The following is a 112,019-nucleotide window of genomic DNA, read 5'->3' on the forward strand; positions in this document are numbered from 1 at the left end:
CCTCCACCCAGCTTGGTTTGCAGCTCCCTTTTTATAGGATTGTTTTCCTTGTAGTCATCAATAATTGTTATTGTTTTGTTGTAGTAATTCTGCAAGGTATGCAGTGGTGGTCAGAGAAACTTCCAAATTCCGTGGGACAGCTCTTGGGACAATTGGTCATGGAACCATCTGGTCTTGGTGGATAAAAAACTGGAGAAGTGGGAATTCTGATCTTTAGCAGATAGTTTGTGATTGATCACACAATGGCAGGAAAGCTGATTCTGAGAAAAAAAAAAAAAACCAAAACAAAAACCTTTCAGACTATAGAAAAACTTTTTTTTTTCTCTTTTACAAACCGGTATACACAATATTCATAACAGGGGGATTTACATAGAGCAGGTTTAATCATGTATTTCCCTTTATCTAGGTCCACGTTCTTTTCTTATTTTAAGTATTCTGGTTTATACAAACTCCGAAACCTCTATGATTAACACGAATCATTTATCAATTATCACACGCTCCTCACCGGGACCCCGCCGCTCTCCAGGGCGGGGCAGAGCCGGTGTTTTTCCCTGGATTTCCTGGATTTCCAGGGGATTCCGGGAGCAGCATCCCGGGCACAGCCAGCCCGACGCCGCAGCGACCCTAAAGTGAATCAGTAACCCCAAAACCGCGGCGCCAACAGCGAGCGCTTCAATCGCTTCCAATGCTTATTGTTTCGTTTAATTATTCTCCCAATTATTAATTTAACTTAATCATTAACCCATCCGGGGCATGAATGAGCAATTAACCGTGCTGTTGGCTTCGGGACTCGGTTAAGGCTCGTTCTGGGATGGAGCCGCTGCCCTCTGAACCCCACGTGCTGCGGGGAGGGTCCCGAAGGGCACGAGGAGGGGGTGGCACTGTCCCCGTGTCCCCTCCACGGCTGTGGCAGCTCAGGGGGATGATCCTGCACAAACCCAGCAGGGAACAGGGACACGGATCCAGCCCCTTCCCACCAGCGCCGGGCGGGGATTTCACCCCCAGAATTGCCGCTGAGGAGAAACCACTGAATTTTCTAGGGCAAAGAGGGTTGAGGGAGCAAGAGGGAGAGCGGAGGGGAAGGAAAAAAATCCCTCCTGGCAGCTTTTCAGGGCCTGAAGCTGGAGTGGAAATGCTTCCCTGCCCCTAATTGCTTCGAGAGCAGATGAATTTCTAGAAGAAACCGCAGCTGAAACGCTGCACAAATCACATTGTTGTGCTTGCCTTGGCTGCCTGCTGAAGGAGGGAAAAGGTCATCGTTTAGGGGATATTAAAAAGGGGGAAAAGCCATATTTTAGTGCTGTGCAGGAGGGGGTTGAGCTGCGTGTTCATAGCCACGGTCTGGAAATTCAAACCTGTTTGGCAAGAGGAGGAACAGGGCGAGGAAAGGGCTGGGAAAAAGCTCCAGGGGATGGAATTATCCTGCCCTGCATCCCTGGGAGGCTCCAGGGGATGGAATTATCCTGCCCTGCATCCCTGGGAGGCTCCAGGGGATGGAATTATCCTGCTCTGCATCCCTGGGAGGGTTCAGGGGATGGAATTATCCTGCCCTGCATCCCTGGGAAGGTTCAGGGAATGGAATTGTCCTGCCCTGCATCCCTGGGAGGCTCCAAGGGATGGAATTGTCCTGCCCTGCATCCCTGGGAGGCTCCAGGGGATGGAATTATCCTGCCCTGCATCCCTGGGAGGCTCCAGGGGATGGAATTATCCTGCCCTGCATCCCTGGGAGGGTCCCAAACTGGAGCTCTCCAAGGCTCTGCCACAGCTTTTGTCACCCTGTGATGGGAACAGCTGGAATCATCCTTTATCCCACAGGAATCCACAGATATGGGGGGAACAAAATCCCAGCATGATCCAGGATGGAAAAGAGCCCTGAGATCATCCTGCTCACCCTGCAAATGCCAAATCCAGTGTGGGAATGTGGGCACTGGATCAGAGCTCTGGGGCATCTCCAAGGGAGGAAATCCTGAGTGCCACAGCCAAGGAAAGGGAAGAGGGTTTTCCTGGAAAAAGGATTTTCCTGTTTTCCTGGGAAGGAAATTCTTGCTCCTCACTCCAGGCTTGGTTTTGGAGATCCCAAGGAAACCACCAGGAGGATGGACTGGCTCTTCTCCAGAAGAACATTCCCAAAATACAGAATTCCCAATGGCCAGGAATTGCCAAGGAGGAAGGATTGGGTTGTTGACTCCTCCAGAAAAACAGGGAAAAGTCTGTGAAGCAGCAGAATCCCTGCCCTGGGAAGGGAGAGCCAGGAAATCTCTTTATTCTGTGCTGGCACCAACACTCTGGAGCAGTTTGGGGTCACAGCCCCAGCTCCTGCTGCTTTTCCCACCCCAGCTGGGGAATGGCACATCCATAAATCCACCCCGTGGGATTTGCTGGTGGTTTTCCCCAGAAAAACAAGAAAATAAAGTGTCCAGTGATGGGCAGCACTGGGAAAACACAGGGGCAGGGAAGGGTGAGGTGGGAATGAGTTCCCACAGGATGGCTGCTCCCTGTTCCCAGGCCTGGCCAGCACAGTAACCTCTGCAAGTCCTCTGACCTTCAGATGCCCTCCCCAGCCCTGTTAAATCCATATAAATATATGGAAATATGGGAACAAAAAGCTTTTTCTTTCCAGTGCTGAGAGTGCCAAGCTCTGTGGGAGCCAATAAAGAGCTGCTGCTCCAGGGAGCTGTGGCAGGTAAAACACAAACAGCCCCAACCTTCCCCCAAAACTGCTGCCAATCCCCAAATAAAAAAAAAAAAAAATAAAATAAATAAAATAAAATAAAATAAAATAAAATAAAATAAAATAAATAAAATAAAATAAAATAAAATAAAATAAAATAAAATAATAAATAAAATAAAATAAAATAAATAAAAATAAAATAAAATAAAATAAATAAAATAAAATAAATAAATAAAATAAAATAAAATAATAAAGTAAAACTACAACCAAGCCCCAAAGATGAGGTTTGTAAAAGAGGAGGAAAATGTGGTTCTGTGTTTTTAGCTGGATCCCAGCCTGGAAGGAGCACTGGGAATCCTCCTTGGAGAGAGCTGGAGCAGGGATCAGGGATGGGGACACCTTGGGGACACCCCTGTGCTCCCCACACCCCACTGTGCTCCTGGGACAAAGGGACACGGAGCAGACCCAGCCTGGGATTGTCCCAGGAACATGGGAAGGATCAAATTGGGATTGTCCCTGGAACATGGAAAGTATCAAATTGGGATTATCCCTGGAATATGGGAAGGATCAGAATTGGGATTATCCCTGGAATATGGGAAGGATCAGAATTGGGATTATCCCTGGAATATGGGAAGGATCTGAATTGGGATTGTCCCTGGAATATGGGAAGGATCAGAATTGGGATTATCCCTGGAATATGGGAAGGATCAGAATTGGGATTGTCCCTGGAATATGGGAAGGATCAGAATTTGGATTATCCCTGGAATATGGGAAGGTTCCAGCTGGGATTGCCCCAGGGAAGGATCCTCTGCCAGTCCCGGGCTCTGAGCCCCTCAAATCCTGATCCTGACCACAGAGGGGGAATCTGGGCTCAGCTCTCAGGGCAGGGGGAGCAGGAAGCCTCGAGCTGTGCCAGGCAGGGTCTGGTGGGTGTCACGGAAATTCCTGCCCTGCGGGAGTGGCCAGTGCTGGAAGGAGCTGCCCAGACACTTTGGGGTGTCCCCATCCCCCAAAAAGGAGCAGAGGTGGCTCCTCTCCATCAGGGTGTTTGCTCAGAGCTTGGACTGGATGGTCCTGGAGTTCTTTCCCGAGCACAGAGGGAGGGAGAACCATCCAAAGCAGGAGCAGGAATTCTCTGGCTGCCCCAGGAGGACAAAGGCAGAGCCGGGGCACAGCGTCACCTGTTTGCTCAGTGACACTCGCGTGAATGCCACGGCCAAGGTCACACACGGGACACCCGGAGCCTCCCGAACCTGCCAGGGGAGGGAAACAGCCTCAAACCCGGCGAATATCGGATAAACCCCCCAAAATCCCCACGAACACGGAGCAGAGGAAGGGGGCAGCTAAAATGCTGAACCCCAAGAGCCAAACCTGCTCCTCAACGGGACAGAAACACAAAAAAATCCCAATTCCTGCCACGCCAGCGTCTTAAAACGAGCCTTAAATTTAAAAAGTGCGCAGGGCTAGGGAGATAAATCCATTGTGCTCAAGGTGACTCAGCCCCATCCCCGAGGCACCGACACGGGCCGGGCAGCGCTGGGAGGAGCAGGGCGCTGATTTAGTGTCTCTCCCTTTCTCTCCCCACACTCCTCGCCTCCTGCACAAGGATCCATTGAGAGGCTGCAGAACAAACGTTCCCTTATGCAGAGCTCCAAAAAAACTCGCCGGTCGGTTTGTGTGAGGCAGCTGCCCCGGAGCTCGCTGTGGTTACTCATTAACCGCGGCTCCCAGGGCACGGGAAGGAGGAATCAACTTAATAGACCCTTAAGAAAAAAAAAAAAAAATCAAAAAAAGGAAAAAAAAAAAAGAAAACATACCGGCAATGAAAATAAATATATCAGGTGCTCTGGAAAAGGACGTGGAAAAAACAGGTGGCAGCTCCCGGGTTGGGCTGAGGGAGCAGGGGGACAATGGCACGAGGGAAATGTGTGGGGACAAAAGGAGACGATTATTAAAGGGAAGGGAAGAAAAGGGGACAGAGAGGCGCTTGTGCTGCACAGAGAGGGGTTTTGTGCGGGATCCGCTGCCGTTCCCCGCTCCCGGAGCGTTTTCCATGAGAAAGAGGCGCTGCCGGGGCTGGGGAGCGATTTCCAGGTGTCATCCCCTCCCCCGGGCAGGTGACCCTGTCCCGGCAGGAGAGGGGGGAGCTGCTCCCTGGATCCCAAAAATCAGATCCAGGTGAGAGCCCCGCTCCTCCACCATCCTTTTCATGGAAAACATCCCCCGTGTGCCTTCATCCCTCACCCTCCCCAGATGGGGATTTTGGAGAGAAAGGCATCCCAAGAATTACAGAATAGGTTGGAAAACCCACCTAAAATCATCCAGTCCAGCTTCCCCCAGCCCTGCCAGTGCCACCACCGACCCTGTCCCCAAGTGCCACATCCACGCGGTGTTAAATCCCTCCAGGGCTGTGCCAGGGCAGGACAACCATTCCCGTGGCGTTTCTCCCAATATCCAACCTCAGCCTTCGCTGGTGCCACTGGAGGGTTTTTTTCCCCGTTGTCCCATCATTTGTGCCTTGGGACAAGAGCCCGACCCCCAGGTGGATTTGTGGAGCTCTGGGCTCACCTGCAGGGCAGCTCCACGGAAAGTTTGGGACCCAGCCTGTCCCCAAAACCTCTCTGAGGTGGGAGGGAAACAGTTCGGGGAACTCCTGACACCTCCGAGACATCATGAGAGAGAACCACAATTAGAGCTGGAATTAAAAGCTCTAAAAAAGAATAACAATAAATTAAATAAATCAATATTTCTCGAATCAAGGTCTGCTGGAGGCAGCTCCTTCCCTCCCTCCCAGCCGGTGCTCCAGGGGAACAGGTACCTCGTGCTGGAGTTTTTGTGGGATGTGGAACATCTGGAGCCGGTACAAGGCAGCCTTTGTGCAGCTGGGAAAGGCTGAGCCAGAAACCAGCACTTGTTTGGGACAGCTTAGGGAGAGGGGGAGGGAGAGGGAAAAACGCCGGAGGGAATCCACCTCCACTGCAAAAGGAATCTCAGCCTCTCCTCGGACAGTTCCCAGCTCGCTGTGTCACCTGCGCAGCCCCTCGGGGTCCTGTGTCCCTTTCCCCATGGGAATTCTTCCCTCCAGCTCCTTTCCCGATGGGAATCCTTCTCTCCAGTTTGTCCTTTCCCCATGGAAATCCTTCCCTCCAGTTTGTCCTTTCCCCATGGGAATCCTTCCCTCCTGTTTGTCCTTTCCCCATGGGAATCCTTCCCTCCTGTTTGTCCTTTCCCCATGGGAATCCTTCTCTCCTGTTTGTCCTTTCCCGATGGGAATCCTTCTCTCCAGTTTGTCCTTTCCCCATGGGAATCCTTCCCTCCAGTTTGTCCTTTCCCCATGGGAATCCTTCCCTCCTGTTTGTCCTTTCCCGATAGGAATCCTTCTCTCCAGTTTGTCCTTTCCCCATGGGAATCCTTCCCTCCAGTTTGTCCTTTTCCCATGGGAATCCTTCCCTCCAGTTTGTCCTTTTCCCATGGGAATCCTTCCCTCCAGCTCCTTTCCCGATGGGAATCCTTCTCTCCTGTTTGTCCTTTCCCCGTGGGAATCCTTCTCTCCTCCACCTCGTCCCTGTCCCTGTGTGGGGAGAGCTCCCAGTCCTCCCCAGTTGCTTCCAGTCCTTTAACGGACCCAGGCTCCCAACCCGGCTCCGCAGGAATATTCCCTTGGGATTGTTTGTCCCTCGGAGAAGGTGACCGAGCAGGATGTGCCGTGCCCGGAGATGTGTGAAATTCCCGCTCTGTGTCCAGCTCCCTGCAGGACAAACCATCAGCATTCCCAACTTTTTTTTGTCCCCCTTTCTTTCCCAGTTTCTCCCACTCTGATGTTTCAGCTCGGGGGCAGGAGCGAGGTTGGATTTCAAACACAAATCACATCTCGCAACATATTTGGCTTTTTCCTTTTCAAGCCATGATTTTATCCCAATTCATCTCTGCTGGTGGATGGACAAAAATCCAGGAGGATCTGCAGCTCCTTTCCCTGAATCCAGCATTGCTGGAGGTCAGAGAGCCCCGGGAATTTGGGGGAGATTTCCTAAATCTTGTCTTGGTGAGGATTTCACCAAATCCCTCCGGTTCTGGGTGGAGAGAAAATCCTCAGGAGAGCCGGAGATGAATGCTGACACCACGGACCCCCCGAGGCCTCCCGAGTCATTAAACAAATTAAATCCTCGCAGGAGGAGCCCCGGTGATTGGGTGTGAAACCCCCGGGGGCTCCGTAATTGCTCTGCAGCTCTGGTGGGTGGAAGAGACAAAGAGATTTTGGGGCATTTGGGGGATTTTGGGGATTTGGGGGGATTTTTCCTCCCCTGGCGCAGCCGGCGGCAGCTCCAGCCCTTTGTGGATTCATGGAGTGCTCGGAGGTTTGGCTGGGCTGGGATGAACTGGGATGAGCGGGGATGGGCTGGGATGAGCTGGGATGAGCTGGGATGAACTGGGATGAGGTCCCTGTCCCCGGGGTGCTGTGGGGAAAGCTCCCAGTCCACCCCAGTGGGTACAGAGTGGGTACAGTCCTGCACAGAGCTGGGGGGAGCAGCACTGGGATTGGGAATGGCGGGATGGGGGGCTCCAGTGGGATTGGGAATGGCGGGATGGGGGGTTCCAGTAGGATTTGGAATGGTGGGATGGGGGGGTTCCAGTGGGATTGGGAATGGCGGGATGGGGGGTTCCAGTAGGATTTGGAATGGTGGGATGGGGGCTTCCAGTGGGATTGGGAATGGCGGGATGGGGGGGTTCCAGTGGGATTTGGAATGGTGGGATGGGGGGGTTCCAGTGGGATTGGGAATGGCGAGATGGGGGGTTCCAGTGGGATTGGGAATGGTGGGATGGGGGGGTTCCAGTGGGATTGGGAATGGCGGGATGGGGGGTTCCAGTAGGATTTGGAATGGTGGGATGGGGGGGTTCCAGTGGGATTGGGAACCTGGAAGAGATGGATCCTGCAGGAGGTGAGATCCTGGAGGATCTGGGGAGCCCCAGTGAAATTGGGATCCTGGAAGAGAAGAGGATCTCGATGGAGGTTGGGGTCCCTGATGGAGCTGGGGGTCCCCGGGACACCCCGATCTCTGGGACATCCCCACCCCAGCCGTTACCAGCACCTCCCTCCATTGTTTCCCAACCCGTTTTTTTCCCGATGACCTCATCTTCCCTTGGCTCCCTCTGGCGATTTTATGGCAGGGAAATGATTCTGCAGCCAAAGGAAAGCAGATCCAGGGTTCTCTTCCCCCCTGTCCCGTTTCCAGCCGCGTTTGTTTCTGCTCCAGGCAAATCGTGGGATTCGAGATGGGAGCTCGCTCAGGAACGTTTCCCTCGTTCCTGTACTGGACTGGGACTGGAACCTCCAGGCTGGGACTGGAACTGGAACTGGGCTGGGGTTCCCAGCAGGGCTGGGAGGGGGCAGGGCAGCACGAGCGGCTGGGTTTTAATTGCGGCGCGGCTGCCAAGCCCAACAAAGCCCTGCAGAAGAATAGAAGCCATTCTCTGGGTGTGAAGCCATTCTCTGGGTGCGCAGGTCGGGATCGCTGCCGTGCCGAGGGCAGGGCAGGGCAGGGAGCTGAAATCCATCCCATCCCATCCCATCCCTTCCCTTCCCTCCCTTCCAGCCGTGACTCAGGTGCCGCGATCCGCGCATCGCGCCCCGCCAGCGGCTCCAGCCGCGCTCGCCCCGGGGCTCAATAATGGGATTATTGTTCCTTTGCGTGCAAAGCCTCGCTCGGGGTTGGTGTCCCCGCCCTGCCCTGCAAACCGCAGCCGCCTGCGCCTTCCCAGCCCCGGCACGGGCCGCGACAGCCCCGCTCGGTGCTGGCATCGCTGAGCCGCTCCCGAGCCCGGGGCAGCGCCGGCACCCGGCAGGAGCGGGGCAGGGGGACAGGGGGGGGACCCTCGGGGGTGTTCCAGTCCTACAGGGATCATCCGGTCCTAAAGGGCTCACCCATCCCCACAGGGATCATCCGATCCTACAGGGATCACCCGGTCTTAAAGGGATCACCCGGTCCTAAAGGGCTCACCCGGTCTTAAAGGGATCACCCGGTCCTAAAAGGATCACCCGGTCCTACAGGGATCATCCAAGCCTACAGGGATCACCCAGTCCTAAAGGGATCATCCAGCCCCACAGGGACAGGATGGGACCCACGGGGGTCTTCCAACCCTACAGGGATCACACAGCCCCACAGGGACAGGATGGGACCCATAGGGACAGGATGGGACCCACAGGGGTCTTCCAACCCTACAGGGATCATCCGGTCCCACAGGGATCGTCCAGTCCTACAGGGATCACCCAATCCTATAGAGATCATCTGGTCCCACAGGGATCATCCAATCCTACAAGGATCACCCAATCCTACAGGGATCACCCAGTCCTACAGGGATCATCCAACCCCAAAGGGATCATCCAATCCTACAAGGATCACCCAATCCTACAGGGATCATCCAGTCCTACAAGGATCACCCAGTCCTACAGGGATCATCCGGTCCCACAGGGACAGGATGGGACCCACGGGGGTCTTCCAATCCCACAGGGATCACACAGCCCTAAAGGGATTTTCCAGTCCTAAGGAAAAGGGAAAGGAAAAGGGAAAAGGGAAGAAATAAGGAATAAGGAATCAGCAGCCTCTGAATCTCCACTTGATATTTCAGGCCCAGCCCAGCTGATCCCTCCAGGCTCCAGAGGAGTTTCCTGGGGGCTCCTCCTCGATTTCCTCACCAGTCACTGATAGTGCTGGTCCCAGGCAGCACCTCCATGGTTTGGCCTCTCAAACACAAAAAACCCCACAACAAAAGGAGGAAAACCCAGCCAGCCCTGCATTCCTGGGCTTTTCCAGGGGCAGAGTGCTTGGCCCAGCCCTGGGAGCACAGGCAGCAGCAGAGCAGCTCCAGTGCCAAGCACAGACACCTCGGGGCTGGGAGGAACTGGGGGATTTCCCCATTAATTCCCCATTATTTCCCCGTTCTTGGGTCACCCCCTTCATCAGCAGGGCCTGGAAAACCCCAGAACATCCACAAAAGCAGCAGCAAAAAACCCACAAATACAGGCTGGGGGGTTGGGGGGTGATTTTGAACCCTATCAAAAGAAAAGTACATTTATTTTGGGTACCACATGCCAGGAATTAAACCAGGAAACATCCCTGCCGGGCTGGAGAATCCCAAACTGTGGACAACCCAAAGGAGAAGCTCTCACCTTTTACAAAGAGGAGCCTGACACCCCCTGCTCATCCTGCTGAAGGCTGAATTCCCAAATTTCCCCAAAAATGTGCTCACCTGCACAGCCCTGGGATGCACACACAGGATGAATTTCCCTTTCTTTGGTTTTTCCCCCCCTCTTTTCCCATCCCCAAGGAATCTGCCTGCCCAGGCAAGAGGCAGGAGCTTGGAAAGGCAGGAATGATGAGGCTGGAGAGGGGAAACCCAGCAGAGTGGGGGGAGGAGGAGCAAATCCAGGGATTTATGGCACCCAAACAACTCTGTGCAAACTCCATTTCCCATTTATTGAAAGCAATCACAGTTAAAAGGTCAAATCCATCAGCAAACAGGAGCTTTGGATCATCCAGAGGGACACACAGAGGGAAAAAGAAAACAAAAAAGGATCAAACAGAAACCAAAAAAATCAAGGATCAAATAGAAAGGGAGAGCTCCAGCTCAGTTTATTCCAACCTGTTCCCTTTGGCTCTGGTGGATGTGGGACATCCCAGCCCTACTTCCAGAGGGACAGGAGGTGATCCAGTTATTCCCACAGGAGGGTTTAGGGGATTTAGGGTTTTTGTGGAGTGTGGAATGAGGGGAGCTGGGATTTGCAGCATCCTTCCAACCCTGCAATTCCCTCCTCCCTGGAGCAGAGCCTGGGTCAATGCTCAGGGCTCTGGAGGATCCATCCCAGCAGAAATGCTGGGAATCACCAGGAGAAGAGGCAGGAATTTCATCCTGAGGGGTTCACCCTTCATCCTGGAGTGCTGGGAATGCCCAGGGGGAGCAGGATGAGCCTGGCCTGGCTCTGGATGGTTGAATTCCATCAATCCCTTGGGAATTGCTGCACATGGAATTGCATCCCGGCAGGGACAGTGTGGAGCTGAGTCACAGAGGACTCAAACCCTCCTTTCCTGGGGTTTGTTCCCACAGAAAACCCCAAAACACTGGGCACAGCACCTTGGAGCAGTGTCCCTCTGAGATACATTCAGGGGAAAAAAAATGACATTTCCCTCTTGCAGAGATCCCAAGAAAATTCATCTTTATTTGCCTGGGCTGTGTCCATCCATCCAAAGCAGCACTCCCGGGAGCAGCAGGGTGTGGCTGTGCTGCCCTGCTTGCCACAGCCCTAATGGGCTGGAATTCCAGACTCCAGCAGGAGTTTACTCCACTGCAATGCCTCAGGGAGAATTCCCAACCTCTGACACAACGGAGAGCATCAAAATCCCAATTTCTGCCCTTGGAGAAATCAGCCCAGCATCACCCAACTCCCCTTCCAAGAGGAAAACCAAACCAGGATCTGGGAGCAGCCACCCACACCTGTGCTTGGAAACCACCACAGGGGAGGGGGAGAGACCAAAATCAGAGGAAATCAACACCCAAGCAGATTCCCAAATTGTATGTACAGGTGCAGAGGGTTGGCTCCCAGTGCCCGGGGGGCTGTGACTGTCCTGCTGGGGCTCAGCCCAGCCCCACATCCAGGGACATCATCACCACAAAGCCCAGGATGCAGCTCCAGGATGCCAATTTCCCGTGGCCACTGCAGGGACAGAGGGGCAGGGGTTACAGGGGCTGCTCATCCTCATTTCCTGCACTCACAGCATTAAAACAAACAGATGAATTTGGGGCTTGGGCTCTTTGTTAAATCTTATCAAGCCACCAGCTACCAGTGAGCAAAATGGAGATGGATCTAGCTGGTTATAAGGTGTTTTAAAGGTAAATAATCCCATTAAAAGCTGACATCTATTTATCCCAAATTCCTGGGACACCCAGGGCAGCACTGTCAAACCAAAAAGTGTTACCTGGAATCATGAAGGAGAAGGAAGAAGAAAACAGAAAAGGAGAAAGAGACAATGCCCAAGAATCTCCATCTTATCCCATATCTATTACTATATATTACTATATATTTCTATATATTTCTATATATTGCTGTATATTACTGTATATTTCTATATAATACTATATATTGCTGTATATTACAGTATATATTACTATATATATTACTATATATTACTATATATTACTGTATATTTTACTATATATTACTATATCGATTACTATATATTACTGTATATTACCATATATTACTATATATATTACTATAGATTTTACTATATATTACTATATATATTACTATGTATTACTGTATAACTATATATTACACTATATATTTTACTATAATATTACTATATTCTAAACCCCCCTACATTCTAACACCTATACTAAAATCAAATTTATTTTATTGTAAAATAAAGTAAATTTATTACTAAATTCCAAACCCTTCAGCATGTGGAATCACACACTTCTACACAAACCACACACCCCTGATTTTAACTCCACCCCCCAAATTTGGAAGCCTCTTCCAAGGCCTCAATCCAAAGCAGTGTCAGAAGCACAGAGAGCTCCAAACTCAGGGGAGAGGGAAAGCTGGGGAGGGAAATCCCAATGCTGCTGCTCCTGTCCCATCCAGGGCAGGGATGTTCCCCAACCCTGGGATGGGGTGGGATCACAGCAATGCCTTGGCCTCCTCCTGAACCCCAAAAATCCCAAACTCCATCTCCAGCCATGGGGTCATTCTCCCTTCTCTCTCCATTTTGCTCCCTGGAGGGTTCCCAGCCCTCCCACCTCCACTTTCCAGGTGTTTTATCCCCTCTGCTCCCAATTTCCCCTTTTTCCAGACACATCCCCCAGGTGAGGGGGTCTCACCTGCTCTGTGCCTCGGGGATGATGTCATCCATCACCACGTAGACCATGGCCCCAGCAGCAAATCCCAGAGCATAGGGCAGGAGAGGCTGGGCCAGCACCACAGCAAAGGCACCCAGAACACCAGCCAGGGGCTCCACCATGCCACTGAGCTGGCCATACCTGCCAGGGGACAGCCACTGAGCTGGCCAAACCTGCCAGGGAATGGCCACTGAGCTGGCCACACCTGCCAGGGAATGGCCACTGAGCTGGCCAAACCTGCCAGGGAATGGCCACTGAGCTGGCCAAATGTGCCAGGGAATGACCACTGAGCTGGCCAAATGTGCCAGGGAATGGCCACTGAGCTGGCCAAACCTGCCAGGGAATGACCACTGAGCTGGCCAAACCTGCCAGGGAATGGCCACTGAGCTGGCCAAACCTGCCAGGGAATGGCCACAACAGCCCTGGGGACATGCAGGGGACACAGCCAGCCCAGAGGACACAGGGCTCACACACCTGGGATCAGGGATTGTTTGGATCAGGGATTGTTTGGATCAGGGATTGTTTGGATCAGGGAGTGCTGGGATCAGGGATTGTTTGGATCAGGGATTGTTTGGATCAGGGATTGTTTGGATCAGGGAGTGCTGGGATCAGGGGTTGTTTGGATCAGGGATTGCTGGGATCAGGGATTGCTGGGATCAGGGATTGCTGGGATCAGGGATTGTTTGGATCAGGGATTGTTTGGATCAGGGATTGTTTGGATCAGGGATTGTTTGGATCAGGGATTGTTTGGATCAGGGATTGTTTGGATCAGGGATTGTTTGGATCAGGGATTGTTTAGGATCAGGGATTGTTTGGATCAGGGATTGTTTGGATCAGGGATTGTTTGGATCAGGGAGTGCTGGGATCAGGGAGTGCTGGGATCAGGGAGTGCTGGGATCAGGGATTGTTTGGATCAGGGAGTGCTGGGATCAGGGACTGTTGGGATCAGGGATTTCTGGGATCAGGGACTGTTTGGATCAGGGATTTCTGGGATCAGGGATTTCTGGGATCAGGGATGCATCCCCTGGGATTCAGGGCTGGTCCCTGAGCTCACAGGCTGCAGAAGGAGCAGGACACTGCTGGAAGGCTCCAGCACTCCCAGCCCCAGATTCCAGAGGGAGCAGCACATCCATCCCAAGGGGGACATGCCAGGATGTCCAGGGAGGGGCTCAGTGGCCAGGAGGGGCTGGAGAGGGGCTCAGGCTCTGGGTTTTGGGGAGCAGAGGGCAGAGCTCACCAGAAAGCTTTCCAGGTGGAGAACCCTGCACCACGCAGAGGCAGGCTGACAGCCAGCCCCTCTGGGAAGTTCTGGATCCCAATCCCAATGGCTAAATTCCTAAAAAAAAAAAATAAATAAATAAATAAATAAATCCCTTTATTTCTGTCAGGGGCAAAGCTCGGGGACAGGATTAAGGGTTCAGTGGAAGTGCTGAGATTTAACAGGACCCCAGCAAATTCCATCCCCCAACAGCTCCACAGCTTCCATCAGCTCCAGCACAGGGTGACAGGACCAGGAGGAGAAGAAGAGATTTGTCCTGGGAGGCTCCTGAAAGAATTCCAGCCCCAGAATTCCCAGATCTGGGCATCTGGAGCAGCCCAGGAGTGAGGGTGAGGTTCCTCCCAGAGGAACCTCAATGGCCACAGGGTTTTGCTTTCCCTCTTTTCCCTCTCTTGCATCCCATGGAAAGGGAACACTTGGAATTTTCCAGGGTGAAAATCAGCAGAGGGAAGAGCAGGGCTGTGCATCAGCCATGGAATCACAGAGCCTTGGAATGTTTGACTGGGAAGGGATTTTAAAACTCATCCCATGGACAGGGACACCTCCCACTATCCCAGGGTGCCCCAATGTCCAACCTGGCCTGGGACACTTCCAGGACAGCTCTGGGAATTCCATCCCAGCCCCTCCCCACCTCCCAGAGAAGGATTTTATCCTCCCAATTCCTCCCTTGTGAGCTCCTGTGGGGTCCCTGCTGGAGCTGAGCACATCCACCTCCCACCCCTGCAGCTCTGCAGGAGTTTGAGGTTTTTGAGGGATGTTTCGGGCACCAAACAGGGCTCACACAAATCCCAGTTCCACACCTGCAGCAGTGCTGGGCTGTGCTGGTGGCACTGGGGGACACCAACACTGGGATCCTCTTTGGGGTCTCCAGCGGTGGGGATCAGGCTCTGAGGCATCCCAGAGGGATTTCAGAGCCTCTCCAAGCTCAGTTCCTCCTCTGCCAATCCCTCCCTGCTCCCTTTTCTCACCCCCTCACTTCCTATCAGTAAAACAAACCCGGTGAGAAAAAACCTCTGTGGGTTGTTTAAACTTCTCCCAGGGTTTACAGAGGAGGGGAGGGGAAGGGGGAGAGGCTCTGGGTTTCCCTGAGCAGGACAGGCCATTACAATCACAAACATTATTCCAGGAGAGAGAGGGAGGACGGAGGGGGGGGAACCATCCCTGCTGGAAAACACTGGAGCCGCTGTCTGGGCTGGGTTTGTTGGTTTTTTTTTTTTTTTTTTTCCTCCTTCCCTCGCTGAGCACAAAGCAGCTATTGCTGCTCCTGGCCACAACAAATTAACGGGAGGGAGCTGTGAATGCAGGGGTCTGTGTGGGAAGGGTGGGGAGCCCCCCCAGGAGATGCCACCGGGATAGGGACCCCCAGGCTGAGCCCGAGGGCAGCAGGGAGGGATGGGGCAGGGCAGACCCGGGGGAACCATCGGGGGATTGTCCCTGAGCTCCTTCCCACAGCACAACTCATCCAGGTCCCCAAAAGCAGGAACAGCCCCAGGATAATCCATCTGTGCCCCCCAAAACCAGGATAATTCATCTGTGCTCCCCAAAACCAGGAACAGCCCCAGGATAATCCATCTGTGCCCCCCAAAACCATGATAACCCATCTGTGCTCCCCAAAACCAGGAACAGCCCCAGGATAATCCATCTGTGCTCCCCAAAACCAGAACAATCCATCTGTGCTCCCCAAAACCAGGATAATCCATCTGTGCCCCCCAAAACCAGCATAATCCATCTGTGCTCCCCAAAACCAGGAACAGCCCCAGGATAATCCATCTGTGCCCCCCAAAACCAGCATAATCCATCTGTGCTCCCCAAAACCAGGAACAGCCCCAGGATAATCCATCTGTGCCCCCCAAAACCAGAACAATCCATCTGTGCCCCCCAAAAGCAGGAACAGCCCCAGGATAATTCATCTGTGCTCCCCAAAACCAGGATAATCCATCTGTGCTCCCCAAAACCAGGAACAGCCCCAGGATAATCCATCTGTGCTCCCCAAAACCAGGAACAGCCCCAGGATAATCCATCTGTGCTCCCCAAAACCAGGATCATCCATCTGTGCTCCCCAAAACCAGGATAACCCATCTGTACTCCCCAAAACCAGGATAACCCATCTGTGCTCCCCAAAACCAGCAACCAGACCCAGAATAACCCACCCACGGTCCCCAAAAACAAGAATAACCCTAAAATAATCCATCTGTGCTCCTCAAAACCCAGGAACAATCCCAGGATATTCTGATCCCAAGGGATATTCCTGCCCAGTCCCATTGAATATTCCAGTCCCAAGGGATATTCCTGCCCAGTCCCATTGAATATTCCATTTCCAAGGGATATTCTTGCCCAATCTCAAAGGATATTCCTGCCCAATCCCAAGGGATATTCCTGTCCCATGGAATATTTCACTCCTAAGGGATATTCCAGCCCCACCCGCCCACACCTGTCCCACCTGCCCCACCCACCCCACCTGCCCCACCCTGCCTGGAGCAGCTGCGAGGGGACCAGCCCCGGGTCACCCTGATGGACCCAGTGTCACCCTGATATCCCCCATGTCGCCCCAGTGTCACCCCAGTGTCACCCTGATATCCTCAATATCACCCCCATGTCCTCCCAATGTCCCCAATGTCACCCTGATATCCCCAATGTCACCCTGATGCCTTCAGTTTTATCTTTCATATTTTTATATTATTTTATTATTTCATATTATACCTTTGTTTTGAGTTTTTATATTTTTATATTATTATTTTATATTATGCCTTAAGTTTGAGCTCTTGTATTTTTATACTATTTTATTATTTCATCTTATACCTTGATTTTGAGTTTTTAGATTTTTATATTATTTTATATTATGCCTTAAGTTTCATACTTATCATTTATTATTTCCATCAGAACTGGCCCCAATGTCACCCTGATGTCCCCAATGGGATATCCCAAACCAGGCACCAATCCCAAATTTTGGAGAGAAATGGGATGGGATAATGGGATGGGAACACAGAACCAGGCACCAATCCCGAATTTTGGGGAGGAATGGGATGGGAACTCTGATGTTCCCACCTGGTGTCAGCTGGGAGAGGAGCCCATTCCCAGGATGGGAATTCTCATCCCACCCACAGGGACAGGAGCTTCATGGAAAAAATAAAATAAAATAACAACTCCACGTGCTTTTGTGCAGGGGAGTGCAGGAAATCCATCCCTGTTTTATCCCCACCTTTCATTCTGAGTCAGACCTGCAGGGATTTTGGTTTTTTTTCCCTGCAAGCAGCCAAGTTATTCCCTGGAACAGTCAGGCTCAGACTGCCCTGGTCCAGCTTTATTTTGGGTGGGAGTAGAGGAGCAGCTGTGCCTGTCCTGGAGCACCACGTGAGCTCCCCAAGATCCAAACAAAAAATGCTGAAAATCCTGGTTTGGGCATCCCCCAGCCTTAACAACAACAAATCAAATATTTCAAATCAGACCCACAAGTGATTCTGAAATCAGCCCAAAGCTGTGGGATATTCCCTGGAGCACATCCCAGCTGGAAAACAGCTCAGGCAGAGCAAAATTGGGGAAAAAGAACCAGCCAGGGGTGCAGGAACATCCATCCCACCTGCTGGAAGCACAGAGCTGGGATTCCTGCTGCAGCCAGGGCTTGGCAGAGAAATCCAAGTTAATTGTGCACCAGATTTCCCTTTTCCCATCAGCCAGCAAAGGTGCTCACCCACACTCTCCTCCTCCTCCTCAGACACATTCCCAAATCTTTCTCCTGTTAAAAATTCTCTGGTACAGGTTTTTTCCAGGTTTTTTTTTCAGCAGCACAAACCAGGCACACTCCCGAGTTCCTGCAATCTTGCCCGAGGGAATTAATTTTATGGCAAATTTCTCCTTGACAAAAAAAATAAAATAGAAATCCTCAGAAAGCAGCAACGCTGTGTAAGAAAATGGATTTGGCTTTTGTAGCACGGGGATGAGCTCCTGCAGACAGCAAAGAGCTGCTGGGGGATTTGGGAGGAGAAGATTCGGGATTTGGGAGATGCAGGTTTAGGATTTGAGAGGTGAAGATTGGGGATTTGGGAGGTGCAGATTTAGGATTTGGGAAAGGCAGGTTTAGGATTTGGGAGGTGCAGATTTAGGATTTGGGAGGTGCAGACTTAGGATTTGAGAAAGGCAGGTTCAGGATTTGGGGGATGCAGATTGAGGATTTGGGAGGTGCAGATTTGGGATTTGGGAAATGCAGGTTCAGGATATGGGGCATGCAGATTTAGGATTCGGGAGATGGAGATTGAGGATTTGGGGGATGCAGATTGAGGATTTGGGAGGTACAAATTTGGGATTTGGGAGCCCTGCCTGTCCCCACCCATCCCCCTGCCCAAATTCCGCCCCTGCTGCTCCCAGCAGCTCCAGCCCCATCTGGTTTTTGTTAGAGCAGCCACCCAAGGAGGGGCGGGGAGGATCCCATCCCTGCCCCGCGGTTCAGGGGAGAGCAGGGGGAGGCAGAGCAGCTTTTTCCAGCCATGGCTGCCCTCCCCTTCACCTTCCTGCCTGGAAGGCGGCCAGGAGCAGCTCCAGCCTTCCCCATTCCCATCGGGAGGGAACCTTCCCCTCCCGGGCACTGCCCCCTCCCCTGCCCCACAGCACTTTGTCCCGAGCTGCTGTTTCCACCCCGTGGAAATTGCCGATGTTCCCCGTGGGAAACGCCCCAAAAGGGGGAACCTGCCCCCATCCCACTCCACACCCCATCGGGGCTGGCTGGGGCACTCCAGGGATGGGGCAGCCAAAGCTTCTCTGGGAATTCCATCCCAGCCCCTCACAGGGAACAATTCCTTCCCAATATCCCACCCAGCCCTGCCCTCTGGGTTTCCCATTCCTATTCCTGTTCCCATTTCCATTCACATTCCCTATCCTGTTCCCATTCCCACTCTCGTTCTTATTCCCATTTCCATTCCCGTTTCTGTTCCCATTCCCATTCCTATTTCCATTCCTTTTCCCATTCCCATTCCCGTTCCCACTCCTCTTCCTACTCTTCCCATTTCCATTCCCATTCCCGTTTCCACTCCCCACTCCTATTCCCAATCCCATTCCCTGCCCATTCCTTTCCCATTCCCATTCCTAGTCCCTGCCCATTCCTTTCCCGTTCCCGTTCCCATTTCCTGGCACAGCCTCTCCGTGCGTTCTCCCCAGACCCCGGCTCAGCAAAGCCCGGCTCGGCAAAGCCCGGCTCAGCAAAGCCCGGCTCGGCAAAGCTCGGCTCGGCAAAGCCCGGCTCCCGCGGGTCTGTGCTCGGCCGCAGGAGCAGAGCCTGCACACCCGGGGGCAGCAGAGAAACGCGCAGCAGAGCGGGAGGAGCCGGGAGATGGGCGGAGAGGGAATCCCGGGATCGTGGGTGAGAATCCTGGGATGCTGGATGAGCCAGGATGGAGAATTCGGGGATCCTGGATGAGCTAAAATGATGGCAGGATGGAGAATCTATGAATCCCAGGATTCTGGATGAGCTGGGATGATGGGCAGGATGGGGAATCCCAGATCATGGATGGAGAATCCATGAATTCCACGATCATGGATGAGCTGGGATGATGGGCAGGATGGAGAATCTATGAATCCCAGGATTCTGGATGAGCCAGGATGAGAATTTGGGGATCCTGTATGAGCTGGGATAATGGGCAGGATGGAGAATTTGGGGATCCCATATGAGCTGGGATGATGGGCAGGATGGGGAATCCTGGGATCACAGATGAGCTGGGAGATGAAAATTCTGGGATCCTGGATGAACTGGGATAAGAATCCATGAATGCCAGGATCCTGGATGAGCCAGGATGATGACAGGATAGAGAATTTGGGGATCCTGGATGAGCTGGGATTGTGAGCAGGATGGAGAATTTGGGGATCCCATATGAGCTGGGATAATGGGCAGGATGGAGAATTTGGGAATCCTGATGAGCTGGGATAATGGGCAGGATGGAAAATCCCAGAACCCTCCTGGAGCCCAGGGATTCTCGGGATGGCTGAGCTGGTCCAGCACATCACAGCACCAGCTGTGTGAAAAGGTGAGATTCCCTTCTTCCCAATTCTCGTTTTTGGGGTTTCAGCAGATCCCAGGATTCCCTGACTGGAATCTTCACTGTGGGGCTGCACCCGCTCTTGGACAGCACAGGGAAAATCCCCTGGAAAAGCCCTTTGGGATCCCTGCAAGGATCAGGATCAGGGCATCAACCTCACCCAGAGAAGATACCTTGAAGGAATTCTTCCCTGTGAGGGTTGGCAGGATTCAGTCACACCCAGGAGGAGGAAAAGTGGAAAAGAGGAGGGAAACTGAGTCACAGAGCTGCTCCATAGGAATGGATGTGACTCAGGGCTGTGTCCAAGGAGCAATTTTCCCTCTGGATGTGTCCAGAGCCAGCACTACCTCTCACATTAAACAGAATTCCAGCTCTTTTCCCCACCCTCCAGCAAGGAACCTGCTGGAGATTCCCAAAGGATTCCCCAGTGCCAGGCAGTGACAGCCACGCTGGTGGCAGGCAGGGATCCTGTCCCCTCTGCAGCTGACTCAATTTGCATCGGGATTTTCCTGCTCCAGATGCCACCTTTCATCTCCCATGATTAATGCCCTTGGAAATCCAGAGAAAGCACCAGCTGCTTCTGCCTTCTCAGCTTCCCCAGAGCAGCTGAGGGGAAAAAAACTCCTTTTGTTCCAGCACCTTCATAGCTGCCTTTATGAAGAGCCTTTTATTTCCAAAGGTTAGGGAAACACAGTGGGAAAAGCTGGACTATTCTGATTTTCTCGCTGGGAGGGAGGAATTTCTCCCCAAAATCCAACCTGATCCCCTTCTCCTTAGGAACAAGGTGACTGAGCCATAAGAGCAGGTGCAAATTCCAAGGAAAAGCAAAGCCTGGGCAGGAGGTGCTGTTTGCAGAGCAGCCACCAAGAGGTGCCAGCAGCTCTTGCAAAGCCTCAGCAGCTCCTCCAGCTCCTCTCCACATTTATCCCAGATTTATCCCTTTTTCCCATTTCTCCAGCCCAGTTCCACCCAGCTGAGATTTCACTGATCCCCATCTGAGGGATTCACCCAGCTGAGATTTCGCTCACCCCCACCTGATTTCCAGATCCTTTCTCCCTTTTTCCTGCCCTCTCCTCTGGAGCTCCCCCCACAGCTGAGCTGAGCATCCCAGGGATGTTTAACAGGGAGAAGGGAGGGAGATAAACACCCCAAAATCCCTCCTGAGAGCCAGCAGGAGGGGGATAAACACCCCAAATTCCCTCCTGAGAGCCAGCAGGAGGGGGATAAACACCCCAAAATCCCTCCTGAGAGCCAGCAGGGACACTCAGCTGCCTCCTCCCCAGCCCCAGTGATCCCAGTGAGGAAAAATCACAGAACCACAGCAGAACCATCAACACCAGAAATCTTTCCTGGCAAGCTCAGAGGGAGGAAAACGCAGCAGCACTGAGAATTTCTTCCCCTCCCTTTGCTCCCCTTGTGCTTCCAGGCAATTTTCATAAATCCACGGACCCCCAACCCCCCTGGCACGGGTCAAGGTGGGACAGCCAAGCTCCAAAGGCAAACACAAAAAGCAGGATGGGTCTTACCTGGCACTTTGGAACGTGGCAGACTCGGATTTTCCAATGGCCCCAAATCCAACTCCCACTGCCAGGCCCTCTGAAAGAGCAGAGGAAATGCAGTGAGCTGCAGCCCTGAGCCCCCTGAGCTGGGCTGCAATACAGATGTGGCCAGAAATGTGGATTCTGTCCCCAGCTGTCAAACCAGGCAGGGCAGTGACCCTGATCTCTGTATTCTCTGCTAATGGGCCATCTTTAAACCAGCTGGGCAATCATCTTTATCTGTCCCATGACCCACCCTTCATCCAGGAGGTATCACCTGTTAATGGGCCATTGTTTTAAACTGGGTGTGGCAGCGATTCTTATCCCTGTGGGAGATATCTCCTGTTAATGGGCCATTGTTTTAAACTGGGTGTGGCAGTGACCCTGATCTCCTGGCACACATTCTCTGCTAATGGGCCATCTTTAAACCAGCTGGGCAATTATCTTTATCTATTCCACAGCCCATCCTCCCTCCAGGATATATCTCCTGTTAATGGTCACTGAGTCCCAGTGCATGGCTGATAAAATTCCATCATCCCACTGGGAGATGCTCCACCCAGGGGAGGAGCCAAGCCTTTCCTACCCAGATAAAAACTGAGATTTTGGACACCAAGGCACCTTCTTTCCACTGGATTCCAGAGGAAAGCCAGACCTTTCCACATCATCCCTGCACCTTCAGAGGAAACTGCACCTTCTCCAGGAGCACTGCTCCAGCTGAGCCACATCTGCCCCTGCAGGAGGATGCAGCACCATGGAATGGGACTGTGCCACCACCCTGACTGACTGACTGTGCCAGCTTGGATTCTGACTCTGGCAGGGTTTGGGATTGTTCTTTGTAATACTGCATTTCTATTTTAATTTTCCTAGTAAAGAACTGTTATTCCTAATTCCCATATCTTTGCCTGAGAGCCCCTTAATTTCAAATTTATAATAATTTGGAGGGAGGGGGTTTACATTCTCCATTTCAAAGAGAAGCTCCTGCCTTTCTTGGCAGACACCTGTCCCTCAAACCAGGACACCAGCCCTTCCTCCTGAGCTCCTGGGTTCTTTGGGGGTTTTTTTGGTTTTTTGGGGTTTTTTTTCAGCCTGCTCCCTGCCCATCAAGGTGGAGGGGGGACTTTCAGAGGTCAGAACCCAAACTTGGGGGATTTTAGAGCCTCCAAGGAGGGACTCAGGTGAGCATCCCTGCAGGTGGGAAATGTCCCTGGAGCATTTCCCTGAGTGCCAGAGGAGGAGCTCTCAGGGGAAGGACACCGTGGGTGTGTTTTTGTGGCCCTGTGAGTTCCCAGTTGCCTTGGAAACACCAGGAAAAGCAGCAACACCCGGGATGATCCCAACATTCCCACCCTGAGCCCAGAACTGCAGCGCCTGGCAGCTCCTCAGAGCCTGGAGCCAAGGAGGGGGGAACAGAGCAGAACCAGCCCTAAAACAGGGCAGGGAGAGCTAAAATCAGCCCTAAAAACAGCCATAAAACCAGGCAAGGAGAGCTAAAATCAGCCCTAAAAACAGCCATAAAACCAGGCAAGGAGAGCTAAAATCAGCCCTAAAACCAGGCAGGGAGAGCTAAAATCAGCCCTAAAATCAGCCCTAAAACCAGGCAAGGAGAGCTAAAATCAGCTCTAAACCAGCCCTAAAGCAGGACAAGGAGAGCCCAAATAGCTCTAAAAACAGCCCTAAAACCAGCCAAGGAGAGCCAAAATCAGCCCTAAAACAGGGCAAGGAGAGCCTAAATCAGCCCTAAAAGCTGATCCTAAAACCAGCCCTAAAATCCCCCAGTGGTTTCGAGCTCACACCTGGGGGGTCACAGATTCCTGCCAAGCTCTCCCCAAATCCAGGGATTGTAGGATACAGCAAGAATTTTGAGTTAAAGCAGAAATTGTGGGATAGAGCAGGGATTTTGGGATGGGACAGGAGGAAGAGGAGGATCCCTGAAAATGAGAAAATGAGAAGCAACTCATAAATCCCACAAAACCCTGAGGTTTGGAGGGAAGGCAGGAATGAAAGGAGAAGCAGGATTTGTCAAAAGCTTTGGGGATTTCAGGGCAGGTGAGGGGAGCAGAGGTCAGTGCCTGCAGAACTCAGGGGAAATAGCAGGAATTCTGGATTTCACAGCAGAAAATGCTTTTTTTTTAGTTTCTTTTTTGTGAGGAAAGGAGAGTTTGGGATGCTGAGGAATCCCTCTGCACGAGCAGGGCTGTGAGTACCAGCACAGACACACTGAGTTCATCCCCAAAAAACTCCTCCCTGTGATTAAACAAAGCACCAACCCTTCCCAAATCGTGCTCAGTGATCCCAAATCCTGCAGGATCTGCACTGGGAGCCCCCAGGGCAGGGCTGGGGGTGCCACTGTCCCCTCCCCGATTCTGGCTCAGCAAAGGGAGGGAGGTTCTGCAGCTGCCAAGGTCTCATCCATTATTCATCCTGCTCTTGGAAGAGCTGTTAAGTTCCTAGTGGGAAATTAATCTCACCATAATGAGGTTTGGATTTCTCCAAGAGTTTAAGCACTGCCACTCAAGAGATTTATTTATTTTTTTTCTCCCCTGCAGATTGAAGCCCAGGTCTCTCCAGGAAATATCATTTTTGTCATTATTGCTCAAGGATTTGCTGATTCCAGGGATTTCCCAGTTTGTAAGTCCCCAGCAGCTTTGTGGGCACTCAGGTGGAATTTGGGAGAAAGGAGGAAATGCTGCAAATTCCTAATCCTGGCTTAACTCCCACAGGAGCCAGCCCATCCTCACCCCAACATTTTCCTCTTTTCTCCTCCTTCCACAAAAGCAAATCCTAAATTCAACCCTCAAATTCAACCCCATGGAGCTGCAGCAGCTGAACAGGAGCTGACAACTCACCCTCCACCTGGTTTTAAGGAATTCCACCTGATTTTGAAAGAATTCCACCTGATTTTGAAAGAATTAAAGCAACTGTCCAACATCCCCAAACTCCTCCACCCTGGAAATGCTTCTCTGGAAGCAGAAAACTCTTTCCCCAATTCCCAAAGCAGAACTGAGCTAAAAGCAGGGGCTGACCCTGCTGGAACTGAGCTCCCTGACCCCACAGCACCTGAATCCATCAGAGATATTTAAAGTTTCATCCCCAGCACATAAATGCTGTCTCAGGCCAGTGCTCAGGTTTAATGTGACAGAGCTGGGATCTGCTGGGGACAAGGCAGGACAGCAGCTCCCACATGCATTTTTCAGTGGAATATTTCATTGCAGCTGGTGAAAATCCTGGATTTAATTGGCTTTTTGTCACCTTGGTGGCTGCTGCTGACAAAACAGTGATGTGTTCTCGGTGGCACCTGAGAATGTCACCCACACCTGGGGATGTCACCCACACCTGGGGATGGACCTGAGAATGTCACCCACACCTGAGAATGTCACCTGTGTCCTTCACCTGACAGCAGCAATCATGGCTGGGGGTGGTACCTGAGAATGTCACCCACATCTGGGGATGTCACCTGTGTCCTTCACCTGAGAGCAGGAACCATGGCTGGGAGTGGCACCTGAAGATGGCACCAACACCTGGAGATGTTCCTGAGAATGTCACCCACACCTGAGGATGTCACCAACACCTGAGGATGTCACCAACACCTGGGAATGTCACCTGTGTCCTTCACTGAGGGGAGCACCCAGTCCTGGGGATGTCACCTGCACCTTTCTCCTGAGGGCATCACCCACACCTGGGGATGTCACCCACATCCTTAACCAGAAAATGTCACCTGCATCCTTCACCAGAAAATGTCACCCACACCTGGGGATGTCACCTGTGTCCTTCACTGAGAGCATCACCCACAGCTGAGGATGTCACCTGAGCCCTGGGGATGTCACCTGTGTCCTTCACGGAGGGGAGCACCCAAACCTGGGGATGTCACCTGACAGTGTCACCCTCACCTGCATCCTTCACCTCAGACCATCAGCCACACCTGGGGGTGTCCCCCACGTCCCACACCTGGGGACAATTCCCTGAAATTCCATGGAATTGCTGCTCCCTGCACCCAGCAGCACCTCCCTTGGAGTGCAAGGGAAGCTCTTCCTCTTCCTCCTTCTCCTCCTCCTCCTCCCCCAACCAAGCCCCTCCAGCAGGACTGGGGGTGCTCCCAGTGCCCAGAGCAGGCAGGGCAGTGGGAATGTTGGAATTCCAGGCAGAGACACCCCCAGATGAGGCACAGATTAATGGGTGCAGCTCAACTGGCTCCGTTCCCACGCTCTGCCAGCCCCAGTGGGCTCCCAAATCCTCATTAAAACCAACAATTGGAAAACAGCCTCAATTTCAACAGCCCCACGAAAGGAAAAACATCATTCTGAATGTTCCCAGCCTTTTAATGGATCTGGGAGGATATTCATACAAATAACCAGTGCTGCTGATAATTGAGATGCAATCTGGCACTGGGGAGTGCCTGTCCCGGGAGGATGAATCCAATCAATTCTTGCTAATGACAAAGCAAGCAGCCTGGAAAGCAGCTCCCTTCCCAGGAACTGCAATCTGCCAGGTACAGCCACCACCATCATCATCATCATCATCATCATCATCACCCCAGGATCAGCCCCAGCCCAGGAAGGAGCAGCTCTGGGCACAGGGAATCAGCTCTGCCTCATCCAGGGGATGGTTGGAGGTTTAAAAAGCTGCAGCATCCAGAATTCCACCTGGGAACAGCAGGGATTGGACCACAGGGACACCACTGCTGGGGGAGCTCACCTGGGAGGTGTCAAACCCCCCAAAACTGCTGGGGGAGCTGACCTGGGAGGTGTCAAACCCCCAAAAACTGCTGGGGGAGCTCACCTGGGAGGTGTCAAACCCCCCAAAACTGCTGGGGGAGCTCACCTGGGAGGTGTCAAACCCCCCAAAAACTGCTGGGGGAGCTCACCTGGGAGGTGTCAAACCCCCCAAAACTGCTGGGGGAGCTCACCTGGGAGGTGCCAAACCCCCCAAAAACTGCTGGGGGAGCTCACCTGGGGAGTGTCAAACCCCCAAAAACTGCTGGGGGAGCTCACCTGGGAGGTGCCAAACCCCATGGACCAGGTACAAACTCCCCCAAAGGGTTAAATCTGAAATCTGTCACCACTGGCAGTTCAGGGTTCAGCTGTGCCTCAGTGGTACACACAGCTAAAAGCCTCATCAAAGAAAAGCCTTATAAAATCAAGCTTATTCCTGTGACTAATAATTAATAATTACTTTGACTAAACTAATAATAAATAAATAAAATAATAAATAAACCTAATAAATCCCCAGGAAAAACCCACCAGCTTTTCCTGACAATAGAATCCTGCAGCAGTTAAAAACAAATTATTCTCCTGAGGAAGAATCCTAAGGCTGTGGCAGTTACTCACACCTGTGAGAACCATCCTGAATTAAAGAGAAATATGTCAACAAGATCTAAAAAGGGACATCTGACAGCATGCAGACATTTCAGGTGTGCTGACCAATCAAATGGAATAACAATTGGTTACTAACTAATTAGAGATAAACAGGATGCTTTTGTAAAACCCTCTGAGCTGGGGCTGAAATAAACTGAAAATGGAGTGAAAATAAACAGAGGCTTTCTGTCAGTATAAAAATAAAAGTGTCTCATCTAATTTCTGTCTCTGCAGCAACACCTCAGTGCCAGGGACACGAGCACTGCAAACCCAGCCCCAGTTATCCCAGTTATCCCAGTTATCCCAGTTATCACCCCAAGCACTGCTCAGAACCCACCCTACAACTTTTGGGGTCAATCTCTGCCCCCTGAGCCAGCAGAGAAGGACCCCAAAATGTCACCAAAATGTCACCAGCCCCTTACAGCCACCTGCAAGGACAATCCCTGTCACCTGGAGCTTCCCAGGAGCCTCAGCCACCCTTCCCAGAGCTGTCACCACCTCCAGGTGTGTCCCTGTCACCTCCTGTCCCTCCTGCCCACGGTGCCACCCCCTGCTCAGCTCACACCTCTGCCCTGCTCCTCCTCATTAAAAATTCATCAGCCCCAGCCCCTTCCTGGCCCTGTGGCACTGGGAACTGCAGAGGAGCTCAGGTGCAGCAGGGGACAGCAGTGTCACCTCTGCTGGTGGCTCTGCCACCTCCCTCTCCTCCTTCCCAGAGCAGAAATTTGGGAGTGAACCCCGAGTGAGGGCTGAGCCTGCGGGGAGGAGAGGCTGGAGCAGAGGGATGGGCTCAGTCTGGCACTGCACAAATCAAAAAATGGCAATTTCAGGTTTCCTTGGCAACGTGCTGGGGGCTGGAGCATCACCTGGTGCCTGGCTGGAAGCAGCCAGGGATGCTCCAAGGCAGGGGCAGGTCCCTGCTGTCACCTGGGAGGATTTTGGGGATGGGGAACCCACATTTCCCAACATCCAGGGGATGCAAGGCAGGGGATTGTCACCTGCAGCTCCTCCCCACCTCACTGCCACACGTGGGGGAAGGGACTCCAAAAGTCCCCAAAAGATCCCTGGGAACTTCTCTGAGGGAGGCTCAGGGGGCTGGGAATGGGATTGGGATTGGGAATGGGACACCAGGGGAGACTGGGAGAGGTGGGAATGGGATTGGGATTGGGAATGGGACACCAGGGGAGACTGGGAGAGGTGGGAATGGGATTGGGACACCAGGGGAGATTGAGGGGGCTGGGAATGGGATTAGGAATGGGATTGGGATATGAGGAGAGGCTCAAGGAGCTGAGAATGGGATTGGGAAAGGGCCTGGGACACCAGGGGAGGCTCAGGGAGCTGGGAATGGGACTGGGAAAGGGATTGGGACACCAGGGGAGGCTCAAGGAGCTGAGAGTGGGATTGGGAATGGGATTGGGACACCAGGGGAGGCTCAGGGGGCTGGGAATGGGAATGGGACTGGGAATGGGACTGGGAATGGGATTGGGACACCAGGAGAGGCTCAGGGAGATGGGAAGTGGCTGGAGAATTCCTGAGGGAGCTGGAAAGGGGCTCAGCCTGGAGAAAAGGAGGCTGAGGTTGGGCACCCCACCCCTGCCAGGCTCCCCTCCCCTGGCACAGCAGCACAAAGGGAAAGGCAGTTTGCAGCTCACACCTCGCTAATTGTTATTTGTGGTACACCAGTAACATTTTAATTAATCTGAAGCCTTCAGCATAACAGCCACCCAAGGTACAAAGCTAAACCAGAATAAACAGGGCTTGATTAAATACATAATTAATGTTCTGCTAAAGCAGGCGTGTATGAATATTAATTAGCAGGAAGAGCCTGCAGTTTGGCATCTCCTGTCATTATCAATTTATCCTTTCCATTGGCATCCCCAGCTTTGGGACACACATCCAACAAAGCTCCACAAACACTGAGGGGCTGTGGGAGGCTGGGCTGGGGTTCCATCCTCTGCCCTGCACCAGGGGGCTGCAAACAGAGACAGAGGCACTGCCAGGACCCAGCCAGACCAGCCTGAGGGGCTCAGAGCCCCCTGAGCTGGGCTGCAATACAGATGTGGCCAGAAATGTGGATTCTGTCCCCAGCTGTCAAACCAGGCAGGGCAGTGACCCTGATCTATGTATTCTCTGCTAATGGGCCATCTTTAAACCAGCTGGGCAATCATCTTTATCTCTCCCATGACCCACCCTTCATCCAGGAGGTATCACCTGTTAATGGGCCATTGTTACAAACTGGGTGTGGCAGTGACCCTGATCTCCTGGCACACATTCTCTGCTAATGGGCCATCTTTAAACCAGCTGGGCAATCATCTTTATCTTCCCACAGCCCATCCTCCCTCCAGGAGATATCTCCTGTTCATGGCCAGTGAGTCCCAGTGCATGGCTGATAAAATTCCATCATCCCACTGGGAGATGCTCCAGCCAGGGGAGGAGCCAAGCCTTTCCTACCCAGAGAAAAACTGGGACACAGGGACAGGGACTGACAGACGGACACAGGGACACAGCTGGGGCAGGGACGGACACAGGACAGAACCCAGGATGTTGTGGATGGACAGATGGACACACAGACACACAGACTCACCCGGGATGTTGTGGATGGACAGATGGACACACAGACAGGGCACACAGACACAGGGACTCACCCGGGATGTTGTGGATGGACACACAGACACCCAGACACACAGACTCACCCGGGATGTTGTGGATGGACACACAGACACCCAGACACACAGACTCACCCGGGATGTTGTGGATGGACAGATGGACACCCAGACTCACCTGGGATGTTGTGGATGGACAGATGGACACCCAGACTCACAGACTCACCCGGGATGTTGTGGATGGACAGATGGACACCCAGACTCACAGACTCACCCGGGATGTTGTGGATGGACAGAAGGACACCCAGACTCACAGACTCACCCGGGATGTTGTGGATGGACAGAAGGACACCCAGACTCACAGACTCACCCGGGATGTTGTGGATGGACACACAGACACCCAGACTCACCCGGGATGTTGTGGATGGACACACAGACACCCAGACTCACAGACTCACCCGGGATGTTGTGGATGGACAGATGGACACCCAGACTCACCCGGGATGTTGTGGATGGACAGATGGACACCCAGACTCACAGACTCACCCGGGATGTTGTGGATGGACAGATGGACACCCAGACTCACAGACTCACCCGGGATGTTGTGGATGGTCACCGCCAGGATCAGCAGCGCGATTCTCCTCCAGCTGCTGCTCGCGGCTGGGGCAGCTCCGTCCCGCGGGGCTGGGGGGCCCTGGGGCAGGGGGGAGCCCCCTGCTCTCCTCCTCTGGTACAGCTCCCCGTTCTCTGCCCTCTCTGGGGACAGAAACAGCAGGGTCAGGCAGGGAGGGGACAGAAAACACCAGGGTAAGCCAAAAATAGGGCAGAAAACAGCGGGGTCAGTGTAAATGGGGACAGAAAACACCAGGGACAGCCCAGGAGGGGACACCTCCAGTAGTGGTGACACCTCCAGGGGTGGGGACACCCCCCTCCCCACCCTTTCCATGAGGAAATTTCAACCTGAGCCTCCCCAGGATCCACATCCCCTGGATTTTCAGTACCACAAACCAAGTGAGAGCCAAACCCTCCCTGCAGGTGTCACCTCCCAGGGTGTCCCAACCTGGCCTTGGACACTTCCAGGGGCAGCCACAGCTTCTCTGGGAATTCTTTCCCAGAGCCTCCCCACCCTCCCAACCAGGAATTCCTTCCCAAATCCCACCTAATCCTCCTCTCTCTCAGTTTGAAGCCAAGCAAAATCCAAAGCTCTGTCACTTCACTGCCACCTGCTCAGGTGCTCAGGCCCAGCTCAATTCTATCAGACGATTACTAATTATTATTTTACATTTTATATGTTATTTTTAATTAGTCTGCTTAGTCGTACTGGGGGAAAATGATGAAAAATTGCATTTTCTGAGGAGATCTGAAACCCCCTCCAAGCCAAGTGGTGACAAAGGATGGGGTGGATGCCATGGGGTGAGGAAAACAGGGAAAACCTGTGATAACAGAAAAGAATTAGTGCAGCTTTTCCAGGGAAAGGGGATTGAACACAAAACCACCTCTCCTATAAATGATCCCTGGATTAGCCAGGGATAAAGACACCAACACCAAAAGCAGGGAGACAATCCCAGCATCGTTTTCAGAGGAAAATCACCCAGAGCCTGCTGAAGGGATGGGCTCTGATCCCAAATCCTGCTGGAAAAGAAGATGAAAAGGAAAGGAGAAAGGGAAGGATAATTACAGAGCAGCGATGCCACCGGGCCAGGAGCATTCCCAGCTGGGAAAGGCCGGGCTGGGAGAACAAAACAGTCATTAGGGATAAGCACGGGCTTGGCTGGGGCTCAGGAAAAGCTCAATGGCAAATTGGAGAGGAGATAAGAGCAGAACAAGGGCTGGGCTGCACAGAAGAGCTGACACCACACTCAGGCTGCTCCCACAGCCCTGCCAAGACAATTAGGTGGCAAATAACTCCCCGTGCCACAGACAGGGTTTTAAATCTCGTTCACAAAAAAAAGTCCTTTAGATATTCCACTCGATTTATCATTATTGAATTTCTTAGTAAAGCTGCGGGGCAAAGATTCTGCCAAAAGTTTAATTACATGTGTGCAGCCTGCTGCATTTTTCATATCCTCTGCAGCCAGCACTGGAGAAAAGATAAATGGCTTTGAGCCTGGCTTAAACTGCTGCTGAAGTGAAAAAAAACCGACTGGCTCCTTATCAGCATGTGAAATGGCTTTTTATTTCTGATTATTTCTTAATGAAAACTGTTTGCATTAGCTGTGAGCTCAGCTCTGGTGCACAAACAGAGCCAGGCTCTGTTGACTCTGGGCTCCAAACCCTCCCAAATCCAAACCCCAGAGCCCTTCTCCTGCTGCCCACCTAGGCCTGGCTTTAAACTGTCCTAATCCCTGCTGTTCAGAGTGCTCCCAAAGCCCCTCTGGCACAGCTCTGCAGCCAGCCTGAAGGCAAGGAAAAATAATCTTACTAAATTGTGACTTAGTGTCAATCTTGCAGTGTAAATTTTAGTTTATGAGTGGCTGTAACTGGTCAAAGGGAAAGGGGGAAAAAGGGAAAGGGGGAAAAAGGGAAAGGGGGGAAAAGGGGGAAAAAGGGAAAAGGGGGAAAAAGGGAAAAGGGGGAAAAAGGGAAAAGGGGCAAAAAGGGAAAAGGGGCAAAAAGGGAAAAGGGGCAAAAAGGGAAAAGGGGCAAAAAGGGAAAAGGGGCAAAAAGGGAAAAGGGGCAAAAAGGGAAAAGGGGCAAAAAGGGAAAAGGGGCAAAAAGGGAAAGGGGGAAAAAGGGAAAGGGGGAAAAAGGGAAGAATAATTACAGAGGAAAATCACCCAGAGCCTGCTCAAGGGATGGGCTCTGCTCCCAAATCCTGCTGGAAAAGAGGATGCAAAGGGAAGGAAAAAGGAAAGGATAATTACAGAGGAAAATCACCCAGACCTGCTCCTCACCCAGCACCACCTGGAGCTTCCCTTGGCTGGAGATTTGGGAAGGAAATCCATTCCCAGCTCCCCATCCCATCCTCCAGCAAGGCTCTGCCTCACCAGGGGCATCTCCAGGCTTGGGGATTTTGGGGATTCCTCCTCCAGCTGAGCTTCCAAGGGCTGAGCTGCTTTAAAATCTCTAATTAACTGCTGCTGTTTGTGGGAATTATTGGCCGTTGATGAATATGGGGAAAAGGCAGAAAAGCCTCAAAATGTTCTTCTGTTGTGTGATTGTAATTCCACCAGAGCTCCAAGCTCAGATAATGCCTGGAGGGAGCAGCAAAAAAAAAACCAAAAAAACCTCATCCAAATTCTTCTGCAGCCCCACAACACCTCTCCACACCCTCCTTGCTCCCTGCAGCTGGAATTTGGGGTTATTACTGTCCCAAAAAACAAAAAAAAAAAAAACAGGAGAGTGGAACAGCTTGGGCTGGCCCTTGTCTGGGCATGGGGAATGGGAGAAGGAAGAATTTCCTAGAGAAATGGAAAATTTTCCCAAGGAAATGGAAAAATTCCCAAAATAAATGGAAAATTCGCAAAGAAATTTCCAAAGAAATGGAAAATCTTCCAAATTTTCACCCATGTCTTCCCTCTGCTTTTCCTGCTTTTTAAAGGATTTTTCCAAGGAATTCTGGCTGAAGCCCTCAGTGCCACTGCTCTCTAAACCCCAGGACCCAAATCCATTCCCTGCTGGCATCTCCTTCCCCAAATCCTTGTTTTCCTCCCCTTTTCCCAGTGCAGCAGGAATTCCAGGGAGCACAGAAGGGATGCTGAGGAGCAGATGGGTGTGAGGGAACGCTGCTCTTCTCTCCCACCTCCAGAAAAAGCTTTTTAATTAGCACCAGTAATTAAGCACAGCATGTCTTGGGGGATGGCTGCCAGCCCCAGGAACAGGGAAAGCTGCATCCCACAGCCAGGTGTTATCCTGGGATCCCACCAGAGATGGAAATTAAAATTAAAAAAAAAAAAAAGCTTTTCCATAGAAAAGCTGCTCTGCAAAGGAATGAACCCCCAAAAATGGGAGAACCCAATTCTTGGGAAGTTTACACTCAGACAAAAATGCTGGAAAAGAGGCTCAGTGGAGCTGCCCAACTATGGTCAAAATCAGGATTTCTTTTTTAAAAATAGCTTTTATTTACTGCTAGGAAAGCTCAGGGTGCTTGAGCAGAGAGCACAGGATTCCCATGCTCAGAAATTCAGTGGGAATGGGGCAGCCAGGAGCCCCCTGTGTGCCCAGCCCTGGCTCCCACATGGAATAAATTCATTTTCTGGCACATCTAAGAGGTGCCTGCCTGTGCTGGGGTTTTCAGAGGAAGAAAAGCAGAGACTCAGAAAATGCTGTTCCCTTCTGCAGGATGGATTCCCAGCTGCTCCCATGGATTTTTCCATCTGGGATCTGGGTGGAGCTGGAGGGCACTGGTTCCATCAGCTGCACCAAACTGGGGTCCCAGTCACCCAGTTCAGCACCCAAATCTCAGCTCAGAAATCACCTGAATCCCTTCTCAAACATCACCCAGTTCAGCAGCCAAATCCCAGCTCAGAAATCACCTGAATCCCTTCTCAAACATCACCCAGTTCAGCAGCCAAATCCCAGCTCAAAAATTACCCAAATTCCACCCCAAATATCATCCAGAGCACCCAAATCTCATCTAAAAATCACCTAAAAATCACCTAAATCACTTAAATCACTTCTCAAACCTCACCCAGAGCACAGAACCTAAATTCCTTCTGAATGGCACTTGGAGCACAACACCCAAAAAAATCCCAGCTCAAAGCATCACCCAGAGTTTGACACCCAAATTCCTCCTCAGAAAAATCACTCAAAGCTCAACACCCAAATCCCAGCTCAAAAATTACCCAAATTCCACCCCAAACATCAACCACAGCCCAACATCAAAATTCCTTCTGCATGGCACTTGGAGCACAACATCCAAATCCTACCTGAAAAATCACTGAGAGTTTGACTCCAAATTCCACCCCAAACATCAACCAGAGCACAGCACCCAAATCCCACCTCAAAAATTACCCAAATCCCACCCCAAATATCAACCACAGCCCAACATCCAAATTCCTCCTGGATATCACTTGGAGCCAACACCCAAATCTCACCTCAAAATTCACCCAAACCCCTTATCAAACACCACCCAGAGTACAGCACCCAAATCCCACCTCAAAAATTACCCAAATCCCACCCCAAATATCAACCACAGCCCAACATCCAAATTCCTCCTGAATATCACTTGGAGCCAAATCCCAGCTCAAACATCACTCCAGGAATAACCCAGCCTGAGAAGGGTCCCAGCAGCCCCAAATCCCCCAAACCCAACCCCAATCCCCCTCTGGGAGGGGGGATGTCCCTGGCAAGGCACAGAGCTCCCAGTGCCACCAGGGCTGCTGGCAGAGCAGGAGCAGAGCCCAGAGGTGACACTGCACGTGGTGACAACACCTGGCACGAGGATTAATGGAATGAACGAATTCCCTGAGCCCAGAGCTCCCTGTTTGGGATTAATTCATTAACTCCTCGTTACATGCACCGGGTCTTTTTAAGCAAACTGATTCTTGCTCCTTTCCAAGAGCTCCTCGAGCAGATGAAGTGCTGGGCTGAATCATTTGGTGCTGAAATTTTACACATCCCAGTTAATTGAATCACTTTTCTGGGGGCTGAGCCTTGGCAGGGAGCAGCTCTGGATGGGAGAGGGATCACACACAAAGGGAAAAAAAAAAACCTACAGGCTCATCCTCACTTGAAAAGGAAAGTGGGATTTTATCAGGAGCTGTCCAGGCAGCAGCAGGCGGGGCTGATAAGGATGGAGCAGCCCCAGGGGATGGGCAGAGCCTTGTCCCGAAATTCCCAAAGGATCCTGTCCCCAATCCCCCAGGATCCTGTCCCCATCCTCACAGGATCCTGTCCTCATTCCCACAGGATCCTGTCCCCATCCCCACAGGATCCTGTCCCCAGTCCCCCAGGATCCTGTCCCCATTCCCAAAGGATCCTGTCCCCAATCCCCCTGGATCCTGTCCCCATCCTCACAGGATCCTGTCCCCATTCCCACAGGATCCTGTCCCCATTCCCCAGGATCCTGTCCCCATTCCCACAGGATCCTGTCCCCATTCCCACAGGATCCTGTCCCCATCCTCACAGGATCCTGTCCCCATTCCCCCAGGATCCTGTCCCCATTCCCAAAGGATCCTGTCCCCATCCCCCAGGATCCTGTCCCCAATCCCCAGGATCCTGTCCCCATCCCCCAGGATCCTGTCCCCATCCCCACAGGATCCTGCCCCCAATCCCCAGGATCCTGTCCCCATTCCCACAGGATCCTGTCCCCATTCCCAAAGGATCCTGTCCCCAATCCCCCAGGATCCTGTCCCCAATCCCCCAGGATCCTGCCCCCAATCCCCAGGATCCTGTCCCCATTCCCAAAGGATCCTGCCCCCAATCCCCCAGGATCCTGTCCCCATTCCCAAAGGATCCTGTCCCCAATCCCCAGGATCCTGTCCCCAGTCCTCTGGATCCTGTCCCCATTCCCAAAAGATCCTGTCCCCAATCCCCCAGGATCCTGTCCCCAATCCCACAGGATCCTGTCCCCAATCCCACAGGATCCTGCCCCCAATCCCCAGGATCCTGTCCCCATTCCCAAAGGATCCTGTCCCCAATCCCCCAGGATCCTGTCCCCATTCCCACAGGATCCTGTCCCCATCCCCACAGGATCCTGTCCCCAATCCTAAAGGATCCTGTCCCCATTCCCCTGGATTCTCTCCCCCTGGAAAAATAAAATAAGGAATGGATTTCTGAGGAAAATAAATAAAGTGCTCTTTTGTTCTCGGGCCTTGGACTCACAAAATCAATCCCTGCTGCCCCTGGAGGGACAAACAAATTGGATTTTTGCCTGTTTTCCAGGAATAATCAAAGCAGGAAGCTGCTTCCAGGAGCACAATGCATCATCCAGGCAGAGGGGTGGGATTGGGAGTGGGACACCCTGGGGGTCCCAAACCCCCTGCAGGAATCCCACTCACACCCCCTTGATCCTCCAGGGAATAATCCCAGCACACAGCAGGATTTCTGCACACAAACTGCATTCCAGAGGAATCCCACCACGGGGAATATGGGGCAGCCCCATCCCTGAACCCCCCCCCAGAGGGGCTGGACCCCAAGAAACCCCAAAGGGAAGGGGAGCAGGAGATTCCCCATCTCCCACTTGAGGAAACACCAGCAGGGAGGGGAATGGATGGGAAGAGAGCCCTGCTGGCTGAGCAGGAGACACTTCCCACATCCCTGCCAGGTTTTATTCCCAGTGCAGCTCCCCCAGCCCTTCCCATGTCTCATGTTCCTATTTTGGGGACAAAAGCAGCAGAGCAAAGCCAGGGCTGGGAGTGACGTGGCCAAAGGGAGGATTTGGGAGCACAAGGCTGGGATTTTTGCTTCCATAAATTCTGATTTATGGATCTGGGATGAGCAGCCCTGAAATGAGAGCTCCTGTCTTCTGTCCCAGAGAGGGGACACAAACCATGGCCAGCATCACCCTACACCAATCCCAAACCCCAAATCCCAAATCCCAGGGGCTGGAGCTGGGGGAGGGCAGCAAACACCCAAAATCCATCCCATAAAAAAGCAGGATCTGAGACACCCCTGGGCTTGATGGGGTTTTTTTCCTCCTCAGAATCCAAAGCCAAGGGGTGAGGTGGGAATGGAGGATGGGAAAATCTCCTCCTGCTGTTTCCATGAAGGATCAACCCAAAGTTTTCCATGGAAATCCCTGGACACCCCCAGCCCTGACCCTGCACATGGGACAAGGATCTGACAATCCCAAACCAGGAGAAAAGTCTCTGTCCCCAATCCCAGGATCCAGATTTTGGATATTTTGCAGGTTTTTTTCCCTGCCCTCTGGGAAGATCCACCTGCACGAGGGTGGGATTATGGGATTATGGGATGGGCTGGAAAACTCTTGAAACTCATCAGTCAAGGGCAGGAGATTTTTTCCTTATCCCATTTCAACCCAAACCCAAATAATTCCCCCAAAAACTTCCTGGGATGGGACTCCCAACCCCACCCTGAGCAGGAATTCCAGGCTGGGAAAATCCCCCCAAGATTTCCAGGGATGTGAAGTGGCAGCAGCCCCTGTGGGTGCTGTGAACCCCCCACTTCAAAGGGATGCCAGATACATAAATGAGCCTGTTTTAATTACATTTAATTAGGAATTCAGCCTCATCCCCCTCTCAGGCATCCTCATCATCTGATCCAGCTTGGAAGGGAATTAATCCCAGCCCTGCTCCCCCATCCTGGGGTTTTGGGGTTGAGCATCACCCAAGGGGGGAAATTGGGGCCCTGGAGCAGCTTCAGGGCCCTGCAGATAACAGAGCCACAGATAAAGGGTTTGCTGGAAAGAAGGATGAGAAAAGCAGCAGGGCTTGGAAAAGAAAAATTAAAAAAAAATTAAAAAAAAAATAGAAATAAAAATTAAAATAAAGAATAAAAACCAAAATAAAGATAAAATCAGAATCAAAAGGAAAAGAAAAATAGAAGTCAAAATTTAGAAAAATCAAATAAAAGTGGATGTAAAAGTAAGTAAAAATAAAAAATAGAAATAAAAATTAAAAAAAATAAAAATAAAGAACAAAATTAAAAAAATAAAAACCAAATAAAGATAAAATCAGAATTAAAAGGAAAAGAAAAATAGAAGTCAAAATTTAGAAAAATCAAATAAAAGTGGATGTAAAAGTAAGTAAAAATAAAAATAGAAATAAAAATAAAAAAAAATAAAAATAAAGAACAAAATTTAAAAAATAAAAACCAAATAAAGATAAAATCAGAATTAAAAGGAAAAGAAAAATAGAAGTCAAAATTTAGAAAAATCAAATAAAAGTGAATGTAAAAGTAAGTACAAATAACAATAGAAATAAAAATAGACAAAGAAATAAAAATAGAAATAAAAATAGAAATAAAAAATAAAATTAAAAATAGAAATAAAAATAGAAATAAAAAATAAAAACCAAAATAAAGATAAAATCAGAATCAAAAGGAAAAGAAAAATAGAAGTCAAAATTTCAGTGAAAATTCTCAACCCCACTGAATTAAAGAGGAATTTGAGCCCAAATCCACGAGTCTCACTAAATTAAGGAATAATTAGAGTGAAAACCCCCCAGCCCAAATAAATTTATGAATCATTGGACTCCAAACCCCCCAACCCCAGTGATTGAAAGGACAATTATGGTCTGGCCAAGGCTCTCAGCTCAACAATCAATATTGGGAGAGTTCTGGAGGCAGGGGAGGAACTGAGGCTTTGATTTTTGGGGAAAAGGCATTTTCCAACATCCTGTGCCATATACCACCTGTGCAAGGCCATAAAAGAGAGGCCTGGGCAGAACAACCAGGGAACTGCAGGGAAAATATGGGATGGAAATGAGGAGGGAGGGAAATCACAGCACAAAGTACAGCAGAGGAAAAGGAAAAGGATCCCAGACTCTGGAAAAGGATCCCAGACTCTGGAAAAAGGAAAAAGGGTCCCAGATGCTGCAGGAAGAAAAAGGATCCTACACTCTGGAAAAGGATCCCAATTCCTGGGAAAGGGATCCCAGATGCTGCAGGAAGAAAAAGGATTCCAGACTCTAGAGAAGGAAAAAGGATCCCAGATCCTGAAAAAGGATCCCAGTTCCTGGGGGAAGGATCCAGATCCTGGAAAGGGATCCCAATTCCTGGGGGAAGGATCCCAATTCCTGGGAAAGGGATCCCAATTCCTGGGAAAAGTATCCCAATTCCTGGGAAAAGGGAAAAGGATCCCAGATCCTGAAAAAAGGATCTAGATCCTAAAAAAGGGGAAAGGATCCCAATTCCTGGGGGAAGGATCCCAATTCCTGGGGGAAGGATCCCAATTCCTGGGAAAAGGAAAAAGGATCCCAGTTCCTGGAAAAAGGATCCAAATTCCTGGAAAAAAGGGTCCCAGATGCTGCAGGAAGAAAAAGGATCCCAAACTCTGGAGAAGGAAAAAGGATCCCAGATCCTGGGGAAGGGATCCCAATTCCTGGGGAAAGGATCCCAGATCTTGGAAAAGGAAAAGGGATCCAAATTCCTGGGGAAAGGATCCCAATTCCTGGGAAAAGGATCCCAGATCTTGGAAAAGGAAAAAGGATCCCAGTTCCTGAAAAGGGATCCCAGATCCTGCAGGAGGAAAAAGGATCCCAGAGCTGAGGAAGCAGAGCCAGGGTGGTCCCAGCACCCAAACCTGCACCAGGCACCATCCCAAACCAAAGGCAAAAATCCCAAATCAAAGGCAAAAAAACAGAATGAAAGGCACAAATCATAAAGTCACAAATCATAAATCAAAGGCAAAAATCCAGAATCAAAGGCACAAATCCAGAATCAAAGTCACAAATCCAGAATCAAAGTCACAAATCCCAAATCAAAGTCAAAATCCCAAAGCAGCTGTTTCACTGTCCCTACAATACTTGTTTAATTGGAATAAAGTTGGAATAATCCTTTTTTTCCTGTCAGAGCTGGGCTGGGCTCCCCCCATTTCACATTTCACATTTCACAGCTCCTGCTTCTCACTCCCCTCCTCCAAACCTTCCTCAGGGTGACTCCAAATTATTCCCATCCCCAAGAACCAGCTCCAGAAAAATAAATGAATTCCTGTGCTGGCTGAAAGGAGCCAAAGCTCCACTCCAGGGGCTGCAGCAAATTAATTGTTGGTTTGGTTTAATAAACCTTGAAATTTCAGGGTTTCACTGCACTGGAGTGTTTCATTCTCTGTTCAAATTTAAACTTTCCCCCACTCAGACAAGGAAGAAAAGCAGCAGAGAGTTTCAACTGAGCTGTTCTCCAAAAATCACAGGTCAGATTTCCCTTTAGAAGAGATTTTTAAATGCAAAATAACTGTGACTCCTGTGAATTAGAAACTCTCAGAACTCTGGAATTTTGATCTAGATAATAAACTGGTTAGCCAGTGAAATAAGAACAGGGGGGAAAGTTGAATTAGAGAATACTGAATAAATTCACCTGTGAATTTTGTATCTGTTTTGAGTATTTTATAGTGCTGTATTATATATATACATATATTATACCTAAAATATTTAACATCTAGGAGCTGGGCATGGAGAGGAATTCCTGAGGAATTTATTTAATCCAGTGCAGCATTAACTGATTGACAGGTGTCAATCAGGATTCTGACCCTGGCAGGGTTTGGATTGTTCTGTGTAATATTGTATTTCTATTTTAATTTTCCTAGTGAAGAACTGTTATTCCTATTCCCATATCTTTGCTGAGAGCCCCTTAATTTCAAAATTATAATTTGGAGGGAGGGGGTTTATATTCTGTATTTCTAAGAGAAGCTTCTCCTTTATTTGCAGGCACCTGTCCTTCCAACCAGGAAAATCAGGTTATTGAAGCTCCAATCCCCCCTCAGCACAGAACAAGGCAAAAAAAAAAAAAAAAAGCTGGGATTTTCTCAAACCATGCAGAAGAAATAAAAAAAATAAAGAAAAAGGGGAATTTTTTTAAAAAAAGAAATGCTCCATTGCTTCCCCCAGACAGCCCTGGTGCATGGAAACTTCCTTTGGAGGGGAAAAAAATGGAAATTTCCTTTGGAGGGGAAAAAAATGGAAACTTCCTTTGGAGGGGAAAAAAATGGAAATTTCCTTTGGAGAGGAAAAAATATGGGGGAAAATGGAAATTTCCTTTGGAGGGGAAAAAAAATGAAGGATGATCTTAGGAAGGGGGTGATGCTGCTGAAAGGTCCTGGCAGCACAACAGGGCCAAACCCCCACCTGAGTCTCAGATTTGAGGCAGCAGCTCCAATTTAAGTGAAAAAAAAAAAAAACAATTCCCTCTCAGGGATGGATTTTGCCCTCCCAGGGATGGATTTTGCCCTCCCAGGGGTGGATTTTGCCCTCCCAGGGATGGATTTTGCCCCCCCAGGGATGGATTTTGCCCTCTCAGGGATGGATTTTGCCCCCCCAGGGATGGATTTTGCCCCCCCCAGGGGTGGATTTTGCCCTTCTGCCTGGGCACTGAGGCTGCTCCTGGCTGGGATATTTGGGATTTCTTTGGGATTTTATCCAGTTTTGCACCCACAGGAGGAGGAGGAGGCTGCACTGCTGGAGCAGCATCTCCCACTCAGCTCCAGAATGGGATCAGGATCTGAATCACATGCACAGCCCTGAGTCACAGCTCAGCTTCCCTGGAAATCCTCCCTGGGAACTGCCCCAGAGCTCAGCCCTGTGTGACCCTGCCCTGGGCATGTCCTCTGCTGGAAAAATCCCACTGAATGGCCAGAACCCCCAAAAATCAGCCTAAAAATGGTCATCAGAGACCTAAAATCTGCATTAAAAACAGCCCAAATCTACCAAAGGATGTCTGGGAAACAGCTCAGGAAAGAGCTCCTAAAATATCCATGCAAGAATAGCCAAAAAAAATCCACAAAAAAGTCCTAAAATCAGTCACTGGACACCCCAAATCTGCACTGAAACAGCCCAAATCTTCCAAAATTCCAGGGGTTTCTGGGAAATATCTCAGGAGAGAACTCCTAAAACATCCACACAAGAATAGCCAAAAAAAAAATCCCCAAAAAAGTCCTAAAATCTGCACTGAAACACCCCAAATCTACCCAAATTCCAGGGATTTCTGAGAAATATCTCAGGAGAGAACTCCTAAAACATCCATGCAAGAATAGCCAAAAAAATCCCCAAAAAGTCCTAAAATCAGTCACTGAACACCCCAAAGCTGCATTAAAACATCCCAAATTCTACCAAAGGATTTCTGGGAAATATCTCAGGAAAGAGCTCCTAATCCTAAAAAGAATTCCCTGCAAGAATAGCCAAAAAAATCCCAAAAAATCCCCAAAAAGTCCTAAAATTGACACCCCAAATCTGTACTGAAACACCCCAAATCTTCCAAAATTCCAGGGATTTCTGGGAAACAGCTCAGGAGAGAATTCCTAAAACACCCACACAAGAATAGCCAAAAAAATCCCCAAATCTGCACTGAAACAGCCCAAATCTACCCAAATTCCAGGGTTTTTTTGGGAAATAGCTCAGGAGAGAACTCCTAAAACACCCACACAAGAATAGCCAAAAAAAATCCCCAAATCTGCACTGAAACAGCCCAAATCTACCCAAATTCCAGGGTTTTTTTGGGAAATAGCTCAGGAGAGAACTCCTAAAATCTCCCTCCTCTCCCCCAGCTGGGTGTGAAGGAAACCCTGGTTTGGTGACAGCTGCCAGGATCAAAGTCCTGAGTGTGAGCACACCCCAAAAAGAGAATAAAAATGCATTTCCAGCTGCCCACCAGGCTCAGAGATTTCCACATTTCCATCCCTGCTCCTCCAGCCATCCCCAGGCAGCTGCTGCTTTGGGATTTTCCTTTGTTTTCACAGCTTTAGCCATTTAAAAAGATGTAAATATGAAGGAAGGGTCAATGATTCAACGGTGATTAAGGCTGAAATATTCCACTTAGTGCCCATTAGACTTTGAAAACACCCATTATGTTCCCAGAGGGTCCCCAGAGCTTGGCACTACCCAGCCCTGGGCAAAGCAGATTTCTTGGAAAGCTGGGGGGGATCTTCTGAAAATACAGAGTTTATTTCAGCAGAGAGAAAGAGGAAAATAAGGAAAAAAAAAAAAAAAAAGCAATAGAAGAATTAATGTGTTGTAGGTTCTTAATACCATTTCCCCAGAGAGAGGAAAGAAATAAAAAAGCAACAAAGCCTAATGGAAATTTTCAATTCCCCAAACCATTTGCACTGTTATTGTCTGCAGCTAAAAGGAGATGAAAACATAAAAACATAAAAACCTCAGCAGCTCGAGCTGAGGGCTGAGCTTCTGCTCTCCCTGGAAGAATAAAATTAAACTGCACCTGAGATGGGAAATTCCCCCAAAAACCTGACAAAAAAATCCACACCCCCCCCTGCAGCTGGGCTCATTGCAAGGAGCAGAAAAATCCCTCTGGAAAAACCCAAATCCTGAGGGTTTGCAGCACTTTAGGAAAGGTGTAATTAAGCAAAGTGGTGAAATAAAAGATTTAAGAGTTGCTGCTCCTTGCAAAAAGGAAAACCATTCATTCAAACCAATCTGCACTCGTGTTTCCCACCACAACTCCAACCAAATAATCAGAGAAATAAAATGAGTTTAAATCACATTTGCTGTGTCTCCTGGGAGGAAGAGCAGCTGTGTGTCCCCAAACACTCAGAGCCCAGAGAGGAACCCAAAATTCCTCCTTTAAAATCTGCTCAAGGAGCAAAGAGCTGCCAGCAGAGCTTTGTGTTCCACCCCCTGGCAGCCAGCACTGGATTCACCCCAGCTCAGACTGAGGTTAAAGCATTTAAATCATATCCTTACTCACTTAAACTTCCTCACTTGCTTATTTTAAAACTTCACTCACACCTTTACTTCATGTGTGAGTGGCTTAATGCACTTCAATCCACCCAAAGGTTTTAATTCAATCCCTGCACTCTGATTTTTGATTTACAGACTCCAACATCTCCTCCTGTTTGAGCCATAAAGATTCTTTTAGCAGAATGATGAAAGGAGGAGATGAGGCACTGTGATTTGGGGTGGAGGGAGAGCTGGGCAGGGTCAGTGCTGGGAAAAACCCCGAGAGAAGCTGAGGTTTCACTGCTCCAGCACAGCACAGAGCTGCTGATCAATAATTCATGGGCCAGACAGTGCAAGTGGCTCTGAGAGCTGCAGGGGGAGAGAGGGAAAGAGAGACAGCAGGGAGAAAAAAAGGGAAAAATAAGGAGAGAAGGAAGGGAAAAGGAGGAGAGGAGAAGGAGAGGGAGAAGGAGAGGGAGAGGGAGAGGGAGAGGAGAAGGAAAGGAGAAGGAAAGAAGGAGAAGGAAAGAAGGAGAAGGAAAGAAGGAGAAGGAAAGAAGGAGAAGGAAAGAAGGAGAAGGAAAGAAGGAGAAGGAAAGAAGGAGAAGGAGAGGAGAAGGAGAGGAGAAGGAAAGGAGAAGGAAAGGACAGGAAGTGGGCAGACCCCTGGAATTGCAGACCCCTGGCACTGCAGACCCCTGGCATTGCAGCAGGCTCTGGGGTGGTATCTGACAGGATGCTTGCCTGGCTGCAGCCCAGCTCTACCTATCCTGATGCAGAGCTCATTGTGCAGCCCCGGGATCTCCTGCTGCTGCTCCTGCTTCTCCTTGGCTCGCTGCTCACAGCCGGGGGCCAGGGGAGGGCCAGGGAACCCCTGCAAGGCAACACAGACAGTCAGCACAGCCCAGAGCTGCCCCTGCCCCCTCCAGCCCCGTCCCTGCTGCCCCAGGGCTGGGAGGGATTGATTGATTGATTTATTAATTGATTGATTGATTGGGGTGTGGCACAGCAGCTTCTCACCACTGCACCCAGGAGTGTCACTTGAAAGGGACCTAAAGTCCATCCAGTGCCACCCCTGCCACCTTTCACCAGCCAAGCCCCATCCAATCTGGATTTCAGGGATCCAGGGGCAGCCACAGCTTCTCTGGGAATCCCATCCCAGCCCCTCCCACCATCACAGGGAAGAATTCCTGCCCTGTATCCCATCCAGCTCTGCCCCTGGCAGTGGGAAACCATTCCCTGTGTCCTGCCACTGCAGCTCCCGATAAAAAGGAAAACCCAGCTCGCTGTTTCTGGATGTCCTCAGGCTCCTCAAGCCCACCTGGAGCTACAAAACCAGGAGGAACCTCGGGACTGGAGGCACAAAAGCACAGCTGGAGAAGGGACCTGGTGTCCAGGGAATCATCCCCAGGAACATCCACAGGGAGGGATCACCTGGAATCCACCCCAGGAGCATCCACAGGGAGAGATCACCTGGAATCCACCCCAGGAGCATCCACAGGGAGAGATCACCTGGAATCCACCCCAGGAACATCCACAGGGAGGGATCACCTGGAATCCACCCCAGGAGCATCCACAGGGAGAGATCACCTGGAATCCACCCCAGGAACATCCACAGGGAGGGATCACCTGGAATCCACCCCAGGAGCATCCACAGGGAGAGATCACCTGGAATCCACCCCAGGAGCATCCACAGGGAGGGATCACCTGGAATCCACCCCAGGAACATCCACAGGGAGGGATCACCTGGAATCCACCCCAGGAGCATCCACAGGGAGAGATTTCCAGGTGGGATCACAGGAAATCCACCCCAGGAACATCCACAGGGAGGGATGCCCAGGTGGGATCACCTGGAATCACCCCAAAGCAGGGCAGAGCAGCCCCCTGAGCCCGAGCAGAAACTGGAGCCTCCCCGGGGGGGTCACAGAAGGCAAAGCAAAGGTCAGAGATGAATAACTCAACGGGCTCCTCTCCCCTCATTTGACTAACGAGTCTGAGCAGGGCTATTAATACTAATGACATTTCTGCAGTTCAGCCCAGAGCTCTCACCTCCCCTCACCCAGCAGCTCCAGCCTGAGGAGCTGGGACCAAATCCCTGGGAATTTGGGAGCTGCAGGTCTGAGCTGGGACCAAATCCCTGGGGGATGTGGGGGAGCTGCATATTTGAGCTGGGATCACCTGCAGAAACTGGGATTAAATCCCTCTAGAATTTGGGAGAACCTCCCCTCCAGATCTGAGCTGGGACTAAATCCCTGAGAGATTTCAGAGGAGCTGCAGGTTTGAGCTGGGATTAAATCCCTGGGAATGTGGGAGCACCTGCAGGAGCTGGGAGAGCAGCGGGGATGGAGGAGATTTCCAGCAAAACCAGGGTGATGAGGCAGCAAAGGAAAAGGGGAATTTTTCTTGGATAAGGAATGAGAGGACTCGGAATGGGGGCTCAGCTCAGCCTGCGGCTCTCCCGACACAGAATCCTGGAATTCCAGGGTGGGAAGAGCCCCAGAGCTCATCCCAGTGCACCCCACACTGTCCCGGGGTGCTCCCAGCCCGTCCAGCCTGAGCTTGGACCCTGCAGGGATAGAACAGGCACAGCCTCTCTGGGATCCCATCCACATTTCTCCCCAAAATCCCATCCAAAATTTCCATCCCAAACCATTCCCTGCGTCCTGCCCCGCACCCAAACCCTCTTCCCATCCTTCCTCTCCTGCTCAAAAGGGATTTTCACCTCTGGAAAAGCAGCAGCATCACCCCAAACCCCAAAGCCGGGGCGGGGGACAGTGGGTGACAATGGGTGACAGTGTCGGTGACAATGTCGGTGACAATGTCGGTGACATTCACAGAGCACACTTGCGATCCCAGCTGAGGCTGCTGTGACTCATCCCAGCCCGCCCTTAATTGGAACGCGTTAAAAACACAGCACGGGCAAGAGGAAAGGCAACCGCGTTAATTAGTTCGGGGCAGTAATTAGCGTCGGCTGAAATAACCACGGGGGTCGATTATTTGTAGGGAAAAAAAAAATAAAGTGAGAGGCAGGGAGAGATTTGGGCAGGAAGAACTTGGAGGAAAAATTATTCTGGGATGTGGGAGCTCCCACTGCAGTGCTGTGTCTCTGCCTTTGAAGGGTAAACTGCCCAATTATCAAATGCAACATCAATTATTTTTACTTTTAACTCAATAAGCAACTACCCGTGGCCTGCAATGCAGACTTTTTAACTGAATTACACAATATTATTATTATTATTAGGGTGAAAAAGGACAAACTTTCACCCTAAATCTCTGTCTTGCCATTCCCAGGGGATGCTTGGTGGCTGCTTTGCTTTTAATCCAGTGGGATTTTTATTATTTTTATTATTATTATTATTTTTATTATTTTTATTATTTTTCCAACGTGCCTTTTAATGGGCTGAGGAGCTGCTGGAGAGGGAAACACAGCTGGAAAATTGGGAAAAAAAAATTGATTTTCTGCTCAGCTTGGATGAGGCAGGGTCAGGATCTCAGGGGTGACTCTGCTCTGAGGAGGAGCTGCTGTCCTTGGGGATTTTGGTTTGGTTCATTATGGGATGTGGAGAGGGACAAAATCCCCCCAAAAATTCCTCCTTGGGCAGCCCAGGGCTCGCTCACATCCCCCAAGCAGCCAGAGGAAGCTGTGTGCTAAAATAAAATAATAATGCAAATAAAATAATGCAAATAAAATACTGCAAATAAAATAATAGAATTAGCCCTGCTGCATCCTGCCAGCCCCTCCCAAAAATCCTTGCTGAGGGAATTTTGGGGAGGAACCAGCTGCCCATTGAAAGTTTATTTGATTTTTTTTCTCACCCTGGCAAAAAAAAAAAAAAATGGAAGTGGTAGTGGGAAGTAAAAAACTGATGCTGCAGGGATGAGCTTTGCTTGCTGAATTTTTTTTTTTTTTTTTTGCAAAAGCAGGGAAAACATTCCTGTGCTTTTGGTTTTTTGGGTTTTTTTTTTTTTTGTTGTTGTGGCAGAGGAAAATCTCAGGTTTCCTGAGGGAATTCCCTCCTCCTGCCCTGCCAAGGTTTCCTGCTGGAAAAGGGGAAAAAAACCCCAAATGTGCCAAGGAGAAACCCCCAGATGTTGATTTTCATTAGGATTTATTGATTTTATTTTTTAATTTTTATTTTATTGATATTTTTTATTTTATTGTTTTTTTTTTTATTATGTTGATTTTTATTAGGAATTATTTTTTCTGTTGATTTTTTATTAGGGATTATTTTTTTCTGTTGATTTTTTATCAGCGATTATTTTTTCTGTTGATTTTTATTAGGGACTATTTTTATGTTGATTTTTATTAGGAATTATTTTTTATGCTGATTTTTATTAGGAATATTATTTCAGCCAAAGGATTGGGCTGTGCTGGGATTCTTCCCTCCCATTCCTCATTTCTCAAGGTTTTGGGGGAGATTTTTTTATTTTTGGTGACTTTTTCTCCCCTCCTGCAGTGGCAGCCTGGAGGTTCTGGTGCTGCCAGCTCCAAACTTTGGATTGTTCTGGGGTTTTGTGGTTTTTATTTAGAATTTTTGTGGGGTTTTGGTGGGTTTTGGTGCGTTTTTGTGGATTTTTGTGGGTTTTTGCGGATTTTTGGTAGGTTTTTGTGCATTTTGGTAGGTTATTGTGAATTTTTGTGGGTTATTGTGAATTTTTGTGGGTTTTGGTGGGGTTTTGGTGCGTTTTTGTGGATTTTTGTGGGGTTTTAGTGGGTTTTCGTGAATTTTTGTGAACTTTTGGTGCGTTTTTATGGATTTTTGGTGGGTTTTTGTGGATTGTTGTGGGGTTTTGGTAGGTTTTTGTGGATTTTTGTGAGTTTTTGTGGGTTTTTGTGGCTTTTTGTGGGGTTTTGTGAGTTTTTGTGGATTGTTGCGGGGTTTTGGTAGGTTTTTGTGGATTTTGGTGGGTTTTGGTGGGTTTTTGGTGGGTTTTTGTGGATTTTTGGTAGGTTTTTGTGGATTTTGGTGGGGTTTTTGTGGATTTTTGTGGGTTTTTATGGGTTTTGGTGGGTTTTTAGTGGGTTATTGTGAATTTTTGTGGATTTTGGTGGGTTTTTGTGGATTTTTGTGAGTTTTTGGTAGGTTTTTATGGATTTTTTGGATTTTTCCTCCCCAATCCCCATCTCCTCTGGGAATTGCAGCCCTGGGCTCTGCTCTGTTATCTCTGGCTCTTATCACTCCTGGGTGTCAAACAGGACCTGGGCCCCTCCTGAAGGAGGATTTTTATTGTCTCTTATCTCTGTGTCTGCTTGGGGATATTATTTTTATTCATTTTTTGACAGAAAGCACTAAAATGGATTCAGTTTCTCTCCCCCATTGTGCTCTGTCCCTCATCTCTGGGGTTTTCCAGGATTTTTTCCTGTTAAATCCTTGCCCTGGTCACTCCTTTAGGAATTCATTCATTCTCCTCCCTTGGCCAGGAGGAGAAGAGCAGATTTATTTCCAATTCTTTTTAAGATTGGCTTCAGATCAATTAAAATCTTGGCCAGGGGAGTGTGATCCCAAATCCTTGCTTTGCCTTAAAAACATACATTTTTAAAAAAATCTAATTAATTACCCATTTTGTATCAAAAATTATCCTTTATCCCCCATATAAAGAACACATTTCCTGCATAAATGATTTTTTTCCCCTCATTTCCTTTTCCACACAGGGTCAGGGATTTTTCTCTGTGGATTTTGGGATTTTTTTTTTTTTTTCCCCTGTGGAATCAGCTTCCCTCTCTCCCTGCCTTCCCCCAGATCCTCTCCTGCTGCTTTTTCTGACACCTTAATGGCAGGTTTGCCTTTCACTGTGGAGGAATTAATTTGGGGTTCTGCTCTGAGCAAATTCCAAAGCACAATTTGAGCTCAAAGAAGAGCAGGATAAACAGGGAATGGTGCAGGAGTCAGAGGGTGGAGGGATGGATGGATGGATGGATGATGGGATGGATGGAGCAGATCCTTTTCTCCTTTATAATTCTGAGCCAAGCCCCAAAAAAAAAAAAAAAAAATCAAAATTTAGGCAGCAAAGGTTGAGGAAAGAGGGAAAATCCCATGGAATATCAGGAATATCCCAGCAATTCCTGCTGCAGGGTGGAGAAGGGATGATGGACAGAGCAGGAATTCCAGTGAATCCCAAGAATTCAATCAGATTTTCTCATTCCCTGCTTTTTTTTTTTTTTTTTTCCAGAAGGAATTTTCATCCCAGCCCATCAAACAGCTCCAGATAAACCTGACCAGGGTGGGAGGGAATTTAACCCTGACTCAGAATCAGCTCCAGCTTTGGGGCTTCCCAAATTGTGTTTTTATGCAATGCTTGGTGCATAATGAGAGAGAATTCTAATTAAGAGCAGCTGACAAATTGCACTGCAGCAGCAAATAAACCTTCACCTCCATTAATAAAACAAAATGCTTTGGTAGAAATTAGGATAATTAAGATTTTGTGGGGTTTTTTGACAATAATTCCAACCTATCCAGGCACCACTGGATTTCAAGCACGGGGGTTTTATCCAAGAGATTAAAACCTCTTTATCCAGGTTTTCCATGGGGAAAGAGATTGAAAATAAATGTTTGGGGTTTCTGAGTCTTTCAGAGGATCTCATGGATGGGTTTGGGTTTGATTTTAATGGCTGAAATCCCACCTGGGACAGGAGACAGGGATAAATCCTCATGGATCTACAACCTCAGGGTTGATAAATTCATAAAAGCCATGCCCAGGTAACTCTGGTTTACTGAGAGATGGAAAAGAAGGATTTTCCCAATGAAGGATTTTCCCAGTGAAGGATTTTCCCAGTGAAGGATTTTCCCAGTGAAGGATTTTCCCAGTGAAGGATTTTCCCAGTGAAGGGAAGGATTTTCCCAATGAAGGATTTTCCCAATGAAGGATTTTCCCAATGAAGGATTTCCCAGTGAAAAGAAGGATTTTCCCAGTGAAGGGTTTCCCAATAGAAGGGGAGGATTTTCCCAATGGAGGATTTTCCCAATGGAAGGCTCTGCTACATTCCCAAAAAACCAAAATTTCTCCTCCTTCATCCTCAGAGCAGATCCCTCCTCTCTGCCAGTGCCTGTGGAAAAGGGCCAGGGCTCCACAAAAACCAAACAAACACCAGGGCTGCTGTTTACTCTGCCCTGAGCAAAGGAAATCTGAGCAAAGCAGGAATGCAGGAGGGAAAAACCTCCAACTCCTGCAGCCCCACACCCCAAAACTCCATCAAACAGCAAATCCACCAGCCCTGGGTTAAAAACCCTCCCCTGGCACTGGGGATGTGCAGCTAATTAACTTAATTTAGGAGTCAGAGCTGAACAGGAAAAAGCAGATTAAAGTGGGAATGAGAGCTGGGCACATCCCACAGGAGCAGCAAATTGCATCAGAGGAATCTGGGTGCTGGGGATAAATGAGCAGAGTGAGCAGAGGCTGCACGTCCCCCACGCTGCCCTGGGCACCCACCAAAGGCAGCAGCAGCTTTGGAATCCCAAAATCCCAGAATTTCTGAGGCTGGAAAAGCCCTCCAAGGTCACTGAGAGCTCTGAGTGTCTGTGGACACCCCCAGATCCTCTCAATGCCTTTCCAGGAGGAAATTCCTCCCAAAATCCAAGTTTTTATCACTTCCCAGTGCCCTCCCCCCCCAAAAAAAAGAAAATATTATCTCCATGTTCTAATCCAGCTGTGGTTTAGCCCTGAGAAAAAAATTGCAATTTTAAACAATGTGCAGCTACACTTTGATGGTTCTTCCTCCTCCTCCTGCAGCCTAATCCATGCACAATTTCCAGCTTTCCTTCCCAAAAATGGGATTTGTATGGGTTTAGAAGGCAGAATACTCATCCTGAAGGCACATTCTGAGCCAGGCACCAGCTCTGGGCAGGAGGGATCCTCAGGGCTGTTTATCCAGCTCTCAAAGCCTTCCCAAGAGTTCTTACCCAAAATAGCCCAAAATTCACTGTACAAAACATCCAGTCCCGACCCATATTCCCAAAGAGCCCTGGAGCCACGAGCTGCACATCCAGAAAAGGGCAGGAGCACCAGGAAATTCTGTTTGGAGGGGGTCAGGGGGGCTCAGCTCCCACCAGGAGCATCCTGACTGAGATCTGAGATCTGCAGATCCTCACCCTGCTCAGGGAAACCTCTGTAGAGCAAAGCAGAGCCCAAATTGTTTCCCAAAATAAAGTGAGAGACACAAATCCTGGAGCTTAGAGAGGGATTTTGGCCGTGCTGGTTCTGTGGGATGAGGGGCCAGCACTGGCACCCTTGGAAAGGCTTTTAAAGGGCATTTTAGCCACTGTTTGTTTAAATCCAAGGAATGCTCAGCCCATCACATGAGGCTTTATTGATTTCCTCTGTACCCAGGAGCAAAAAAAAAAAAAAACAAAAACAAACAAAACACCAAACCTTTACCCAGCAGACAAGAAAAAAAAAAAAATCCAATGGAGATGGCATTTCCAGGCTGGAATTGCAGCCCTGGCTCCCCCATCCTCCCTCCCTGATCATTTTTACACCCCAAGTATTGGCAGGCTGCTGCTCAGAGCTGAGTAATGGCCCAGCAGCTCTTCCCCTGGATTATCCATTAACTCCTGCAGCTCCTGCAGCCTCTGCCCTCCTCTCCCTGCTCCCAAGGGACCCCCCAGCACCCATGGGATCCCCCGGGGGAGGATGGAGCAGCAGACAGAGGCTCCTGAGCAGAGGAAGCCTGGAGGGAGAGGGGATGAGGCTGATTAAGGCTCATTATCCTATTTAGTAATGACTTGGCAGAGTCAGGCAGAGGAGCTGGGGCAGGGCTGGGGTTTGGATTCCTCTTCTCCCTATCCCAGCAGGGAATTCCTGCCTGGCTCTGATCCAGGAGAAGCAGGAGCTCCTGGAAGTCACAGGACCCCCAAAAAACCCCCAAACCCCATCCATGTGTGCTTGGGAACACCCTGAGAATTCCATTCCTGGGGATCCAGCAGCTCCAAGACAAAAGGGAATCACAAGAGAAGAGAATCACCAAATCAGAGTCACAAAAATCACAGAATTACAAGATAAGAGAATCACTAGATCATAGAATCACAGAATCAAATAATTCTGGGTGGGAAAAGCCCTCGAGGAGCACCAAGCCCATCCACCCCAGGCCACCTCTGATGTCCCCAAGTGCCACATCCACCCTTCAAACCCCTGCAGCAGTGAGGGCTCCCCCCTGCCCTGCTGCTGCCTCCACTTTTCATGTGAAAATCCAGCAGCAGAAGCAGCCAAGGACTGAGGAACCCTCTGGACTCTTTGGGATTGCCCCAGGGAAGGGGAGGCCAGGGCAAGCAGCACATCCCAAACCCAATAAAACACCCAGCTCTGAGCAGAGCCCAGCCCAGGCAGCAGAGCTGCATGACAGATTTGAAGGATGAGGATAATAACACTTAATTCCAGCATTCTCATGCCTTTCAGCAGGCCCAAAATAGCTCCTGAGCCATCAGGGACCTGCTGCACTGAATTTTGAACTAAACTTTCCCCCAGAGGTTTTGGGGTCTTGGCAGGGAAAGCACCAAACCCCTTTTTAGGAAAGGCTCACACAGCCCCAGTGCAAACAGAACCTCCTAAACACACCTGAAAGCCTCGTTTAAAGCAAAAATCAGCTTCACCTGGAGGCTCCTGCAGGGGAGATTTGGTAAAATAAAGAAAATCCCATTTTTCCAATCCCCTGGGGTCTGGTTTGGGCCGTGCTCTCGCCCCCCAAATTTCCTGGTGAGGTTTTTGCAGAGCTCCACCAGCATCTCCTGGGCTGGAGGATGAACAAACAGGGTAAAGATGTGCCAGATGAGATCTGCCTTTGTGAGGAGTGGAATGACTCTGTTCAGATCATTAACACTTGGGCTGGGAGGTTTAACCCTTCCTGTGCCACCAGCAAACACAGGGATGCTCCAGAGGGGCTGAGGCAGGAGAAAAACCCAAGGTGGGCTGGGCTGGGCTGATAAGGAATCCAAAAAAGCTTTTGGAGGTTGTTGTTCTCCAGCCTGGAGCTGGGTCAGGCTGGGGATGCTCAGCTCAAACCTCTGCTCCCCAAAACCTGCTCAGCTCTCCCCAAAAACCTGCTCATCTCTCACCTCTGCTCCCCAAAAACCTCACTCAGTCTCTGTTCTCTTCACAAAACACCCCAAAAATCCTCCAGAATTCCCATGGGATCAGTGTGTCCCAGCAGAATTTTTCCTGGATTTCAGGATTTTGGGGATATTTTTATTGCTGCAAGTCCAGCACCCTCCCTGCCCATCCTTGTCACTCCATCCTGCTCTTCCCAAAAATTCCACTTCTCCCAAACTCTTCCCTCTCACAGGCTCCTGTTTCAACACCCCAAAAAACCCCCCAAAGCACCACCCACGACTGGGATTTGTGCTCTGCTCCTCCATCCTGCTGGGAAACATCAGCCCAAGGCAGCAGATCCTTAAATCCTCCCTCACACCCACAGGCCAAGAGAATCCCACTGAACCAAACGTGAAAATTGAACAATCTCCTTGGAAATGTTTGGAAATGTCTTCACTGACTGCACAAATCCACCAGCTCCCTATTTATTGGTATTTTTAACAGCAGCTGAGGCTGCTTGCTTGGATTGTGCAGCACTGCCAGGGTTGGCAGCTCTGCAAATGCAGCCCCTGGGCTGGGACAGGAGGTCACACCTGAGCTGTTGGAGGAGTGCTGCCAGCAAAAAGAACAAAAGGAGAAGTGTGAAGGGGGAGAAAACAGGGAGATTTAAATTTAAAACAAAACAAAAAAAAAAAAAAACCCAGAGCTCCGCAGGTCTAAAGCTGCATCCAGCACTGCCAGAGCCAGGCAGGGCTTGGGGAAATCACAAATTCATAAATCTGGGAGGGAAAATAACCAGGTCCAGCTAGCAGGAGGGAGGGAGGAGGCCCCCTAAGCGGGGAATTCCCACTGAGCAGCACTGGGATAAGTCTCCAGCACAGGAATTCCCACTGGGATGAGCCCCCAGACCCAGAATTCCCACTGGGATGAGCCCCCAGCACAGGAATTCCCACTGGGATGAGCCCCCAGCACAGAAATTTCCACTGGGATGAGCCCCCAGCCCCAGAATTCCCACTGGGATGAGCCCCCAGCACAGGAATTCCCACTGGGATGAGCCCCCAGCACAGAAATTTCCACTGGGATGAGCCCCCAGCCCCAGAATTCCCACTGGGATGAGCCCCCAGCACAGGAATTCCCACTGGGATGAGCCCCCAGCACAGAAATTTCCACTGGGATGAGCCCCCAGCCCCAGAATTCCCACTGGGATGAGTCTCCAGCACAGGAATTCCCACTGGGATGAACCCCCAGCCCCTCAATTCCCACTGGGATGAGCCCCCAGCACAGGAATTCTCACTGACCAGAACAGGGATGAGCCCCCAGCCCCACAATCCCCACTGGGATGAGCCCCCAGCCCCACTGGGATGAGCCCCCAGCCCCACAATCCCCACTGGGATGAACCCCCAGCCCCTCAATCCCCACTGGGATGAACCCCCATCCCCACTATCCCCACTGGGATGAGCCCCCCAGCCCCCAGCCCCACTCACCAGCAGTGGCAGCAGCAGATCAGCCCCGTGGACAAAAGCTGCCCCCAGGGCAAAGCCCGCAGCCACGGGGCAGAAGGAAAAGGCTCCAAAGGCTCCAGACTGCTCAGCCAGCTCGATGGCAGGGGCCAGCAGGGACCAGTAGGAGGCTGCCAGCATCACCTGGGGACACAGGGGACAGCTGAGAGCCCGGGGGAGACAAGGGAATTCCCCATGGATACAGGAGCAGGATGTGCTGGCAATACTGTGGGAAAGCCAATCTCATATGTGGTGTTTGTTTTGGTGGGTTTCAGGTAGTGTGGTGAAGTTAATTGGTGAGGTTTTTTATGTTTATATTTTTATATATTTATATTTTTATATTATATATAATATGTATATAATATATAATACATATTATATATAATATTATAATATATATTATTATAATAATATATTATCATTATATATATTATATTATTATATTTCTTCGGTTTGTTTGATGGCAGTCTATGTTTTATAGCTATGGATAATTTGAGAAATATTGTTTATGGTTACATGTTTTTTTTTTGGTTTTGTGTTTATTTATAGGTGGTACTTTTATTTGGATGATTTGAGGTATTATGGGTTTATTGAGTTAGGAATAATATTTGTGTGTCTGCATGCTGTTAACTTATTTTTATGTTTTTATTTGTGTAGTTTGATTTATTTCTTTGTTGTTTGGGTGGTTTTTATTACCCCTTTGAAGGATGCTCAGAGTGCCAGAATGGTTTTGGCTGGAAAAAAACCTTAAAACCCACCCACAGTGCCACCATGGGCAGGGACACCTGTCCCATCACAGGCAACAATTCCTTCCCAAATTCCTTCCTAATTCCCAACCAAAACTTTTTTTTTTTTTTTTTAATTTTAATTTTTTTTTCCATCTCTGAGGAGGAGCTGCCTGTGCTGCAGACACCATCCCTGGGGGGTTGTGTAAATCTGAGCTCACTGTAAGAACCAGCCTTGTCATGTCAGGCTTAAGCAGGGCTGTCAAAGCTCATATTTCAAATGGCAGCTCCTCTAAAAAACAAGCACACAGCCCCAGGTGGAGGCACAGGGGAGGCTCTGCAGGATTCTCTCCTTGAGATATTTTCATAGCAGATCCTGGCAGCAGCCAGGGCAGCTCTGAGCATCCCAAGGTGAAGGAAAAGTGATTTATTCCTGTGTTAAGCACATCAATAACAGGTGCTGGAAGTGGATTTACAGAATTTCCGAGCTGCAAGGAGGAGCTGCAGCTCCCCTGAGCTCGGGGTGGGATTTGGGGAGTGCCAGAGCTGAGGGCAGAGTGACAAAAATGGGATTTCTGCTAAAAACCACAGTGACAAATTCACACTGAGCCCAGAGCTCTGGAATGGGACAGGGACAGGACCCGATGTCAGCAGCTGGAATAAAAGGAAAAAAAACCTGGATCAAAACAGCCAGAGCAGGAATTTCCACATATTCCCCTTTAGGATTTCCCACATTTTCATCTTTAGGATTTTCCACACTTTCCCCTCAGGATTTTCCACATTTTCCCTTCAGGATTGTCCACATTTTTCCCTTCAGGATTTTAAACATTTTCCCCTCAGGATTTTCCACATTTTCCGCTCAGGATTTTCCACATCTTCCCCTCAGGATTTCCACATCTTTTCCTCAGGATTTTAAATAATTTCTCCTCAGGATTTTCCACACTTTCCCCTCAGGATTTTCCACACATTTCCCTCAGGATTTTCCACACTTTCCCCTCAGGATTTTCCACACTTTCCCCTCAGGATTTTCCACACATTTCCCTCAGGATTTTCCACACTTTCCCCTCAGGATTTTCCACACATTTCCCTCAGGATTTTCCACACTTTCCCCTCAGGATTTTCCACACATTTCCCTCAGGATTGTCCACATTTTCCCCTCAGGATTTTCCACATTTTCCACTTAGGATTTTCCATATCTTCCCCTCAGGATTTCCACATCTTTTCCTCAGGATTTTAAATAATTTCTCCTCAGGATTTTCCACTTTCCCCTCAGGATTTTCCAGACATTTCCCTCAGAATTTTCCACACTTTCCCTTCAGGATTTTCCACATTTTCCCTCAGGATTTTCCACATTTTCCCCTTTAGGATTTTTCCACATTTTCCCCTTTAGGATTTTTCCACTTCTCAATTGCTGGGCTGCAATTAAACCCCTGATTAAAGCAGGATGACTTGGGATGGGAATGGGAACAGTGAGGGAAATGTGGGGAGCAGGAAATCCAGGAAAAAGAGATTCAAGTCCTTTCTTTGCCAAACTTTTCCACTTGGCCTCATTAAGGCTCCATTAAGCAGAGCTGTGGGAATTCCTGATGCTGTTTTTAAGGGAATATTTGATCCCTGGGTGGTTTCCTGCTCCATTTGGGACAGGGAAAAGCAAATTCCAGCCCAGCCAGAGGAGAAGGTGCAGGGAAAGGGGATTCAGGTGTTTGTTCTGGTCTGAGCCAGCCCTGCAGCACCTCAGAGAATGGCTGGGGGGAAAAAACAAAATTAAAGATATCAAGATTGAAGAGAAAAGGCAGAATTTCACATCAGATGCCCCAGCAAGCAAAGCTTTGTCTCTATGGAAACACATCCCCTCACAGGCTCCTGCAGGCAAAACTCTGATTTTCTGGGAGTTTCAGGCAGGGAAAGGCAGAGTGAGGATGGGCAGGGATGGGGGGCTGAGCTGCTCATGTCCCTCCAGCCCAGGTGACACCTGTGCCACCAGCAGGGACAGCTCAGGATGCTCCCAGTACACCCAGGGCTCTCCCAGTACAGCCCAGTGCCACTTTCCTGGCTCAGACAGCACCCCCAGAGCAGCTGGAGCATCCCAGGCACAACTTCCTGCATCCCAAAAACAATCCCCCTGCATCCCAAAACAACCCCCTGCATCCCAAAAACAATCCCCCTGCATCCCAAAGCAACCCCCTGCATCCCAAAAATAACCCCCTGCATCCCAAAAACAACCCCCTGCATCCCAAAACAACCCCCTGCATCCCAAAACAACTCCTGCATCCCAAAACAACTCCTGCATCCCAAAACAACCCCCTGCATCCCAAAACAACTCCTGCATCCCAAAACAACCCCCTGCATCCCAAAACAACCCCCTGCATCCCTCTCATCTCATCAGGATTTCTCCTGATTTTTGCAACACCACCAAACACAAACACCAGGGAAAGGAGCAGGAAAAGGAGGAATAAAAGTTCCTTGTGGTGTGAAACCCTTTCAGGCAGAGAAAAGAGATCCAGCTGTTGTCCAAGCAATGGCAACGCTGCCCAAATTACAAATTAAAATTCAGGGGGCTCCTGGTGTCCCCAGGAGTCCCTCCTGGTGTCCCCAGGGGTCCCTCCCTGCCTGTCCCCTCCAGGCTCAATCCCCCCTCGCTGCTCTGAGTGCTGCCAGCTGGAAGAGCTGAGGGAAAAGCAAATGTTTGCAGTTCTGCTTCCTGAGCCACACCTGGGCTGACTCAGGGCTCTGGGACGTGGTGGCCACAGCAAGGACAGCAGCTGCTGATCCCCACGGGATTCCTGCAGAGTGACAGCCCAGGGATCCCCCAAAACCACCAGGGGGAACAACCCCCACCCTGCAGGGAGCAAACCCAGCTCCTGGCAGCCAGCAGGGAGGATTTGATCTTTAATGAGGGGAATAAAGGTGATTTAATGAGGCTGGATGAGCAGCCAGCACATGGGCAGTGGCCCAGGCTCTACAGCAATTCCAGCCCCAAAATCCAAACCCCTATACCAATTCCAGCCCCACATCCCTACACCAATTCCAACCCCAAATCCAAACCCCTACGTCAATTCCAACCCCAAAATCCACACCCTTGCACCAATTCCAGCCCCAAATCCCTGCACCAATTCCAACCCCAAATCCAAACCCCTACACCAATTCCAGCCCCAAAATCCAAACCCCTGCACCAATTCCAACCCCAAATCCAAACCCCTACACCAATTCCAACCCCAAAATCCACACCCTTGCACCAATTCCAGCCCCAAATCCAAACCCCTACACCAATTCCAACCCCAAATCCAAACCCCTGCACCAATTCCAGCCCCACACCTGCACATTTTCCTGCAGGAAAAGCTGCCATGAGCCCCACATTTCACAGAGAGCTGCATCTCTCTGTCCCCTCTCCTCCCCAGGGTTTGAAGCATCCATGGGGGAGCACAAATCCAGGCAGGCACAGCACAACTGTCCTGCCCATCTCCAGCTCTCTCAGAATCCCAGGGAAACGAGGAGAGTTTCATTCCATGGAGCCAAAAGCAGCGTGGGCAGCTCCTGGTGCCACCTCCAGCCCCAGCCAGAGGAACCAGGGCAGGATGAGCCTGAGCCCTTCCCTGCCCTCAGGGAATTTTCCAAGGGATTTTCACTCCAGTGGGCAGCCAAACCAAGCGTGGAGGGGCTGCAGGGAGCACAGGGAGAGGAGGAGGAGGAGGAGGAGGAGGAGGAGGAGGAGGAGGAGGAGGAGGAGGAGGATGCACTCACCCCTGCAGCAAAGCCCAAGCTCCCATCAAGGATCCGCCTCTGGAAAAAAAAAACAAAAAACATAAAAGACCTTAAACGGCTGGTGAAACCACTGCCCACAGTGCTGGTGAGGTGGGAGAGGGGTCAGGCTGGAGAGGGGCTCTGCACTGCCTGAGGACAGGGTTAGGTGGGATTTTGGGAAGGAATTGTTCTCTGTGAGCAGGGTGAGGCTCTGGAATAGAATTCCCAGAGATGCTGTGGCTGCTCCTGGATCCCTGGGAGTGTCCCAGGACAGGGCTTGGAGCACCCTGGGACAGTGCAAGGTGCCCCTGCCCCTCCCAGGGCAGGTTTTTTCTCCTCCAAAGGGAGCCTCACTCTGCAGCCACCTCCTGAATAAATCACAAGACCAAGGCATAAATAATAAATCCAGATCTGGGCAATCTGGAACGCCCTGGCAAAGGGGGCCTCTAAATTTGGAACCAAGATGACTTCAAGCTCAGCACTCTGCTCGTTCTGAGCAAAGCACTGACCCAAATCCTGCCCTGGAAATCAGGCAGCAAAGCCAGGCTGGAGGCAGGGGAGCTGCTGCTCCCAGCACAGAGCCCCAGGAGCACATTCCACTGCCCAGGCTCAGAAACTGGATTTCCTTCCCCTCCTGTGTGATGGGAAAGGAGCTGGGTTTTTCCTCTTCTTGTCCAGCAAAGCTGGGAGCAGGTAGCCAAACCCAGCCATGAGCAAGGCACAGGAGCTCAGCTGCCCCCAAATCCAGATCCTGGGGGGTCCCAGGGCTCAGCTGCCCCCAGATTTGGATCCTGGGGGTCCCAGGGCTCAGTTTCTCTCAGATTTGGATCCTGGGAGGTCCCAGGGCTCAGCTGCTCTCAGATTTGGATCCTGGGGGGTCCCAGGGCTCAGTTTCTCTCAGATTTGGATCCTGGGAGGTCCCAGGGCTCAGCTGCTCTCAGATTTGGATCCTGGGAGGTCCCAGGGCTCAGCTGCTCTCAGATTTGGATCCTGGGGGTCCCAGGGCTCAGTTTCTCTCAGATTTGGATCCTGGGAGGTCCCAGGGCTCAGCTGCTCTCAGATTTGGATCCTGGGGGTCCCAGGGCTCAGTTTCTCTCAGATTTGGATCCTGGGAGGTCCCAGGGCTCAGCTGCTCTCAGATTTGGATCCTGGGGGTGTCCCAGGGCTCAGCTGCCCCCAAATCCAGATCCTGGGGGTCCCAGGGCTCAGCTGCCTCCAGATTTGGATCCTGGGGGTCCCAGGGCTCAGTTTCTCTCAGATTTGGATCCTGGGGGTCCCAGGGCTCAGCTGCCTCCAGATTTGGATCCTGGGGGTCCCAGGGCTCAGTTTCTCTCAGATTTGGATCCTGGGGGGGTCCCAGGGCTCAGTTTCTCTCAGATTTGGATCCTGGGGGGGTCCCAGGGCTCAGTTTCTCTCAGATTTGGATCCTGGGGGGTCCCAGGGCTCAGCTGCCCCCAAATCCAGATCCTGGGGGTCCCAGGGCTCAGTTTCTCTCAGATTTGGATCCTGGGGGTCCCAGGGCTCAGTTTCTCTCAGATTTGGATCCTGGGGGGGTCCCAGGGCTCAGTTTCTCTCAGATTTGGATCCTGGGGGGTCCCAGGGCTCAGTTTCTCTCAGATTTGGATCCTGGGGGGTCCCAGGGCTCAGTTTCTCTCCGATATGGATCCTGGGGGGGTCCCAGGGCTCAGTTTCTCTCAGATTTGGATCCTGGGGGGGTCCAAGGGCTCAGTTTCTCTCAGATTTGGATCCTGGGGGTCCCAGGGCTCAGTTTCTCTCAGATTTGGATCCTGGGGGGGTCCCAGGGCTCAGTTTCTCTCCGATTTGGATCCTGGGGGTGTCCCAGGGCTCACCTGCCCGCTGGAGAACACGAAGACCAGCGCTGACCCTGCTGCTGTCAGTGCCCAGGTGAGCAGCGTCCCCAGCACCGCCTGCAGCACCGGCCCCAATCCCGGGATCATGCTGGCCTGGGAGACAGTGACAGCCTCGGGAAAAGAGCCCCCAAATCCCACCGAACCCCTGAGCACCACGGGGATCAGAGCCAGCTCAGCCCCCCTCCCCCAAGCTCCCCTCTCCCCCTTAGGCGAGGCTTTGGGGTTTAAGCCGAGCTCATCGGGACCCGGCACATCCCACCAGATCTGGGGATTTGGGGCTCGCTCGGGCTCAAACGGGGTTCAGACCTCGCCCAGGCAGAAAGGGGGGGACAAAAAGGGGGGACAAAACCCAAGGAGCAGCACTGCCATGGAAATGCACCCAGGCTGGAAACAGAGAGGAATAAATGGATAATTTATGCAGCGTGGATACATTTAAATGCGCGTACACCAAACGCACAGGGGTTGATACATTTATGTGTAAATCAATAAGAAATAGACACACAGACAGCGGTGCCAGTTTCAAAGGCTCTCCCAGCCTTGTCCCAAGGCTTTTCCCAATCCCGGCAGGGGCGAGCCCGGCTCTGACCCCCCCAGCTCCCCAAGATTCCCCCTCCCTACAGGGGGTCCTGCACCCAAACGCCCCCAAATCTCCTCCCCCAACCCCCACACCGGCACCTCCGCCCTGCTCTCCCGCACCTCGGGCTCTGGAATCCTCCAAACCTGCAGCCCCCGGGGGCTCCCAGGATCCCCAAACCCCCCAAACCCCCCAAACCTGAACCCACCGGAGCCCCGAGCCCCCCAAATGTGACGCCCCCAAAGCCCTGACCGCTAGCAGGACCCTCACACCCCCCCAATCCGGAGCTGCGGAGCGGTGTCGCCTCATACCTGGAGGGTCTGGGCGGTGCTGGAACCCCCCGAACCCCGAACCCGGAGCCGAACCCCGAACCCGGAGCCGAACCCCGAACCCCGAACCCGGGCCGGTCCCGCGGCCACTTCCGGGTGCGCACACGTGTCTGCGGGCTGGCCCCGCCCCGCGGGGCGCTCAGCCAATGGCAGCGCGGCGCGGGCGGGAGCTCAGCCAATGGCAGCGCGGCGCGGGCGGGCCGCCCGCGGCTCTGCGGTTGGCGCGGGCGCGGCCGGCACAAAGCGAGGCGGGCGGGCGAGAATGCGGGCGGGCGCGACAAGGCGGCGCTGCTGTCTGTGCGTGTATTTCGTATATATTCACACATAAATTATCGATCCCTGTGCATTTGGTGTATGTGCATATAAATATATCCGTGCTGGTGTGTATTTTTCATTTATTCCTCTCTATTTTCAGCCTGGGTGCATTTCCATGGCAGTGCTGCTCCCAGCGCTCGCTCCCCATGCCTCGGTTTTTCGCCCCCCTTTTTGTCCCCCTTTTTGTCCCCCCCTTTCTGCCTGGGCGAGGTCTGAGCCCCGTTTGTGCCCGAGCGAGCCCCAAATCCCCAGATCTGGTGGGATGTGCCGGGTTCCGATGAGCTCGGCTTAAACCCCAAAGCCTCGCCTAAGGGGGAGAGGGGAGTTTGGGGGAGGGGGGCTGAGCTGGCTCTGATCCCCGTGGTGCGGAGAGGTTCGCTGGGATTTGGGGGCTCTTTTCCCGAGGCTGTCACTGTCATTGTCACTGTCGCTGTCATTGTCACTGTCGCTGCCGCCGCCGCGCGCTGCCCGCAGTCAGCCCCGCTAATTAACAACCTTAATGAGCAGCTCGTGGCAGCCTGGGGGAGCTCGCGGGGGCAAACCGAGGTCGCTCCGTGGCTGGTGGCGCTCGGAGTCACCCGGCTGATGGATGGCACAGAATCCCAGAATTATTGAGGCTGGGAAAGATTTCTGGAGTCACCGAGTGCCAGCTGTGCCCACCCCCAGCCCAGAGCTCTGAGTGCCACCTCCAGGGATGGGCACCCAAACCTCCCTGGGCAGCCCCTTCCATGTGTCACAAACCTTAAAATTCCCTTAAAATTCTCATTTAACACTAAAAGGGGCATAAAACTGGTGCCATCTACCCTAAAATTCACATTAAATATCAAAAAGGGAACAAATCTGGTGCCATCCCCCCCCTAAAATTCATATTAAATATCAAAAAGGGAACAAATCTGGTGCCACCTCCCATCAAGGTGACCAAGACCTTTCAAGGGACAGCTCCAGGGAGCTCTGGGGCAGCCAGAACCCAAATCCTTCGGGGTTTTTTTTTGCCATAAAAGTGTCTGGGGCAGGGAGGCACACCCTGCACGGGGCTGGCTGTCCCTGGGAACGGGCAGTGTGTCCCTGCAGTGTCCCCTCCGTGCAGGCTGGGCTCGGGGCCGGGCTCTTGCCCAACCCGAATCCATCTGTGTCAGGCTGGAGCCAGCCGGGATGGCGAGACAGGCAGTGAGCACATCCAGGGCCGTCCCCAAGGACAGGGTCACGGTCGCATGGCACGGGCTGAGGTCGCCTCTTTGTCACAGGGCACCAAGGAACACTTTGATCCCTCTGCAGTGTCCAGGAGGGACCCTGGGGAGCGCGGAGCTGTCACCAGCCGTGACATTTCCAGCTGGAACAAAGCCTGGCTTGCCAAAGCCAGCCTGCTGAGGCTCCGCGGGGCCGGGCACAGCGGGGACAGCAGCCGCGGGCTCGGGCTGAGCCTGCTCGGCGGTGTCAGGGGTGGGATTCACCGGCAAGGCGAGCGAGCGCTGCCCCGGCCCCTCCAGAGATCAATGAACCAATTACGGAGGCAAATATTGACAGGGAGAGAAGGGAGGGGGGAGGAAGAGGCTGTGGGAGGGTCTGGAAGCAGCAGGAGCCGGGTTGGAGCCGGGGGGGAGAGCCCCGAGGGGTGAGAAGAGCGCTGGATGCCGGGGTGGGGATGCTGCCCTGGATCCCCAGAGGGTTCTGGATGCTGCCTGGATCCCGGGGGGTTCTGGATGCTGCCCTGAATCCCTGGGGGTTCTGGATGCTGCCCTGGATCCCCAGAGGGTTCTGGATGCTGCCCTCGATTCCGGGGGGTTCTGGATGCTGCCCTGAATCCCTGGGGGTTCTGGATGCTGCCCTGGATCCCCAGAGGGTTCTGGATGCTGCCCTCGATCCCGGGGGGTTCTGGATGCTGCCCTGAATCCCTGGGGTTCTGGATGCTGCCCTGGATCCCAGCAGGGTCTGGATCCTGCCCTGGATCCCCAGAGGGTTCTGGATGCTGCCCTGGATCCCAGCAGGTCTGGATGTGCCCCGGGCGCAGGTGAAGCTCCAGCTCCTCCATCCATCAGCGCTGCAGACGCCCGCGATTAAATCTGGCAGGCAGCAGCCGGGTCCTGCCGCGCCTCGGGGTGCGGGGACATGGCCCAGACTGTTTGTCTGGCTAATTAGCAGAGAGCGAAGCCTCCCCCCGCAGCCCGGGCATCCCTGAAACGCAGCCAGGCCGCTCCAGGCAGCAACCAGCAGAGTCACCGCAGCCACAGGGCTGGAGCTGGGAAAAGGCAGGGAAAGGGCAGCGCCAGCCCGAGTGTCCCCAGGACAGAAAAACCACGGCCACCCCTGCATGTGGTGTCCCCACGGCCACAGGGGACAGCGGGGACCCTCTGAGGGGTCACACGAGAGAGATCATCATCTCCAAAAACCCACGGGTTGGCTGCATGTGGGAGCAAATCCTTCCCCTCCTGAGAACGGGGAACAGCAGCTGCACCCCCTCCCAGCCCAGCTCAGCCCAGCCCAGCCCAGCCCAGCCCAGCCCAGCCCAGCCCAGCCCGGCCCAGCCCAGCCCAGCCCGGCCCAGCCCAGCCCAGCCCAGCCCAGCCCGGCCCAGCCCAGCCCAGCCCAGCCCAGCCCAGTCCAGTCCAGTCCAGTCCAGCCCAGCCCAGCCCAGTCCAGTCCAGTCCAGTCCAGTCCAACCCAGCCCAGCCCAGCCCAGCCCAGCCCAGTCCAGCCCAGCCCAGCCCAGCCCGGCCCAGCCCGGCCCGGCCCAGCTCAGCCCAGCCCAGCCCAGCCCGGCCCAGTCCAGCCCAGCCCAGCCCAGCCCAGCCCATCCCAGCTCAGCCCAGCTCAGCCCAGCCCAGCCCAGCCCAGCCCAGTCCAGTCCAGTCCAGTCCAGTCCAGTCCAGTCCAGTCCAGCTCAGCCCAGCCCAGCCCAGCCCAGCCCGGCCCGGCCCAGCCCAGCCCAGTCCAGTCCAGCCCGGCCCAGCCCAGCCCAGCCCAGCCCAGTCCAGCCCAGCCCAGCCCAGCCCAGTCCAGTCCAGTCCAGCCCAGTCCAGTCCAGTCCAGTCCAGCTCAGCCCAGCCCAGCCCAGCCCAGCCCAGCCCAGTCCAGTCCAGTCCAGCCCAGCCCAGCCCAGTCCAGTCCAGTCCAGTCCAGTCCAGCCCAGCCCAGCCCAGTCCAGCCCAGCCTCCATCCCGTGGATCCAGGAGAAAGGCCAGCTCACCCTACCCCTCCGTTGGCATCCCAGCCCCAGCTCCTTACAACACTCATTTCCAGGACAGGGGTCGAAAGCTCTGTTTGTCCACAGGGACTCTTGTGGGACAGCTGGGAATGGATGGCAGAAAACTTGGAAAGGCTTTTCGAGGCTGTCTGTGGTCACGTCAGCCCCGTGCCCCCCTCCCAGGGGTTGTTTGGGCCGTGTGGAAGGGGCTGTGTGTTCCTTCCCTCTCCAGCCCTGCCAGTAAATTGCTTTTCAGCGCAGTGGATGCATCCCAGGCAAAAGGACAAAGAGGAGTTTATCTGCCAGCACCAAACCAGCTGCTGGTACAGCTCCCTCCGAACCAGGCACCACCCAGGGTTGCAGAGCAGACCCTGCACCAGACTCTGCTTTAATTCAGTCCCAGACCTAGGCAGAATTAAAAAAAAAAATCCCTTCAAAAGGCTCAAGGATGGCATCCTGACTCAGGCAGCTGCTGCTGCCCTCCTCCTGGACGGGGATCAGCTCCGAACAGCTCCTCAGTACCCACCGAGACATCATTTCATTAATTTTATGGCCTTTTTAATGAAGATTAGATCTGGGTTCAGCCAGGCTGAACTGGCTGGGCTCCCCCTGGCCCCGGTTTCTCAGTGAGGTGGAAGTGAAAGGCAGGGAGAGGCTGGAGCCCTGATGCTCCAGCTGGAAGCATCCTGGGATCCCGGTGCTCCCCCTGCCTCGCTGCTCCTGCCCTCTGCATTCTGTCCAGCCGGGAGAGGCCCCTGAGCAGGGAACCCAGGGGAGGGATGTGGCAGCGTCTGGGGAGAAATTCAGGAGGCAGCGCTGGGAATTCTGCAGCCAGGCTGCTCCGTGCTGCTCCTTCGCTCTGCCGAGGGAAGGGCACGGGCAGAACATCGCTCCTGGGCACGGAGAGGATAAAACAGGATAAAAGGTCATAAGGCACCAAACCCCTCTCCTGGGCTGTCCTCCCTCCTCCCCTGCAGCCCCCCAGGGACACCCCACCAGCAGCACCCCAGAGATGCGATCCCGGTCCCCGCTCCCACCAGCTGAGCATCCCTGCACACCCCCCTCCTCCCGCTATTACCGGGACATTAATTCCCACATCATCTTCAGCAGAAGCAGCTTTTTCCTGCCTCCTAAAGATTAATGAGGCTGATAACGATTCAGCCGCTGCTCCAGGACCTGATGGCTTTAGATCTGCCTTGGGAAGTGGATGGTGAAGTGAAAACCAGAAGCTCCCGGCCGCACTCAGCGCGGGGCTCTTTGTTCACAGTCACTCTTAATTTCCTGCTCTCTATTGTCTCCTGGACAAGTGATGGGAAGAAGGGCAGGAATAGAGATAATTTAATTGCTCTCGAGATCCCAAACAAACCAGAGCAGAGGTTATCTGCCCCAGGCCTCTCCTGTTTGGTCTTCCCCCTCCAGGGAGAGGCTGTGGCAGGAGCCACCTGCACTGCACAAATCCCCAGAGACCCCAAATATTTCGGCATCACCTTCCGACCTCTCCCAGCAGGGAGGACCAGCAGGGACCTGCCTTGGCTCGGCTGTGGAGGCAAGATGGGAATTTCTGGGGTCACCGCAGTTTCAGGGAGACTTTGGGGCTCTCAGAATTCTCTTGGGTCACCTCCATTGGGTCTCAGCTCTGCCATCTCCCTGTCCATCCACTGGTGGCTCTGGAGAAGCTGAGGAACCAAAATGTTGCTGGATAGTGGGGAGACAGAGCTGGAGGCAGGGTGGGCACGGCAGGAGAGGGAACGGAGGCAGAGGGGGCAGAGCAGACAGAGAAAGCAGTGCAGGGTCAGGAGGGGTGGGCAGGGCAGGGTGGGCGGTGTGGGGAAGGTGCACAGCGCTGGGTGGGCGGTGTGGGGTGGGAGTGCAGGGTGGGCATTTCAGGGGTATGTATTTCAGGGTGGGCATTTCAGGGTGGGTATTTCAGGGTGGGCATTTCAGGGTGGGCACTGGAGGGTGGCAGCGCTGCGGGCTGTCCCCGCCCCGGCCCCGCAGAGCCGCCCCGCGCGGGGCGGGGCGCAGCCGGTGCGCTGCTCCAGCCGCGCCGGGAGCGGGTGCGCGGAGCCGCGCGGAGCCGAACCGAGCCGAACCGAGCGGAGCCGAACCGAGCGGAGCCCAGCGGGGCCCCGGCGCTGCCCCCCGGGCCGGGCCGGGCTGGGCCGGGCCGGGCTGGGCCGGGCTGGGCGGCGGCAGCAGCAGGTGAGCGGCGGGGCAGCACCGCCCGGTGCGCTCTGCAGAGAACACTCGGGGCCGGGGCTGGGGGGTCCCCGCAGGGAGTTCGTCGCCCACCGGAGCCGCCCGGGCTCGGTGTGCCGGTGCCGGTGCCGGCTGGCAGGGAAGGGGCTGCACCCGCCGAGCGGCCGGGAGAGGAGGAGGGTTTCCCCCGGCGCTCGGTGCTCATGAGCATCAGTCGCACCCACCGGGACGCGCCGGTTGGATTTGTGGAGTCGTAAAGGCTCCGGGATCGTCAGAGCCGGGAGGAGCTGTGGCGTGTTCGGGCAGGGTGGGCAGTGCTCCAGGAGGGGATGCGGGGAGGAGGGAACCCCCCCTGCGGGGAGCCTCTGTCGCGCTGAGCTTGGCAGCAGGATGGACAGATCCTCCCCGGGAATCCCTTCATTTCTATTTACTCGCTGATTTCTAGAATCTTCTCCTCTCCCCAGACCAGGGAAGATGACATCTCGGCTCCTCTGAGCCAGCAGTGCCCAGGGAGAGCAGAGCCATGGAGCTGGGGGACAAGCTGCCCAACGCCACCGCCTTCTGGTTCTCCCCTCCTTCCCCCTTCGACAACTTCTCCCTGGAGGCTCCCACCAACACCTCCCAGAACGCCACGGGCCAGCACTTCGACCTGACCAGCAACGCCATCCTCACCTTCATCTACTTCGTGGTCTGCATCGTCGGGCTGTGCGGGAATACGCTGGTCATCTACGTCATCCTGCGCTACGCCAAGATGAAAACCATCACCAACATCTACATCCTCAACCTGGCCATTGCAGACGAGCTCTTCATGCTGGGGCTGCCCTTCCTGGCCATGCAGGTGGCCCTGGTGCATTGGCCCTTCGGCAAAGCCCTCTGCAGGATCGTCATGACCGTGGATGGCATCAACCAGTTCACCAGCATCTTCTGCCTGACGGTTATGAGCGTTGACCGGTACCTGGCTGTGGTCCATCCCATCAAATCTGCCAAGTGGAGGCGACCCAGGACAGCCAAAATGATCAACGTGGCCGTTTGGGGAGTCTCCCTGCTGGTGATCATGCCCATCATGATTTATGCTGGGGTGCAGCACAACCACGGCAGGAGTAGCTGCACCATCATCTGGCCGGGAGAGTCGGGTGCCTGGTACACAGGGTTCATCATCTACGCCTTCATCCTGGGCTTCCTGGTGCCTCTCACCATCATCTGCCTTTGCTACCTGTTCATCATCATCAAAGTCAAGTCCTCGGGCATCAGGGTGGGCTCGTCCAAGAGGAAAAAGTCGGAGAAGAAAGTCACCAGGATGGTGTCCATCGTGGTGGCCGTCTTCATCTTCTGCTGGCTCCCCTTCTACATCTTCAACGTCTCCTCGGTGTCCGTCATGATCGTGCCCACGCCCGTGCTCAAGGGCATGTTCGACTTCGTGGTGGTGCTCAGCTACGCCAACAGCTGTGCCAACCCCATCCTCTATGCCTTCCTGTCCGACAACTTCAAGAAGAGCTTTCAGAACGTGCTGTGCCTGGTGAAGGTCAGCGGCATGGACGAGGCTGACCGCAGCGACAGCAAGCAGGACAAATCGCGGCTCAACGAGACCACGGAGACGCAGAGGACGCTGCTCAACGGGGACCTGCAGACCAGCATCTGAGGGGACAGCGGGGTCTGTGCTGCCTGAGCCCCTCCCCTCGCGGGATCAAGGCAGGAATGCCACCTGAGAACGGCTGGGAGCGCCCCGTGGCCTCGGGGTCCTTGCTGGGCTCCTCTCTGCCGGGTTGGATTTCAGTGCTGGGAAGGATACGGGCCAGGAAAACAAAGACAGCTCACGGCGACGCGGCGCATTTCCACACCAAAGTGCCACCGTGGGCACAGGCACGGCCGGGATGGCTCTGCTGGGACCCCCGTGCCACCCTCGGGGCCGGCTGGCTTTGGGGCTCTGCCCCTGGACACACAGGGGGACATCAGGAGGAGCCACAGGTGTGTGACACCGCCCTGCTGGGAGCTCCCGGCGAGCCTCCCTCCTCAGGACAGCGGGATCTTTGGGATTGCGTTTTCCCTGGGTTATTCCTCACTCCGTGCAGCCACCCCGTGCTGTGTGACTGCCGCAGCCGCCCTGCCCGAGGGGACACGCCAGCACGGAGGTGACATCCCCCGGGAACAGCTCAGACACCACCCTGCCTCCCCCAGCCCTTTCCCTGCCACCTGCCCGCCGATTTTCTCCTCGGATGGAGAATTTCCCCCCTTTTCCCTCCCCGGTAGCCGCTGCCCCTCCCACCGCCCGCATCTGCCGGCGGCCGCGATCGCTGCTCCGGGCGCCCGCGGCACCAGCTCCGCTCCCTGCTGGGAAATCCTTGGAAGTGTCTGAGCAGCGGTGACACATCGGAGAAGCCTGGCAGGGGCACCTGGCGCTGCCACCGCCTCCTGCGCCCGGCTGAGATCGGGGTTTGTCCGGAGCATCTCTGGGGGGGACTCCTCCCTGCTCCTTCCAGGCAAGTCACGCTGCAGGCAGGGTGATGGAGAGGATGGGGACGGGAATTTTGGTGTCGGCGACTCGGTCCCCACCCTTTTCCAGCCGAAAGGACCGGGCAGAGCAGAAAGCAGAGCTCGCAGCAGCTGGGGATGAGGAGGGGCCGGGCAGCGCGGATCCATCCCCTGGATGCTGCGCTGTGTGAGGGGCGGCGGGGCTGGCCCCACATCCGCTCCATGTGGCTTCCCAAGAGTGTCCCGAAGCGCTCGGCTCTGTCCCTGGCCCTGTCCCTGTCCCTGGCTGCCCTCCCAGCTCAGCACAAACCCGGCGCTCTGGAGCCCTGACCCCGCAAGCGAAGCCTCTCCTTGGCCAGCGCAGCTCTGGGGAAAGCCCAGGGGAGAGGCAGAAGTGGCGATTTCCTGCCGCAGCGCCCGGGTCCGTTCACAGGCCCCGCTCCCGAGCTGAGCCGTGGGAACGCGGGGGTTCGGCAGGAGGGAGCAGCCGGGGCTCGGTCACCCCGCCCTGTGCCAGCCCTGTGCCGGGGTGGCACCGCCGCCAGCGCACACGGAGCCCTCACCTGGCAGTGCAAACAGAGTGGGAGGCGAGCTGAGCACCTGGACCCCCCAGCAGCGGCTCTGCCCGGCTCCTGCCCGGGCCATCCCCTCCTGCTGTGCCGCCCTGGCAGCTCCCCAGAAAGGGCTCGGTGCCAGGCTGGTACCGGGTACCTGCTCCTGCCTCTGTTGGACGTGGCTCAGGCATTTTCCACAAGACAAAGCAGAGCAATGTCAGCAATTCTTTGCTTTTAACTCTTTCCTGCTCCTCTGAGGAGCAGTGACAGCGTTCAGGTGCACGTGTGGCACCTCCCTGTCCCCTCCCTGACCCCGGGCTGTGGGGCACAGCAGTTCCCTGCTGACCCTGCAGCAATGAAAGCACCAGCAGCGGGTCAGGGCACGGAGAAACTGCCTGGGGAGGGCTGGGAGCAGCGGGGCAGCTGTGCCAGGCTGGGTGTCACCAGTGTCACAGCAGGAGCAGGGCTGCTGTGCCAGGCTCAGTGTCACCAGTGTCACAGCAGGAGCAGGGCTGCTGTGCCAGGATCAGTGTCACAGTGCCATGCCAGGCTCAGTGTCACAGCTCAGTGTCCCAGTGCCGTGCCAGGCTGGGTGTCACACTGCCATGCCAGGCTCAATGTCACAGTGCCATGCCAGGCTCAGTGCAACAGCTCAGTGTCCCAGTGCTGTGCCAGGCTGGGTGTCACAGCTCAGTGTCACAGTGCCATGCCAGGATCAGTGTCACAGCGCCATGCCAGGCTCAGTGTCACAGTGCCATGCCAGGCTGGGTGTCACAGCTCAGTGTCACAGCTCAGTGTCACAGTGCCAGGCTCAGTCCCAGCCGCAGTGATGTGTCAGTGCAGCCGTGGGCACTCCGTGGGCGAGGTGTGGAATGTTCCCACTGCGTGGGAAGTGGGTGTGCAGTGGGAGGGGGTGTGTGCAGTGGGAGGGGGCTGTGTGTGCAGTGGGGGGGTGTGTGCAGTGGGAGGGGGTGTGTGTGCAGTGGGAGGGGGTGTGTGCAGTGGGAGGGGGCTGTGTGTGCAGTAGGAGGGGGGTGTGTGTGCAGTAGGAGGGGGGTGTGTGTGCAGTGGGGGGGTGTGTGCAGTGGGAGGGGGTGTGTGTGCAGTGGGAGGGGGTGTGTGCAGTGGGAGGGGGCTGTGTGTGCAGTAGGAGGGGGGTGTGTGTGCAGTGGGAGGGGCTGTGTGTGCAGTGGGAGGGGGTGTGTGTGCAGTGGGAGGGGGCTGTGTGTGCAGTGGGAGGGGGTGTGTGCAGTGGGAGGGGGGTGTGTGCAGTGGGAGGGGGGGTGTGCAGTGGGAGGGGGTGTGTGCAGTGGGAGGGGGTGTGTGCAGTGGGGGGGGTGTGTGCAGTGGGGGGGTGTGTGCAGTGGGAGGGGGGGTGTGCAGTGGGAGGGGGTGTGAGCAGTGGGAGGGGGCTGTGTGTGCAGTGGGGGGGTGTGTGCAGTGGGGGGGTGTGTGCAGTGGGAGGGGGTGTGAGCAGTGGGAGGGGGTGTGAGCGGTGGGAGGGGGTGTGTGCAGTGGGGGGGGGCTGTGTGTGCAGTGGGAGGGGGTGTGAGCAGTGGGAGGGGGTGTGAGCAGTGGGAGGGGGTGTGTGCAGTGGAGGGGGGGGGTGAGCAGTGGGAGGGGGCTGTGTGTGCAGTGGGAGGGGGGTGTGTGCAGTGGGGGTGTGTGCAGTGGGAGGGGGTGTGTGTGCAGTGGGGGGGTGTGCAGTGGGAGGGGTGTGTGCAGTGCGGGGGGGTGTGCAGTGGGAGGGGGGTGTGTGCAGTGGGGGGGGGTGTGTGCAGCCCCCAGGGCTCACCCAGGCCAGGCCAGACCCGGGTTGGCTGTCTGGCTCCATCCCAGCTGTGTCTGTGCGAGCCCTGCTGCCAAAATCCCGATGGGTGAGGAGGGGGACGCTTGATCCCGACTGTATTCCCACAGGAGTCCCCAGCAGGGACCCTCCCTCTGCTGCTTTGATGTGGAAATACAGAAATCCTGGGAATTCCTGGCCCTGGGAAGGACCCGTGCCCAGGTCAGCTTTGTCCTGGCAAAGCCCCAGGCAGTGACACTCTGGCTGATCTGAAATGTGTCCCCCCTCTGCAGCCAGGGGCTCTGCTGGGATGGGGATAAGGGGGCTGCAGGTGAGCAGTGAGGGGCACTGCCACCAACATCCCAAAGGCCACCAAGGTGGGAAGCAACAGGGCAGGGATGAGGTGGCTCCCGGGGGGGCTCTCCTTGGCCACCTTTCCACAGCTCAGGGAGAAAAAAGGGCAGAAAAGCAAAATGTGCTGCTGGGAGGGAGCTGCAGCCACAGCCCAAGAGCGGCTGTAAAACCAGCAAAATGAAACCTTCAGCTGTTCATTGCTGACTAATAAACATCACCCCGCTGCTGCTGCTGCCAGTAACCAAGTTTTCCTTCCCAGCCACTTGATTTTAGTGGGAACTTGACCTGAGATTGGATCAGCTGTGCAGAGCCTCGCAGGGCTGCTGGCGGCGGGATGAGAAATCTCTGCTGGTGACTGCAGAGCCTGAGCCTGAGCCTGCAGGTGCTTCACAGGCAGCAGGGATCAGACACAGCTCTGCAGAGGCAGGAAGGGCGTTTTCCCAAATCCCAGGGATGGGAAGCACGGGTGGGGGTGTGTCCCTGGAGCTGGAGCAGGGACCTGGGTCACTCCTGGATGAGCCTCCCCAGTTCCCCTTTCCCTCCTCACCCCAGTGAGGCTGAGGGGCTGGACATGGGATGGACCTGCAGGGACAGCCCTGCTGTCCCCTGGTGTGCAGAGCTGCCTGTGCCTGGGCTGGGCATCCCCAGCTGGTGCCAAATCCTGCTCAGGTGAGCAGCAGAGGCTGGGGCTGGACCTGGAGCCTTCACTGCAGCTCCTCGTGTCGGATCCAGCGCTGCCTTGGACTGAAATGATCTCCTCCTGAACTGCTCTGCTGTGTCTCCAGAGGGTTTCCTGACCCTGCCACGATGGGAAGAGCTTTGTCTTTGTGGGAGGCTCCACCCAGAGCTCCCTTCCCTCCCAGAACTGCCCAGGGTCCCCATCCAGCTCCAGCTGTGAAGAAGCTGATTCCAAAATCAGGGAGCATCTCCATCCCCTCCCTGTGGCTGCTCCCAGGGGGAATCTCCAGCGAGGCACGAGCAAAGGACACAGCACATCCCAAAGCTGCTGAGTGTGGAATGGGACCTGCTGCTTTCCACCCCCAGGGCCCCTCTGCCCTGCCCTGGCAGCCTCTGACTCCCAGCCTGGCACCTGGATATCCTGATTTCAGCTACACGCCCTGCCTGCCCCAGCACCTGGACTGAGAAAAGCCAGGGCAGGAGAGCCTGACTGGGAGATCCTCCTCCAGCTGTGTCCTGAGCAGGAGATGCCCAGGGATGCAAAGCCTGGCCACTGCATCATCCATGGATCTGTCCATCCATCCATCCATCCATCCATCCATCCATGGATCCATCCATCCATCCATCCATCCATCCATCCATCCATCCATCCATCCATCCATCCATCCATCCATCCATCCATCCATCCATCCCCCCAGGCTGGGAGGAAGGCTGGGATGGCCGTTTGTAAATATTTGTAAATTGTATATACTGGATGTATAAACCAGGGGGGTTTCTGTTCCCTGACAGCCCCACAGGGGCACCTTTGGCTCCATCCCCAGGAGCCCAGAGGGAGCCCAGGGGCTGCTGCCCCTCTGCCAGGTGATTTCTGCAGGGCCAGGGGGTCTCTGTGTCCCTGCAGGGCCCCAGCAGCTCTGTCCATCCCCCTGTCCTGTGCTCTGTCACTGTCACCAGGACCTGTCCCTGCTCCCAGCCCTGTGTTCCTCCCCAGCAATCATTCCCCAGGTGGGGCTGAGCCTTCCCACACAGGGATGGTGCAGGAGGGAAATAAAAGAGTTTTCCTGGAGTTTCTGGTGGATTGTGTGTGTTGGAGCTGGTGGAAAACCCCTCCAAGATCACCAAATCCAACCTTGGCCAGCACTGACCGTGTCCCCAAGTGCCACATCCACACAGCTTTGAATCCCTGCAGCGATGGCACTGTGCCTGGCAGCCCTTTCTTTCCGCAAAATAATTATTCATGCTGCCCAAGCTGACCCTTTCCTGGCACTATTAGAGGCAATTCCCTCTTGTCCCGACCCTGGGAGCAGAGTTTATCAAATCCTATAAACACAGAGTTTGGCTGTGAGCAGCTGTGCAGCCCAGCAGCACCAACACTGTCCAAATAAACCAAACTGCTCCGAAATACTTGTGATTATTTTTATTCCATCTCGATTTCCAGCACAAATGGGGGTTTGAAAACAATCCCACAGCCAAGCCCATGAGCTCTGGAATCGCCCATGGAACTGGGTCCTGCCTGTGGATCCAAATCTCCTTTCGGGGCTGGAAAGGACCTTAAAAAGGACCCGTTCCCCCCATCCTGGATGGATTTTGGGGGGATATCCCGCTGCTCAGAGCGCTGCTGTTGGAATGGGAGAACGGGCAGAGAATCCAAAGCGCCCTGAGGGCGAAACCTCCCGAGGTGTGTGGAGTGACAGCGGCACCCGCAGGCGGCGGGGCGCGACCTGTTTCCCCGGGAAACGGGAAAGAAAAATCAATTAAATAAATAAAACATCTAAATAAAATAAAATAAACAAAGCGGCGTTTTCTCCCTCTAGCAGCGTCTCCATGGCAACGCGGCTCTGCCCGGTACAAAGATGGCGGCGCCGCCATGGCAACGGCACCTGGGCGTGGTTATGCCCGACACAAAGATGGCGGCGCTGCCATGACAACGGCACCCGGATGTGCCCGGCACAAAAATGGCGGCGGCGCCATAATAACAGCACCCGGATGTGCCCGACACAAAGATGGCGACGGCACCATGATAACGGCACCCGGATGTGCCCGACACAAACATGGCAACGGCGTCATTATAACGGCACCCGGATGTGCCCAAAACAAAGATGGCGGCGCTGCTCCGCCGTGACGCCGGAAGTGCCGTGCCGTTGCCGTGGCCAAGATGGCGGCGGCCGCGGCGCTGCGGGCCGGGCCCGATGCCGGTGCCGGTGCAGTGGCGGCGATGGCGGTGCGCGGCGCCGAGGCCGAGGCGCTGTTCGAGGCGCACACGGCGGCCGAGCTGCGGGTGGTGGAGCGGCGGCTGCGCGCCGGCATCGAGCAGAAGCGCGAGGAGCTGCGGCAGATGGTGGGCGAGCGCTACCGCGACCTGATCGAGGCTGCCGACACCATCGCCGAGATGCGGCGGAGCGCCGAGCGGCTGCTGGGCGCCGTGCGGGGGCTGCAGCGCGGGGGCAGCGCCCGGCCCGGGCCCGCCGGCGCGGTGAGGGCAGGGGGCTCTTTCCCTCCTCTCCTCCCCTGTCTCCCCGCGCCCTCACCGCTTTCTCCCCGCAGGTCCTCCCGCCGCCCCAGCGCGGTTTCTTCGCGGCGGCGGCGCAGCTGAAGCTGCTGCTGGAGGTTCCCGAGCGGGTGTGGGGCGCTCTGGAGCGCGGGCGGCTGCTGCCCGCGGCGCGGCTGCTGCTGCTCGGGGCTCAGCTGCGGCGCCGGCTGCAGCTCCCGCCGCCCCGCGCCCGCCCCGGGGCTCTGCTCGCCCGCTTCCCCATCCTGCTGCGCCAGGTGGCGGCTGCCAGCCACCTCAGGTGTGTGCCCGGGCTGCTCACAGGGGTTTGGGCTCTGCCATCCCCTCCTTAGGGCAGCCTGGGGGAGGGAATTGGAGCCGCTCCCGGCTCAAGTTGTTCCCTGTCAGGCACAGCCCAGGGAAGGCAGGACAGGAATTGCATGCGGCAGGGTGGGAGAGTTGTTAGCCTGTGCTGAGGTGGATCCCTGGGCTGTGGCAGGTGTCAAAGCTGGGAGCACAGAGCTCCAGGAATGGCTGGGAAGGAGGGATGTGAGGGAATATCCCATGGTCAGCAAGCACATCCTGGGGGCTGCAGGATCAGGGGTCTCTATCAGGTAACAGCACAGCACTGACAGGGATCTGAGGAGATCCTTTACAACACAAACCATTCCATGAAGCTGGGACAGAAACCATCTCTGTAACACCCAGACACAGGACAGTGTGGAGAGAGCCACACTTGGGCAGTGACACACAGACCCAGCTGAGAGGGGGGCTCAGGCAATGACCCCAGGTGGGCTCAGCAGTGACCCAGGTGGGCTCAGGCAGTGATTCTCAGCTCAGTCTGGGCTCAGCAGTGGCCCAGTTGGGCTCAGCAGTGACCCCAGCTCAGTCTGGGCTCAGCAGTGACCCCAATCTGGGCTCAGCAGTGGCCCAGGTGGGCTCAGCAGTGACCCCAGCTGAGTTTGGGGCTCAGCAGTGACTCCAGTCTGGGCTCAGCAGTGATCCCAGCTCAGTCTGGGTTCAGCAGTTCCCCAGCTCAGTCTGGGCTCAGCAGTGCCCCAGCTCAGTCTGGGCTCAGCAGTGCCCCAGCTCAGTCTGGGCTCAGCAGTGGCCCAGGTGGGCTCAGCAGTGACCCCAGCTCAGTGTGGGCTCAGCAGTGACCCCAGCTCAGTCTGGGCTCAGCAGTGGCCCAGCTCAGTCTGGGCTCAGCAGTGCCCCAGCTCAATCTGGGCTCAGCAGTGCCCCAGCTCAGTCTGGGCTCAGCAGTGCCCCAGCTCAGTCTGGGCTCAGCAGTGGCCCAGGTGGGCTCAGCAGTGACCCCAGCTCAGTGTGGGCTCAGCAGTGACCCCAGCTCAGTCTGGGCTCAGCAGTGGCCCAGGTGGGCTCAGCAGTGACCCCAGCTCAGTGTGGGCTCAGCAGTGACCCCAGCTCAGTCTGGGCTCAGCAGTGGCCCAGGTGGGCTCAGCAGTGGCCCAGGTGGGCTCAGCAGTGCCCCAGCTCAGTCTGGGCTCAGCAGTGACCCCAGCTCAGTCTGGGCTCAGCAGTGACCCCAGTCTGGGCTCAGCAGTGACCCAGGGCTGCCCTGGCAGGAGCACCATCCTGCAGGAGAGCCGGGCGCTGCTGCGCAGCCGGGCGGGCTCGGAGGCGGCGCTGGCAGGAGCCCTGTGTGCCATCATGCTGCTGGAGGACAGCTCCCCACGGCAGGCCCTGGCTGACTTCCTGCTGGCCAGGAAAATGGCCATCCAGCAGCTGCTCAACCAGCCACACCACGGTCAGTGCCACGGGCAGGGCCGGGGCAGTCCCATAAATGTTGGGGTGGGGTGTGAGGCTGAGCCCCCTTTGCCCTCCCTGGGAGGGAGCAGAGGCTGTGACAGTGGCACTGCCGTGGCTCACAGTGCCCTCTGTGCAGGTGCAGGTATCAAAGCTCAGGTGTGTTCCCTGATGGAGCTGCTCACCACCACGCTGTACCAGGCCCACGCTCTGTTCTACACCCTGCCTGAGGGGATGGCCCCAGACCCAGCCCTGCCCTGTGGATTGCTCTTCTCCACCCTGGAGAGCAGCACGGGCCAGAGCCCTGCAGGTGAGCCCTGCACCTGCCCAGCTGTGCAGGCAGGAGGGTGCTGTGTGCTGGGCTGATCCCTGGCTGGGATTGCAGGCAGAGGAGGGGTGCTGGAGGAGGATCTGAAGCTGAGCAGCTGGTTCAAGTACCTGCCCGAGTCTGTGGTGGAATTCCAGCCAGCCCTACGGACCCTGGCACACCCCATCAGCCAGGAGTACCTCAGGGAGACCCTGCAGCAGTGGATCAGCATGTGAGTGGGTGAATTCCTCCTCATCCTCCCTGATTTAAGCAGAGAGGCAGCCAGGCACTCTGTGCCAGGGCCTCACCCTCCTCACTCACAGAGGTGAAACTTTGCCTGCAGGTGCAGTGATGACATCAGGGCAGGGCTCAGGACCCTGCTGGTGTTTGTGAAGAGCATGAAGGGGCTGGCAGGGATCAGGGATGCCGTGTGGGAGCTGCTGTCCAGCCAGTCCAGCAGCCACAGCTGGGAGCCCGTGTGCCAGCGCCTGCTGCACAGACCTGTGTCCCTCTGGGAGGAGCTGCTGCAGCAGCTCTTCCTGGAGAGGCTGCAGGTGGGTGCTGAGCAGGGGCAGCCTTGCTCTGCACCCCCAGTTGTTGTCTCACCCAGCCCCCAGTGCACTGAGGCTGTGTTTAATTAGAAATCTCTTTTTTTCTCCTGGTTCTGTTGCAGACCCTGACCAAAGAAGGCTTCGACTCCATTTCAAGCAGCTCCAAGCAGCTGCTGGCCGCAGCCTTGCAGGAGTTGGAGGTGCAGGGCAGCAGCGGTGCCCTGAGCAAGCAGATGCAGCTGGAGCACAACGTGGCTCTGTTCCTGTGGTCGGAGAGCCCCGGGGACCTGCCCGGGGACGCGGCCTGGCTGAGCGTGGGCCAGCGCGGGCCCTTCCCCCGCAGCGGGCTGGCCATGAAGGCACAGGCCCTCACCCCCTGCCTGCAGAGCTTCTGCTCCTCCCTGGACTGCCAGCTGCAGGCCAGGCTGGAGGACGTGCTGTGCTACCTGCCCCAGCAGGGCTGTGTCCCCCGGGAGCCCCCCGGCTCTGCCTTCCCGCGCTTTGCCGACGCGGGCGCCGTGCGGGAGCTGCTGCGGGAGCGCTGCCTGGGCTGCACCCAGAACCTGCTGGGCTGCCTGCAGGAGCAGCTGCTGAGTGCCCAGAGCCAGCTGCACCCCCCTGGGCATGCCAGGCTCAACGCTGTGCTCTTCATGGCCAGGCTGTGCCAGGCCCTGCCCGAGCTGTGCCCGCACCTGCAGCGCTGCGTGCTGGGCCAGGAGGAGCCCAAGGAGCCGCGCTCTGCCAAGAAGCTGGGCAAGGGCAAGGGGCAGGAGCTGTCCCCTGAGCTGGCCCAGTGGCAGGGGGTGAAGGCAGAGCTCCTGCAGCACAGCCTGTTGGCTTATCAGCTCTGGAGCTCGGCTGTCAGCAAAGTAAGGAGCTGTTTTCCCTCCTCAGAGATGCTTTTTGGGGAGGGGTTCCCTGGCTGGGCTGGCTCCAGTGGGATGGTGTCCATAGGATTGATTTTGGGAGGTGCAGGGATCCAGCAGGTCTCAGGCACGTGGGGTGGCTCCAGTGGGATGGTGTCCATAAGGTTGATTTTGGGAGGTGCAGGGATGCAGCAGGTCTCAGGCACGTGGGGTGGCTCCAGTGGGATGGTGTCCATAGGGTTCATTTTGGGAAGTGCAGGGATGCAGCAGGTTTAGGCAGGGTGGGCTGGCTGCTCTTGGGGTGGCTCCAGTGGGATGGTGTCCATAGGGTTCATTTTGGGAAGTGCAGGGATGCAGGTCCAGGCAGGGTGGGCTGGCTGTCCTTAGGGTGGCTCCAGTGGAATGGTGTCCATAAGGTTGATTTTTGGGAGGTGCAGGGATGCAGCAGGTCCAGGCAGGGTGGGCTGGCTGCTCTTGCTCCTGTTAGAACTCTCCTGTGATCAGGGCTTTCATTTTTGTGCTCCAGAGTCTGGTTGAGAGCTTCACCCACACATTGCTGCTGGACACAGCTGGCTCTGTGCTGGCCATGGCCACCAACTGGGATGAGATTGAAATCCAGGAGGAAGCAGAGTCTGGGAGCAGTGTGACATCCAAGATCCGGCTGCCTGTGCAGGTATGAGGAGCAGCCTGTGGCAGGAGCCCAGCACTGCCTGGAGCACTTGCTGAGCTGCTGGGGAGGTTGTTTGGTGTCAGCAGCAGAGGACAAACACTCTCTGGTGCTCTCTGAGATACTCACCTCGTGAGGACAGAGGTCACAGGAAGGAAATAGGTCATTGTCATTGTTTATCTCTATGAGTAAGCTTGGCTCAGGTCCTGTAAAACTGAGCCAGAGGAGCACTTGGGCCTGATTTAAACACAGAGGGATTCCATGGGAGTTGGATGCATTGAAGGACAGGGCTGCAGCAGTGGGACTCTGGAATCCTGAGGGAGCAGGGGTGTGGTGGTGGCACAGGAATGACCTCACAGGGACAGCAGGTGGCAGGGGAGGAGGCCAGGCCTGGGTGAGCTCTGTGTTTGCACAGCACAGGAGGGGCTGGACAGGGAAATGCACTGAGCCTTACCCAGTCAATGCTGTTATCTGAGGGAAAAAGCAGCTGGATGGGAACTCTGGAGGCCCAGGAGATGAGGGGGGAGCAGCCCCAGGGAGTGGGTGGGCAGAGCAGGGTCTGTGCTGGCACAATTCTCACTGCAGTGGCTGGTAAAGTCTTTTTGGGACTTTGGGAGCTGCTGTAACCCAAAATCTGGGGTGTCAGTAAACCAGACCCTGTGAGGTGCCTGAGCCAAGCTGTGGGGCAGATCTTTGTGCCTGCTGAGGAAGGGATGTGGAAGGGAATGGAGTTTACAGAGCAGCTGAAATTGTCTGTGTTCTCCTGGGCAGCCCTCGTGGCACGTGCAGTGCCTCCTGTTCAGCCTGTGCCAGGAGCTGAACAGGGTGGGAGGGCACACCCTGCCCAAGGTCACCCTGCAGGAGCTGCTGAGGAGCTGCATGGCTGAGGTGCTCACTGCCTACGAGAAGCTGGTGGAGCAGAAGCAGGAGAAGGTACCTGGCTGTGGGCTGGGAATGCAGGGACACGTCCAGGAGGGGAGCAGACACCAGATTTCACACTCTGGTTGTGCCTTGGGGGTGGTGTTCTCAAATCCCCCCCCTGTGCCAGGGAGGAGCCCCATTCCTGCCTGTCCTGTTTGCAGAGGCCAGACAGCTTCCCCCTGACCCAGAGCAGGGCTCTGCAGCTGCTCTACGACCTGAGGTACCTCAGCATCATCCTGACAGCCAAGAGTGAGGACACAAAGCCCAGCAGGATCAAGCAGGACTCTGGGTATGGCTCATTCTGGGGTTCACATCCTCCAGCAGTGCTTTGGGGGGCACTGAAATTGTGCAAGCTGTGACACTGCACAAACTGAGCTTATCCTCAGAACAGAGGCTGGCATTCTGTGGGCTGTGTGTCCATAGGATGCCCTCAGGATCCTCCAGGAGTTACAGCTTTGAGTTAACTGCAGCCTTGGGGGGGCCCTGGGAGCAGGGATTGTGTAGGAGCTGCAAACCCTTGGGGCAGCTGCTGCTCTGCTGAGTAATTCCTGCTCTGCTCATCACCCAGCCAGGAACTCCCTGGCTGCTTCAGAGCTGGCATCAGCAGGGTGTCACCCCTGAGAGGAGCCTCTGCTCTGCAGGATTGAGAAGATCATGGACTTCCTGGAGGGACACATTGACCCCTTTGACCTGGACGTGTTCACCCCACACCTGAACAGCAACCTGAACCGCCTGGTGCAGAGAACCTCGGTAGGGCAGGGCAGCAGGTGCCTCCAGCAGGGCTGCAGGTGCCTCCAGCAGGGCTGCAGGTGCCTCCAGCAGGGCTGCAGGTGCCTCCAGCAGGGCTGCTGGGCTGCCTTTCAACTCCTCAAAGCCTCCAGATAAGCACTGGCACTTCCTTGGAAAGGGGAGGAATGTTCAGTGCCAGCTGAAGATAAGAGGAGCTGCTGAGCTGGCTGCAGTGTGTGGGGCTGGCTGAACTTTATCTAACAGGATTCACTGCAGCCTGGGCAACACTAATTGGGTTAAGTAGTGCTGAAACAGGCCTGGGGCTCAGCTGTGGGAATAATTAAACACAGGAGTTAAGAGGGGGAAGGGACACACTTCATGTTCACACTCAGTGCTGATGGTGTGTGCCAGTGTGGAGTCCACTGTGCAGGAATCCCAAACCCAAACAGTTCCTGGTGCCCTCCAGCTCCTCTTCCCAAACCCAAACAGCTCCTGGTGCCCTCCAGCTCCTCTTCCCAAACCCAAACAGCTCCTGGTGCCCTCCAGCTCCTCTTCCCAAACCCAAACAGCTCCTGGTGCTCTCCAGGTTCTTTTCCCCAAACCCAAACAGCTCCTGGTGCTCTCCAGTTCCTCTTCCCAAACCCAAACAGCTCCTGGTGCTCTCCAGCTCCTCTTCCCAAACCCAAACAGTTCCTGGTGCCCTCCAGGTTCTTTTCCCCAAACCCAAACAGCTCCTGGTGCCCTCCAGCTCCTCTTCCCAAACCCAAACAGCTCCTGGTGCCCTCCAGGTTCTTTTCCCCAAACCCAAACAGCTCCTGGTGCCCTCCAGGTTCTTTTCCCCAAACCCAGGCATGTGCTGGTGCCTTGCAGGTTCTCTTTGGGCTGCTGACTGGGACAGAACACCAGTACACGAGCAGGGGTGCCACACCAAGCTCACAGGAGCTCCACAACATCCTGCCCTTAGCATCCAGCCAGATCAGGTGAGGCTCCCAGCTCTTCCAGCCATTCTCCTGCCTCTGGGAAGCTGCTCTGGAATTGCTGCTTCCCACAATTTCTTTCTTCCCACATTTCTTCCTTCCATTTCTTTAAGGTTTGGACTTCTGCCCCTGAGCATGTCGAGCTCACGGAGGAGCAAGGCCACTGCCAGGAGCACAGAGAGAGTCCAGGTTGGTGTTTGGAGTGAGCTGTAAAAATGGGAATATTTCCTCAGTATTCATTGTCACTCCACCACTCAAGTTTGTGCAGAAAGAAGCAAGCAGCCAAACGTTATTTCACCTGATTTTTATTTCCAGTAAAACAAATCATTATGGCAGCACAGCAGGGGATGGGGTGGATTTCTCCAGGACCCTCCAGAACCCCACCCTTTACCCCTGAGGTGGTTTTGGGGTCACTGCAGTGAGGTTTACATGGCTGAGGGCAATGCACCAAAGACAAGTCATGAACTGGGGCTGCAGGAAAGGCTGAAGGACAGGAGCTAATGCTTGAACTCCTTTGCAGTGGGATGCTGCCCTGTAACCCCCAGGAGGCTCAGGTACCCCAGCTGTGTGAGCAGTGACCTGCTGCTGAGCTCTAGCAGCCAATCTTTCTGTTGCTCCATTTCCCCCAGTTTCAAATATCTGCTTAGATGGAGCTGTGTGTGCTGGCTGAGAGCCAAGGAATACCTCACTGCTGTGGGAAGCAGCAATTAATTTATTACCATTATTATCTATCTCTGGTGGTCTTGGCAACTGGGACAAGTTGTTGAGTCTTGAAAGAGCCAAGACCAAGAGGTGAAGGCCTGGTTTGAGCAGTGTCATTTGAGATGATGTTCAGTTTGCAGCTCTCCATGAGTTGGAGGCATTTAGGAGCAGACCCAGCAGAAGGGCTGTTTAAAAGCCCAGGATTCCCAGTAAAGGTATTCCTCACCTCTCACAGCTCAGCTGGACTAGAGCATAGCAGTGTGCAGTGCTGTCTGGCTTGTCCTGTCACACCCCTGTCCTGTGCCAGCCTCACTCCCAGGATCCCTGACAGATGCTTGTTCCTTCCTCAATGCTAAAACTCCTTAAAGTTAAAATCTGCAGTTCTGCAAGCACAGCTCCTGTGCTTCAGCCAGGCTGGGATCCCCTGCTCTGGGAGGCAGAGGGTTCTGAGCACTGAGTGCCACCTGCCTGTTGCTGGCAGCAGCCAGTGCTGTGCCCTGTGACTGTCACCAAGGCAGCAGTGACAGGGCTGCGGGCGTGGCTGTGCCCTGAGGGTGCTGTGACACTCAGAGGCACTGCTGTCTTTGCCAAGGAGCAGGCTGCAGCTGCAGTGCTGCCCAGGGAGGAGGAGGAGGAGGCAGGGCCGGGCTCCCTGTTCCGGCAGCTGCTCAGCCACGAGGAGGAGGCGGCGCCGTCGCTCTTCAAGCTGGGCTGGCTCTCCATGAGCAAGTGAGGCTGCAAACAATAAACTGCTCTGGCTCCTGGTCCTCACTGAGATCTCTCTGTCCCCTTGGTGGCACCTCTGGGATGGGCAGTGCTTCCTCAGCCTGTCATGGCTTGGATTGTCCTTGTCCCCTCCTGGCTGCTGGAACGGAGGTGGAGCTGCTCTTTCACCTCCTATCCTTACATTGTTAAAAGAAAAAAAAAAAAGAAAAAGGCCAAAATAACCTACACACTAACAGAAAACAAAGTATTTCACAGCTGGAAAGGGGTGCTGGAGCAGGAGAAGACAGCTGTGTCCTCCAGGCACCACCACCCTGCTGTGAGTGGCCCCTGCAGCACCTGCCTGACCTGTCCTGGCTCTAATTTCACATTTCCCTTCCAGTCCTGCAGCAGTGAAGCTCATGAGAAGCCTCATCACCCTGAGCTGGGTGGCAGCTCACAGGCCTGAGCACCTACACTCGCTGCTCCTATTTTCACTAACTCTAAATGCTCAAAAAATTATGTTGCCAAATCATTTTTTAACTAGTTTATTGAAATTTAAAAAAAAAAAAAAAAGACTTATAAAACTGAAGAGGAACGCTTAAGAGAACTTTACAGAAAGCAACAACTTGCTAACAAACAGATTAGGCAGTCGATTGGAATTGGACAGTTTGCAATCCTATAACACACATGTGGACTCCTCAGTCTCCTTTAGAACCACCCCAAAAAGAATCCTATAAAAATTGCTTCAAAGCCCCTTTTGCATTGCAATAGTGCAGCAAACCACAAGTAAACAATCTCCTGTTAACCTGTTATTTCAAATATAGACTGAAAAGGCAACAGGCAATTTTTGTGCAATTCCATTTTAACAAACTTTGAAGTTGAAATATCAAATCTACACAGTGCTGTCCCTTCACAGAAGGCAGGGAGCTGCTGGGTCATCATGTAGGGAGGCGTCCCCGGCTCTGTAGGCTGTGGAAATGAGCTTCCTTCAGGATCTGGTTGATGTGGAAGTAAGGACCTTGGCTTAGTGCAGACTGCTCGTGGAAGGGCTGGGAGGACACAGGGCTGGATCCAATGCTGGCCTTCAGGCTGGACTCGGCTCTCTCAGGGCTGTTGATGCTGCTGCTGCTGCAGCTGCTGCTGCTGCTGCTGCCACTGTCACTGCTGGAGGACTGGGACACACACAGAGGGTGAACAGCAACATCACACACCTCCTCCTCACCCCACAGAGAGCAAAGCTTTGGATAAATCCCTCCCTTGCACATTTCCAGCTTGATGGAATGAAGAAATCCACCTTGGCACTTTGGAGGGGGGGGACAAACCTTCACCCAGGGTCCAGTGACCTCTGGGATGTTGGATTTCAATCCCTCCCAGTTAAACCCCTCAGCTCTGCCCCCATTCCCCTGCACTGGAGTGATGGGGGGTGGAAAATAAAGAGCATTCCCAGGGAGCTGCAGGTGTGAGCACAGGCAGGGCAGGGCTGGCACTTCTGCACCATGCAAAGCATTTTCCTACAAAGTGAGATCTGAAGCATCCAAAGCAAGAGGCTGTGAGAAACAAATGCACACCACAGCCAGTTGGAGTGTTTGAGCACTCTAACATCAAGAACTCTTCTCCCAGTTAAGTGCTCCACAGCAGTGTTAACTGGAAGGGTTCCAGAGCAATCCCACAGCAATTTACTTGACATGACAGTGAAAGAGCAACAGGCACCAAATAATTCCTCATGCAGCAAAAAGAACTCAGCATCTGACTGGAGTGAGAGGCCAGGGCTCATTTGTCAGCATTTAGGATAACCACATTCATGGGAATGGCTGGAAGAGCATTTGCCATCATCAGGAGGGATTCAAAGGCATAAAACACCATTTTAAGGGCTGCTAAGGAAAGGTTCCATTAGTTCCAGCTGGAATATTTGAGTTTGTGGGATCTGCTGGTCAGGACCTGCAAATATCTGGATGAGTCAAACAGCAAGTGGCTACTCTGCCACCTCATAAATAATTCATAGAAGCAGACACAATAAGTGACAGCAGCTAAAAAAATCGAAATTTTTCTAAGGATTAAGCCACAGAAGTCACAGCTTTGTGGCCACAGCAGAAGAGGACAAATTTCACAAAATCCTCAGGGATTTACCAGTCAGCACCACCTCCAGAAAGGCCTTGCCTGGAGTAAATCAGGAATGGTGCAAAGTGCCCCCAGCACTCTGGAATAAATCAGGAATGGTGCAAAGTGCCCCAGCACTCTGGAGTAAATCAGGAATGGTGCAAAGTGCCCCCAGCACTCTGGAGTAAATCAGGAATGGTGCAAAGTGCCCCCAGCACTCTGGAGTAAATCAGGAATGGTGCAAAGTGCCCCCAGCACTCTGGAATAAATCAGGAATGGTGCAAAGTGCCCCCAGCAGTGCCAGGGAGGGTGAACACATCCCTCCCTCCCTCCCCCCTGCCCCCTCCACCATCGATCCCGACCATCCAACCCTGACTAATTCCTTTGTTTCGCTAAGCACCGAAATCGCTGCAGCTCCGTGGGAGCGCAGCGAGCCAAGCCAAGGGCCGCGGGCTGCGAGGACAGACAAACAGCCGGCGGCTTCCCGAGGGAGCAGAGGCGGATTCGCGAGCCTGGAGAGGCGGAGAGGGGCAGGGCAGGCTCAGGGAGGAGCTGGGGCGTGCAGAGCAGCACAAAGAGTCACAGTCACCCACCGCACTGGGCACTTTGTTTCCTTTTAGTCTGCGCTCCTTAGCGAGCTTCGCTGCAGGCACCTTCTGCAAATGAAGGCAAAGAGCCGAGTGAGAGGCTGGCCGCGCTTGCTGCTGCCGTTTCCCAGCTGTTTGCAGCCATTGGTTTGTGCAGCTCAGACTTGGTGAAGCTGGGACGGGTTGGTGACACCTCAGGCTGGTGACAGATGGGCTTTGTCAGACCCTCTTTATTTCTGATTTCTGGCACCCCCGCATTGCCCACCACCCTGTGCCCGGGCTGTGCTGCACATTCTGGGAAGCGTTTGGGACCACAATCAGTGAGGAAAAGAATCTTTAAAGTCATCAAGTCGGGCATCAACAAAGCTTGAAAGGAGTCCAGTGACGTTTGTGAATACTTTAACTATCAAAAGGGCATCTTCAAGGTTTACTGAGCTCATTAGCCCTCACAAGTTTTCAAACAAACAAAAGTCCTGTGAAATGTGCAGATCTGGGACAATCCCTCGTGACAGGAACTGGAGGAAAAGCCACTCAGCCCCTGCTGCTCCCAACTTCAAGAGGAGTTTAACAGAGCCACGATCTGGTTTTAGTTAGAACTGAAGTCCAGCTCTTCTCTGGATAATGGGGGACAAGAACTTTGATTTGATCTCTGTTCAGAACCTGGTGGTGTTTCAATCCTGGCCAGAACAAAGAGGAACTGTGAGAAATTGGGGTTTGCAGAAGTTATCCAGGAAGGAAAGGGTCAGGCAGAACACTCAGACTCGCTTCCTTCCCTGGGAAAAGGAGAGCAAAGGCTTTGCCCTGCTGCTTCTCTCAGCTTGGAGGATCCACCACAGCTTCTCCTGGCTTGATCTGGGCACAAGCAATGGATTTCTAACCAAATATTGGGCAAACAACACGGCTGAGCTCCTGGAAAAGGGAGGACAGGCTGATCAGGAAGTGGAATTCCGTGGCAAAGGCTGTGCCTTGCTAATGTTTAACATTGCTGGAGCTGCCCATGGAGCCAGGCCAGGGCTCTGCCAGCCCAGGCAGCAGCACTGGCACATCCTCACAGCCAAAAAACTGCACTGGGGAGACTGCAGAGAATCTGTTTCCATCCTGTGAAAGCTGGAAGTGAGGGGTGCTGCCTGTCCTGGGTGAAAGGATAATCCAGGGCAGAGAACAGCAAATCCTCTGGAATTGGATGTGATCTGGATGAGCAGTGGGCTCAGGGACTGAGGGATAACATCACAGAACAGCCCAGGTTTGAGCTGCCACTAAGGAAAAAACCTCCCTTCACCTCATCCTCCAGAGCAAAACGTGCAAGACAAAATAAAAAAAAAATTAAAAAAGGGAAGAGACCCTGTCAAAAGCCAAGTCCTGTTTGAAATGCAGCTGCCTGATTGCCATCCTGAGCTTGTGCTCTGAGAGGACCAAACCAGGCCAGATGAATCAGGACTTTGGGGAATGTTTCACCACCAGCAGCTCTGCAATGCCCTGAGATGAAAAGCAACTCTCACCAGTCACAAATGGCTCCCATTCCCTCTTTCCCAAGCAATATCCCAATATTTCAAGATTTTTTAAGCAGCAAGAGGTGTCTTTGCACACAGCAGAGCATCAGGAAACTCAGCACAAGTGTTCCCAGCTGGCTGAGAGTTTCCAGGCAGCACCAGTTGGATGTGTGCCCAATGAGCACAAGGATCTCTCCCTTTGCCACAGGAAATCTTTCACCAAATATTGGAATAATACAGATTTAATCTCGTGGCTTGAATTTCTGGTCATGCTCAGTTCAGGGATCCAACAAGAAAAGCCAAAAAAAAAAAAAGAAAAAGGAGAAAATCGAGAGAGATCATTGGGAATCCTGAGCCCCAGGAACTGGGGTGTTTGAGAAGCTGTGTCCAGTCCTCAGCAGTGACAGCCCCTCCTGCCTCCCAGCAGGGTTCAAGGTGCTAAAACCAGCCTGTTAGCAGGCAAGTGCATGCAAGAAGCAGATCTGTGTTAGGCTGAGCAGTGACCTTGCCCTGGCTGAGGTCACCAACCCACTGCCAGCCCTGCTTTTAGTGGCTCTGCCCAAACACCAGCTGTTGACACAACAAGCAAAGGTGCTTCTGGCACTCACCATCAGGGGGTTTTCCTGATATCCTTAATTTCATCACTCCCACTCCAATCCCTTGTTCCACACTAAAGCTGCTTTAGCCTTTAACTACTCTACACACAGGGAGGGGTTTGACCTGTTGGACAAGTGACTGAGTGTCAGCTGGCAGCAGAGCAGGGCTGCCTCTCCCCATCACACCCCAAAAATGCAAAGTGTCCCTGCTGGGAACACAGCAGCAGCCATCCCAGAGAATTCCTGCACAATGGACAGCAGCTCTGAAAGCATTTCCAGCAGTGATTCCTATCCCAGGTGAAGAGAGAGCCACCCTCACAACAGCAAGGTAGAAATATCCATCTGAAACCATTTCCAGATTATAAAAGAGCTCAGAGTTACAAAGCAACTAAATATTTACTGTGGAGTACAATGAGCTGTTGAATAATTGAGTTAATTCTGTGATAATTCAGACTGTAAGGGCTCATTACAATCCATCTTCAAAAGCAAGGGTATTTCCAAAACCTTCAAAGAAATTCATTTCATTAACTGCAGAGAGGGAGCCTCTGCTCTGCACCCTCTTTTCCATGAATGTTCTGAACACAAGGATGTTGCTCACAGTGAATTCTCAGGTGATTCACCCAGGTGACATCTCAGGAAATCTGGCAGCAGTTGGGAAATCAGCTGCTTTTATTTTGGAAAAAAAGGAAATCTCAAATTCCACTGAGAGAATTTGGTGAAGGGTAAGAAAACAAGAGAGTTTATCTCACATCCAGCAAAAATTAATGGAAAATATGAGAAAAAACTACAGAATTTTGAGTGTTTTAGCTGTGAAGAAGTCTTGCTTACACTGAGCAGCTCTAGCAGAGCATTTTTTCCACATCAGATAAGGGCTGCCTGGAATGTGTTTTGTCTTTCTCCCACAAATAATCACCTGACTGTAAGGAGAGCTGGTGGTCAGGCAGAGTGAGCACAGGGACACCTCCACCCTCACCCCCTCAGCTCTGCTCACAGCTCAGCCCACACAGCAAAAGCAGAAACAGCAGGAAAATATTTCCCTGGGTGCTGCAAAGCAGGATTTGCAATTTCCTCCCAGAAATATTCAGGGATAACCAGGCTCAGTGGAAATGCTGATTTCCAAATCAGTGCTGATTTCAATCCCTGATGTCACCAAGTCAAACCTCACACACAAAGCTATGAAATAAAGATGAAACAAAAAAAAAAAAATAAAATTGAAAACAGGATAAGCCAGGAGCTGCTGGAAGGAGAGTGGATGTGCCTGGCCAGGCTCTCACCTCAGTGTCCCACGAGTCCTGCAGGACAGAATTCCTGGTGCTACGTTTGGTCTGGGGAACATGCCCATCATCTTCATTGCCATTCCTTCTCCTCTTCCTGCAGGGGGAAAAAAAACCATCAGCTCACCCATCTGCCTTCTGAGAGCACCCAAAAAAAGCAGGAACAGCTGATAAATGAATGCAGGATGTCTCCAGACCCCTGAGGTGCTGTGGCCTCTCAGATTCCCCTTTGAGAAGAGGATCCTGCTTCTCACAAGATGTTTCCCATCAGTTTAAGGCACGTGGACTCACATTAAACCCAAATAAACCCATTTAACAATTGTCAGCCTTGCACATCTAAAAATAATCCCTGGGCTCAGAGTGACACCTGGCAGGCTGGGGACAGTGGCAGTGCCACATCTCCAACAACTCCCCCCTCTGACAGTGTTCAGAGTCGAGTCACATCCCAAAACAATCACATTCCCATGTGGAAATAAGGTTTTGTCAGGAAACACCTCGTGGAAAACAAACTCTTCCCTGTTGCTGATGTTTTGCCACCCTCTCATTACACCTTGCACTGCCGGGTACAAGTTTTAACCTCATTTTTATCCAAATCTGAGCGGGCATCAAGGCAAAGCAGAGTTTGAGGGAGGAGGATGGGGTGAGGGCAGTGCTGATATTCCCAGATTAGGGGAGATAAAGGGAAGAACTCAGGGATAACGTGGGACAGTGGGGGGTGTCCCTGCCCATGGCACTGGATGAAGCCCCTTCCACCCCAAACCACCGCCACATTCTGGGACATCCCAAAATTCCTACACAAGCATCCAACGCTTCTCCCCACAAACGTGACAAGTCAAAAAAAAAAACCAACAAAAAACCCCAAAACCACAGGATGGAGCTGTTTTGGTGCGCCTAAAATTAATCCGTGTTGGAATGAGTCAAAGCAGGCTGGAGGGCGGTATTTATAACCGGCTCAGCTGCCGGGCTTGGCCCACGCCTGCCGCTCCCCGAGCTCCGCATCCTCCTGGGCCGGGAGCAGCCGGCGCTCGGTGCCGCTGCCACGGGAAGGCTTTTCAGGTCCTTTCTACCCCATTCCCGCCTCCGGGAATCTCCCCGCATCCCGGCGCGCAGCCTCCAGCCCCGGTTCCCGCTGATCCCCCCCAGCGCTCCGGGCCGCCCTCACGCACCTCTGCCTGGCTCCGCGCTCGCTCGGCAGCGGCTGCCGGCAGCTCATGGCGCGCTCCGGCCGAGGCCGCGGCTGAGGGGCGGCAGCGCGGCCCTGCCCGGCCCCGAGCGCCGCTTCCGCCGCCGCCGCCGCCTCGCCCCCGTGACGTCACGGCGTGCGCCCGCGCAAGGGGCGGGGATGCGCCTTTGTGACGTCACAGCGCGGGCGCCGCGGCGGAAGGGGGAGCGCTGCGCCGTTGTGACGTCATCGGGAGGGGTGTGAGGGTGAGGGTGATGGCGGCGGGGACGGAGCTGTGCCCGCACTGCCTGCGCCCCTTCAAGCGGCTCCGCGCGCACCTCCCGCACTGCAAGGCAGCGCCGCCGGCATCGGCACCGGGACCGGCACCGGGCCCCCAGCCCGGCACGGCCCCAGCGCAGCCCCCCGCGCCCGGCCGAGCTCCCGGGCCCCGCAGCCGCTCCCCGGCCGTGCAGGACGTGGCCCGGAGCCTGGACCTGCACCCCGAGGAGGTGCAGGAGGTGCCGCGGCAGCTGCGGAAGGGGCCGCGGGTGGTGATCGAGCAGCTCCGCGCCAGGGTGCTGAGGGAGAAGCGGCCCCGGGGCCCCGCGGAGCGGACGGAGCCCGGCACCGCCGCCCCGACGCAGCGCCCCGAAACCGCCCAGAAATCCAAGAGCAACGAGACTCGGAGCCAGGGAGCCGCGGGCAGCGGCACCGCGAGCTCCAAGGGAGAAAATTTAAAGGCAGCAAAGGCACTTCGAGATTCCCCTGAGAGCAGAAATAGCCGCGGTGAGCTGGGGCAGCAGGAAGGGAAAGACAAATTCACGGCGGGAGAGGAGCAGGTGCAGGTGGAATTTGGGGTGGGATCTAAACCCCCCCTGGCTGCTTTGCATCCCAAGAAGCTCCATCTGTCACCGATGGAGGCAATCGGAGGTGACGGCCAGGGGACACCCAAAAACGAGCTCAGCGGCCGGCAGAGGCTGCGGGACGGCGGCGAGGGAGTGTCCGAGCCCGGGCTGAACGCGGGCAGAGCCCCGGAGCTGCATCTGCTCCACACGGCCAAAATCCAGAGCGCCGGGGCCACCGCCAGGGGCTTGGAGTGGTTTCCAGACTTGTATCCTGCCTATGAAGGGCTGAGGATGTTTCCAGGGAAGCGTTCCCACGAGGATTTGAGGATCGGAGCGGAGACACCCAAGGGTGGTTTCACTCGAGGGCAACAAGGTAACGAAAGTGTCAGTGCTGGGATGGCAGAGGAGGGGTGGGGAGTGCTGAGCTGCTGGGCTTGCCCAGAAAGGATCCAGGAGAACCCAATCTGGGCATCCTCCAGCCGGCAAAACCAATGGTTGATGTTTTTATGGAGGCTGGAGTCAGGCTCGAGCCCAAACTTTGTGGGACAGGTGATTCCCTCTCCTTTTCCAAACCCAAATTCCATGAGCACTTGTCACCCTGCAGGTCCCCTCTCAGAGAGGCCCTTGATGGAGGTGAGGCTGGGGGAGCTGCACTCCTGGATCAGAACCTGCAGCTTCTCTCCCCAGGGGCTGCTGGGAGCAGTGCAGAAAGGTGAGAATTCCTGCCTTTTGGGGCAGATCCACCCCACTGTCCCCTGATTTCCTTCACTGATCCCAGTGGTCAGCCTGGATCTTTACAAAGCACAAATCATTGAGTGAGGGGATGGTTTGGGAGGGACCAAAGATGATAAAGATGATCCATGGGCAGGGACACCTTCCACTCTCCCAGGTGGCTCCAAACCTCATCCAGCCTGGCCTTGGACTCTTCCAGGGATCCAGGAGCAGCCACAACTTCTCTGGCCTCCCCTCCTTCACAAGGAACAATTCCTTCCCATCTCTCATCCCAACATCCCATCCATCCCTGCCCTCTGGCAGTGGGAATAAACTTTAAATAAATTTTTAGCTTTATAAAGTTGCATGGAAACAGTGAATTGCCAAGACCAGCCCATGATTTCTCTCTTTCCTTTCTCTCCCAACAGCCTGGAGCAGTTATTGTGCCAGATACATCCACGTGAAGCAGGGGGGACCTGCTGGAATCTCCATGCTCCTGGCTGGCTACTGCCTGTTCAGCTATGGCTGGAACTACCAGCACTTCAGTAAGAATTCCTTGGGGTCTCCTATTGCAGGAAAACTTCCTTTTGCAGCACTTGGAAAGGCTGTTTAGCATTGCTGTTAATTAAAGCTGTGGAATAATTTCAGTAATTAAATTATTTAAATACTCCCCACTTAAGACTAACACCAGAGCTCAGAGAGCAGGATTTTCTAGGTGGGGAGAGGAATTTGGTTAATAAAAGTGCTGATATGGGTTGCAGACTCCCAGCTTCTCCCTGGAGAGCACCAGGATTGTCAGGAGCACTTGGAAAAGCCCACACAGGGCAGAGGGAGGAGATGTTCCACCAGGATCTCTGTTCCCTGCAGTTCCTGACAAATGACAGGGGCTTGGCTGGTGCTTGGGTGGCTGCCCCTTGCAGCACATAAACAGAGAAGCTGAAGTTGAGCTCCTCATCCCACTGGAGATCCCTGGGCTGACACTGGAATGGTTTTCTCCTTGTTCCAGAGCGGCACCGCTGGCGAAAGTACCACTGAAGGAGCTGGAGCAGCAGCCAAGGAGCAGCCCCAGCTGCTGGGGAGGCAGCAGAGCAGCCAGCACTGGGATCCCTGCAGGAATTCCCAGCAGCAGGGCCTGGCTGGAGCTGGAGCTGAGGAGGGGCCCCTTTGCAGGTCAGCTTGTGTAGCAGAGAGGGGACAGCCTGTGGTCACCCCTCCGTGGGTCAGGCAGCTTTCAGTAGTGACATGAGAGGCACCCTGAGAGATGTGAGAGGGCAGGAGAGCTCCTGGAGGCTGCAGAGTCCCAGATCCCTTGCTGGGGACAGGGGACAGCACCTTGGCTGAGCTGCCATTAGAGATTAGTTGACAATTCTGCTGTAGCAGGGTGGGCTTCAAGCCCAGTAACCATTCCCATCAAATCCAGGGCTGTGCCTGGCCCAGCCCAGTTTGTTCTCACCCCTTGTACTGGTGGGACTGGTGAAGGCACTGGAACAGCTCAGACCACAGTGCCCTAATTCCAGGAAGAAAAATCCATGGGATGAGCTGTTGTGCCCAAAGGGCAAACAGCCCTGCAGCAGCCAAACCAGGACAGTCAGGAGTGCTAGTTGGAGCCTGCCATTCCCAGACATGTCTGGGAAAGGGTTGCTCATGTTGCAGGCATGAAGGGCAAAAAGAAAAGCCAAGAATTAAAAGGCTGAGCTCTTTATTCTGCAGAGTGCAGTAGTGCTGTGACAGAGGTGTTGCACCAAAAACTCTTCTCACCAGCAATAAAAATTTGTGTGGATTTTTTCTTTCCTGCTTGGGTTGTGATCTGAAACGTGGTGCTTTGTGCCCCCTTCCCCAAGGGATGGGCACACCCTCACCCCTGTGCCCAGGATCCTGCACCCCTCCAAACCTTGGGAATGCTGCTGCTGTCCCAGCCTGCCCACAGGCAGCAGTGCCAGGAGCAGCAGCCAGCTGTGGGAAGTCCCAAATTTCATTGCATGAAGTGATTTCTGTGCCAGCTGTGAGCTGGTGCTGGGCAAACCCCGCTGGCTTTTCTATCCAGCAGCTGCTTTGGTGCTGTGTCCGTGGTGTCCTGTGGTTTCCTCCTTCCCTGCTCTGTGTGGGAGCACTGGAGTCACTTCCCCAGCAGCATTTGCAGCCGTGTCCTCCTGCTCTCACTGCCACAGGGACTGACTGATCTGCCCTGGGGGCACAGGGAATGGATCAGCCACTGCCACATGGTGGTTTTGACCCCATTTCCAATGGGATGGGATCATGGAAACAGCACCCCCAGACCTCCAACTACACCAAACCTCTCAGCCAGGAGGATTTGTTCTTCCCAGTGGTTATCACCACTGGAATCCCTTCCTCTGCTGGCTCCCACCCCAGCTCCAGGAGGACAGGGCCAAATAACACAAGGAAAAGACATTTCCAGCCACAGAGGCTGTTTGGGGAACACTCTGGGAATCCCCACAGCCCTGCTGCTCCTCACCCTCCCTCCAAGGTGAGGCTGCTGCTCCCAGCCCTCCCATTCCCCAGATCTCTCACCTTGGAGCAGGTGCCTCCCTCCACCAGGCTCTGTGAGCTCGGGGTGCAGCCTCTGGTGTCCCACAGATGAGCTGCCAGGTGCTGGGTGCCATGTGCAGGTGGCTCCTTGGGTGGCACATCCTCACCTGCCCTGACCTCTGCAGCAGCCAGATCCCGCTGGACCAGCCCCCATGGACACCCAGCTCCCTGGGGGGGGGAAAGGGGGGCAGGGGGGCAGTTCAGGAGCTGGGGGGGCAGCTGGGGCATCATCCCCTAGAGGAGCAGGGAAAGCAGCTTCACCTTGGATGGGTCTGTGCTGCTGCTCATCAGGCCGGCCTTGAGGCTGGAGGGGACACAGAGGACAGGCAGTTACTCCCTGTGCCCCCCGATCCTCCTGAGCCCCCCCAGGGATGTCCTGGAGCTGCTCCAGGCACCTCCACGGGGACCAGGGCTGTTCCCTGCTGCCAGCAGCACAGCTTGGGTGTGGGGTTTGGTTAATTCAGACCCTTTGGCTCCTTGTCCCTGACCCTACAAGGGTCACAGCCACCTCAGAGAGGGGGTTCCCCCTCCCCAACCCCCTCCACCCCCCCAGCCTGCCCAGTACATACTGCACGAATTTGCACTTGGGTCCCTCCGGGCAGAATCCCACCAGGTAGTTGGCACACATCACCCTCCTGGTGTGCTTGTACTTGCACAGGGGACCTGCCAGGCAGAGGGGACACTCACAGGGACACGGCATCACCCCAGGACTGCGGGGGCTCGGTTTCCCCGCAGCCCCGAGCCCAAATCCCCTGCGGGTGCCGGTTCCAGCCCCGCTCACCGTGCCTGCAGAAGCCACGGTCGTACCAGGGACAGCCCACGGTGCTGGCGGTGCCATCGACGTGCAGGAAGGGACAGTCCTTGTTGCTGCACTCACCTGCGGGAACAGGGGACACTGGGGACAATGCTCATTCCAGCCAAACGCAGCGGGGATGGCTCGAGGACGGGCTGATGGAAGGAATTGGGGTGTCCTGGGAACAGCCAGGATGGCTGGGGGGGACAGTGACCGGGCTGAGCGACAGTGGCACTTCTTCCCGCAGTCAGGAGGTGGCATCAGCCGCTTGCTCGAGGCCAGACCCGGGAGGGGAGGAGGGTCCCCGGCCCGGCCAGCCCCGCACCTACCGAACTTGGAGTAGAAATAGCACTGGGGCATCCTGGCGGCGTCGTAGTCGTGCAGGAAGTCGCAGCCGTCGCCCCTCTTGCAGAGCCCTCGCAGCCAATGCTTGCACACCGCGGGCTTGGCCCCGCCGTGCCGGGGGTGGCCCTGCACACCTGGACAGCCGTGTCACAGCCAGCCTGTCACACAGCCTGTCCCCACTGTCACACAGCCTGGCCCCCACTGTCACACAGCCTGGCCCTGCACACCTGGACAGCCGTGTCACAGCCAGCCTGTCACACAGCCTGTCCCCACTGTCACACAGCCTGTCCCCACTGTCACACAGCCTGTCCCCCACTGTCACACAGCCTGTCCCCCACTGTCACACAGCCTGGCCCCCACTGTCACACAGCCTGGCCCTGCACACCTGGACAGCCGTGTCACAGCCAGCCTGTCACACAGCCTGTCCCACTGTCACACAGCCTGTCCCCCACTGCCACAGCCCAGCCCTGCACACCTGGACAGCCCTGTCACACTCAGCCTGTCCCCAAAACCCTAGCCCTGCCTGTCCCCACAGCTCAGAGTGGGGAGAGCTTCCCCTGCTACCCCCAGTGCTGTGGCACCGTGGGGACACTGGGGACCCTGGCAGCTCCCCAAGGGCTTTTCCAGCTGCATCCTTAAGGGAGCAATACTCAAAGCCAAAAAAAAACCCACCCAGGTGCTGCAGGAGGGCAGCAATAGGAGAACCCCAAAAGTTCCCACAGCCCTGTCACCCTCCAAAATGCCACAGCCCTGTCCCCAACTTACTGTCCACCCCTGGGAAGGGCAGAGGCCGAGCTCCAAGCTCCTCCACATCAGCCTCTGAGTCAAAGCTGAGCTTCTCCACGCCAGCCACCAGCTCCTGCATCATCCCTACCCCGGGAAGAGCCTGCTCCAGCCTGGCAGGGGCACTCCCCAAGGAAAACACAGCCCTCCAAAGGGAGCAGCACCCTCTGCAGCTCCCTGCAGCCACCCTGGGCCCAGCAGCACCCCAAAACCCTCCTCCTCCTCCTCCCCAGCAGAGCAGAAGCAGCCCAAGCAGCCCTGCAGTGCTGCATTTAGAGGGGGAAGTTGCCCACATCTGATCCCAATTTCAGCCCTGATTTCCCAGTGCTGCAGCTGAGGAGCTCAGCCCCAGCCCCAGGCAGCCCCTCGCAGCCTCCCCACTCCCACATCTGCTTCTCCTCCACAAAACTGGGCTGGGGCTGCCTGGGAGTGGGTTAACCCCTCACTTCCAGGCTTAAATGGAGGCAAACATGGCTGGGGAGCTGGGATGGAGCATTCCAGCACACGGGGTGGATGCTGGCTGTGCTTGGGTGGGCAGCACCCAGGGCTGCCCCACATCCCTGGGCTCCTGCAAGGGGTCACACATTGCATCCCAACAAATCACGGGATGGTTTCTTGTGGAATGATCCTTAAAGCCTTCCTTGTTCCATCCACAGGCAGGATTTCCACTGGGCTGCCCAGAAGAGTCTTCCATCCCTGATTTGGGATTTTCACAGGCTCTGGTGGCACATTGTGGGCATGACCAGGGCTCTGTGGGTTTCCCAGAACCCCTGGATTTCTCCCAGTGCCCCATCCCTGCTCCATCCCTGCTCCTATGGCCACGCTCAGTGCCCGGGGCGCCGTGGGCTGACACAGCCCTGCCCCCATTCTGTCACTTGCCATCAAACCACTGGAGCAGCAGGGCCCCAGCACTGCCCGTGGGTGCTGCAGGGTGCTGGGCACCCACCACCCACCCAGCAGCACGTGAGGCAGCCCAGGTGCCACCCTGGGCTGTGACAATTGTCACTGTGCCCACCCAGGGGTTGGTGCTGGGCACCCACCACCCACCCTGCAGCACGTGAGGCAGCCCAGGTGCCACCCTGGGGAGTGACAATTGTCACTGTGCCCACTGAGATGTTGGTTCTGGGCACCCACCACCCACCCTGCAGCACGTGGGGCAGCCCAGGTGCCACCCTGTAGATGGATGCAGATTTTCCTTCAATATATCAAAATTTTCCCATTTTCCCCACTGATTAACGCTGAAAAATATGAAGCAAATAGCTTAGTTGTGTTGAATACCACTGAACCTCAGAGTAAATGCTGTAAGAGCCAGGGAGCAAGATTCATTGATACATGCTGCTTTGTCATATATTTCATTTCTCCCAATAATATTTTCTGTCATTAATGCAAACATGAGACATTAAAACATGTTTGCTTGCTCTAATATTACAACAAAGAAATGGAAGAAATACTTCTTACTGTTATTTTCAAACATTTGTGTCTGTGATTTTTCCATGTGTTCGTTTCTTCAATAAATACAAATAGTTCCAGATTTACAGATGTCACCGTGCCCACCGAGGGCTGGGGGTGCAGCCTGGCTGCCTGCGGTGCTGGTGGCACTGCACACATGGCACTGTCCGTGTCCCTGTCCCCTCCCGGTGTCCCCGGGCCACGCCCTGTCCCTTGGCGCTTTCTGCCCCATCAGCTCTCGGCACCGCAGCCCGAGCCTGGAGCCGACAGCGTCACAAAGATCACGGTGGCCAAGTGACAGTGGCAGGCGGCCCGGAAATGTCACCCCAGGGCTTGTCCCCGCCCCGCAGCCCCGGGGAGCAAAGCGGGCAAAGCCCAGGGACCGAACCCTACACTTGGTGCAGAGCATCCCTAAGGGACAGGAGCAGGCAGCTGTCCCCAGCAGCCTGGTGACCCCCCAGGGGACAGGGACCAGGATCTTTGGCTCAGGGGGACGCTGGCAGAGGGCAGGGGGGCACGGTGACCGGGGCAGAGGCAGCCTGGTGAGCTCAGAGCCGCCAGCTGCAGCTGCTGTTGTTCTCCCTGTCCCAGACAATGGCCCAATGTCCCCTGCCCGGGGTGACAGGACAGGACCCCATTGTGTCCCCACTGTGGCACAGCGTTTGCCTGCTCCCCTGGCTTCTCCATTTGGGTGGACAGGGGCAGCCAGCCCCTCCCAGGGCTGGGAGATGTTTTGGGGGGATAAATCATTCCCTCTGTCCAGTGAGGAGAGCCTGGCAGTGCTCAGGGAAAGGCTCTGGGGCCACTCCTGGCACTTGCCCAGCTCCACCCAAGGGGATGGAGCGGGAAGTGACTCCCAGCACTGGCAGATCCCCATTTCCTCAGTGCCTGAGCTGTGGGAAGCTGGCTGGGGGATGGCAGTGACCTGCCCTGCCCTCTATTCCAGGATCATCCAGGGCCAGGGCAGCCCCACGGGGCCAGGAACCCCCAGGGCAGCCCTTGGCCCCCAGCCCGGGGGAGCAGGGACAGCCAGTCCTGCCCCCCCAGCACCATCCCCTCTCCCAGGCTGGGGGAGGAGAGGCAGCATTGGCAGAGCTGGCCCTTGGCAGGAGGGTCCCAGCCCCGAGCCAGATCCGGCCAGCAGGAGCTCTGCTGCTTCCTCAGGCACAGAAAGCTGGGCCAGGGCAGGTGCCCAGAGTGCAGCCAGCACACAGCCAGGGATGGCAGCAGGACAGGCTGGGCTGGGACAGCACAGGGACACCCCTCAGGAACTCAGGCCACTGCAGTCACTACCATTTCCTTTTATTCCTTGCATTTGTACATACACAGTATAAAACTCCTGTTCCAGCTGCCTGCTCCCAGCACTGCCCAGCCCCACCAGAACACCAGAATTCCCTGGCTCCAGCAGCTTCCTGGTGCTCCTCCCACAGGGGACAGACCCACATTTCCATCGGCATCCCTGTGACCCCCAGGCTGGTTGGAGGGTCAGGAATCTGGGATGGATCCATCCATCCATCCATCCATCCATCCATCCATCCATCCATCCATCCATCCATCCATCCAAGGGATGGGGAGTGAGCACCTGCCACAGCACAGAAAGGCTCTTGGTCTGCAGAAAGTCCCCAAGAAACCCAGGAAGCTGGAGCTGCCCATAGTCCCAGGCCACCTCTGAGCTCCAGAGCCAAGTTCTTCCTCATGGGAAAATCTTGCCCTTGGTTAAAACCAAAAGAGAGTAGAGAAAGGTAAGTACAAATCAGAAAACAGTAAAAACTGTACGGTGGAAAATATATATATATTACTAAAGGGGCTAAAACTCCAAAGGCTCATCTTGATGGATCCTAAATCGCTCTACACGGGCAGGGGGGCAGGAGAAAGGAGCTAATATCCAAAGTCCAGCAGAAAGAACCAAAACTGAGTCTGCTTCCCCCTCCCGGGAAGTGCTGAGCTCTCTGGGGGCTGCAAACATCAGCAACGCCCCCGGCCCCGGGAGCAGAGCACTGTCCTGCAGCAGCACAGAGAGGGAACGAGGCGGGAGAGGGGTCCAGTCTCCCCCAGTGCCACCAGTTGGGGTGCTCAGCCCTTGTCCAGGCGGTGACACCCACACCCTCGGGCGGCGCCCGCCCTTATACCCGGATCTCGTCATCATCTTCGTCGGCGAACGAGAACTCCTTGTCGGGGCGTTTGGGGGTCCCTCCCCGCTGGCTCGGTGGCCTGGGGACAGGGCTGCGCCCCTCGGTGCAGCTGGACACCGGGCTGCTGTCCCTGGGGCTGCGGCTCTGGCTCGGCCGGGCCACCACGGCCACCAGCGGGGAGCCGGGCGGGGCAGGCTCGCCTTCCTCCTCCTCCTCCTCCTCCTCCTCCTCCACGCGGCTCTCCTCCGCCTCGGCATCTTCCTCCTGCTCCCACTGCTCCTTATCCATGATGCTCAGCACGTCCCCGAGCATGGAGGGCCCCAGGTCGATGTGGAAGGACATGATGGACTCGGCGTGCTTCAGGCCCGGCCCGCCCTTGGCCAGCAGCACGGGCAGCTCCGTGATGTCCCCGAAGTCGCGCTCGTCCAAGCCGGGGCTCAGCGGCCCCGCGGCCGCCCCGTTGGGGCGCTGCTGCTCCTCGGGGCTCATCTCCTCGGGCAGCTTCTTCACAGGGCTGGAGGAGAGGCTCTTGGGCAGCTGCCCCGCGCTCCTGTCCACGTCCTTCTCGTTGAGCTGGGGCAGGGACACGGCGTTCTTGACGAAGAGCGCCGAGTCGCGCAGCGAGCCCAGCATGTCGCGCCGGTCGCCGCGCGTCACCGACTGCGAGCGCTTGCTGCTGCGGAAGCGGCGGGACAGCAGGCCGGGCTTGGAGGCTCCCAGCTCCTCTCCCGCCTCCGGCACCGGCTCCCCGGCCTTGCTGGTGAGGAAGGAGGTGTCCCCAAAGGCGTCCCCGGCGCGCCCCACGTGCATGGTGTGGCGGAAATCGCCCAGCGGGGCGCTGATCATCTCGGCCGTCAGGTCGGCGCGGGAGCGGCGCTTGGAGTGCGCCGAGTTGGACACGAGCTGCTTGAGGATGGGCATGGCTGGTGGCGAGCAGGGGAGGCTGGTCCTGGGGCCTGGGGCTGCTGCTCGCGGCTGGGGATCCACAGCCGGGATCCCAGCGGCGTCACGGGTGGGTCACTCCTGGGGACAGGAGGGAGGGACATGGTCAGGCTTTGAGGGTGGGGGTGGGTGATGAGATCCCCCCACGCTCTGACCTTCCTTCTGGTTAGCTCTAGGTCAGAGATGGAGGGGATTCGGCATGGACAAAGCAAAAGACCAAAGGAGGCTCCTTTTCCCGGGATGCCAAATTTCATCCCACCAAGCTGCAAAATGTGACCCCCGTGCCCACCAGCTGCTTGGATCTCTCAGGAATTGGCTCCATTTCACACAGGACACATCCTCAGCCTGAGCTCCCCACACCCCCAGACCCATCCCCGGAGCAGAGAGAAATCTCTGGGCACAGAAATCCCTCAGGATGATCCCTGATTTTGTGCCCCACATGAATGGGCACCGCTGGCACCCTCTGTCCCCTCCTGGTGCAGCCCCAGCCCTCCTGAGCGGGACACGGCAGCTCCAGCCTCTGCGAGCTGCACGCTGAGAAGATGCCTGAGATTTTTTTTTTCTTTTTTTTTCTAATTGGAAGAAAGCAGGGAGGAGCAGACGCCAGGAGGAATTGGAAACAGACGGCAGGAAGTGTGTGAGGAGGGCGTAGAGCCCCCGGGAGGCACCGCCAGCCGAGCAGGGGGACGGGGGGACCAGAATGGGGACCCCTTCATGCTTGGCAGGATGGGGACGTGGGGACACAGCTCTGCTGCTGCTCTGGAGCCCCCCCAAAACCCTCCGTGCTGCTCCCCGGAGCTGAGCCCATGTGGAACTGTCTCATGGTCACCGCTGTGACTCAGAAGTGACACAAGTGACGTGGGCTCGGTCCGACCGCAATGGCCACGGGCACGATGCTCCTTCCCTCGGCCACCTCGGGGCCACCAGCCGAGCTGTCCGACCCAGCGCCAGGCAGGAGGGGACAGGGACAGCGGCGGTGTCCCCGCATCCCGCGGCGCCAGGCAGCCCCAGGTGGTCCCGGGAGAGGCAGAGGGGAGGAAGGGCTCGTGGCCGCCTCTTCCTCCCTGCGGGCACCGCCGGCGACACCGCGCCCCGTGACACGCACGGGGAAGGGACGGGCAGGACGGACGTGTGTCCTCGCAGCGAGCCTGGGGCGGGGGCCGCGTCCCCCCCCTCCCCCGGTGCCCACCCGGCCCCACAGCCCGAGGGCAGCGATGGGGACACCTCCAGAGCCCATCCCTCCCCACAGCCACGCTGTGACACCCCAGAGGCTCGGGCAGGCTGCGACCAGGCAGGATGAACTCTGGCCCCACGCTGGGACAAAGTCCAGCCCAACCCTCCCGTGCACGGCTCCCGGATGGGCCTGGCCAGGGCAGGAGTGACACTGGTGGCACATGGCCACACTCCCTGTTCAGCCCTGTGCAGGATCCCACCAGCCTGAGTCCCCAGGGCCACCCAGGGGGATGATGGCACATGGGGGACCGGCTGGGGAGCCCCCAGTCCATCCCCAGCAGCTGGGGGAAGCCACCAAGGAGTCACAACCAGGAGCAGGGGGAATTCCTGCCCCTCTCAGCCCCTCCCAAGAGAGGAGCAGCTCTCTGGACCCCGCTCCCTCTCCGGGATCTCCCGCAGCCCGGCCGGGCGCGTGTGCATGGCACGAACTCCTTCCCCTTCCAAGGTCTCCTTCCAGGCCAGCATTCCTGCAGCCTTTGGTTTTCCATAAAACAAACACTCCCGGGGAGCTCCCCAGCTGGGCCAGGCAACCGTGCTGCTGATTTAGGCCATCTGGGGACTGTCCCTCCCTTGTATTTAGATTTCGGGGCCAAGTTCAGCATTTGTGAGATACTTTGCAAGCGCGGCAAAGGGGCCACCGGGAGGTTGGAGCGGGACCGGCCGGGCCAGCAGCGCTCCATCACCGTCACAGCCTCCAAGGCAGCACCGTGCCCCCTCCCCTGAACGCTCCAGCCCCTTCCCAGCAGCCAAAATCTGGTCCCGCCCCTCGGTGTTTGGCTCGCAGCTCGCCCCGGGAGGCGATGGCAGCACAGATGGACACTGCACAGCGCGGCCCCGGGGACCCGGACACAGAGCGCTTTTCTCTTCCTCTCGCTCGGGGACAGCAGATCCTGTGACATTCCCGCTTTCACAAAGGAAACCAGGCCAGGGAGGCATCGCTGGCGCTGCCTTTCCAGCCACCTACCAGGGGAAGTTGCCGGTAACCCGAGAGACTTCACAGGCACCTGGCAGCTCTGCCCATCCCAGAACAGAGCCAAGCCCCAGCAGGGCTTTGGGGCAAGGGGAGGGGGCAGGACCTGCACACCCAGGTCGAGGACAAGAGGGACAACTTGTACTGACAGCCCTGTGCTGCTTCCCACCTGCCCTCTGAGCCCGGTGGGCTCTGAGGAGTGAGAACCTGAGGTGCCCAGGGACACAATTGTCCCTGTAAATGAATATCTGCTTGTAGGACAGCGCAGCCAGCACAGAACTGGGACAGCCCTGGCCAGGCCCACGTGCCCTGATGGTGCAGGTTTCCCACGAGACCCCTCCTCCATTCTCTCCATCCCATCCCACTCAGCATCAGTCACCCGTGGGGACCAGAGTGAAAGTGGCTCAAAGAAGGAGGCCAGTGAAGGAGAAACGCCAAGTCCAGCCACATTCCCATGCATCCTGCCCCCAGCTCTTCCCGTTCACAGGCTGGGAAAGCCAACCTGGGAAAGCATCCTGGCCGGCCCAGCCGGCTCCAAACGAGCTCCAAACGAGCTCCCCGGCTTCTCCGTGCAGGGCCCCCCAGGCAGCACCCCGAGATCAGAGGATGCTCTCCCCGCCCTGCCGGGCGCTGGGCAGGGGCTGTGCTGGACCGGTCCGGTCCCCCACACTGCCCAGGGCCAGGGAGAAGCCACACACGGGACAGAGAGGCCACCCCACCTGCTCTCAGCCCCACTTTGGGGTGCGCTGCTCCTCGGGGATCCTTTGATCCTTTGATGTTGGAGCCGGGCAGACAGCAGCTGGAGACAGGGCACGGATCACACCCTGCACGGCCGGCCCGGGAGGGGACCCAGCCGCTGTCACACCCTCGGTCGGGCTCTTCCCAGGGCCTGGGGGCAGGCGGTGCTGGCAGCCCCGGCGCCCCAGTGACCGCGGTGACAGGTCCGCTCCTGTCCCTGGCATCGCGACCGTGGGATGCACGGAGCGGCCTCGGGAAGTGGAAAAGCCACTGCCAGCGAGATCAGGGGATGGAGAGATGGCACTCGGGGAGGGAGGAGAAGCTTGGCTCTCACCAGGGCTCTGGGCACACGGAGCAGCACCAGGCTGGGAACTCGGCGCCAGTGCCAAAAGCAGAGAAGAGCTCCCCGAGGGACTGCCAACAGCCAGGAGGTAGCCAGAGTTCAGCAAGGAACTATTGGCAGGACACGCCAGAACACGCACAGGGCCATAAATCCTCCAGCTCTGGGGCCACGAACCAGCCCGCGGCTCTGCAGGGCCAGGAGGGGACTTTTCCGGGGGGAAAGGTTATCTCCTCGCTGGCTCTGCCTCACAACAGGGGCTGGCCGGGCTTCCACAGGATACCGGGGCTCAACAGACCTCCCGACCTGCGCCGGGCTCCGAATTCCTGCGGTTTCGCTGGGGTGGACGGGAAGTAAAGCAGGCAGACATCCCACAGCGCGGCTCCCTACCTGCCGGGGGCCCGGAGCCCGCAGCTCGGGGGCCCTGGGCGGCTGTTTGTGCTCAGGACAAAACCCAGCGAACAAAGGCAGCGAGCGGCACGGTCAGCACAACGCCGGGAGCTGGCGCTGGGGGCCGGGGAGGGAGCGGGGAGGGGATCGGGGTTCAGGCCAGGCTCGCTCTGCACCCCCTGACCCAAACAGGCTGAGCCTCCTCGGTGCTAAACCTCAGCTGGAATCGCTCCACTGTTTCCGAGGGAGCTGAGTCCAAAACAGATTTGTTTACTGCGTGCCCGGCAGGGGAGAGAGCACCGTCCTGGCTGCAGAGATCGCACGCTGTGCCTCAGTTTCCCCTCACAGCCCATTAACGATCCCTTTAGAACAGTTCTCCTGCTCTATAGATCCCAACTCCCTTTGGAACAGCTTCCCTGATCCATAGATTCGGCGCTTGGAAACATCCATACTCCACGCTGCTGCTGCTGCTGCTGCCGCCGGGGTCAAACCGGGGCGGCGTGGGGCGAGTCCAGCGCCCCGCCAGCGCTCGCTGCCCACCGACCCGCAGCTCTGCGGGCACCGGAGCGGGTCTGGAGCCAGCCCCGTGCCCAGCCTGGCACAGCCGGGCACTCCCTCTCTCCTGGGCACCCCTGGCAGCGGTGTGTGCCGCCCAGGGCCGGGCAGCAGGGCGGAGGGCAGGCTGCGCTCGGCCGGGACCCCGGGATGAGCGGGACGGGGAATTCGGGCGGCTCTGACTCAGCAGCCGGCGGCGCCCAGCCCCGGGGTGCCGCTGGAGCCGCTCCAGCGCGGCGAGGATCAACCTTCCCGACACGGGCCGGGGACAGCCACCGCCCCGGCCGCGACCCCCGCCCGCGACCCCCGCCCGCGACCCCCGCCCGCTCCGGCACCGCCACCCCCGGTGGCGAACGGGCGGCGATCGCGGCCGGGGCGGGGTGCGGTGAGCCGGCCCGGTGCCCCGCGCTGGGCAAACAGCGCTCCGCATCCTGTTAACCCCTTCGCCCACCCGCGCCGCGCACCGGCCCCGGAGAATGAGGCGGGGGCTCCCCCGGCCGCCCCTCTGCCCGGTACCGGAGCGCGGCAGCGCCGGGACCCCGCCCGCCCGCCGGACAATAGCGGAGCTGAGCGCGGTGGGATCCCCGCACGAGCCGGAACCAGCCGGGCCGGACCGGGCCAAGCGGGGCCGAGTCCGCCGGGCCGCCGCGAGCCCCGGAGCTCCCGGTGTCCCCCCCTCCCGTACCTGCTCGCCCGGGCCCCGCCGCCGCCGCCGGTCCATGGCCGCGCCGCGCCGGAACGGAGCGCCCCCCCCGCGGCGATGACATCATCGCCCCGCCCGGGCCAATGGCACAGCCCCACGTCACGGGGCGGTCCCACGCCCTCCATTCAAACCCGAGTGGGGAGGGGGGGCGGAACCCCTGGCCCCGCCCGGGGAGTCCGGCGGGAGGGGGGGACACGAGTGGGGTCAGGAGAGGGGTCAGGATGAAGTGTCAGGGACAAGAGTGGGGGCTCGGCATCTCCCGGGGGGACGCGGGGGTGGGCGGGGGTGGCGGCTCACGGGTCCCTTCCCGCCGGGATCCCCGGGTGCGATCCCCGAGTGGGATCCCCGCAGGCAGAGCACGGGGCTGGCCGCACCTCCGGCGGAGCGGCGGGGTTGAGGTGGTGCTGGGTGACCGACTCGAATTAATTAAAGGGAATTAAGAACCGCGCTGAGATGCCAGGAGAAGGCGGCTTCAGCCGCAGGGCAGCGGCGATGTTCCGTTCCACCCGTGACGGGGACATCCACGGGGCTGCATCCACATCCCTGTCCCCAGCCAGCCCCACTGCTCGATCCTTTTTGGGGTCTCTCCAGCCGCGGCGGGGTTGGGTGGGCGGTGGCCGGCACACCATGGCAGGGGGTCCGCTGTCACCCCAGGCTCGCAGGGATGGATTCCGCGGCCCCCCCTTGTCAGCCCCACTGACACCGCGCTGAAAGGGAGAGTGCGGGGCTGCACAGCCCGCTGCTCGCTCGAGGGGATTAAGACAAGATCTTTGTGGGAGAAAAGGGGCGGGAGAGCCGAGATTATCCCCAACGTGCCTAATGCAGCGTTTCTTGGCTATTCCGGGGAATCTGGCGTCTCCGTGGAGGGAGGAAGGGGGGCGGCGAGTGGGTGATGGGATGCTCTGGCCACGCCGTTTTTGGAATCTCGGGTGCTGTGAGGTGCGGAGGTTCCTGCGGTGCAAGGAGCTCCAGTCCCCGGTCGGGGCCGGTTGTGCCAGCGCTGGGTGGGCAGCACCGGGCACTGCCACGGCTCCTCTGGGCTGACGCTTCCCTCCATCGGAAGGGCGGTGGTGTCACCTCGGAGCTGGCACTGCGGAGATGCTGGGATTGGCACCCAGGCACAGCCTCTGCCCCCAGCCCCCGTGTCCAGCACCATCCCGCTCATGCCTGTGTCTCCATCCTGGGCTGTGCTGCTTCGTCGCGTGCCGTTTTCATAGCCCATTTTATTGGTAAATTTTATTTTCCTTGCTCTCCATACAGAGAAACTGAGGCCAGAGGCAAAGCCCCGGGCCCACAGTTGAGGAGGGGGCCACCTCTGGATGCAACAGTGGTTTTTTTTGGGAGCTGAGGAAGAGGAGGAGGGTTTGACCCAGCCCCCAGCGGCTTCTCGACCCACTCACGTGGAGACAGAACATGTACTGGAAGGCTGGTGGGACAGCGCAGCGCTGCTCGCCTCACCTGACGCTGTCACGGGAGCGTGGAGATGGCTGAGACAGCGCAGTCGGGAGGGATTAACATCACCCGGCTGGTGGGAGCCGCCGGGAAGGATCCCGCAGGCTGGCCTGGCTCTGGCTGGGAAGAGCAGGCACCCACTCAACTTGAAAAACTGCCTGGGAGAGACGGGCCCCCTCCCCTTCCCTTCCCTCCCCTTCCCTTCCCTTCCCTCCCCGCCGCGGAGCCCCGCGGCTGCAGCCGGCCCTGGGGAGGAGAGCTCGGGGTGCTGGGCGGCTCTGGAGCACGGATCGCTCCCGCCCTTCCTCAGCCACCGCCGGCTCCTTTTGCTGCTTCTCAGCAGCTTTTGAAAGCAGAGAAGAAAAAAAAAAAAAAAGAAAAGAAAAAGGCTTGAAAAGCACTTTGAAAAGCAGGGCAGGGAGAAGCGCCCGAGTTCCCGGCAGCCCCATCCCCTCCTCCTGCTGCCAGCGCCTGCCAGCTTTGTCTTGCCGACGCTGCCGAGCCAGCGGGGAGCTCTCCCTGAGTGCTGGGGATCACTGGCCGGACACCCCAGGGTGCCAGAACAAAGCACTGTCCCCACAACCCCCCCAAATCCCTCCAGCCCCAGCGCTGGCTGCTGCCAGAAACCTCCCCAGAGCCCCCCAGGCACAGCCGGGGGTCCAGCCCCTTCCCCACAGCGTTCACCCGGGGCGGAGCAGTTACCCAGAGAATCCCGGCTGGATGCTCTGCCCGCCCCCACCTCGGCCTGGTGGGCACCGGGACAAGCCGGCAGGTTTTCCGTGCAGCCTCTCACCTTTCCCAGCTGGAACCTTCTCCTGGCCAGCAGTGCCAGAGAATAGGCACCCCAACGCGCTGCCCCCCAGGAAATCATCGCCTGGACGGGCTGCAGCCTCTCCCACCTGCCTTTCCAGCCTAGAATTGGATCATGTTCAAGTTCCCTTCCAGCCCAAACCATACTGCAATTCCATGATCCCACCTGGAGCGTGGCTGCTGTAGGAAAGCCCCTGCCCTGGCACAGGGACCCCTCCAGGGGGGTGCCCCGGGTACCCCCGGCGTGGGACAGACCCGGGTCCGCGCTCCCCGCCGCTCTCCTCTCCTGCCACCCCCGGCACGGAGCAGCGCCCGGGGCTCCGGGGCTCTGAGGATGCGCCGAGTCCCGTCTGGCCCCCGGCGTGGCAGGAGGAGCTGTCCCTGTCCCCAAGGCAAGGGAAAGGTGGGGACGTGACACACTTGGCTCTGTCCCTGGAGCTGGCAGGGAACCGGAGATATCTGGAGGACAGGGAGAGCCCAGATTGCGAGGCTGCCTCTAAAATAAATAAATTCAAACAAATCACGGATTTCAGCCCAGCTTTATCGGTCACAACCCTCATTTTTGGCACACCAGCATCTCCCCATCACACCTGGAGCAAGGAGCTGCCCCATCCACCCACCGACATCTGGGGGTGCCTCATCTCCCTGCGCCCCCCTTTGTCTCCCCCAGCCCTGACAGCGAGCGCTGCTCTGCCCCTGGGAAAACCTCGAGCCGGGCAGCAGCGCCTGGGAGAAACGTCAAGGCCGATTTGGTCCTCGGGGAGTGATTGGTGCTGACAGCTCACCCTGACTGACTGCAGCACAGAGCAGCCTGGAGAGGAGGGGGAACGGGGACGGGGACGGGGACGGGGACGGGAACGGGGACGGGGACGGGGACGGGGACGGGGACGGGGACGGGAACGGGGACGGGAACGGGGACGGGAGAGTGAGAATGGGAATGGGAATGGGAATGGGAATGGGAATGGGAATGGGAATGGGAATGGGAATGGGAATGGGAATGGGAATGGGCAGCCCTCACCTGTCTGGAGAGGGATGATGGTGAGGGAATTTGGGAAATTGCTGGTTGAAAGTGGAGGTGGGAGAGAAGTGGCTTCCCTGCGAGCCCGGCTGGCTCCACTCATTCTGTTCCATGGGGAAACTGAGGCAGCACAGCTGAGCAAGAGCTCTCCCTATCCCTGCTGTGTCCAAAGTGAGCCCTGTGCCCTGCACAGCATCCCTGGGAGCAGGGGCACAACCCTCTGCCGTGCTGGGATGTGGGATGTCCCCAGTGAGATTGGGATCTCCCCACTTCCTCAGGCGCTGCATCCTTCAGCTGTGGGAAACCACGGGCTCCCAGGGCTCCTCCAAGGGCTGCCAGGACTCCTCCAAGGGCTCCCAGGGCTCCTCCAAGGGCTCCCAGGGCTCCTCCGAGGGCTCCCCGAGCTCCTCCGAGGGCTCCCAGGGCTCCTCCGAGGGCTCTCAGGGCTCCTCCGAGGGCTCCCCGAGCTCCTCCGAGGGCTCCCAGGGCTCCTCCGAGGGCTCCCAGGGCTCCTTCAAGGGCTCCCAGGGCTCCTCCGAGGGCTCTCAGGGCTCCTCCACGGGCTCCCAGGGCTCCTCCAAGGGCTCCCAGGGCTCCTCCACGGGCTCCCAGGGCTCCTCCGAGGGCTCCCAGGGCTCCTCCAAGGGCTCCCAGGGCTCCTCCGAGGGCTCCCAGGGCTCCTCCACGGGCTCCCAGGGCTCCTCCGAGGGCTCTCAGGGCTCCTCCACGGGCTCCCAGGGCTCCTCCGAGGGCTCCCAGGGCTCCTCCCACCTTTGCCACCAGCGCTGCCACGGGGCTCCAGCCACAGCGTCACCTCCCGGCACGGCGCCAGTGCCGAACCTGCCGCAGGTGTGGCTGCAGCCTCCGGCTCCTCCTGGCAGCCAGGGACGGGCTGGGTCAGGCCAGGTGAGCAGGGTCTGGGCTCTGCTTTGTCCCAGTGCTGGGGAGAACACACAAATCCTTCATGGATGGGATCCAGAGCCTGCACCCCGTTCCCAGGGTGGGAGATGTGTCTGGGGAGCTGCTGACAGGAGGGCCCAGCCCTCACCCAGGGATCAGCCCCGATAGCAGCAGCGTGTCTGGCACAGGGAATGTCCCTTGCACAGCTGGCATCCCTTGCACAAGGAGCATTCCTCACACTGGGAACTCCCCTGTGCTGCTCCACTCCCCAGACCTGCTCTGCCCCACGTCTCTGGCCGTCCTGTCCCAGCCCCCGTGGGAGGAAAGTCCCTCTTGGAAAAGCCAGGACACCTGGGGCTGGAGCTGGGCTGCACAGCAGGAGCAGGGTTTGTTCAGCCAGGTGCAGAACCCCCTCTGTCCTTTGTCACTGTCCCCACCAATGGGGTGTGGGGGCTCCCCAGGAGGGGATGGCACCCCTGGGTGCTGCACTGCCCAGGTAGGTCAGAGGAGTCACCCACCAACAATGCCAGCTGCTCTGGGGACACTGTGAGGGGACAGAGGGTGACTGTGGCTCAGCAGCAAGGCCACCAGTGCA

At 55.1% G+C, this 112,019-nt stretch overlaps 7 protein-coding genes across 12 annotated transcripts; 3 read left to right on the forward strand and 4 right to left on the reverse strand.

Moving 5' to 3' along the window:
* Positions 1-11,177: 11,177 nt before the first annotated feature.
* SLC39A11 (solute carrier family 39 member 11) lies at positions 11,178-62,452 on the reverse strand (the record flags this gene model as incomplete). 2 transcript variants are annotated; one of them, XM_079323269.1, is made up of 10 exons in its annotated part: positions 62,326-62,452; positions 61,420-61,533; positions 59,570-59,608; positions 55,089-55,247; positions 44,325-44,458; positions 29,951-30,108; positions 21,391-21,460; positions 13,800-13,898; positions 12,545-12,703; positions 11,178-11,378 (listed from the first exon to the last, which is right to left on the reverse strand). In XM_079323269.1, the coding sequence occupies exons 2-10, from the start codon at positions 61,525-61,527 to the stop codon at positions 11,300-11,302; spliced, it is 1,005 nt and encodes a 334-aa protein (XP_079179395.1). In that variant the 5' UTR covers positions 61,528-61,533; positions 62,326-62,452. The 2 variants fall into 2 exon arrangements, with proteins under 2 accessions (XP_079179395.1, XP_079179396.1); XM_079323270.1 differs by having other exon boundaries at positions 11,300-11,378; positions 29,951-30,112; positions 44,350-44,458; positions 61,420-61,551.
* Positions 62,453-67,879: 5,427 nt separating this feature from the next.
* On the forward strand, positions 67,880-70,172 carry SSTR2 (somatostatin receptor 2). Its single transcript, XM_079323800.1, has 2 exons — positions 67,880-68,041; positions 68,503-70,172. The coding sequence occupies exon 2, from the start codon at positions 68,562-68,564 to the stop codon at positions 69,675-69,677; it is 1,116 nt and encodes a 371-aa protein (XP_079179926.1). The 5' UTR covers positions 67,880-68,041; positions 68,503-68,561; the 3' UTR covers positions 69,678-70,172.
* A 5,829-nt stretch (positions 70,173-76,001) lies between these two features.
* On the forward strand, positions 76,002-84,793 carry COG1 (component of oligomeric golgi complex 1). 3 transcript variants are annotated; one of them, XM_079323240.1, is made up of 14 exons: positions 76,002-76,352; positions 76,424-76,668; positions 77,957-78,138; positions 78,283-78,447; positions 78,523-78,676; positions 78,788-78,998; positions 79,118-79,864; positions 80,388-80,534; positions 81,300-81,461; positions 81,611-81,738; positions 82,091-82,199; positions 83,049-83,158; positions 83,269-83,344; positions 84,450-84,793. In XM_079323240.1, exons 1-14 carry the CDS (start codon positions 76,035-76,037, stop codon positions 84,588-84,590), a joined length of 2,895 nt encoding a protein of 964 aa, XP_079179366.1. In that variant the 5' UTR covers positions 76,002-76,034; the 3' UTR covers positions 84,591-84,793. The 3 variants fall into 3 exon arrangements, with proteins under 3 accessions (XP_079179366.1, XP_079179367.1, XP_079179365.1); XM_079323239.1 differs by having other exon boundaries at positions 76,003-76,352; positions 78,277-78,447; XM_079323241.1 differs by lacking the exons at positions 83,049-83,158; positions 83,269-83,344; positions 84,450-84,793 and having other exon boundaries at positions 78,277-78,447; positions 81,577-81,738.
* Positions 84,794-85,091: 298 nt separating this feature from the next.
* VCF1 (VCP nuclear cofactor family member 1) lies at positions 85,092-91,932 on the reverse strand. 2 transcript variants are annotated; one of them, XM_079323274.1, is made up of 4 exons: positions 91,773-91,932; positions 90,607-90,703; positions 87,253-87,315; positions 85,092-85,734 (listed from the first exon to the last, which is right to left on the reverse strand). In XM_079323274.1, the coding sequence occupies exons 1-4, from the start codon at positions 91,817-91,819 to the stop codon at positions 85,501-85,503; spliced, it is 441 nt and encodes a 146-aa protein (XP_079179400.1). In that variant the 5' UTR covers positions 91,820-91,932; the 3' UTR covers positions 85,092-85,500. The 2 variants fall into 2 exon arrangements, with proteins under 2 accessions (XP_079179400.1, XP_079179401.1); XM_079323275.1 differs by lacking the exon at positions 87,253-87,315 and having other exon boundaries at positions 91,773-91,931.
* A 111-nt stretch (positions 91,933-92,043) lies between these two features.
* Positions 92,044-95,108, forward strand: MTNAP1 (mitochondrial nucleoid associated protein 1; the record flags this gene model as incomplete). The annotated part of the gene is made up of 4 exons (XM_079323217.1): positions 92,044-92,986; positions 93,218-93,325; positions 93,753-93,869; positions 94,331-95,108. The coding sequence occupies 4 exons, from the start codon at positions 92,044-92,046 to the stop codon at positions 94,357-94,359; spliced, it is 1,197 nt and encodes a 398-aa protein (XP_079179343.1). The 3' UTR covers positions 94,360-95,108.
* On the reverse strand, positions 94,904-97,974 carry CPSF4L (cleavage and polyadenylation specific factor 4 like). 2 transcript variants are annotated; one of them, XM_079323273.1, is made up of 7 exons: positions 97,775-97,974; positions 96,994-97,143; positions 96,653-96,748; positions 96,441-96,534; positions 96,133-96,175; positions 95,854-96,039; positions 94,904-95,504 (listed from the first exon to the last, which is right to left on the reverse strand). In XM_079323273.1, the coding sequence occupies exons 1-7, from the start codon at positions 97,875-97,877 to the stop codon at positions 95,481-95,483; spliced, it is 696 nt and encodes a 231-aa protein (XP_079179399.1). In that variant the 5' UTR covers positions 97,878-97,974; the 3' UTR covers positions 94,904-95,480. The 2 variants fall into 2 exon arrangements, with proteins under 2 accessions (XP_079179399.1, XP_079179398.1); XM_079323272.1 differs by having other exon boundaries at positions 94,904-95,509.
* A 3,040-nt stretch (positions 97,975-101,014) lies between these two features.
* On the reverse strand, positions 101,015-107,331 carry CDC42EP4 (CDC42 effector protein 4). The gene is made up of 2 exons (XM_079323808.1): positions 107,227-107,331; positions 101,015-102,396 (listed from the first exon to the last, which is right to left on the reverse strand). Exon 2 carries the CDS (start codon positions 102,292-102,294, stop codon positions 101,365-101,367), a length of 930 nt encoding a protein of 309 aa, XP_079179934.1. The 5' UTR covers positions 102,295-102,396; positions 107,227-107,331; the 3' UTR covers positions 101,015-101,364.
* Between the last annotated feature and the right edge of the window lie 4,688 nt (positions 107,332-112,019).

Source organism: Erithacus rubecula (genome assembly GCF_903797595.1).
Source record: "Erithacus rubecula genome assembly, chromosome: 20".
In the NCBI taxonomy this organism is placed as follows: domain Eukaryota; kingdom Metazoa; phylum Chordata; class Aves; order Passeriformes; family Muscicapidae; genus Erithacus; species Erithacus rubecula.

Excerpts from the sequence above, each read along its gene's own strand:
- SSTR2 (XM_079323800.1), top strand. The coding sequence starts at position 68,562 with ATGGAGCTGGGGGACAAGCTGCCCAACGCCACCGCCTTCTGGTTCTCC.
- COG1 (XM_079323239.1), top strand. The coding sequence starts at position 76,035 with ATGGCGGCGGCCGCGGCGCTGCGGGCCGGGCCCGATGCCGGTGCCGGT. Across the intron at positions 78,139-78,276 it reads GCTCAACCAGCCACACCACG|GTGCAGGTATCAAAGCTCAG; the intron begins GTCAGTGCCACG and ends CCCTCTGTGCAG. Across the intron at positions 83,345-84,449 it reads GGAGCACAGAGAGAGTCCAG|GAGCAGGCTGCAGCTGCAGT; the intron begins GTTGGTGTTTGG and ends GTCTTTGCCAAG.
- VCF1 (XM_079323274.1), bottom strand. The coding sequence starts at position 91,819 with ATGAGCTGCCGGCAGCCGCTGCCGAGCGAGCGCGGAGCCAGGCAGAG. Across the intron at positions 90,704-91,772 it reads GAGCGCGGAGCCAGGCAGAG|GAAGAGGAGAAGGAATGGCA; the intron begins GTGCGTGAGGGC and ends TTCCCCCTGCAG. Across the intron at positions 85,735-87,252 it reads GAAACAAAGTGCCCAGTGCG|TCCTCCAGCAGTGACAGTGG; the intron begins GTGGGTGACTGT and ends TGTGTGTCCCAG.
- CPSF4L (XM_079323272.1), bottom strand. The coding sequence starts at position 97,877 with ATGATGCAGGAGCTGGTGGCTGGCGTGGAGAAGCTCAGCTTTGACTCA. Across the intron at positions 96,749-96,993 it reads CTATTTCTACTCCAAGTTCG|GTGAGTGCAGCAACAAGGAC; the intron begins GTAGGTGCGGGG and ends CTGTTCCCGCAG. Across the intron at positions 95,510-95,853 it reads AGGGAGGCACCTGCTCCAAG|GGCAGATCAGTCAGTCCCTG; the intron begins GTGAGAGATCTG and ends CTGTGCCCCCAG.
- CDC42EP4 (XM_079323808.1), bottom strand. The coding sequence starts at position 102,294 with ATGCCCATCCTCAAGCAGCTCGTGTCCAACTCGGCGCACTCCAAGCGC.